This window comes from Paramisgurnus dabryanus, chromosome 22 (genome assembly GCF_030506205.2).
Source record: "Paramisgurnus dabryanus chromosome 22, PD_genome_1.1, whole genome shotgun sequence".
In the NCBI taxonomy this organism is placed as follows: domain Eukaryota; kingdom Metazoa; phylum Chordata; class Actinopteri; order Cypriniformes; family Cobitidae; genus Paramisgurnus; species Paramisgurnus dabryanus.
Window position 1 is genome coordinate 9,140,709 of NC_133358.1, and position 144,179 is coordinate 9,284,887.

The window sequence follows — 144,179 nt, forward strand, 5'->3', positions numbered from 1 at the left end:
TTCCATGTCAGTGAACAAGGAAACTTTGCACAGTAACAACAAGTCTTTTGCAGGAATTCTAAGACACGGATTATGTCAATGAACGACAAAAGGGTCATTCTACGGAAATGTCAATTTTTCTGTCCCTAGCCTTTAAAGATTACACTTGAAAAACACTTTAGGGTTACAATTTTTTTTATATTTTAAAATGAAACAATATGTTATTTGAACAATTACACCTTCAATGTAGCAATATTTCATTTTTATTAATTAATTAGAATTTCCGTCCACACAGTCATGTACAGAGGGAAAATGCTTTATTTTGAGATCAAAAACAGTGTTTTCGTCCGTTTAAAATACAATAAAGTGTCCATAACAATCAAATATATGATGTAAATTACATTAAAAAACAAAATGCTAAATAAATAAATCATAAAATATATAATGAAAGTTGTGGTCCCCTGGAGTTGTGTCACTGGTGTTACCGTTTAACAAAAAAGCTCTTGTTTTTAAATCAAAATCACACTGTTGACATCACTTGACTTCTGTCTTTCACTTTTCTGGAGATCTATGAAGAGACACCCATATAAGTCCACTGTCTCTTTTCAGTTATCAGAAATCTTCTCATTTATCTCATGATTTCATATGAAGCTTTTAGTTTAAGTCACTGGTATGACCTCCTTTATTGTTTGGAAATTGAAAAAAAAATAGAATACAAATGGATTAAACTACTTAATATAGTGAATATGCAATGATTGACAACATGTGGTTTGATACTTTGCAGAAGAAATTTTGTAAAATGCAGTTTTCATGAAAATTGTCACTGGTGGAAGGTAACACCAGTGAAGATCTGTAACAGCAGTGACTGGTGATTTGTTGTGTCACTGGTGTTACTGTGTTTTTTTCACATGTGACATGATGATAATTTTAAATTCATTGAATTCTGTTACACTTAAGAATTAAGCTTTAAAGCTGAAAAAAATAAAAAAAAATATTTCATAAACACCTTTAATATTGCTAAAGAAGTAAGGTAACACCAGTGACAAAAAACATTGTGTATGCAGTCTTTAAGTACATGCACACAAAAAATAAAAAATCATTAAGCTGTCATTTATGTGTACTCATAAAGTCAAAGAGTAATCTAATAATGTGGTCTAAGTTTAAATGTTATAAAAAGAAATCAATATTTGCCATACCAAAAGTGAACGTTTCTGTAGAATGACCCCCAAAACAAAAGTCTTCATATAGAGACCTAATTCCAGTCTTAATCTTTCTAATCCAAACTTTAGAATAATAAAACCGCTGAGAGAATCTATAGGCTTTAGTGATACACGAGAAGGCGTGTTACTCTGGCTGATGGCCACTTGCCACCATTTTCTAAAGACTCATTCAATGGTGATTTGAAAATTAACTTTCGAACAGATGCACTAATTCCATTTGTACTCTGGAATGCCCGGGCACTATGTAACCCAAGCCAGGCCGGAGCTGGGCTAGATCCAGGGTAAAAGGTTACGCTCCAACTGCCGGAGACTAGGGCGCGCTCTATCTTCCTGTTAATCAATACGGCTTTGGGAATAATGGACGTAATCAGTGAAAGTGATTCTACTTTTCATCTGCCCGCATTTGCCACAAGCCACAGAGGGCACACCTGTTCCTAAATCCATGCAAAAGAAAGGAATAAAATAATTATTGAGATATACAAAAAAAAAACAGGTTTTAGCTTCACGATGTCCCCTTTAACGTCATTGCTGCTTTGTAATGGAAATCATTACAGTTGTAGAATAGGAAACGGCTTTGTGCATGTTACATTTAGGTAATGTAATTACTCTTGATGGACGTATGGGCCTTTTGAAGCATTGAGTTCAAAGAGATCACACAAAAAAATCTGTTAAAAATACTTTTTTGTAGCTATTGAGTGTGAATGTTTTTGTGAAGGAGCTCTTTAATCAATCGGTTTGCGCTCTTTAATTTTACTATTAAATTGCATTTCCTTTAAGACAGCTCTTGATAATGAGTTGGGGGAAGGGGTTGCTTGTCCATCGCCACTGTTTAACAAACTGCTTTGCTTGTTCTTGAGTTTGCAGTAATTACATCCTCTGCAGGAGCTCTGTGCATCCACACCTCCATTAAAACATCAACTCCCGCTCTACCAGCAGGACAACCCCCTGCCAGGCCCTGTCATTCACAAATTAACCCCAATACATTAGGGGGTCTAAATGGACTGTTGCTGCATTTTATTTTTTTAATACATGTGACACTTTTTTATAAACTTGATGAGCATAAAATAATAAGCTGTAATAATGATAATATTTCAGAAGTATATATATATTTTTTCAGTCAGTAGAGCATAATGCAAAATGTCATGGGTTTGATCCCTGAAAACACACTTAATCCAATATTTGACAAAATCTCATTTTTATTTAATTTATAATTATTTTCAATGCAGTTTTAATGTATTTTAAAAACCTTTTTAATACTTTTTTATAATATTTCACTGTCTAACCTCTTAAAAGCATTCACACAGATTGCACACTTAGACATATGACAATATATATAACCCATAAGGCTCGTTTCCAAACAGAAGCTTTAAATAACAAAAAAGTCATTGTAAAAAAATATATTTTATGTACAGTGTTATTTCTAATTATTTAATTTTTGGTTTGATCGCCTCCCTCCGGCATAAATTAGTCTTTTTTAATGAAATGTATGTCCAAGCACAAGAAATAATTGTTGCTGCAAGTGTACACCTTGAGGAAACTTGATTGACACATCTCAGCGGTCCTCCCCCGTCGCGCTATGATTGGTCGGTGGCGCGCCGGGAGGCGTGGCTGTCCCGCTGTCTTTTATACTCGCGCGTTGTAATCCACAGCACTGATTTGTATGAGAAAGGCTCTCGTCAACACGGCGAATGTAGAAATCGCATTTAAACCAGGAGTTTCCCTTCAACGGAGAAGTTTGCGATATTTTGAAGCGTAAACCTGCTGAGAAGAGACTCGCCGGATCGCGCATAAGGAGAGCAAACTGGAGATTAAATATACACCCTCAGCCATTTTGCCTCCGAGGGCTATTTATTCTCCGACCGCACGGTATGCAAACCCACCACAACTCCGTGCCAAACAAGTGAAGCGGAGATGGGTCGGCCCTTCAAGATCTGAACCGAGCTCTTTCCAACCCCGCGCTGTTTTATCGACAGGACAAAAAGAGAGGACCTAAAGGATGGAGTGCTACCTGTTGGGGATTTACCTGTTCCTTGCACTTGCCCTGCTGCCCAGGTCCAGCGGCACCACGGCCAAGGAAATCACCTGTCAGGAGATCGCCGTGCCCCTGTGCAAGGGCATCGGCTACAACTACACCTACATGCCCAACCAGTTTAACCACGACACGCAGGATGAAGCGGGCTTGGAGGTGCATCAGTTCTGGCCTCTCGTGGAGATCCAGTGCTCCCCGGATTTGAAGTTTTTCTTATGCAGCATGTACACCCCCATATGCCTGGAGGACTATAAGAAACCCCTGCCGCCGTGCCGGAGTGTTTGCGAGCGAGCCAAGGCGGGCTGCGCTCCGCTTATGCGCCAGTACGGCTTTCCGTGGCCCGACCGGATGAGGTGCGATTTGCTCCCCGTGCAAGGCGCAACGGACATCCTGTGCATGGACGACAACCGAACGGACGCCACGACGTTATCACCGGTGCTGTCCAAACCCACGAACCACCCCAGCAAACCCCTTAACCCGCATAAAAAGAAAAACGGGCGAACGGGTGTCGGACCTAAAGTGAATAAACCGTGCGAACCTGGCTGCCAGTGCCGCGCGCCGATGGTGGCCGTGAACAGCGACAGACACCCGCTGTATAACCGCGTAAAGACGGGTCAGATCCCGAACTGCGCCATGCCGTGTCATAACCCGTATTTCACACAGGACGAGCGGACCTTCACGGCCTTCTGGATCGGACTTTGGTCGGTGTTGTGTTTCATATCCACATTCGCCACCGTTGCGACGTTTTTAATCGACATGGAGCGATTTAAATACCCCGAACGCCCGATTATTTTTCTATCGGCGTGTTACATGTTTGTGTCCGTCGGTTATATCGTACGGTTAATAGCCGGGCACGAGAAAGTGGCGTGCAATCGGGAGTACGACGTGGAGCACATTCACTATGAGACCACCGGTCCCGCACTTTGCACCGTCGTGTTTTTGTTGATTTATTTTTTCGGGATGGCCAGCTCGATATGGTGGGTCATTCTCTCTCTGACCTGGTTCCTGGCGGCGGGCATGAAATGGGGCAACGAGGCCATCGCCGGGTATTCCCAATACTTCCACCTGGCAGCCTGGCTTATCCCGTCCATGAAGTCCATCGCCGTGCTGGCGCTGAGCTCGGTGGACGGTGATCCGGTCGCCGGGATCTGCTACGTGGGTAACCAGAATTTGGACAACTTGCGCGGTTTCGTGTTGGCACCGTTGGTGATCTATTTATTCATTGGCACCATGTTTCTCCTGGCTGGATTTGTGTCTCTGTTTAGGATCAGGAGCGTCATTAAACAGGGTGGCACCAAGACTGATAAGCTGGAAAAGTTGATGATCCGAATCGGGATCTTCACGGTGCTCTACACGGTTCCCGCCACCATCATCGTGGCGTGTTACTTTTACGAGCAGCATAATAGACAAAGTTGGGAAGTCACCCATAACTGCTCGTGTTTATTAGAGCAAGAGATCAAGAGGCCGGACTATGCCGTCTTTATGCTCAAATACTTTATGTGCCTTCTGGTGGGCATCACGTCCGGTGTGTGGACGTGGTCCGGGAAGACCCTCGAGTCTTGGAGAAGTTTTTGTACACGCTGCTGCTGGGGCAGTAAAGGCTCCGGTGGGTCCATGTATAGTGACGTGAGCACGGGATTAACGTGGAGGTCCGGTACCGCCAGCTCAGTCTCATGCCCCAAGCAGATGCCTTTGTCACAGGTTTGAATCAAGAAATCCCTGATAATTGTCTCGGATCTCTTGGTCTTTCATCCATTTGCATACAAATGAACTTGTTGATGGTTTCTATTAGCTGGAGAACTCGTTGAAACAATGCAGCAATGCAGAAACAATTACGTTTTGCTAATTCCATTCTATTGATATGGACATGACATGCAATCGGTCATTCTTAAGGAGAATTTGGGCATTACATTGTTCCTAGTGGAGTAACGCAAATGTCCCCAACTTGCAGCATTTTATGTCATTTACTTTTGCAACGTTGTTGTGAGACAAGTTTTGAATTGTCTAAACAATCAAAGATGGTAAGCCTTAACGTCTTAGTGCCCAATTACTATTATTAATATTATTATATACGGGTTGTTGTTTTTTAATTGCAAAATGTATTTATACAATGGATATGTACAAACTTGTAAATTGTGTATAAAAGAAGATTTATAAAATTATTGTAAATTTGTACATAGTGTAGATGCCACATGAAAAGCAAATATGACTTTTATTTTGACAATAAAAACATTTTGAAGAATCTGAATTTCTCCAACTGCTTTGAATGGTAAGGGAGAGAGTTTTGGTAATGAGTGCCGGGCTCTTTGTGGTCATTCCCATTGAAGATGCTTTTGCAAAAGATGCTTTTGTGGGTTCTGTTGAGAGGAACTCTTTTTAGCTATCTGAGGCCTAATTAGAGACAAGGGCCTTGTGATGGAGAATCTCCGTAATTGTTGAACTCTTCACGTGCTTGCTCCTTAATTTACTAAAAGAGGGCTGGGGAATGGGGTTTAAATGCAGGAAACCGACCCTTTTCATCTGGGAAAACTTTGATCTTTCTTTTAAGGTCTGGAATAAAGGTGCCATGTAGATAGAACCTTTAGACTGATGCGCCAAGTTTTTTTAATGTCTAATTTGAAGCCGTTGTGCTTTGATCGACGTTATAGAAATGTTTTCAAGCTGAGGGCCCCAGACATGTTTTGTTAGAGAAAACCTGTGACAGTTAGATTTTTTTTTTAACGCTATCGGTCATGAATTTCAGCTGTGGTAGTAATAGTGTAGTTACAACCACTGAGACATTGAATGGAAACCTACAGGTGGTCCCTTATGTAATCCACAGATCTTTATTTGTGAAACACTGAAGGAGTTTCTTAGACAAAGAATGACAATGCTACAATCAAATAGGTAACAGTTTTGTTTCTGTCAGGTTTTTTGTGTGGAAAAGTTTTGTGGAAAAGTGTTTGTTCTGTTTTAAGCCCATTTGGTGCATAATTAGTCTTTGCACAGCTAAACCCGAGGCCATAATCTGCCTTACACAGTAGCAAGAAATTGAACAAATATCAACTTGGACAGATTATGATATAATTACTTTTTGAAAAGTATCACTGTATTTATATTTTGAAGTGGTTATAGTTTTTTGCATAAGCATATTGCATTTTAAATAAGTTTTGATGTTTTAATACAATTCCATGGTTTTACAATTCAAATATAGCCTTTACATATTACATCTTTATTCACTTGCGCACACACACACACACAACTTAAAATTCATTATACTTTTATACATTATAATTTGCCCCTCAAAAATAACACTTGACGTTGGTATTTAAGTCCAATACATTTATTTAACATTTCAGGTCACAATTTCTCTGAAAACGTCTTATTTTATTCATTATGATGTATCCCCATCTAGTGGTCAGTCTGAAGCAAACATTTAAAAACATGCATTTACTGTTAAACTTACTGTACTAACTTATTAACCACATATAATGTCTCACCTAAACTTTTTTAGTGTACAATATATGTAGATTTCTTCACATCTTAGAGCAACAAGGAGAATTTAGACTTTACCAATAGGCCTACATCTGTAGCCTAGGCTATATGGAGTTTGACTGTTCGGTTTTTAGCCTATTTTTTTGATTTACAGATTGAATTGGGTGTATGCAATGCGTGTTTTACAAATTATACATAGCTTATTCTTTTATTAAAAATGTCATGTCATTAATTATTTATTGGGTTTTAGGTATAAATATCTGTTTTCATAGACGTAGGCTACTTTCACAAATCCAACAATGATGTTTAGGCATATAGGTATTAAGGGACGTGCACGTGCATAACTAAAATGCATTAAATGTTAAACAATTCGGTACCACTTTACAATAAGGTTCATTAGTTAACTTTAGTTAATGTATTAACTAACATGAACAAACCACGAACAATACAATTTTTACAATATTTATTCATTTTTTGTTAATTTTAGTTAATAGAAATAAAGCTTTTAATTGTTTGTTTATTTTAGTTCACAGTGCATTAACAAAGGTTAACAAGATTTTATATCAAATTAGTAATTGTTGAAATTAACATTAACAAAGATTAATCAATGCTGTATAAATGCAGTTCATTATTAATTCATGTTAACTAATGTAGTAAACTAATCTTAACTAATGAACCTAAAGTGTTCAACAAATCGTTGTGCAGACAGACTTTAATGTTTCTAACTCATCAACTGTGATTTTAAATCGTGTTTGACACGAGGGTGCGCAAAAAGCCAAATTGCTGAGTCGCATTTAAATTATTTATTTATTTGTTGCTAATTGTGGCAATTCATTAACAAAACAGTGTAATCTTTTACATTTAATAAATGCAAACACCATATGTTATTAATTATGCACACATTCATTACTGTGTTTTTTTATTTGTTGAAATCCCAAATCCAGTTATCATAAACCATTGTGATTGGTCCAAGACTATCAGCGCTGAAAAAAGTAACAGGTGTTACGTGACACAGTTTCTTACAGTTTCTCCAGCTTTGGACAACAATTAACATCTGAATACTGACTATACGGATCACTAAAAGCGGGGAATTCGGTAGAATAAGCAAATTATTTGTTTGAAACAACTTACAGGGTTATGGCAATGCCTGCGCGTAGACCTCTTTTTATTTTACTAACATTCAGATGTATGCAGTTAAAGCTTTCGCCGCCAGGTGTCATTAAATCTCACTGAGAGCATTCACGCCGGTTATATTGAAAGTAGTAAGTTCATAAACTTAAAGTCTCTGTCCTCGACATATAATTTATCATAAAAAACCTACAGGTCTAAAGAGAAGAATCTAAACTGGTTTTCATCAGGGCAGGGGTATTTCAGGATAAACTGAAAGTATTGTTTAGCAAACCATTTAAATATTTATGCAGTGAACATGTAAATAATTGATGTAACACGAAGGCAAAAATAAACTCCTAACCATAACAAATTAAACACTTCTAAATATTGCTTACACGTGATGTGCAATATACACAATAAAAAAATATTGCACAAAACCAATACAATAAAACACATGATGTGCAATATATACCTAAAACACATAAAAAAATATTAGACAATAAAATAGTACAATAAAATGGCAAAAAGTATAATTTGATAAAGTATACTATAACAGGTTATTTGTGTTAATTTCTAACAAAGATGACAAAAGGAAATAATGTAAATGTGACAAAACACTGCTGTGCAAACATCTACAACATTCAAGTAAACTGTAAAAAAAGTTAAAACAACTTGGTTTTACAAGTCAATTCAACCCACTATTTTAAGTTTTGACCTGTTGATATAACTTAACAAATTAAGATGAACAATTTCAACTTGTTTTTTATAAATTAAAGTAACATGTTGATTTGACAAAGATGCTGTGCTTTTTTACAGTGTATTCTGGAGCACTTGAATTGAATGCATTTCAATCCACTAGAGGGCAGTGTGATTTATCAATGACATGGATCAGTTTTACATGGATGTGACTGAACACAGCTTTCTGTTTTATGTTAGTATATATTTTTTCAGTATATATCTATTTTAAGAACGGCCAAATATGATCATTTATCGTCTTAACAGTTCTATATTCATTTTAATAAAACAAGAGAAGGGTACAATTCAGCAAATAAATCTCTTGTGTGACTCCTAAACATTTCCTGGCAAAATTGTCTCTGTTGCCGGCCCGTCCAAGAGAATCCACTACAATAACAGTCACAGCATGACTGACAGAAGCTAGACACTGCTAATAATTTAAAAGACAATGTGTCTAACCTTCCCCCCACCACTTTCAGAAGGAGTGCCATTCATTCAAAACAACTTTAGGAATTACTAAGATCAAATTATTTACATCAATTTAAGTACACATCTCATGGCAAAAGAGAAGACCAAAATTAATTCATCTATATGGTAGTGACATAAAAAGACAATCCCAGAAGTCTCTGGTTGTGTGTGTCTAATATGACACATGACTGACATTGTGAAGACAGGAGGACTGCAGTCCAGGTGACTGTCCAAAGCTAACACGTCCGAACGTTTACATACCGCGGCTAGCTTTTGTAAGTCTAAAAGGCGAGTGTGGCCTCGCTCTCGTGTTACACCAGATTACGGGGCTCTATTTTAAGTGTTTGCTGTAAACCTCCGAACCAAAGCCCAGTGGGTCCTTGAAATAGTGTTACAAGCCGTCACCATAAATACAAAACAGGCCGAGCAGTAATTGCTTTATAATGCGCTGTGCGATTGTCTGAAACTTAACCAGCTCCACAGCTAGAGGATTTGGAGGCCCTTTAAGGCAATAATTATCATGTACCCTCAGGGAATGGGCCTGTTTAACCAGATTCCCATTTCGGTTTGGTGCCTGCCCAAGATTAAGCCAAATGTATGTCAGTCTTATCTATTCAACATCAAGGACCTTGGGTGGTTACAACAGGCCTGTTTTTAGATTGGCTCTCCACCTTTCCTGCTTGTTGAAGGCAAGGTTTGTCAAGGACTGTCTGCTCGGTGAAAGAATGCGCATGAGGTTACACAAACATGAGCGACAGGTGGATGTTGAAGGCCGTATGTTGTCTAAGCGTTTACCTCTCCAACTTACATGCACTTTAAAGCTTATGATGTACATTATTTCATATTCGCAATCTTTAACAGTCACACCCACTCTGACCGTTTCTCTTGGCCGTCTCCAACGCAAGTTGGTATTTCATTACCGGTGGACATCTCTACAAGTGTATATTGCCCCAGTCTCCTAGCACATACTGCCCCCGAGACATCAATCGCTCCCTGAGAGGCTGGTTTGTCCCTTCGTGGCGGTGGAGGAGGTTTGAGACGACCACGTTTGCTAACTCGAATGGATCTTGGAGTCCCCGAAGGCTCATTGGGACACAACGGCACTTTACTTTCCCCTCGAATCATCCCTTCTTCCTGGTTGGGTTGGTAAATGCTGCTATCGTCATTGTTGGTGATGCCGGGCATTTCCTTAATCGTCGGTATTCCTCCAAAAGGTGATGCTGGTGGAGGATCATCATCTAGAAGGATGGAAGCAGCTTCATCTTCACTCGAGTCTCTGGTTCCTCTCTTTCGAAACTTTCCCGTGCCCACCGTGTCTTTTGCTGGTGAGATATTAGTGTCCACAGGTTGACTCCCACTTCCTGACAGGTAATACTGTTCCTCCGCGTACATCTTCTCCACGAGCATTTTCTTTCTTTTGCTTTTTTGCCTCACGGAGCGCTTGGAGGCACAGATCAGGTCGCACACGTTTAGCATTAGAGACAGAGCGGCCGCTCCCAACATGAAGTTCAGCATGATGGTCTTCTCGGTTGGTCTGGAGATGTAACAGTCCACCATGGTTGTGCAGGGCGTCTGCTGGCACATGAAGCGTTTGGGGACGTGAAAGCCAAACAGGTAGTAGTGGGCAGTTCCGAATCCAGCTTCTACAAACATCCGAATCAAGAGCTGCAGGATGTAAGCTCCTGTGAAATGCTCAACGTGACCATTTTCAGCCTTTACGACGGTCTTGCAAAGCGATGCTTTCCTGAACGATTCTTGGTGGATCTTGTAGAGCGAATCTGCTTTTATGGATTCGGAGGTCCCGCTATCAACAGCCAGCCCGGAATTGACTTTGTGGATTACGTAGACGACAAACATCACATAGGGAAGGCACAGGGTGGTTAGCTCTACCAGCCAAAAGCGGAAAAGGGAAATGGGGGCGAACATGTCATAGCACACATTGGCACAACCGGGCTGAATGGTGTTACAGACAAATCTCTCCTGCTCATCCTGGTAAAGGGGATATCCAGCAAACAACAAGATCAAGATCCTCAGGAATACCACCAGGATCAGCCAGGCTTTCCCTAATGGGTGGAGAAAAATAATATGTTAAGTGGATTGGTTTATCATTATACTACTCATATTATACTTTAAAAGCGTTGGGTTGTTGGGCAGTGTTTGACTTAAGTCAAAGGTTATGGAGGTCTTCCCCAAGCCTCCCACTATCATTATAGGGTCGATGAGTTTCACAAAGGGTAAGATGTGATCCTGGATTAACGTTTTAATCAAAGTAACCCCGGATTACTCTTAACTAACACCCTCCTAACCATTTTACCCCTCAAATTAGTGTGAAATAACAGTTTTTGGAGCATTAAAAAAACCTGACCCACTCCTAGATCTAACAATCTATCAATTCCTCCAGAAAACAGTGCGAGGCGCAGTTAAGAGTTTACATTTATTTCAGTTATAAGTTTATTGCAAAATTGTGAAAATAATGAACATTATCGCTTTGTGGCAGCGCAGAATGAGATTTTTAAATTCATGTAATTTTTTAATTATCCTTCAATGCTTATAGGATGTCCGGGACCACCCCAGCCCACCCAATACGAACATTGTTGTTGGGTATAATATCGACAAACGCAATTGTTAAGTTTAAATTAACTTATGGGGGATTGTTTCTGTCAATTGTTGGGTCAAATATTGACATTTTATTGGTTATTTTAAACCAGTGGTTGGAATTATGTGATGAAACAACCTGTAAAAATGCAGCATGAAGTTAAAACAACTTGGTTTCAAGTCAGTTCAACCTACTATTTTAAGTTTTGACTTAAAAAGTTGACATAACTTTAAATAAATAAATATAAGTTGAAATCGTTTAACTTAAGTTGTTAAGTTAAAGTAACATAAAAACATATGTTGATTTGACAAAAATGCAGCAAAGTGCTGGATTTTTTGGAGTGTATATTTCAATAGTTTAATTTACGTACTATTTCATATAGTTATTTATATGGCATACATACATAGATCATTTTGTATTTAACAGTGTTACTTTATGGGTCAATGACATGACGTTAATTATTTTGTGTCCGTATGGATAAATAAAATTTAAAGGGTTAAAATTTCAAAATAAATTTGCAGGTTACTTACATACATTCTCTTTTTTTGAGGACCAAGTCTAAAATTTCTGGTTTTATTTCATTTTGAAAGAATATTTGGGGATAATTGCAAAAATGTCAATGTGGTGTAACCAGTCTGTGTCAGTTGGTGTAACTATTTGTTTAAATTAAAATATAAATATATTCATAAAAAAATGTGGAATAAAACTAGTTTAGTATAATATGATTTTTTTTACATACATTTTTACATTTGTCAAAGATTATTTATAAAACAGAGCTGTTTTCGGGATATGTCAGGACAAATATTACAAAAACGCATAAAAATTTACATTAAGAAATAACGAATAAAATGATATTATATATATATATATTTTTTTTTTTTTTTTATGATTACGCTTACATGCCATCAAGGTGGATAAAATATTTAATATTTCTCATTCTTTGGCACAATTGGTGGTTACACCATTTCACATTTTCAGTTTCATTCAGTCTTAACTTTCATAAAAATGGTGCAAATGTAATTTTTTATTGCATAAAATTAACATAAATACACTATGGGCATTGAAATAAACCTGGTGCATGCTTTTAAAACAAGTTTAAAAAAAATATTTCTCATCTTGCCAAATCGTTTTTGTCACTAACTCTTATAAGGATTTTTTTTGTAAATTTATGCTATATAAGTCCTTGTTACACTTATTTTTTTTAAAGTTTGATCAATTTGAAATTACAATTAATTTCAACTTTGTTGACTAGTGAAGTGTTACTATAAAATATAAAATAATAAGTTGAAAAACTTAAGATAATCCAACTTTATTTTTATAATTCATAGCAACTCCTATAAGAAAGTTCAAATAAATTGTGCATTCAAGTTGATTAAACATAAAAATGTAAGTGCAACACAGAATTGTTTTACAGTAAATCACACTGCATTGTAAGGTTGCATAAAACCAGAATCAATTCCAGAATCACCTTTGTTTATACAGTATATATACAGTGTCCCCAAAATTATTTGGACAGTAAAACCACACTTAAAAATGGCTCAGTGTAAAATATGATATTGAATAGTATTTACATACATATAATTATAGTTTCTTTCTCGGATGCTCCACTATGTGACAGCCAGAAATTGCCCACGTGTTGATCATTTTAAGTAATCTACATTTTTTCATACACTATAAAAAGTGAAATGTTGGATCAGCTTAAAAAAATACTTCAATTGGTAACACCTAAAAAATGTAAGTTAATTCAACTTAAAGTTTCACTTTAGGGGAAAAATGTAAGTTTATTTTTTTAGGTGTTACCAACTGAAGTAACTTTTTAAGTTGGACCAACTTTTCACTTTTTACAGTACATTGTAACATTCATACATATAAAATAAAATTCACAAAGTGTGCACGTACCTATGAGGGTGATGTTGTTGTTCAATGTCATGAAGATCATTTGTGATGCAGTCTGGTTCCCCATGCCAGCAGATTGAGGCCTCCAAACCCATACAAAACCACACTGGATATCACACTGGTCAACACACAGTCCACTTAATTCCACATAACAAAAACAGTTTACAGTCTGTATTAAACTTATTCCTACTGAGCATTAAAACTTATCCCCTTATCCACCTAGATAGGTGGTCTTCTTGGGCAGACCTGGGATGATCCAAATTAGCTTGTAGTTACCATCCCTGTCTCCGGTCTTACCTCCGCTAGTGTCCTGACAACAACTGTTCTCAGACAACAGAAGACGAGAGATGTGAGGCTTCATTGTGAGTCTATTCTTACCCACCAAAGGCATGTCGGCACGCAAACATTGCTGTGATATTTGGGTTGTTTGTCCTTACAGGAGAATAACCGACCTCTGGACCGAGCATCATATAACCAGTGATAAATCTTCTTTTTTTGATGGAAAGCATTTCAATGGTAGGTCGTAAAGGTCATGGAGTCAAAATATTAAGTACTTTATTTGAAAATTCAAGGCTCTTTTTCAAATTTAGATTTGGACAATTAAGATTTTGTTGAAGAACATTTGATCTGGTCTTCATAAGTCTCCTTTACATTAGTTACTGGTAATGATGGGCAAGGTTATTCTAATACGGTGTCATTATTTAAAAGAATCCCCTTTTTAGCTCTGTCCTTGAATGGTTTGACGTGAATAAATGCCATGGGATCAGAACAGATTACAATGGAATCTCTGGAAGCCTTTAACCCTTTTTAAATATCCTCTGAATAAGCAGAGGGTTTGAAGGACTTGTCCTCTAATGAATGACAATTTGGGATTAGGATTCTAATGAATCCTGTTTTAAAAATGTCAGTGAACTTTGATTCTCTACATTAAAGAGACAATAGACATATTTGAGCTTTTGCAAGTCCAGCCCAACGTGCCATCTTTACAAACTACAAACATCTTTAATTGATGTTATGTCAGACTCCATTTTTATAGCCTCAAAATATTTTACGTACACTTATATTTCTGTAATTCAATTAGCAGTTTAGTTAGGCAGCATGTATTGTTGCTAGATACAGGCACATTTCTAGACAGTACGTTACTAACAGAGTTAACTAGGGACACATTTAGAAGTGTAAAGACTTGCGCTCGGCCAAATGCTGCCGACTTCTGTTTTACCACAGGGCTGTTTAATGCTTCATTCTCATTGGTTGAGAAACGGGTGTGCAGTATTTTTCAGTCAATGCACACCTATGAAGTAGTTTCCGGTTTGTTGGCTGCATTACAGTTAATACGTCAAGTTTAACTTATTTAATTTCAACAAATAAAGGATAAATATATATGTGGTAGATAAATAAAAAAATGGAAAATAATAAATAATAAAATACTGTAAACACTTCAGTTTTGCTTGTGTTTCTTTCCTGATAAAACTAGAAAAAAATATAAAGATAAAATAATTCAGAAATATTGGTAACACTTTACAATAAGGTTGTATTAGTAAACATTAGTAAATGCATGAAGTAACAATGAACAATATAGGTTTTCATTATCTATTCTTGTTCATGTTAAAGTCAATACAGTTATTTATGATAGTTCATGGTGTGGTAACGGTTTAAACCATTTTAATAATATATAAGTAAATGCTAAAATTACCATGAACTAACATTATAAAAGCTCTAGAAGTATTGTTTGTTGACAACTTGACATGTTAGCTAATGCATTAACTAATTATTAACAAATACAGCATTGGGCTATTGTAAAGTGGTACCAAAATATTGCCAACTTCTTGTGAAATATTGTTCACATTTTCCCCAGTACTGCAAATACAAGTACAAACACTTTACATTAAAAGCAACATGCATGGGTCTCTCTTTCTCTATCTTCCTCCATTTCTCTTCCTTCCACTCTCTCTCTCTCTCTCTCTCTCTCTCTCTCTCTCTCTCTCTCTCTCTGTCTTTTGCATTTTTCTATTAAATTTAATTTTACACAGCACATTATTACAAATAAAAACATTTTATCTTCATTTAAAGGGGACATACTATGAAAATATGACTGTTTTCATGTTTAAGTTTCATGTATAATTGGGTCCCAAGTGCTTCTATCAACCTAGCAAATGTGAAAAAGATCAACCCAGTAAATTAGTTTTGGTAAACCATTCTCTGCAAGCATGTGAAAAAAAGGTCATTGAATTGAAATTTGGCTCCCCCTGTGATGTCAGAAGGGGATAACACCACCCTTTAATCTGCATTATCCAACCACGGCACGGCCATTTAGTGCAGAGATCAGCTCATTTGCATGTTAAATGACACACCCAAAACAGCACATTTTTGCTCACACCTACAAAGTGTCAATTTTTCAGATGTTATAATAAATTATCTATGGGATATCTTGAGTTAAACAGGTATTCTGGGGACACTCAAAGATTTATTTGATATCTTAAATAAAAAGTCTCGTGAAACATCCCCTTTAAACAGGCAAAAAGCTGAATAGGTATATATTTATGCCTGTGGTTTATTATGAGATTAAAACTAAAAATTTTTGGGTTATTTTCAATCCAGCGTTGGGTCAAAGGGAAGAAAACCAATGGTTGGGTTAAATTAATCCAGAAAATGTTTGACCCAAAAGCAAAGTATGAAGCAATGCAGAATAGGTAAATGGAATGGATTCAACTTTTTGACCCAACACTGGGCTGAATTTGGCTTTTTTTGAGTATACAAGCATCAAAGTTTAATTTCAGTCATTGTTTCACATTGATTTTAATCTTTGATATGATCTAACTTGAATATATCATTGTTATATTTTCACAAAGTGTTCTTTACATTATGTAGGACTTTTTGTAGCGGTTTTTCTTATTTGTCTGCAATCCACAAATGTGTGATCAGACCAATTCAAAATACACAGAGTTTTATTGCAACTTTAAAAGTTTATTCATGTGATGTTTTCTAAACATTGCTTCTGAACCGGGAGCATCAGATAAAATCATAGATTGAGAACAGAAGACTGCATGCGACCATCGTAGCCTCCAGCTCCCGGCCTTCATGACCAAGGGGAAGCTGGGTTCACTTAGTTCAACAGAAAGAAGAATGAACGAATATATAAGTAGGAGATAGGATTCAGCCTTTGGCACACTGAAAACAGATACTGAGGAAAGGTTTGAACTCGAAAACAAAACAAATGACAACAACAATGTAATTATTCATAATACAGGCATACAACCAGTGACTGAACGTAAAATGATAAAAGTCACGACTACAGCAGTTCGCTTTCTTTTCACAGGAAACCACTTATAGTACAATTGTTCTGAAAGACTTGAATTTCCTAGAAATTGCAATGAAAATGAGAAAGATTAGAGAGATAGAAAGATCAAGAGACAGAAAGAGGTATTCAATAGAAACAAAAACTCTATGCAGAGGTAGAGTTCAGTCCAGACGGGCGAAAACACACCACACGTCTGTCTACTGCCTTCCATCACTAGGACTTTACAACACTTTCTTAAGACCCCACAATGGGCTTGACCCTCACATGCTCACATTAAATAAATAGAATGATACAATCTTCATGTGTGTTTTTTCAAAATGATTTCTCGTTCTGTTTTTATGCCTTCATTGCTTATTTTAAACAGTCTTGCAATGTGCAAATGGAGTTTAATAGGCCATTTCCAATAACCAGACACTGAGAGTAACTTTGGTAAAAATTCCTCCATATCTAAAATAAAGCAACACTGTTTATATATTTACGCATTGTCCAGTATCATGTTTGTTGCGCTATACGGTAAGCTGTGAGATTTGCTCAGGGGGAAATTCTCGAAGAATCTGTCAAAAACATGCCTCGGTCATATTTCATCCCAAAATAAAAAAGTTGACAAATATGACAAAGCCAATTGTTTAGAAAGATTGCACTGATATTTTACGCATTTATCGATCATTAAAGGTGCAATGTGGGACTTTTAGTGGCATCTAGAGGTGAGGTTGTGAATTGCAAACAATGTCCTCAGCTCATCGCTCTTTTAAAAAACGAATATTGAAGCTACGGTAGCTGCCACAGGACAAACATGGCATTGACTTAGACAACGTAGTGACAAAATTAGATCTATCGAACAGTTTGTACATTTAGTGATATTGTAGAAACATGGTGGCGACTTTCATGTAAGGAGACCTGCAATTTATGTAGATAAAAACAGCTTATTCTAAGGTAATAAAAACAATATTATTCAATATGTAAGGTCTTTAACCACTGATAATATAGTTGTGTATATTGTATTGCATTTCTGTCAAGAGATCCTTCTAAAAGTTACACATTGCACCTTTAAAGTTTTGTGGTGATTTTATAACAACTAAATTAATAAATACAAAAATTACTGTATTATGGTGATGACAATTATTATAATAAAAAATAAAATAATAAAAAACCTAATGTTACATTACAGACAAGAGAATATGGTAACACTTTACAATAAGGTTAATGCATTAGCTAACATAAACTAACAATGAAGAACAACATTAATTAATCTTAATTCATGTTAATTTCGCTTTTTACTAATACATTTATAAAATCAAGCATTGTAACTGTAACATTAAATCATGCACCATGAACTAACATGAATAAACACATTGACATGAACTAACAATAACAAAAATTGCTAAATGACATGCTGAAAAACTATCATGTTCATTGTTTGTTATTGTAAAGTGTTACAGAGATTATTGTATGCTTGATTGTTATAAAACCAATTAAAATGTTAATAGTCCCAAAATATATTGGGGTGGTTTCATAAGGATTATCCTAAGCCAGGACTAGGCCTTAGAGCCGATTCACCCCGGATGCGTGGCGTGAGCGTCTCAGCTGCGTGGCGGGTCCGTTTTTATTTAGGCTCCCATGTTAGCAGGTTTGACCGTGCACACCGCCTACATGACACGCACACCTGCTCGAGCCGCGCTGAAAACGCGTGCATGCTAGGAATAGGACCGACGCGCTGCGTCAAAAAAGCTTCTGGTAAGCAAGGGCATAGAAAACGCCACGCAGCTGCCAATGCCAAAGACACGCAACAGACACGCCACGCAGCCGGTGTGAATCGGCCCTTAGTTCAATTAGGAAATATAACTAGCACTATAACTAACAAACATGCCTTACTAAAAACATTACTTAAGATATATCACTGCAAGAAATTTTCAGTTTTGGGCAGCTCTTACATTTATTTTAGTCTAGGACTAGTCTAATCCCTGTCCGGGAACCCGTCCCATTTTATGTTAAAATGGATTTTGGGAGGAATGTATGACCTTTGCATGTCCAAGCTGACATCACTTTATATCATTTAGGCTATACTGGATATTGTACAAAAATAATAAAATACAGAAACAAATTGAAAATGCACAAACATACTGCCTGACAATAATGGATGTTTTGATATCAATTGCTCTCCATTGCTTCTAAAACTTCAAAAGAAAAAGAAAGAAAATCTATTGCAGTTACATTCATGTCAGCACAACCTTAACAAATTTTGCTTGTTGAAAAAAAAAACAAGGTTTCACCCAAACATAAATGTAACTAAATACAGACTATAAAATAAAATAAAAAACAGCTCACAATGACAGTGCTTAAAGACAAATGCCAATAATCCTAAAACTTTAACTTATTTCTAATAAAACAAAATTGAACATCACCTAAAATTCGTCTTTACCAACACGTATTTTCAGATTTGAATCTATCACTGTCCAAAATGTAGAAATTAACAGAAGTAAACACTGGTCACTTATAAATATCTCAAGATCATAATTAAATTTCTTTAGGCGTGTTTGTATGTACAATATACAAAAAAATATTTTTGGAAGTTCTAATTCTATATTCTCAACGTACTTAATGGAAATCTCAGTCTCACAAAGCAGAATAATCACGTGATACAACAAATTTTCAAGACAAAATTATTAGCCCCCATGGTAAATATGAGCAAAGAAAGCTGAGAAAATAAATCTGTGTTACTCATTTTGAGCTTTTATTTAAAAAAATTCACACAAATCCAATGTTTCATTGATGAAAAATATTTGAAAATGTGGGAGGGGGGGTCACATCATAAAAATGTTTTTCTCAAATAGCCGTTCATTTAATCAGGCCTTCATTTGCAAGGATAACATCTCAGAGTCTTGTATTATAATATCTGATAAGGTTGAAGAATTCATGTCAAGTGATCTTAGTTATTTCTCCAGAATTTCTGCAGACACTTCATATGTTGCTGCTCTCTCCTCTTCAGTCATTTTCTGTATGGTTCAGGTCAGGGAACTGGGATGGCTAAGAAATATATTTTTGCTCTGTCACCCATTTTATTGTTGATTTTGAACCAATGTCTTGATGAAAGATTTAACCATAGCACTTAAACATGGAAAAAGTCAGATTTTCGTGATATGCCCCCCTCCCCATTATAAGATTTCTAGCAGAGCAAGTCAGGTTTTGACTTTTCTATCTGTTGGTATTTGATATAATCCACGAAGCCATGTATCTGAATAAGGACCTCTGGGATTCAAGTAGGTTCACAACAATAAAGATTTAGATGTATTTTTAACTGTAAACCTGAGGCACTTTTACATCCCCATGTTTCCCTCAAAGCCATCTTGTGTTCTTGCTGCCAAAAAAAACTCTTGTGTTTCATATGGCAGCCAAACCCAGTCATGTTTAAAGTTGAATATGCTGAATATGAGTTTGTTTTTGCATGAGAGCAGATGATTTGTTTCTTAAACTGTGTCCCAAACAACTTTTGGTGATGGAGGTGCTGTTTTACTTTATTTTATTTCACCCCAAGATTAAACTGATTTTTGAAGTTCTCCATCTTTGACCCTTGGAGAGTTCAGTATTTGTCCATTCACATTATTCTCCTTGTTAAGCATTAAGATGATATAGACACACGTCCTCTTTCAGGAAGATTTGCAACATCTCCAGTCGATTTAAACATCTTCATTATTGGCCTTTAACTATTTCCATTAAAAAAACATTATTTTTATTTTGTGTAGTTCAGCAATCTTTTGCTGCACATCAAGACTATACAGTAGGCTTTGGGTTTACCCATTGTGATAAATAAATAAGGGAATCTGGGCTTTGTGTCACTTAATATTTATCTTGCTGTGAAACTGAAGTTATGACTGGACAACATCATGTTTCTTGTCACCTTGTTGTTAATATCAGTTGGAATAGATATTTTACTCATAAAAATGTATTGGGGCCAATAATTGTGTCCAGTTTGTATTAAAGAAAAGCATTTATTTCATAGTGTAATTCCCACCCACAATTTCAATTGTTTTTCTTCAATGAAACATTAAAATTCTGTTTTTTAACTTAAAGTTCAAAATGAGAAACATTGTAGATTTATTTTCACAGCTTTCTTTGCTCATATTTACCAAGGAGGCTAATATTTATGCCCACAACTGTACATCAGGCGCCATAATGCAATACTTGCTGAAATGGGAAGAACTGATTTTAATATTTTTCAACTAAAAACAAACTTTTTTGATAAATTAAGTTTTTAGCTTTAAATTGAGTTTAAGGCCCTATTCCCGCGAGACACAGGCACTGCGGGTGAAGCGCATGGCAGTGGATATAGCAGGACACCCTAACAAATTTAATAGTTTGACACATAATCGACAAATAAAATGCTGCAGTCTGTCCAACTTATATTACTAATTTTACTAATGACACATTTATCACCAATTGTAATCAATTCAAAATGTTAACTTATTGTGTCATTTAAAATAAAATATATATTCTAGAGACCTTTCGAGTGTCAATCTTTTTTAACAGGTGAATAGTGAACAAAGCAGAGGTGGACAGTAGTGAAGTATTTTTTCTTGCTACTAAACTACATTTTTCAAGTATCTGTACTTTATGTTCATACTTTTTACTCCACTACATTTCATAAATACATGTTGTTGTTTTACATTTAATCTAGTAGTTAACTTTGACTTAGATAGTAAACTTTCGAATTGCTTTTACTTGAGTAGATTTTAATGCAATTAGATATTAAATGAAATTTAATGAAATGTAGTCGAAGAAAAAGCTTTAGAATGTATTGAACTAAAAGTTTTCCACTAAGAAAACCACTTTGATTAAGTATAGATACTTGTAGTTGAGTAGAGTAAAATACTTAAGTAACTGTCTACCTCTGGAACAGATCACAGTGCATATATTGCTTTGAGAATTTGGGATGAGAGTGAGACAGCATGCGTATATCTGTCATTTAATGAAGCAAGGGGTATCAATATATCAGTAACAACAATGAAAGGGTTAAACAACTTTATGGTCATCGAGAATGGAATGTCATTGTTGGCTTGGTTGGAAAACGATTCAGTATTATGAGCATATAATTTTTCATGGAAAAACTTTTCATATAATTTCTGCATTTTAATTTCTTTTTATTTTAATGGCATTAATAAGAATTTTTGGGAAAAAAATCGCTTTAAGAATTTCACATTGAGACCCCCCAGAGCACCTTTCACATTTCCTTCGTTAATACTCATCTACTCACCTTCCAACTTCCATTACTTTTATTTATGACATTAAACGTTTCAAACCATCATGATAAGGTACTAAAAAATAAAAAGGTAAAAAATGCATAAAATATAAATATAATCAGACTTGTGATGTACAGTATAAAGGAATGTCTGAATGAGGTTCAAATTGTACATGTTCCCATAAAATAGCATTGTTATAAGTCTAATTATAAAGGAATAACCTGTAATTTAGGATGTTTTTACTTTAGATTAAATTTTAATGACCTGTCAAAAAACAAAAAGTGTAACTAAAGTGGTAATGTTGAAGTTTTTATCTCACAAAATACTTTAAGGAATTATATCGAGTGAACATCTTGAAAAGCTGATTTTGGCCATTTCGTTTCATGGCTGTTAAGCTCCAGATGAAAACATTTCAAGCTTTTGGGGAGATGATGAAATACGTTGTGAAAACGCATATGACGCAGAGCTGTTGAAATGTTGTTCCTGACGGTGGGGTCGTTTTCATATTTATGTCCTCTGGATCTTCAACAGAAGCTTCATCCTCTCCCCTTGTCCTCTAAGCCACAGGTTTGAAAGTGATCTTTGTGTGGGTGTTTTTGTATATACAGCAGCCATACACCCAGCAAGGACACTCTTCAGAAGAAAAGCCTCTGGCTTAAGTGTCTTGCTGAGGTACTAAGCACATATGTGTCCTCTTAGAGAACGCTTCTTTCGACAGTCTCTTTCTCTCTGTCTATACTGAGAGTTCCAAAAGTCTACCATTATTAGGATATAATAGCTGGGGACCATCTGACCACTGTCAGGTTATCAGCACTCACCGAGCGCTTCTTTGCTGCTTTTCTCAAGTCTTTATATTTGTCATCACAATACCTGTAAATCGCCTGAAACATGAAAAGAAAACAGTTATTTAAAAAGAATACAGTCAACCCCAAGTTCCTGTCAATAGTTCATCCAAAAAGGTTCCCTAGGTTAATCTTTGAAAGTAATGTGGAAAAAACTGGCAAAAGTTTTTTTTCTATTCACCTCTAGTAAGGTGTAGGGCTGTCACTTTTTATTCGATATTCGAATATGCATTCGAACATGACGTGAAATATCCGTATTCGAACTATAAATAAACCATCCGGTTTTTTAAATGCCATGTGTAGCGCATTTTTTACAGTAACACCTCGTAATAGGAAGGAGGCTGAGAGTGAGACCGACGACTGCAACTGTGCGCAAGAGAGGAAATCAAATGGGACTAAAATGAACCTCATGTGCATGTCAAGATAGAATTATAGTTTGTATATAAAATTACATATTGTTTATAGTGTTAAATATTATAGCAGAATATAAAGCTTGTGTTAATACGTTCGCATTATGAAATTAGCATGTATGAAGACAATTTCATCATTTTTACAACGCAATGTAAAGCTTTATATTAAACAACAGCATTTGTCTTGTAAACGGATTTTAAATGATCATGTGCTGACTGTCGCGCGTCACATAGACGACAGAGTCAAGTGAGATCTGATTAACTCATCTATAAGTTTAATTTCATCTCAAGTATCAAAGGGTTTGTGCTCTCTATCATTGAAAACGGGCAAGCAAACAGCACGCGCAGGGTTAATGTACTTGTGATTGACTGCTCACAAACGCGGGGGATAGGCTTTGTATAAGTGTGCTTGTTGTCAATGACAGTTCTGGTCACAAACACGCTCAAGCGCGGGATATGTGTGATTGTCAATGATGGGCATTAAATCCGCGAAATTCTGCGGAGTTTTCTGCCGAAATCTGCGGGCGCGAATTCCGTTTGCGTCTGTCTATATACTCCTGCTGATATTTAAGTTGTCACGTTATTGTTTGTAACTGTTCTGAATCATTTTTTTTTATATATATAAGTTTGTTATTCATAAGTTGATAACCTGCTGTTTCAAACATTAAGTAAAAAGTAATCCAGACAACCCTGTGTATGACTGTCACTGTTAATAATTTTGTGATTGAATCTCCATTACGGTGGGTTTTTGATGCGCGTGGGGGGCGGTGCCTAGATATTCGAATATATTCGGATACATTGCATGATATTCGAAATCCGTTCGAATTAGATTTTTCTCAAAAGTGACAGCCCTAGTAAGGTGTCCCTCAGGGCTCTGTTTTAGGTCCGCTTTTAATCTATCATAATCTATTACTTAATCTATTAATATCATAAACTATGATATCTGTCAGGTGTTACTGACTACACGTAGAACTAGCTAGATCCATCTTGTACAGCTGAAAGTATTGTAAGGCAAGCCTTAACTTTTTGATGCAAGAATAATGACTAAACCACCTGGTATAAACCAGGCAGTGTCTGTGACTCTAATAATAAGTGTAAGAAAGCATCAATGTTGAGTCAAGAGACAACTTGTGTTTGTTATTTTGAGATGACAGCTGATTGTGAGTGGAAGTTCATAAAGAGGTACAGTGCTAGATGAACCATTGACCCTAAACAGGCTAGTGGGGCTATAAATTCCTTATAGATCTGGTTTTGTCAGGACTATAACTGGACGGAATCAATGCTAAATGTTGGCAAAAGACGCAGATGGGGATTTGTCAGAAATAATTACTTAGCGACCACTGAACTGACAGGCTTACAAAGCAGGCTACACAGTGAACTTACTGACATTTCTTGTAAACCCTAAAACCACAGGCCACTGGGACACAAACAAGATCTTAAATGACAGTTGTAGATAAATATTTTAAGCTATAAAACCCAAGTGAATCATTTGGAGAGGTATTAATGCCTCACCTCCAGTTTCTGGGCCTTGTCTCTGCTAAGAGGCTCCAAAGGAAAGTTAAGATTGTTAGCCTCAGAGAGCGAACGTAGGTCAAAGTAGTACTTGGCGTAGACACTGGATGGAACATTAATATTAAACTGCAGCAGCTCCAGAAACTGACGCTCCAGCTCGTTCCTGGTGGGAGAAAGCAAAGATAATTAGCTTTCCACATGTTTGTCAGTGGGTGGAAATATGAAAAAAATCTTGACAGTTTGCTATTCATGGAAATTCTGATTTAGCTTCTTTTAATGAGCTGAAGACTGAAAAATACAATTTATATAATAAACAGCAAAGTGTTTTGATTTCAAACTATGACCCTTATCAGAAAATGTCCTGTTTATCAAAGATGTTTTTCACACACCACCAGAATTCTCACCACTTAATGAATTTAGTTTTAAATAAATACATTGTCATCCTTTCTTACTAGTCACAAGGTTATTATAATTGTGTAGAAATTAAACATCTAAATAGAGACAGCAGTGCAGCCAATAAAACAAACAAACAAACAAACAAACACACACACTCTTCCACACTACTCAATCTGACTGTCTATCACTGGATCATACTGTCAAAATGCAGCCTTTAAAAAAAACTGTGTGTTCAGCTGGGGTTGAAAGGGCAGATGTGACAACATGCTGAAAAAGTGTCAGGTATCACCCTTTAAATATCTTCTGCCAGTTTTACAAGTCTGTGTACTTGCTTTTGGGGATATGGTATATGTCCTGCGTTTGTGTGATAAGTGTGAGTTTTTGCTTTTATACAACAGTTCAATGGGCAACAGATAGAGCACAGTTTAGAAAAACAAATAAGCTTTGCTAGTTCAAAAGATAGCCAAGCTTGTTTTAAATTAAGAAAATTCTTGTTTTTTTGTATCATTTAGGATCATTAACTTTTTTGAATTGACACATTTGTGACTCAAGGTAACAAAACCATTTTTTTTTAAATTGAGATTTATCCATCATATAAAAGGTGAATAATTAAGCTTTATATTGATGTATGGTTTGTTATTATAGATATTAGAAAATCTAAATATTGGGGAAAATCACCTTTAACGTTGTCCAAATGAACTGCATATATATATATATATATATATATATATATATATATATATATATATATATATATATTTTTTTATTGTAAAGTGTCATTGCTGAACTATCCTTATAATTTATATTTCATCTAATAAAATAATTTATTCATTTAATAATTTATATGTCGTGGTTGGATAGTGCATATTAAGGGGCGATATTATCCCCTTCTTACATCACAAGGGGAGCAAAATTTCAATGACCTAGTTTTTCACATGATTGCAGAGAATGGTTTATCAAAACTAAGTTGTTGGGTTGATCTTTTTCACATTTTCTAAGTTGATAAAAGCACTAGAGACGCAATTACAGCATTAAAACATGACATCTTCCCTTTATTGGAAAATGTGCTTTGGTTTTAGGGATAAATGTGACCCCACAGTGGATGTTTTTGTGAGATTCCCTCTGACTCCCTCTGTTGAGTCTTTGTTTCGGAACCTGGTGCATTTTTCTCCCTTGGTTCGGTTCGTTTAGGCAAATGTGAACATGGCAACAACGCTCGAATCCGCACAAAAACAATCGCTCCGAGACCGCCTGAAAGAGGTTGTCTCGGCCCGATTGCAAACTAACTCTGGAGTGGTTTGATATTAGTGTGAAAACAATCCGACCAAACAGACCAACGAACAGACTATCTTGCTTTATTAAGCATGAACATACATTATGGCTCAACAATTTCTTGTGAACATGTCAATGCCATTTATAACCAAATCGCACCTGTTCCTGTGTCTTCTTTGCAAAAGGTACGTGGTAAGAATATTGTCCCGCCGATTTTTATTCCTACTCACAATAATAAAGTAACATAACCGCAGTTACCAAAAAGCCACACAGTAATCTCAGAAAGCTGCTGGATGTCCGGATGCACTCTGACCAATTAAAGGAGAGTTTACTCGCACGCGACTTGTATTAACAAAGTCTGGTCCATTTGAAAATATTGCCTTGTGAATACGAACCGCATTAACCCCAGTTTTCAGAACAAAGCAATCGATCTACAGGTCTGAAAACACCCTTTGTGTCTACATGTTCTTGATTTTTCTAACACTGAAGGTCTTTGAAAACAAAACACAAATACTGAACACACAGACAGAGATACTCACATGTCTTCCACTGTGATGTCTTTGAGAATCTGGCAGTAGTCAACATTCCATACAGCCTGATCGTCCCACACTTTAGATGCCAACAAGATGGCACCCAAAACAATCCTCTTCCAGTTAGCAGGACAGATGTCAATCTCGGCGTATGTTAATAATCTCTCCAGATACACCTGGGTGAGAGAGAAGATTTTACAATGATTTAAAAAAGATTTAACACTACCATAGTTTCCACGCACAATCATTTGACAAGAAATGAAAGAAAAAGTAGACTTTGATAGAAGATCTGTCATTATATAGTCATCTGGAGCTGAGTTTCCATTAACTTTCAAATTGCGCTAATTGAAATAGCGAATTGAAAATGCACCGAATAGAAACACAGCAATTTCACTTAAACTTCCATTCAGTATATCGCAAAAAAGTTTTTACACTCAGGCGAAGTGTTTTTTTAGGCAATTCGAAAACTATATATCGTAAAATTGCAATTACAAGTCACCTGTAAGCGTAAAAGTCACATGGTCGTTTATTAAATATGGCACGGTATGTTTGGTTGGAGGACAAACAGAAGAGGTGCGGTCGACTTTAAAAGAACCATCAAGTGCATGACTTCAAAATACCATGACAGCGATTTGTAGGGATGGGCACGAGTAATTGATTGCTCGAGTACTCGAATGTGGCATCGACAATCGATCACGAAAACGATGACCGTGTGGTTTTTTTGTGGTTATGGCGGCATTTGGATATCTGTTTAGTGTTACAGGCGCATGTAGTATTAAAGACTATATAAGTGTTTGACGTCGTGTTGACGTAAGCTGAGTAGACCGGCGTATGACATCAGTACCATGCATGATTCAAAAGCTTCCAATACGCACTCATGCTGCAGCAACCCCGCTGATCCGCGCAACGCTGTGAAGCCTAATGCTGCGTTTACACCAGCCCCGGTAGAGGCGGCAAAAACGCACTATGCACGCGTAGTTGGACGCTTGAACATTTGAGTTCATTCGCACCTGAAAGTCGCGTGTGAAATTCTAGTCATTCGAGAAATTCACGTGGAAATTTGCGTCATGGGAGGGGCTTCTGCGACGAAAGGCGGGCGCTTTCCGCGCGAGTTGAGCAATGCCGCGGGAAACGTGCGAGTTGAAAAATCTGAAGTTCGACGGATTTCCGCGCCGCATTAACCAATCAGGACCTTGCTGTAGTAGTGACGTAATTACAGGAAGCGAGCGGAGTCTCAGCGGAGTTCCATTCACGCCGCGCTTACCACGTGTACCGCGCCGCAGGATAATAATCCATGTGTAATCGCATCTTTGAATTGACTTAACATGTAAATCACCCGCGCTTGCCGCCTCTACTGTGGCTGGTGAAACTGAGGCACTATGCGGATGTCATCTGCATGTCGGTCTGCCCAGCTTCGTATAAAGTCGAACTTGACGCCATTGGTTTTTGGAACGACTTATAGCAAGACAACAAAATGACATTTTAGTCACATAACATCGGTTAATGGAAACACCATCATTACACAATACTGTAGTTTTTTGTCGACATTTAGAAAAGAGCGCTAAAGTTTTGCGCAAATCTTTAATAGAAACGCAGCTTGAGACTCTGGGGTCTGTCTAAACTAACCAGCCATTCAGACATCCCACCAACTAATATGAAAATGTGTACTTTTGCATATCCATGATAAAAGGACCATGGAATTTTCCAGCTGATAGCATGTGTCCAATGTGTTTCTTTAAAGAAGTAAATATAAGGTGTACACTCTTATTTACGACACACAGGGGTCTGTAATAAAAATGATTAAGCCGCTTCAGCGAACCTAAAAAAATCTGCATTTTTGCTCAGAGATATTTCACAGTACCGTAGGGAAAAGGTTAAAACATCGACTTCATGATGGAAATATCACCCGGCTCCACTGACTCCTAAATCCATCAGATTATTTCCCTGAACTTTCAGGTGTGTCAAATTTATAATGTGAAGACAGGGAAAATATATTCTGATGAAAGTCATTCCTGAGGTGCTCATATTTTCTCAGTGTTTGTCTAAAGTTTCTCAGCGCTGAGATTGCATAAGCTTAAGTTTGACTCTATAAACTGTGAAGGCAAAAAATGAACCTGCTCATTATTTTTGTACTGGGCAAAATGTTATCAGTGAGTGGTGAAAAATCACTAGCAATAACAAGACAAATGATTTGCAATATTGTAGCTGTTTATGAGTTTAAGTTTATGAGTTTAATACCTCAGGTCAGGGATTGACACCAACCCCAAACACTAAACATGAGCGATATTAATAGTGTTGCTTCACCCAGCAAACACCATTAATAATGTAACCGTATGGTTGTAAAGAAACATTGCTTATTCTGTGGCTGAATTGCAAGCCTGTGATCTGTGGCGTCTTTAGCATTCGTAAATGCTGCTGATGGATGTAGGCGAACTAACACATCCTTATGAAATGAATGGATGTATGCCATGATAAAGAGCATGCAGTACAAAAACACATATTCAGGGAATGAGAATGCCAAATGATATCAGTTTCACACTACGAAAGAAATCCAATAAGAGGCCAGAGCCGCTTTATTTGTTTACACTAGTGGCGTGTATCACACAAATTACAAATTTAATTGGTTTCACTGCACAGGGGTCTCGGATTCGCCCGTGGGCAGTTGTACAATAAACATGTGGGTATGGTTGTGCATTTCTTAACAGGCTCATAATATTATGGTGCTGAAAAAGATAATAATAGTAACATGATGGTATATCATCATACTTTGATTACTGTACTATAGACGGTTTCAACCAATACGATTCAATCTTTTCATGACAACAGTGCTAATTAATTTAAAGTACAAGCAGTACAGCATTGATGAGTGGTATGGACCAAAAAGCTGCTTCAATTTTTGGGGTCAAAAAACAAAAACAAATTATTAATCACTCGCCCAAAATATTGGGGTGAATAGATTTGTTGTTACCACAAATCTTGCATTGACTTAAAAAGATGAAGTTTAACAATTTCTTAAGGATAAACTACTAATTGGTCAATTTTGGAGGCAGAAAGCTTGCTATAGATTCCCAAAGGAAATCATGAAGATCAAAGCCGGGCAGATTGAACCAACATCTCTCCACCTGTTGCCCCTTATAGGTCAAGAAACAAAATCAATCTGTCTGATGACTTAAACTAAATTTAGCAACAGCACACACATTATCTCTCCCTTCTTCAAACCACAGAACAAAAGACAAATATAATTGTGACCCTGTCTGTGAAATCCTGGCATATTATGATATATTAGAGGGCTTATTAAAGGGTTAGTTAATTTTCTTAAAAAGAAAAATCCAGATAATTTACTCACCACCATGTCATCCAAAATGTCGATGTCTTGTTTTGTTCAGTCGAGAAGAAATTATGTTTTTTGAGGAAAACATTCCAGTTTTTTTCTAATTTTAATGGACTTTAATGGACCCCAACACTTAACTCTTTCCCTGCCAGCATTTTTAAAAAAAGTTGCCACCCAGCGCCAGCATTTTTCATGATTTTCACAAAAGTTGAATGCTTTCCAGAAAATGTTCTTCTTTAAATATATATACAAACAATATTTCAGATGAAAGAACAGACCCTCTGCTTTCAAACAAAAAAAAAACGTTTCATCCTACCGTTATTAGTTCTCTTGTAATCACCTCTCAAACATGGGTAGGTTTCTTCAAAAACACCCAATTTTGAGCAAAAAGCAGAGTTAATTAAATTTTTGCGAAGGACTTTTGATAGAGATCAGATGCAGAGCGATCTTTAAAAAATACACAGAGTTCTTTCTCTTTCATGAGAGGCGCTACTTCCGGGTTGTATAAGTTGCGGATGTGCGATAATAGCGGTATTGCGGAAAGACGGAAAATCTCGTCATTGGCGGGGAAGCATTTTCTCTTAATTGATGAGATATCTCGTCAATGGCGGTGAAAGAGTTAACAGTTTTAATGCAGTTTAAAATTGCAGTTTCAAAGAACTCTAAACAATCCCAAACGAGGCATAAGGGTCTTATCTAGCGAAACGGTTGTCATTTTTGGTATTTCAAATACGTCATCCATGACCTCTTACGTGAGGGCACGCTGACACGTCACACGACTGGAGACAGACGAGAAGTTGTGGTTTAAAAGTACATATTTTTTATTTTTCTTGCCAAACATGACAATCGTTTTGCTAGATAAGACCCTTATGCATCGTTTGGGAACATTTAGAGTCCTTTGAAACAGCAATTTTAAAGTGCGTTTAAACTGTTAAGTGTTGGGGTCCATTCAAGTCCATTAAAATGAGAAAAACCTGGAATGTTTTCCTCAAAAAACATAATTTTTTCTCGACTGAACAAATTAAGACATCAACATTTTGGATGACATGGTGGTGAGGAAATTATCTTGACTTTTTTTTAAGAAAATGGACTAATCCTTTAAACATCCATACAGGCTGAGACTCTACTTGAATTGGACTATCAGCACACAACAGGGGTCTTCAACTACTCTTCTTCAAGCGACAGATAAAAATTTAAATATGTTGTGGGCCAAACTTTCACCCCTATTTTTACCTTTTATATACATTTTACTTTTACCCACTATATATTATTATTATTATTATTATTATATATGTTATATAACCTATGTTGTTTTTGTTACTTTTTGTCATAGGTCATTTATTAAAAACATATAAATATAAAAACATAAAAATATGCACACATCTTGTATCCAGTATTTGCCTTTTAATTACTGAAAACATTATATTTTCTTTTTTAATATTTTAAAAACAAGTGTGCGTTCAAGTGACAGGTGGCATGCGTACGTGTGCCAGAGTCATGCATGGGGGCCGGTACCCAGTTTGACTTAATAAGTGGAATAATATTAAAGTGTCACTTGTGGTGTGGATGCAGGTCAGGATGGGTATTAATACGCACGGGGGATTGCAGATCTTAAACCTGACCATGTCAACTCGATTCCAATCACGCTGATAGACAGCTGTTTTTAAACAGTCCAGTGCTTGTTTTTGTTCAGGGTCTTTCTGAAGACTGATAAAGGTTTCTAATAAAGCGGGATTTGCGGGTTCGAGTCAAACGGGTCGGGTAGGTTATGCAATTATATTAACCTGCTTTCGTATAACAGGGTGTTCTGTTAATTATGGATTTGTCCCGTGCAAGACTCTGAATTGTGTGTCCATGAGATTAACTATGGGGTGCAGGGTTGCAAGCCTATAGAGCGAGGTACGTGCTAGGAGGAGTTGCATGTGCGTTAGTAAAATAAAGCCAAAATGTTCACAAAGTTGTCTACACCATATCATGACAGAATATTAGATCATATATTAGATTATTTCTTTTTATGAGATATATAAAAAAAGAGAAATTATGCAGGATCGCAACAATTGTAAATTGGATTAACTTAAAAAATTACTTCAAACAACAAAAAAAAATATATATTTTTTTTGATAAAAAAAGTTGATAAAAGCTTAATTTTTTAGGTGTTACCAACTAAACTAGTTTTTTTAAAAGTTTATTTATTTTCTTTCAAAGTTTATTACAGTGTATACTGTCTCCCTATCTTCCCTTAACAAGGAGTTTTCTCAAAGAAATTAAGAAAAGTCTATGTGTGGCCAATAATTTATGTTTGCAAACATTTTGCTGTCTTTATAATATCACAATCTTATATTTTTCTAACCCAGTTTAAATGTCTTCTTTATAAAAATATGTACATATTGCCGTAAAAACCCCTGCATTAAACCTAAATCTCAATGAGCATACTTATACAGTATGCATACAGCTCCCATTATGACACCTCATAAAAGCATCTAGTCGGGAAAATAAGTTGGGATGGTCCTCTTAAGAATGATCAAAGATTGTACCACAAACACAGCTGCTCGGATTAGTGCCAGCTGTGCACGATCTAATTGGACCACAACCAGGTCACATGACGCGTAACTTACCAGAGTAACTATGGCACACTCAGCTGTGAGCTGGGCGGCACTGAAGAGCGTACGGACAAATCTGTAGATATGTTTCTGTTCTGGGTCGTGTTTGTCATAGTCGGACGGCACCTCTGATTTCTGCAGAAAGAGACGAGTGGGGAAGAATCAGTAAGGAGGTTTGAGAACGTATATGAAATATGTTTGTATCACAAATTAACTGCATAAATGCTTACTGAAAGTGGATGAAGCTTTTCATCAAAAATGTCTAACAGCATTCGTCCGTCCACATTTCTGTAGAGAGGGGAGTGAATGTTAGATTAGGCAAGACTGATGTAGGTGGTGTTCATATATGCAATACTAAAAAGTAACAGATATTTAGGCAGTAGATCAATGGTACTCAACAGATGGACCATACATTTAAATATCAGTTTGTATGTTCACTTGTGACAAGATTATTCATTAATGTATGCCTGTATTTAGCTTCAAAGCTCTGTTTTTGCATTTAATATTATTTTGACTGACCACAGAAGTTAGATATTCATTGCGATACATCATCAGTACTTCAATAGAAACAGAGAAATCTCACTCCTTATACAAAGCAATTAACATTGTGGCAAACAATTGTTTGTTTGTAATCCATTATGTAAACCCCAGTACTGTTTTCTACATAAATCATCCAACATAATCGAAATTGTGTTGTGCAATATACTGAAATCAGCAGCGGTGGGGATTGTGGGAAGAGGATTGTGAATTTTGTATATGTGGCAATAAATATGATTTATTTTGTTTTGGCAATTATTAATGAGATTTAATTTAAGTACTTCAAAAAGTAACGTATGGTAATTATTAGGTTAATGCGGATAGTATAGTATCTGACATGTGGATATTAGTTGGGATATCCATGCGTGTGCAATTGCACATGATAGTAGTAATATTTATTTTATTTGACTCCTTTTGTTTGTTTGTTTGTTTACATTGTTAAAATGTTTGAATTGTTTTATGCAACATGGCCGTTTACTTTCATAAGTTGTTGTAAGTGCTTTCTTTTCCCTGAAATATGAAATATATGTTGATAATATTATTTTTGAATAAAGCAATAAACCCCGAGAAGCAGTGGGTTACCAGTGCATTTTATAACAGCTAAGGGGCGTTGTTAGGCACGACGCGAAGCGGAGTGCCTAAACCCCCTTAGCTGTTATAAAATGCACTGGTAACCCAACGCTTCGAGGGGTTTATTGCGTTTATAAAACGGTTACTTCATATGCATAACGTTAGCGGGATTTTATAAAATAAAGTTGTTATTATATTAGTACAAATATTACTCTTCCGCCAAACAAAGTAGTTCCTCAGAATCAAGTGTGACTGAAACAGAGCGCAGTTCCCAACCAACACAGACACAGCAAAGACACAATGAAAATATGATTTAAGACTGTGGTGTTTATTTTATAAATCACCATTCATCTAATTTATACATTAACATTTATATCGTGCAACTGTTGAAGTGATGATCAAATATGCTTGGAAGCATGCTGAACTCTTTCCCCTTCAGCGTTTTTTTTTTTTTTAAGTTGTCACCCAGTTTTAGTTTAATGCCTTCCAGAAAATTATCTTCTTTATATAAACATAAAATATCAAATGAAAGAACAGACCATCTGCTTTGAAACAAAAACAAACAAAAAAACGTTTCATCCTACCTTCATTTGATCTCTTATCACCTCTCAAATTTTTTTATTAAAAGCGGAGATAATTCAATTTTTGTGAAGAACTTTAGTAAGAGATCAGATTCAGACGGAGCCATGAACAGTACTACACGGTGTTTTCAGTGAATGTGTCAGTGTTTAAGTTGGGTAAGATCGCCACCCAGTGGATAATAGCGGACGTATGAACTTGAGTTATAAACTCCTTAGACAACGTTTTCTCTTTATCGACGAGATGACTCAACAATATTTATTGACATTCATCTGGATATCGCCATTAATTGTGCAATTTTAGACAAATTAAAAATATGATTAAAGACTGTGGTGTTTATTTTCTTAAATCAGTACGCAGTAACAGTGGCGCAGTGATACTTATGTAATGTGGTCTGAACCGTGAGGTTACCGGTGTATTTTATCACGGCTTAGAACGCGTTTCAACCAATCAGAATGAAGAACCAGAACTGCCCGTTTTATAAAATATATTTTAATACAATTTTTTTTTTAAACTTGCATGTCGAATATATCAGTATTTGGCATGCTAACGTGTATCACATTTTTCTTCAATATCTGTTTTATTATGTTTTATTTCAAGACTCAACAATGGCACAAAAGAAGAAGTGTGTTTTTGGATGCAAGGAAAAGTTAGCCAGCATTATGGAAACAGTGGATATCGTTTGTTAATCTGGGGTAGCAGCGGATTTTGCGTGTGTGTTTGTTTAACGCTGGATTTCATTGAAAAGTCCCAACCGGGTCATAAGTGGCATGCGGTAAGTAAGATTTCTGTGTTATGTTGGAAATAGATGTGTAAGTGCAAATTATACAAACGACACAAACATGTAGTGAATCATAAGTTATCCAGTCAGTGTTGTATAAAGCAGGGGTTCCCAAACTTTTTTTCCTGCGCACCCCCTTCTATGTCCCAAACGGGTTGGCGCACCCCCAATCCCCATTTAAAAAAAATCCAAAAAAGCTTTATTTTCTCACCATAAATACTCATGTTTAATCATGCGCAAATAACCAAGGGCCGGTTGCACTAGCCGGACGTTAAGAAGTTGGGTGTTATAGTCCTACGTCGGGCTTAGCTACGTCCAACATTGTGAAAAATATTTACGCCTATTGCACCATCTGAAACTACGCTCAGCGTAGATGATGCGCGCCCCCGTGTATGCGTTTAACCACTGTGATATTTAGACGCCATTCGAGTTTACTATGGTAAAAAATGTACACTTATTGCCGTCAGCTAATAGATGACATATGAGAGGTTTCCTAATGTTTACCAGTGCGTCACGTGCAGACCCATCAAACACATTAACGAAAGCCTTTACTGTTCGCACAAAAGGTGTATAATAGTTTGCAGATTCATTATAACAGCTCAAGTTTCAAACAAAATTAAATGAAAGCTTTTAATAAGTTCTCTACAGTAAGTATTTATGTATTTTATTATATAATTCATTGGCGGTCTCTTTACCATGCATGAAAACACATTGCTCGCGTATCCTGTGCCCATGTCTCGTCACATTTCATTAGTTCTATTTTTGCCATAAAAAAGTCTCTCTCTCTTGGTCCCTCTCCTTCTTCGTGACTAACAACTTTATCATAAGACGTCCCACATGACAGTTTCCCTGATTTCAGTCAGTTAAGCATATTTATAATATATATGGAATGAATGAAACGAGTTGGCACGCATATAGCGGCATAACAGAAGAGCAGTGCGTAGAAAAAGACAGCAGCTGTCTTCTACGTTTCTATCAAAAACTAATAAATTATAGTTTTTTATTTAAAATAAAAGCGATTACAAAGGAAATGTTTACTGTTCATTTTTTTATTTATTTATTGTATGGAAAAATCCCACTTAAAGAAACAGACCGCCATTACATTTTTCCTCTCGCGCACCCCCTGGTGGCAGCTCGCGTACCCCTGGGGGTGCGCGTACCACACTTTGGGAATCCCTGGTATAAAGTGTTGGCTCGTGACTCGCTCCTCCCGCAGCTAGTAACTCCTCCTTTCGAATTGTTATCAGAAAGAATCGATAAAGCTAATCTGTCTTTAATAAATCTGATAAAACCAGATTAGATTTTGTATCCTAGATTGGCAGTGTGTTCTCAGATGAAATTCCATCTGTATGGGTGTACTCTAGGGGTGTGCAAAAAAATCGATTCACATTTGAATCGCGATTCAAGCATTGCCGATTCAGAATCGATTAATAGAATTCCAAAAATCGATTCATATATATATATTTTTTAACGCCGTGTTACTATTGTCCTGAAATTAGTTTATCTCAGTATTCCCATAGATGGCGCGTCGAAGTCACACTGACACCTGCACACTCTTGTCACAGTGTTTCCCGCGCTGCCCAGTCATATTAACAAGTGCCCAAGTATATCTGGCATCAAATTTTGTCTTTTTTGTTTTTCCGTGATGATGAGACTCTTTAATAATGACATTTTGTGTGCGACATGATGAGTTCGGTGTGCGTTCACGTGCTCTGTTTCTCAATGAATTGGGATGCGACGCGAACAAGCTCGTGTCACATTGTATCCTTCATGTTTCTGAACTTGAGCAAAGTTTTACCATTAGAGTAAATGGTCCCATATGGTTCCGGGTTTGTATTTGAAATGGTCAGTCGGGTCCGGGTCAGTCATAGTTAATTACTCCGGTCAAATGGAGAGTGGCCGTGAACGCTACCGCGCTAAAGCTCGCGTGAAGTTTCAGCGTGCCGACAGTTTCTATGGCGATAACTGGCTCTTTTCTATTATTATTAATAAACCATATCTTTTCTAAAACCTATTGCAATGAACGAGCAAAGCTCAAGCTGACTCAAGATTTACAAAACGCAAAGCTGTAATGTAAAGTCCCCTGTCACTGGGACAGCAAGTAGACTTTTGAATCTGAAATAATGAGTGGATTTAGCGTTTTTTTTAAATGGCAAGAGAGAGATAGAAAGAGAGGGACTTTTTCTGCTTCTGCTCTATCTAATAGAAATAATAACCATTATAACACCAGTCACATTTATAATCTATAGACCTGCACTGTCTATCATTAATATATTATTGTATTTAATAGAGTTTGATAAAAGGGGTCATCTAATTACTTCATAACAGTTTTTATTTTTGCATAAAGACATAAAGTAATATCAAACTACATTTAATTTGTTTTGTTTATTTTCTTTAAAATTGTATATCTACTACAATCAGTCACATAGGAAAAAGTAAACTACATTTACATACTGTGAATCGTTTTTGAATCGAAAATCGATTCTGAATCGAATCTTGAGCCTAAAAATTGGAATCGAATCGAATCATGACATTTTCTGAATCGTGCACCCCTAGTGTACTCATACTATCCAAACCAAACCACGCTTGGGCGCGTTTGACCCCCAAAGCCTGGTTCACTTGACTAGTGTGATCGCTCTGTACCGCACAGAGTTGGGCTGGAGTGCGGTTAAGTCTATAGTGTGCGCGCAATCACGCCAGAGTGCGTTTCAAAAGAAGAGACGTCAATTGCGCGACCACTCATCTTCTTCTGCGTTCATTTAAACCTTCTGATGCGCACAGCAAGGTTACGTGAACGTCGACACTGCACATGCGACAGATCAACTAAGCAATATGATAGGCATGTGAGAGGGCTGTGTGTCATCGTGCACCAGACTTAACATTACGATGGGTTCCAATGTTAAGAGAGCGCTTTACTTCCTGCTTTTTTCAAAACAATCGCTTCTTAATGAAGAAAGCGCACCCGGGCTCGGATCGATCTAAGTACATTATGAGTGTGTGCTTCTGGGGGAGTAGGGGACAATCGTGCTGGGGAATGGTTTGGATAATATGAGTGCGCCCTATAACTACACTGTTTAAATATTGCTTTCTTGGCGTTTTGGGTCAAGTACTTCTTTGATACAGCACATCTCAGACTCACTCGCACATGTCACATCTTTCAACCTGTGGACAGCAGGAGGATCTATCTTCCCTCTCACCCACAGTGCACTGCAACACATGCGGTCCAGTCCAAAAGACAGTGCTATTGCAACCCTCATGTCCAGATCCATTTCAGAAACTACGGGCTGTCTTTATAAAATATGAGCCACACTGCTGGACTTCACAACTCCATTTAGCAGGACAAAATGAAAAGCAGAGTTTTCACACTGTGACATTCACGTTTAGAGAGACTTCACAGCAATAACATTTGTTGAGAGAAACAGCAATCATACCTGTTCTTTATGTGGTAATATATTGCGAGGGAAACACTGTAAACAAGAAAAAAAAAAGATTATATGTAATACACAATGATCAAAGCAGAATCATTATCCAGTAATAATCTTCCTTTCATCTGCTTTAAACCTTATTCAGTTGAAACATGATGCATAAAGATGTAAAGCCCCAGATTTGACATTAATGACGAGGAACAGTTTTAATCTCCTTATGACATTTAGTCATTGGCAACTTTATAAGTGTCATTTGAGTTTAATTAAAGCTCTTTCAGTGTTTTGTGAATGGTACCATTTGATGGTGTATTTGAGGTTGGGTTGGCTGACAGTGCTGTCGTCCAGAAAGATGGTCGAACAGGAGCTGTACTTGCGTCTCATTGGACCAGACGGATGTTGCTAAAAGGCACAATGCAAACTAACACATCACTTCTTAAGCACACACACACACACACGCATGCAAACTTTCAGCAAACAACCTGAAAATGAGGCCACCTGGAGCCCAAAAGAAGCCATTATGTTCTCATTTCATCCTGAATGATTATCGCTAAATGTGTTTATGTGTGAGTGTGTGTTTGTTTAGGCATCCCAAGTTATACAAAAAACACACAACTCGATTTAATTACAAATGTTAGTTGCTGCCAAGATTTTTACTGCAAGGTATTAAGCAAGCAACACTAATGCAAATAAATCATGACAATGTCAAAACAGACACAATATCACTGTTTTAAGAAAATAAAGAGCAAAGAGGCTTAGTATACTTTACCTTCGACTCCGCAATGTGTGTTAACTTGCAAAATAATAAAACACGTTAAAATAGGAACAAAGCGTAAGCTATTCATTCAAGTTTTCATAGAAATAGCATGCAATTATGTAAGAAAAAATTTAAGCAATGCATATTAATTCATGGTTTGAAATAGAGGTGGGCGATAAACCGGTAGATATGATTAACTGGTAGAAATTTGTCAACCGATAGAGATTTTGGACTATCGTCTCTATCCAGGTTACGCGCCCACGTCACGTTGCTGTGCGTGTTGTCACGAAAGCTTAACATTTGTACACATATTTAAGCAGCTCAGTTTTAAACAAGTGATTTAAGCAATTGAAACACAAACTATAGTGCTAAATGCGCGCGCTGTTTTGTGTGAGAGGAGCGCACAAGTCGCGTATCAACTAAGCTTGTTATTTGCGTTCACAGCAGACATGGTAGAGGTGGCAAAAACACGCTAATCGCATGTAATTGGACGCTTGAGCATTTTGAGTTTACTTGCTTCATTCGGGTGTGAAAGCCGCGGGTGAAATTCTAGTCATTCGAGACATTCACATGGAAATTCGGGTTATGGGAGGGGCTTCTGTGACTCTGCTCGCTCCCTGTAATCACGTTACTACTAGAGCAAGCTCCTGATTGGTTAACGCGGTGCGAATATCTGCCTAAGCTAAATTTTATAACTCATGTGTTTCCTGCTGCAACGCTCAATTTGCGCAAAACAATCTGCGCTGCGCGTTTCACGCCATATGCGCAAGTCACGCCGCAGGACACCTAATCGCGTCTTTGCATTGACCGAACATGTAAATCGCTCGCGCTTGCTGCCTCTTCCGTGTCTGGTGTGAACGCCACATTAAATATATATATGCGTCAAAATTCCCATCTTTGCAAATATTCTTAAAAACACGACAATTTAGGGCTTAAGAGAAACTAAACAGCTGAAGAAGAAAGTGCATGTGTAACGGTAGATTGGATCCGGACATTGGATTTAAAGGGGAAGTTACCGGATTTTGGTCCTGTCTGTCACTCATGTTTTTGTTGAAATCTCTCACTGCTCTTGACTAAATCACTTTCTACCCTTAATAAGATATATAAATGTACATAACTCTTTCATCACTGACTGTTTATGTTGCAGTAAGCTTAAATTTTGTATGTTTTAATCTTCTTTTTATGCATGTATAAGTTTTTTGTGGGAATTATAAAAATTCTATGGCAATACATATTTTAATAACATAAAAACCGTATTAATCCTATCAAGAAATAAAATGTTGGTCATATCGCCCACCCCTAGTTCGAAGACTTTAAAATAAGTATAAGGCATGTTAGATGCAACACACAAGCTATGCAAGTCATGCAATAAGAGTTTCTGCATTCATGTTTTTTCGTATTTTATTGGTTTTGTGGGACACTCGAGGGAGATGCTTTAACTGCAGGCACAAGGGGTACACAATGAGCTTTCTATCAGATGAAACAGAACCAATGTCATCACTGATGGTACTTACATGGTTGACGTACAGACTTTTCCTTTTTTCCCGAACTGAAAAGAAACAAAATGGTGATTAGCACTGAAAAAAAAAAGTTTAAACAGTTAATAAGAGTACTAATAAAAAAAAAAAAACTTAAATTATGGGTGTATCAAGAATATAATAAGCGTTGCAGTTAGATTAGGCAGCAGATAGGGGGCAGCCTTTCTCATGTAACTTAAACAAATTGGCAGATCCGACAGCTAACCCAAACTGAACGAAGAAATTAATTTCACAACTGTTTGCGGAAGCGGTTTTGTATACTATATTGTGAAGTCTTTGCACACTGTAGTCTGTAATTTTCATATGCATTATAGTACATTGTTATACTTTTTGCTGCGAGACGATGTGGATCAACTTGTCAGGCCCTATTCTTGATTTTGGAGTTCGCTTGTATGGTGGTTCTGATGTCAAAACACACATCACAAAATGCTTGCTACGGATGTGAAAAATGCAGAAAATCGAACCTAATTTGCATATTTTAATGATGATGGAAGTTTCGGAGGCAGTGTGTAAACGTGATCGACACAACATTAGGTCGTATTTATTTTTTAACATGTGGAAATTATTTCAGTATTTCATCGACAATGTGCAAAGAACATTAAATGTTAAATGCTTCATAATTTACAAGTTGCTTTAAATAAAAGCGTCTTCTAAAAGAATAAATGTAAATCAACATAAAAACAAGCTAAGCTAGCTTCGTCACAGCATAAGGCATGGCAGTACAAGTAAACAGCTTATCAAACTTTTTCCTGTAAACATGCTGTGTGTGGAAACAATGATAACTCTTTTAGTATATTTGGGAGTATTGTTGGTACTCGCCAAGTTAAGTATAGCTCAGTATGGAGGCGTATTACAATTTATTAAACAGTTTGTTTGAAGTCTTTGAACTAGTGCTGTACATAGACTAAGCTACAAAGCTCCATAAAACTCTTTATTTCTGTGTCATCCCAGATCTTTATGGAGCCCTGTATGTCTTATTCCAGTGCAAAGTGCCATATATCATTGAAAACAGGATTTTTATTTGCTCTTAAAACAGGATTTGATGTACTATGTAGACAGACTATAAAAAATCCAACCCAATGGCTCTGTTAATAAAAAAATAAAAACTACGGTAAACATCACATCCTACGGCCATTACCATACGGTCACCCACATTTATACATCAACACCTATCTGTCTGCATTGCAACAATCTGGCTCACCTGTATGAACGAAAGTAACCTTAGTATGATACACAAAAGTTAACCAATCATAACAGAGGTCATTGACATAAAGAATTATTAAAGGCACAATAACAGCAGCACATTGAAATGGATAGTTCACCCAAAAATGAAAATTCTGTCATCTTTTTCTCATCCTTATGTTGTTCTAAACCTGTTTTTTTTTTTTTATAAATGATAGCAAGCACACAGTTGATGCTACTTATTGACTCCCATAGTATTTGTTTATCCTACTATGGAAGACAATGGGTACCGTCAACTGTGTATCTTATTTTGTGTTCAACAGAATAAAGAAACTCAAACTAGTGTAAAACAACAATGTTGAGTAAATGATGATAAAAATATAATTTTTGGGTGAACTATGCCTTTAACTTCATTGACATGTGATGTCTTGTCAGACTGATCCATTATTTTTTATATGGATGATAGTGGTGAAAATAAAAAGGCAGTTGACATTTCTTGGTATAGCATACAAATCTCACATTAAATATCAGCTCTGTTGATCCAAGCAATGGTACTAAAGACCTACACAGACATCAGAACGTACACAAAAAGCAACACAACAGCTGCGTAGCCAGACAAATAGAGGTGTTGAGTAAAGCATTGCCAACATGCACTGGACAACTTATGTTCAGATTGAACTGGTACTTGCAGATTCATTTCAGCTATTAAACGAGATAAGTCCGAAAAAAGGTACAAAAACTGGGACGGTACCTTTTAAAAAGGTCCTATGTGCAATTTAGGTACAGATGTGTGATACTAATATGCATATTTGAGCTATTACTGAGGTATGCAACTTTTATGTATAAAGGTGTACTTTTTTAAGGGGGAAAAAGTTTTTTTTGTACCTTTTATCCTGAGAATGTGTGTTTAGTTTTACTTATGTGCTTGTGCTGTATTTAACATGAACTTGAAACTGCTGCTTATCATTAATTTCTGAAGTGTTTAATTCTCGTTTTTCTGCCATAAATGGGTCAATGATGTGACGTTAATTATTTTGTGTCCGTATGGTTCAATTAAATGTAAAAGGGTTACAATTTAAAAATAAATTTGCAGATTACTTGCATACATTCTCTTCTTTGAGGACCAAGTCTAAAATTTCAGGTTTTATTTCATTTTGAAAGAATATTTGGGGGGATAATTGCAAAAATGTCAATGTGGTGTAACCGGTCTGTAGGGCTGTCACAATTTTAAAAAATGGCTGACGGTTAATTGTTTAATAAATTGTGCCGATTATGCGGATTAATTGCCTGTTTTAGGACTTTGCCGATTATGTCGATTAATTGCCTGTTTTAGGACTTTGCCGATTATGACGATTAATTGCCTGTTTTAGGACTTTGCCGATTATGTCGATTAATTGCCTGTTTTAGGACTTTGCCGATTATGACGATTAATTGCCTGTTTTAGGACTTTGCCGATTATGACGATTAATTGCATGTTTTAGGACTTTGCCGATTATGACGATTAATTGCCTGTTTTAGGACTTTGGCGATTATGACGATTAATTGCCTGTTTTAGGACTTTGCCGATTATGCCAATTAATTGCCTGTTTTAGGACTTTGCCGATTATGCCGATTAATTGCCTGTTTTAGGACTTTGCAGATTATGACGATTAATTGCATGTTTTAGGACTTTGCCGATTATGACGATTAATTGCCTGTTTTAGGACTTTGCCGATTATGACGATTAATTGCCTGTTTTAGGACTTTGCCGATTATGACGATTAATTGCCTGTTTTAGGACTTTGCAGATTATCACGATTAATTGCCTGTTTAGGACTTCGCCGATTAATTGCCTGGTTTAGGACTTTGCCAATTATGACGATTAATTGTCTGTTTTATTGCTTTGACATTTAATTCTCATAAATTTTTTTGCTTGTTTTTCACACAAATATATCTTTCAAAAACAAAATGAACATGAAAATTCTACATAAGAAATAAACACAAAGTGTCTAAATAATACTTGAAAATAAAAATGCAATTAAAATAAACTGACTATACCAGAACAGGCCTTTAATAGTAGCCAATCATACTAAGGTCATATAAGTACAACTAGTACACAAATATTGAATGGCTTTGCAATGCATCCCGTTGTAATGTCAGTTAAGGAACGCCATCTGATACTGTCTTGTTTCTACAGACGCTGCAGCTCCCCCTTGTGTTTTTTAGAAAGATGTGCAATCATTGTGGTGATCTGAAATCATCGCGATGTGGTCAAACAATCGCAATGAGACAGTCCTACCGATCTGTGTCAATTGGTGTAACTATATATATTTTTAAATGAAAATATAAATATATTCATAAAAAAGTGGAATAAAATATAATAATCTAGTTTATTGTTGTTTTTAACATACATTTTTACACAATTTGTCAAAGATTATTTAGAAAACAGAGCTGTTTTTCAGCATATGTCAGGAAAAATATTACAAAAACGCATTAAAATTTACTATATATATATATATGATTTTATTAATTATTTCTTAATTTATATATATAATTTTTTTTTTATTTGATGATGACTACACTTACATGCCATTAAGGTGGATAAAATATTTAATATTTCTCATTTTTTTACACAATTGGCGGTTACACCATTTGACATTTTCAGGTCCATTCAGTCTTTCATAAAAATGGTGCAAAGGTAATGTTTTATTGCATAAAATCAACATAAATGTGCATTGAAATAACCCTGATGCATGCTTTTAAAACAAGTTTTTTTTTAAGATTTTTTAATTTCTCATCTTGCCAAACCGTTTTTGTCACTGACCCAATTGCTGTTTTGATATTTAAACTATTCTGTCCCTACAATCTCAGATAAGGAAGGTACAGAAGCTATCATTGAGGCGGTACCTAAAAAGTGATTATTACAAGCTTGGGGTCCTGTCCCAGAGACAGCTTTTGTACATTTTTATTGCATATGAGAGTGAATAAACAGCTTCTATAAAAAAAAAATTAAACTGGAGTAGCAAACTACATTTGGAAATGTATAACTTTAACTAACTTTAAGCGCGCTAGTTTGAAATAATCTTTCTTTACACTGGTGTACAATACAAACACATAACAGTTAAAGGCGTTATAATAAAACTAAAGACATTCCCCATCTATAAAGCTTCAACAAAGCACATAGCAGCAGACTAACAGACAAGCTTCGACCAAACGTACCTTTCTTGTTGGGTAAAAGAACTGCAAAACAAGAGGGCATTGGTTTCTAAATTAAACTGGTAAAAAAATTGATAACAAAGTTGCTATTTAGTTCATTGACTTTTATATATGCCAGTTCCCATGAATAATCCCTTTATAATATCAGTGAAACCACCGGCCGTCTGATAGTCACATAACATCACACTAATAACTCCCTGAGAAACAAGGCAAATATTACATTAGCCTGCTTAGAAATGCAGCCCGCTGGGCAGCAAAGGCATTTTAAACAAAGCACTGTCGCTCGGAGGCATCAAATTAAGTTAAACAAAAATCTTCTCTAAGGAGGAAATGTTTGGTGTGACTAAGTCTTGCCCATCTGTGCCGTTGCCCCTTTCGTTTGGATCAAATTAAAGCCGTGTTTTTATTTGAATTAACACAGTGCTAAAGGGAGTTTAGATCAGTGAAGCCTCTCTCACCGTCTGTTTGGGACTTGCTGAGAAAGATGGTGCTGGCACGCGGGTGGTCCGAAGGGTTGTACTCCATGTTGAGTTCTGAGGAAAGAAAGAAAGAAAGAAGACTTAATTCATTAAGACCTGTGGTTGTAATACTGTACTAGAATAATAAAACATTGTTTCTAAAGAGATGGCAAACATTCAGTCAGGTGAGCCAAAACACTTGAAGTGTAGCTGTAGTGTACACACAGCCTTAAAGTAACGTAAAGTATCACACACATTTTGGCTATGTGTTAATATGGACTCTAGATCAGTGGTCTCCAACATGGTGCCCGTGGGCACCAGGTTGCCAGCACAGAGTCTGCGAGGTGCCCGCCAAAGCACATTCTATTAATAGTCCCAATTGTAATATTTATTTATTACATATTTTTATATTAGCTTGGCTTCTTTTATGTATGTACCATTTTAAACAATGATAAAACATATCAACAGGTAAAATAAAATAAACTAGTAAAACAAATACGTTTTGAGTAGACTATCAAAAAAGTTTGTTTTAACCATTGTGGTAGCTCTTGCTCACAAAAAGGTTGAAGACCCCTGCTCTTGATAAGTGTTTTTTTTTTTTTATAGCATGTGACACAGTAGGCAACAATAAACATTTGAAAAGTTGCTGTGTCAACGTCTCTCTCTGTGGGTACAGTCCACTAATCATTGTGGCATTTGATACAATTTCTGTGAAAATCATAGACTAAAAACTTGTTTCCGGCATGGTACAATTTTCAGTAAATAATCCTGACATTATAATGTCACTTACATAAAAGCTAACATGATATCAGAATATCTGTTATATTTCACATGAGTAGTTTGGACCATGCATGTGCATTTAAAAGCCAAGAACATGCATTTTAGTTTAATTTGTTGAAAAAGAATAACTTTATCAAAACCATGTTTACATATTTTCCACTTTGCTTTTAAGAAAACCACTTTTATATAGCAAAGTATTTAACAGTTTGTGTTTTCAAAAAAAATGAAATAAAATCAGCATATTCTGCTCAATATGTATATTTCAAAAATATTACCTTATTACAATTATATCTACTTATATATCTACTATATCTACTATACAATTATATCTACTATCAGGCTTTAACATGGCTATGCAATTTTGTTAACACTAGGGGGCAGTGCAGTGACTCAACCATGGACTGCTACACTGAAAAAAATGATTAATTGAATTTAATAATTTTTTTAAGGTAAGTGGTTGCAATCAATTTATTTAAGCTACATTTAAACAAAAGTTTTATATTTTATTTTACGTTCATTGTAGAGTATGTTTTTCATTTGATTTATTAAATTATATTAAAACATATTCAAATATTCATTATACATGAATATATAAAAACGTTAAGTTAGAAGAAAGTTAAAATAAACAAAGTGTAGGAAATATAGACTTAAACCTGCACCCCACATTAGCACCACAGTACCAACAACTATTCACGTGCATCCATCATTGCTTAAATTTACAAGATGATAATATTTTACATTGATTCCCATACTGTACAATTCACAGGACCAGGGACAACATTTTTTTTGTCACCACCTTATAATAGCACTGCTTATAACTGGAGACACCAGTAAAGGAAATTAAAGAATAATTTAAACACAGACATTAACAAAAGGCCACTGCCCATCTAAAGCCCACTGTCAAATCAAATCTGCACCAATACAGTGTGTAACTGAGACTTATTTCTCTTCATAGATCCCCACCCGTCTCACACACACACACTCACTGACCTCATGCTGGTCAGCAGCTACTAACACACACACACACACACACACACACACACACACACACACAGATGATGTCATCAGATCGGCACGCCCCAGAAAGAGGAAATCCAAGAGTTCAGAGCTTTTAAACATGAACCAGTCGATGCTAAACGCATTGTTTTCTGACTGTATTCATAGTGGTTATGTGACAGTTATGGCACACGTGCTGAGATCTACAGAATTAAAAAAACATCAAAAAGAAATAAACCACCGATTGGCGCACGGCTCAATCGCATTGTGTTGAAAGTCTTTTGAAGCGGCATCTTTTGTGTGGGAGAGCCACTCGAATCTGAAAGGAGTGTCTGACGTGAAATGTACTGTATGGAGCACCAATGTGAAGAAAAACCTGATAAATAAAAGATGCAGTTTAGTGCTCTGCAGTAGAGAAAGGTGGAAGATGGAGAAAAAGGGGGATAGAGGAAAACATGAAATCTGTGGCTGGTCTTACAAAGGTCTATGGCTAATAGTTAAAGCTAAGGACTGGGCAGTAAAGCTTTATTCTGTAACATTTCTTATCATAATGCAGTAGATGTGTTGGATGATTAACGCGAGCGGGTCACATAATGTGATGTAGACTTTTTTAATATGCCAGACTTTTATTATGTATATATTTTGCTAATTTTTAGCGAAACAATTCTATAAATTGTTTATGTGAGATATAAAATTACCACTATGTTTCACTTACGCAGAATAAATGAAATATTCTGTTAATTAAAAAATAAAAAGTGTACACAGATTGCCTGGAAAGAGAACAGTTTTCTATGACGCAAGTTATTTCCTTTTTGCCTGTGACCCCACCCTCTGTATATTGTGAAGGAGGACTATAGGAATTGAGTCAATACACCCCTTACACATCACTTCCTCACACTCAGGAACAATCTGCTCCCAACCTGCATCCATGCTAACACAGTTCACAGCACATCTCATTCAGATTCAGCCTTTATTAACTTAAAATATGAAATATGAAAAATATGAATCCATAACTTTACAGACTAACACAGCGAACCCCGCTACTACTTTTTGTGAAACAATCAAGTCTCGCCTTGCATTATTTCCACCAGGGCTAGGTGGATAGATTTAATATATTAATAATGCATAACATGCTCTTTTGTTGGCTATATAACATTTCCAACATTGTGAAAATTGCCATAACATGCTTTTCATTTTACCATTACATTTTTCAAAGACTGTGCCAGTAGGGCTACTCCTAAAAAGACATTTTATGTTTTTATTTATTTATTAACGCTGTTCCAACATCCACATTGTTAGAAAAAGGTACAAAAAAGGGCGTTGGAGTGGTCCCATCAAATGTTTATTTTTCTACCATTATGGGTATACAACACATTATAATGTTGTACCTTTGGAGTACAATATTATATCCTAAGGACCTATTTTGTACCTTAAGGAACAATTCTGTACCAATTAAATTGAATGGGTACAAAACGTGCACAATGGATCCTTAAGGTACAGTAATGTACCCCAAAAGGTACAACATTGTATTATGTTTAGTAAAACTGTAAGGGGGCGTGCACACCAAAGCTTTTATGCCAGCGGCCGGCGTATGTTTTCAATTGTTTCCAATGGAAGTGCACCGAAAAAAGCCAGCAGCTGGCAGTTTTTTCCCGCGCTGAAAACACTGCGCTGCCTTTTTTCCGCGCTGAGTGCCAAGAGTTAAGGGTCCCGTTGTTTTGTGTCTTTGCAGCTTAGATTGTGTTTACAGTGCGCAATATAACACGTGTTCATGTTTCACGTGTAAAAAACGCTGTATTTTTCCCACAATTTACTTATCTGATAACGCTGTTTTCACTGTCCTCAAAACGGGCCGATGTCTTCCTTGTTCTTTGAAGTCCCGGTAACACTTTAGTATAGGGACCAATTCTCACTTTTAACTAGTGTCTTATTAGCTTACATATTAGCGGTTTATTAGTGCTTATAAAGGACATATTAATGCCTTGTTCTGCATGACCATATTTTACATCCCTTAACCCAATCCAATACCTAAACCTAACGTCTACAACAACTACCTTATTAGCTATTAATTAGCAGTAAATTGGGAGTTTACTAAGGCAAAAGTCATAATTAATCATCAATAAGTGTTCCCCATACTAAAGTGTTACCGAAGTCCCTCCTTCAGAAATATGTAACGAGTTCTGATTTTGTTGTTTGTTTAGTGTGTTGTGATTCGATAGCAGCTTAGCTTGCCGTTAGCTTAGCTGGCGACTGACATATTCCTGTGGGCGGAGTTTAGTCCAAAAACAGTTCTAGTGACATCATTAAAGCAGGAAGTAGAGGACTGTAGTCCAAACCAGCCGTTCGCTGTAGGCTTTAAAAAGTGAATTCTGTTAAAGAAAATATATCGCCTGACAGTGAACTTTGAGCTTTATCATTTTACAGCTATTATTTATGCTATTATAGCAACAACATTACACACTAACTAGGGTTTAAAATGGGATCAGAAAGAACGTGACCTTTAAAAATTATTCAATTTGAATGAAAAGCTCAGCTCGTGAATTTCTTCTATCGCACTGCCATCCAATCACAGTGGGGGAGGGGCGGGACAAATATTACAACAACCAACCGGCACTTCGTACAACGACTGATAAACAAACCACAGCAACTAAAGCGCTCAGCTGAAGAAAGCTGGCAGTCGGAAAGCTTTGGTGTGCACGCCCCCTAAAGGTTTAAAACCTTAGGGTACCATCCCAGCGACAGAAAAGCATATGGCTAAATTTATGGTTAATGTATTTGGACCTAGAGTAAACCCACGCTGACACAAGGAAAACATGCAGGCGATCTTTGACCCGAGCAAAATGGGGTCTTTCTTAGTGTGAAGCAACAGCACTACCCACTGGTCCACTGGGTTGCCAAAAAATACATTTTAATAAAAAACACTCATTTTATTTAAAACTTAAAAGTGCATACTTATCAATTGGGTCAATAAATGTGTCTGACCTGAAAACCCACACCATCTGTGGCCTGACATGAAAACACCTCATTGCCCAGTCAAACAGTTTCTGCCTGCGGGTATGATCTGTTCTGCCTGGCACCAATGCCCACAGCTGTCAACATATCTCCTGTAGTGAGTGATAAATGTGTGCATACACACAGCAGAGAAGAACACAGCCACATACAGATTTGACCAGATAGATGGCCAATAGCCATTTACTTATGCATTGCATTATTGTCATTACAAGACCATTATTTAAAACATTTCCCATATGCTTTTCATCTACCACACACTTACTTTTGTCCAAAATAATAAAATCTAGCATCAATCAGATCCTTTTGGTTTTCTTTGGAGAACCTGCAACTCCAGACAGCAGAAGAACTGAAGTTCGTATTTTGGCTCCTGGTTAACTGTGATCAATTGCATTGAAATTTGCCAATCAAAAGTACAAAATGTTTTTGGAACTCTGTATATGTTGGAAACACTAGCTCTACATTGGCCTGCACTAAACCCTGTGGATAAGGGAAATGTGGATGAAACCAAGTTATTTTTATTCTCTTTGTAATAACCTTTCAAGTGTTCTTCTGCTCTGTCAGCTCTCAATCTTACAGTTATTGCAGCTTCGACTGGATCATTTCTCTCAACCAGAAAGATCGAAAGCAGAAAGACTGGTTTCTTTAAATCCCAGGATGGAAGGAACTGGGGTTTCATGACTGGGGCAAAGCTCAAGAGATGAAACATTTCCAAAAATCATTCAGCTGCTCTGCAGAAGCCAAATTTGTTCTGCTCAGTGGGTGCAGTAAAGCTGCAGCGTGTATTGCATTTCCAGCCTTGTATTACAAATGAAATCATAAAAACAATTTGTTATTCTGAAATGGGTCATATCATAAAAAAACTGCATTTGCCTTCTTTTAATTTTTTTAAATAAGATTTTGATAGTTCCTAGCAGACATGGGGACTTGTGACTTGGACTCGAGTCGCTATTTTTGTGACTTGTGACTTGACTTGACAAAAAATAAAATACTTGAGACTCGACTCGGATTTGGAAGTTAAAGACTCGGGACTTGACTTGACTTGAGACAAGATGACTTGAATGACTTGAGTGTTAATCACATCATGTTTTCAGTTTAAATATAAAATATATAAATTATTTTAAAAAATAAAGTCGACCCAGCTGGAGCGCAGGCTGAGAATGGTGTTGTCATGACTGAATCACGACACTATCATCAGTTATGCCTTCTCGTACCTTACGCACACCACGCCCACTTAGATCAGATATCAACATGTCAGCCGGAGGGGTACGGAGGGTCATCGCTTTTCAACAAGATGGCAAAAGACGAACAGTGCTTTGCAAGACATGCAACATTAAAATCACAAGCAGCCAGACGGCAACCTCCAATTTTGGTCGTCATTTAAAGAGCCATTATGCCCAGTAAGTGCTTGTCAATGTGTTAATATCTGGTTAGTTGGTAGTTAGCTAATGTAATAATAGCAGTGTTTCCGCTATATACATTCAACCGTGGCGGCCCGCCACTCATAAAACATCCCCGCCACGCCTGCGGTTGTGGATAGAAGGGATACAGCAAACGAAATATCGTTGGATGAGCACTGTTTTATCCTAATCCTTTAACCAAACCCAACTCTAAACACAAAATTTCACACGATTGTAGGATGTATTTGTATCTAATTTAGCCAGAACCGCTGTTTTCATCCTAATAATCCTACCTCCAAATCTAATCCGTAACTTTTCGGCATTTGCTGTATCCCTTCTAGACAAAACCCACAGCGGGAGCTCGCAAAAAAGCTACTGCGAGACTGGCTGTCTTGAAATAAATTCCTTTCTGGATTTGCGTTGTTCACTCATTTATAAATAAATCTCCTAAAATATCATAATTTCCTCCATGGGTTTAGTTTCATGCACAAATAGATTTAAATCAACAGGGCTCCGGAACGGATCTGCAACGGATCTGCTCCGAAGCCGACAGCTCCGGTCTGGATCCGTTGCGGATCCGTCCCGGAGCTTATTGCTATCAGGCTACGTTTCTGTTTTGAGAAATAATAATAAAATAAATAAGCCTATACGAAATATGTTGCACTTAAATAATTATTAAATTGACAAAACGAATAAAAAAGTATTTGAGTTTCTGTTCTTTTTTTGTGACGCGCTCTAAAACCAAACCAGCAGAAAGCACGTCATGTTTTTAATGATTATAAATAAGCACAAGGTTTTCTCCTTATTGTGAGTTTACAAAAATAAAAATACATCATTTGAAGTTGCGAATGTTGTTTTACTTTTATCTTTATGACTATAAATTTAGGGTGATTTAAGCTGCAAGGTCATCACGCATATGATGTTCACCGGCGCATATCTACACCAACACAGCGCAGGGCTGCGAGAAAAGACATAATTAAACTTTTGATTTAACATATTACGAGTTTTTGGACATTCATTTGGAATCACTGTACTCATATTATCAACTTATCTGGCCATTAGTTATTCAGTATAGGCTATAAGCGCAGCGCACTGCTGATCGCTCAGCTGTCAGTCAATCGTCTGTGCTTTAGATCGACACTCACAAAGTTTCACATTAAATGATAAGATATTTGTCCAAAAACAAAAGGCTAAATACTGAATACTACTTATATGCGACTGCAAGACATTAATAGTCGAATCTGTTTGTAAGGAAACTTACATTATTCCCGTGGAAGAGAAGAACGTTGGTAATAGAAACTTGAGGCAGACGGTGAGACTGTTTTATCTGTTTTCAGACGAAACAGCAGGGTCGGGGTACCCGCGGGTGAACCGCATAATATTTGATCTAACGGGTGTAATAGGCTATTCGCGTGTCATTTGTGTTGTAGATGCAGGTCGGGACTCAATAGACAAGATTAAATGCGGGTCTAACATCCAAGACCAAAATTCGACTCGTTTTTAAATGACCCGTGCTTATTTGTGTTTAAGATCTGTCTGAAGACCGGTAAAGGTTTATATTTAACTGCGCGATTTGCGGTGTGACCGGCTCGGGGTCACAGTCTTTATGTCAAATGGTACGTGTGTGAAATAAAACTGCTGCTGATGTCGGATAACTGGTCGGTTGTTCTGTCAATCGCAGCGGTGCGGATTATCAAACAGGACTGCATGACTTTGTAACAGCTCTGTACGCTAAACACGAGGACGAACTTGCAATGCACACTACATTAAAACTACAATGAAATATCCAAACTACTTACGCAGCTGTGTAACGTTTTTTTAAGAAAATACAGTTTAGATCAAACATAGAAAAGCAATATGCTATAAATATAAGGAAAAGTAAATGACAGCGTGAAAATTATAAAAAAATACATGTTAGTTTACTGTAGCCTATATTCTACATTAATTTTTTTTTTTACATTTATAATCATCATGGGCGCCCCCTGCCGCCACAGCTGAAAAAAATCCTAGAGGAAACACTGTAATAGCTAATGTAGCCCTCATCATACTGTGTTGGGGACAAATGTGGGCAAAATAATTTTGATTTATTTTTTTTATACTTATTTTTATTTTTGAATACTTCTTTTTCAAGTTTGCCACCTGAACACACACACAGAGAAAAATTACTTGATTCTACAATGTTAGGGGCGGTTCACATGTCGCGTCTTTTGCGCGCTCAAGTTCGTTATTTCAAATTTAGGCGCGCGAACGGAAGAGATTTTGCATATTTTGAATAAAATTCTGTCTTTGTGTGGGAGAACAACGTATGTCTGTGGGAAATGCAGACCGGGGGAAGCAAATCTGGGCGACACATCCCCTCCCATCATTTCAGACCCCCTCCAAAACACTGAAACGATGGCGAAGCGGCTCTCCACGACTCTACGCTAAGCCCTCAGTTGCGAGCAGTTCTCACGTGACTTTTATGTGACCGGAGAACTGTTATTTTGTAAGTTTTGTCAACATTCCATTGACTGGGAGAGCACAGATACATGCACTCTCTCATCCACGTCTCTCTCGCTGCACATCTCTCACGTGCACGCGCTTTCACATCTGTCTGAAGTCCGAACACAAATTCTCATGTATTTGTTCAGTTTTATGCGTTTCAAGCGAGATGAGGAGCACTATTCCTTGCGTTTAAAATATAATCATCTGTATCACGACCGCTCTCTGTCTCTCTTTCACTCGCACGTGCAGAGAGCTGCGCGTTCATGCTGTCTGAAGTCAGATCAGTAAGTAATAATCCTGTGTTTGTTTGTAAAGTTATATGCATTTCAAGCGACTGTGTTTAAAATATGGATCTCGTTGCGCTGGACCAATGTGTTTAAGGCACTTCTGAAGGCACCACTGCTTTGACATGCGTAGCCTTGTGCAACAACACTAAACAATGCATTGAATTGAGTAAAATGTTTATGTGTGTGTGCGTTTCAATAAGGGAATGTGAAAAAAATGTTACCTCAATAAATTTAAGGTCATTCCTATTGTATTTGTGTTCAATTTAATCATTAACATTAAAGGCACACTCTTTTTATGACTAAAATAACAGGAAATGGTAAAAAAAAAAGCCAAATATTAAAACGGACAAAACGGAATTTGCAAAAAATTAAAACGGACAAAACGGAATTTGGGAAAAAATAAAACGGATTTTATAGGGCCTTACTTGGTGCTGTTCTTTGTTACATATGCACATATATGAATCACTGCAAAAGAGTTAATCCAGATTTAGAGTGCAGTGCATTATAGGACAAAACAAAAGATCAACTCAACAAATCCTTTCTGTCTTTTGTCCTTGTGGAGTGCAGGGATAAAAAAATATTTAGTCCCTGTCCTTTCTGCTGATAAATTGGGAAAGTTCTTCATGAAGGTCATTTAGGAGTGTGCTACTTTCTCATAGTTAAACTCGGGGCATGCAAATGCTTTCACATATCCCAGTTTAATGTGCAGAGTCAACTATAAAGCTGACTTGACTTACTGCAGACTGGCACTGATGTTGAGGCCTGACCTGTCAGTTTCTGTCTCAACAAATAGGTTGAGGCTTGTCTATTTAATCAGCAGTTACTGACTGAGTGCAAGATGGAAGGGTGGCTAGGAAACTTTTAGGGAGTATTTTTTGCTATAGCTTTAGGTAATGCAAAGTTTTAAACAGACTGAAAGTAAGACAAACTGATTCGTAATGCAATTACAATGCATTTTGACAATGTAGACGTCCACAATCTATAAAACGACAAAAGCCAAATGCCCTTCTAAAACATCAACACAGTGATGCAATAAATCATCCGTCGTGTCTGTGTGATGACAGCTGGTGTCAGAGGCGAGATAATAGGACAGTTTCTGGGCATCATGCTCTCAGCATACACACAAATATAAACACAAATGTGCCAAGCGCCACCTGGCCATCATTCATAATTATCAAACATTGATGCAAAGCCACGTGATAAGATAAAAAGAAGTCTGTGTGTCATATGACTTACTCAAGGAAATGTTTAAATATTTCCTTCCTTCGTATAATCTTTGACATCCCTTTTTCTATTATGCATTTGGGGCGGTCTCCCCGACAGGGCTTATCCTAGTCCAAGACTAAAATGCATGTTTGAGCTGCCTTAATATAAAAACAACTTGCACTGACACATCTTGACATAAATCAATGCTATTGTTTTGTCTCAAGATGCACACCTGTAGTGTTTTTTGTAAGGTATGTTTGTAAAAACTACTTAAATGTCAAAATATAACTAAGGCCTAGTCCTGCATTTATTTAAAGCCTGGATCAGGCCAGTTTTAAAAGCACAAGGTCACAATGTTTACATCTACTGAATGTGCATATTAAACTAAGGCAGCAAAATAGATGCATTGCAACATGTATGTTCAGAAATGTCATAGTGAAATGAATACTGTAGGTCACAATGGATAAAAAGCATTTGCCAAATGCATAAGTGTTATGTGTAATAGCCTGCTGACCAATTTATCTTGCAATACACCCTAACTTCCCTGTATACAAAACAGGCCCTTACAAAGACATACGACAGGAAGAAATGCATGATACAGATTGACTGTTGTTTGCTCTGTAATCTTTACAGATTCCAATCAATAAAACTAACAAGACATTAACAAGAAAACAAAAGTGATTTTGAAAAACGTATGTTTTAAATAATGTTACAATCCTAAATTGATCCCTTTGCCCCCAAAATTTAACAGACTGACATTTGGACAGTAATGCTATTTCAATGAGAGTCATTAGCGGGTGCAAATGAGCCATCTGTGACCTGACACATGACTCTGTACCCCAATCACACTTCCCGAGAGCTCGGTTCCTGTCAGGAGACGACATCATATCCTCTCTCTAGACACAATGTTATGTCAGTCACATTTTATGAGGTGTGTGGTTAATTCATATGCATTTGTACAATCTCCTTTTTATGTTTTTGTGTGATTTGCTCAACCACAGTGACGTTGGGTTTAGGGGTGGGGCTTTTAGTATTATACACGTTGTATGATTTCATATGAATTAGCTACCTCGGAAAATACATAAAAATTCATGTGAGACTAGGCTGGTGATTTTTTGGGCACCATGTAGTCATCAGTCAAATCAAGTCATCAGTCACTAAAAAAACCTTATTTTTATGGTCGTTTCATAGATTAATAAGCTGCATTAAAACTTTTACAAAAAAAGTGACCGTAACATGTTTGTTCTGGTTCTGTTAATGAAATTGATCAGGAGCATAACACACACACACACATAAAAGTGGATGGTCATTTGTTCTCAGTTCCCTCTTGAATGGCCAACACCCTTCTCATGTCCTGTAGTGCTTTCCGAAACAAGGGTTAAATAAATCAAAGCATTGCATTGTGACTGCGCTGACGCGCTGCAGCCATTAGCCGGGAAGAAAGTCAATTGTGTTTCCAACACTACAAAGCCTGACAGAAAGACAGAGAGGAAAACAAATAAAAGATTTGCATGCATAAACTTCAGTCTCTTTAAAACAGGATTCACCAACTAATAGTCTTCAGAAACATCTCATGAAGCCAATATAGCCATCTCTCTTTTGACAGTATATTGAGATAAAATGTGCAATAATGTGTAGCACATCCTGGGTGCATGTAGATAGGGGTGATGAAACACCAGAAAGAGAGAGAGAGAGAGAGAGAGAGAGAGAGAGAGAGAGAGAGAGAGAGAGAGAGAGAGAGAGAGGAGGTGGGGTTGAAATAAGCAGTAATTAGCCTGTGTTAATACTTTGTTCTGTCTTGTCATCGCGTCCTCGACTGTCACCCAGGCAGCAGCACCATGGTAACACCAGATAAAGGACAGCACCGTTTCTCTCACTTAATGGTTCAGCCAGGATCAGACGATCCATGAAGACAGATAACATGTTAACTAACATGATTTACCCTTAATATGAGCTTGGTATAATCTCCATACACTTATATACGCAGCATATAAAGTCAGTACTAAAACAGCACCGTGTGTAGCTGTTATCTTATCTGAGGCTATGAGAAAGACCGCTTACAAAAATACACACAATCCTTTCACTCTTTCCCTGCCATTGACGAGTTATCTCGTCAGTCCGCAATACCGCTATTATCCACCAGGCAAGTTACAAAACCCGGAAGTATCGCCCTAGGGCAAACAGCTTTATTTCAGTCTAAGTTTTGATCATTCGTTCTGCATCTGATCTCTACCAAAAGCTTTTGGTTCTCTAGCTTTTTTGCTCAAAATTTTGTGTTTTTGAAGAAACCTAGCCATATTTAAGACGTGATATAAAATAACTAATGAAGGTAGGATGAAAGTTTTTTTTTTTGAAAGCAGATGGTCTGTTCTTTCATTTGATATATTGTAAGTTTATATACACTGAAAAAAATATTCATTCAATTTACTCATTTTTTTTAAGGTAAGTGGTTGCAATCAATTTATTTAAGCTATTTTAACAAAAAAATTGAAAAATGAAATAAAATAAAAAACTTTTGTTTAAATGTAGCTTAAATAAATTGATTGCAACCACTTACCTTAAACAAATTGAGTAAATTGAATGAATAATTTTTTCAGTGTATTTTAAAAAGAGCAGTAGGCATAAAATCTGTTTCCGCCCACGCATAACTTTTACAATGTGTCTCATGCAATATTCAATCCTTGTTGCATGGTTGTAGTATGTTTACACTAAATACGACAATAAATACGTCACGTCCGACCACTGGAAGAGTTTGATATTTTGAGCTTTCAACCCGGAGGTGTTTTTAGTTCACAGCAACTGTTTGATAATTTGTGTCACTTTCAACCGGTCGGTGTGCTTCCACTAAACTCTGGACACTAATGAAAGGTAGGTGGACCACAATATATATCTTTTATCTTGGTACTGAAACATGGTAATCTACAGTGAACTTCAGGCATCGTTCTAAAAAACATGGTTACCATGCCCATTCCAACTAAAGTCTAAAGCCCATTCCGATTAAAACAGTTAATGTTTATGATTTAATTTGAAAAAACTAATAGAATTCTAACTTTTGTTAAAATTTCATGCAAATATCTGATAAAATGAGAAAGATATAAGCAAAAACGTGAATAAGCACCATTTCCGGTCACACAGCTTCCATAAACTTTTCTTCTGATTTCTAATATTAAAAATATCATAACTTTCTCAATCCTCAATGGATTTTTACAATGCAGGTATCTTTGAAAATGTGAATGTCTGCTCTGTCTCGTCATATGATACATTTTGAGCTTTGGGGTTTTTGAAAATTTTGTCATCATACCTATACATCTGAAAAGGTGGGATTCTTCTTAACCACCAACAATGTGCACCAATTTTATATGCTTAAAAGTTAAATGCACTAAGATTTTTTTAAGTATTATGTGCAAAACATTATATTAAAACACAAAATATTAAGTGATGTTTACTTGATTCAATATCTGGGTTAACAGTGTGTGCTACATTTACCAAATCTAGTACAGTCCTGTTTCAACAATGTGCTATGACTTTATTACACACTAAACAGGCAAAACAATGGTTAAAACAGAGAATTCAGCTTTGGATAAAAGTCCTAAACTATTTATTGAAAAACGTACCAGATTTCGTTATTGTACATGCAGATTTTTTAACTTGAAGTTTAACTTGGGAACAAGGTAGCTCAGCAATCAAACAACAGAAATCAGTACAATCTTACAGCTCCAATAAGCTGCACACATAAATCTGGCCAGCTCATATTAGAGCCTTTCCCCTTAGTGTGTGAGGGCCGGGCGATGGAAAGAGAGTTGTCCAAATAGTGCCCGTGTCTGTCATTGTAGTGTGGCAGCTGTGAGTTGTGGTAATGTGTGGGCAGTAAACAGGCCAGCAGCACCTGCTGAGGTCATCAGAGCTCACATCCGAATCTGTGCAGTGCTGAGGTGTTAACAGGTGCCGCTGATCACAACACAAACTCAAAGAGCGTCACACATACAGTATGCAAGTGTTTGTGTGTGTATAAGGTACATATGCTATGACACATATTTTGCTAAGTTTAATTGGAGGCCTTTTAGTCTTAAAAATAGTGGAAAGTTTAACATTGTACTGCAACTTTTGTTTCGGTAATTGCTTTAACAAAAAAGCAAAAAGTCAGAGACTTTCCTGAGTAAACAACACCTTCAAAGTCTTTTAAAATGAAAAGTATACTTTTTAGCACTTGCTATGGTAAAGTGTGACCAAAAATCTCCAATGCTGTAGTTTACTGCAAGAGTTTAAAAATTATTAATTTATCTGCACAACTACTAAAGAATGACTGAAGTATGCATAGGCACTGATCCGATGGGTGCTTTTAAAAGACAGGAGCGGGGGGCACAGAGGCTCAGTGGGTAGCACTGTTGCCTCACAGCAAGAAGGTCCACGGTTCGAGCCCCGGTCAGGTGGCCTTTCTGTGTGGGGTTTGCATGTTCTTCCTGCGTCAAAGTGGGTTTACTTGGGGTTAGAGGTCGACCGATATGGCTTTTTCTCTGGCCGATGCCGATTTTTAGAAATCAGGGCAGCCGATGGCCGATATGTTTGGCCGATTTTCTATATGTACATAATAATCAAAATGTTCTCATCATTAGCAGATATTTGAAATGTCACTATTTAAGTCAAAGTATTTAAAAAAAATGATGACTGGTCTTTCTGAAGAGTTTTACAACCTCCTCTGCAGCATGCATTTATCAGACACAGATATTACCTGACACTCTGCTGTCATCATCTTTTATCAGTTTTTTACCATGGCTTTTATTGCTTTGTAGGATAAAATCCTTATTTGGTAGACCTGATAAATTATTTATTCATCATAAAGTTAACATAGTAAATGTCTGTTTTTTAGTTGAGACTGTTATTTAGTAGCCTGGTTAGCCAGACCTACATCAAGATGTAAGGTCTGGCAACTCTTTACACAAACGGCTCAATGCAAGGGGCGGGATATAAGGTTGTCCCTCAAAATGCCTCTGCACGCAATAGGATAGCGCTATGACGAATCAGAGCAACGAAGAAGGTGACGTAGTTACCGTAACCAGTCGGCAAAACTCCAAACACATCTTTCTTGCTTAAAAAGGACTTCAGTAGGGTTATTTGCTCTTCTCTCAAAGAAAAACATAAGTCTAAGTCCTCCAGAGTCGCGGCCAAAGCCGCTTCAAAAGATAGCTGTTCGCCAGCAGCAGCAATTCTCTGTTTTCAAGTAGGAACCGTTGCAGCTCTGTCGTCATCATGTTAAGCCCGCCCCACAGACGCTACACACGATGTGATTGGCCTGACCAAATTTTGGTTTTTGGACCGGTTAAGTGTATTGTGAGTGCCTAGACTAAACCCTGGCAGCAAATATATTTTGCGGCCGCTAGGGTGCGTCTAGATTTCTAGGCTAGTTATTTAGGGCAAATCTTTCTAAACACATTTACATTCTGCTTTCTGAGGCACTATAAGTGACTGTGCTGACAGTGACGTCTTGTGAGTTTAGTGTTGGGACAGATCTGTTGTTTCAACCATTCATTCAAACGAATCCGTTCAAAGGAGTCAGTTCGCGAATCGGACTCACTGTGTTCTAAAATCCAGGCTGAGCAGCGCAAAACTGTAAACAAAGTGTTACTGTAACAACACGAAAAACATTTCCTCGGGTGATATGATTTGGTCATCCGACCTTTCACCATCGAGTCAGTTTTGTTTTGAGTAATAAAAGCAGGGAGACAGTTTAAAGACAGAAAGTGTGCGCGCGGCTCTGCTCTCTCTGTCACACAAACAAAACTCATCATCACTCATTAATCACATGAAATGAGCCTAATCTTTGCACGGACAGTTGTACTGTTGTACTGGCTGTTTAATTCGCGCGATCCCGCCATCGTGTACTAAAGCTGTTTGTGAACAAGGCACAGCTGCACACACACTGGAGCGATCTGCTTGCAGCAAGAGGCAGCGTCACCAGTTCTACAACAACGCTTAGGTGCCCGCAGAAGCGCCTGCCTATTAATCGGCCTAATTTTGCAGCAATATCGGCCAAAGCCGATTTTTTTAAATATGCCAAAAATCGGCCAATTAATCGGTCGACCTCCACTTGGGGTACTCCAGTTTCCTCCCACAGGCCAAAAACTTGCAAGTTAGGCAAATTGGAGATGCCAAATTGTCCCTCCCCTAACCTGTGTCTGGATTAACTTGTATGAATAAACTTGTGTATGGATTAACTAGTTCTTGACATGAATATAGCAATAGATGCTGGAATGGCGTAAAAAATTAAGAAAGAAAGAAAGAAAGAACGAAAGAAAAATACAGGAGCCTTTCTGATTGGTGGTAGGGCTGTCGCGCTAACCGCATTACCGCATGACCGCGCTACTGACAAGCCCAACCGCATGGAAAAAAAGCAACCGCAACAACCGCGCCTTCACGTTAAATTCATGATATGCCGCCTTGTTTTTCACGTCATACAGTACACGTATAATAAAGGCCAAATAGATTTTCAAGAGTTAAGAGAGTAGGCCAGTTTTTTCTTAAATTTCAATTAAAAATGTAATACTTCATATTTGTTTAATTCATACAGTGAATGTGTGGAAAAAGTAAAACTGAGATGACAGAATAACTGTGGCGTCGTCTGCCTCTAGATGCAGTTTTAAAGATTAAGGCTATGTTTACATTAATGCGTTTATCCTTTAAAACGCGTTACTTTTGCTACGTTTACGCCTTTCATCTACACTACATCACCGTTTTCGACCCTCATAAACGGATTCGTTAGCAAACGCTGAAGACCCCGTTTTAGTTTGAGAACTCAGACGTTGCTCTGAGTGTAAATGAACGTAGATGGAGTCTTATGTAAACGAACAGCTGATGTTAACGTGACAGCGCATCATTTTCAAAGTAAAAATTATTTTATTCATGTAAATGTTGGTTTGTTACGGAGGTTTGCCAAAAATAGTAAACATCTACCAACCAGCTATTATAAACGCTATATCGGATTGTTTTAACATGTATCCTTATAGATAATGTCTGTTTTATATTAATGTTTGAGTATTGTTGGGTTTAATGTGTTTATGTTTTGTTTAAATGTAGTTAGCTTATGAAAGATAGACTGTAATTTTAAATGCCATATAGGCGTTGCAAAGGCCAATATGAAGGGAGAATTGTAATGGGTCAGACATTATTTTCCAGTTTAATGTAAGTTTTGTTTGCTACTTTAAAATGAATTTCGTTTCAGATAATTTGTCTCTTAATTTTAATCGATGTTTTGTTGATAAGTTTTGTGAATATAAATTAATAAAAACAATAAACTCAACGTCATTAATATAATGCTCGTTTAGGCGCTTGGCTTTTAGCTATTTGTGTGTTGCCAGCGGAGGACGTGCACGGACCTCGCACACTTTTAAAAATTAATGCAATAAGCATTTCTGGTAAAGGCTAAAGCAATACTTCACCTCTTACTATGTTTGATTGAAGTTTGAATTTGCTGATTTATTTTTGCTTCAAGTTCGCTACTGTTCAGTATTGTTCACTTGAATGCTTTCTTTTTAAATCATAAAGACCTTTCTGTTTAGTTATAAAATCAAAATTAACCTATTAATCATATTAATATGTTGTAGGGGGAGCTAGAACAGTATAAGTGTTTATGTTTTGTTTAAATTTAGTTAGCTTACGAAAGATAGACTGTAATTTTAAATGCCATATAGGTGTTGTAAAGGCTAATATGAAGGGAGAATTGTAATGGGTCAGAAATTATTTTCCAGTTTAATGTAAGTTTTGTTTGCTACTTTAAAATGAATTTCGTTTCAGATAATTTGTCTCTTAATTTTAATCGATGTTTTGTTGATAAGTTTTGTGAATATAAATTAATAAAAACAATAAACTCATCGTCATTAATATATAATGCTCTTTTAGGCCGGCAAAGGATCTAGCTATGAATTTTTGTCAATATCGCACACCCCTAGGCTGCGTAAACGTGCAGGTAAGCTATTATTAGAGTAATAAGTTATTTTACACTTTTATGCGCATGCCCAGTTACATGATTGGTCATGTTTCATGCGTTTATGGTGGTGTATAGTGTGGATGAAGATTCTTTTTAAAATGCCAGTATAAACGAGGATCGTTTTCATTTTAAAATGCCGTTTTAAAACGCAAATGCTCTAATGTAAACATGGCCTAAAAGTACTTTAATATAACTGATCAACCCAAACGCCAAAATATAACTGGCTGCTTACCAGCATTAAAACCTCATAAAAAAGACCTTTATAGGTTTTTTCTTTGTGCATCTGCAGCGTCCGCTCCGTGGATGCAGCCAATATAACGCCGCGGTTGCTTTTGTGAATTGACTGCACACTTGACTTTCATCTAGACATTTAGATAAACAAGTTTTTCATCAACAGTATCTGCGTGAAACATTATAAACATTGATGATCATCTGCCGACCCGACTGTTTCATCACATCCTCTATACACGGAGAGTCTGCTTTATTAACGGCTTTTCCTTCGCTCCGCGTGAGCTAAACGTTTCCGCTTTTTATTTTTTTACTCGCATATATTTCTACATATTTTCGACAAAGGAAGACACAGGATATAATGTAAGTTATTATAGATAGCATTTAAGTTTGTTCTGAAATGATGACAAATCTGTGAGACTAAAAATTACCTCTTCAGCTTAATTTAGCCAAAATAATGATATATTCGTTTTCATACTTTATATATAAACGTTAATTTATCTACTAATATATTATTAAAATCCCCTAAATTATTATGCATTGCCTTCTGTATGGCATTCGTTTTGTACATATACAGGTGCACAAATACTGGCTAATTTTAATTTCTTTAAGACACTGCTGTGTTCTGTTTTGACCGATGCTCTGTTAATTTGCGCTTAACAAGCCTACACTGTAAAAAAAAATCCGTAGAAATTGCAGCTGGGTTGCCGGTAATTTACCGTAGATTTAAATTTATGTTATTTACTGGCAAAATTTTGTTCAAAGTTGAATGAACATTTAACATTTACAAGTCTTTGTCTTTACAGAGTAAAACTAAAAAAACAGCATCAAGCAAAACATTCTGGGAAACAAAATCTGAAGCAAAAAACAGAAAAAGGTTGATGATGATTTCTGGTTCCCAGAATGCTTTGCATGATGCTGTTATTGTATAGTTTTATTGTGTAAAGATTAAGACTTGTTAATATTTAAAATGTATTTAACTTTGAACAAACTCTTGCCAGTAAATAACATAAATTTAAATCTACGGTAAATTACCGGCAACCCAGCTGCAATAACATTGTAATTTCTACGGATTTTTTTTACAGTGTAAATGATGTTCTTCAATTTATTTTTATTTTCTCAAAAATATATTTAGCTGTAGTATAAATATTTTTTTCATAAGGGGAAATACATGTAGCCTACCCTTCTTCTACATTAGTTGACCTCATTCTGGATTTAAAAAATAATTTTATTTTAGTAAATGAAGGCAGTAAAACCGCATACCGCGCTGGTGAGCCACGCAAAATCACCGCAAGGGAAATTCCTTCACCGCAACAGCCCTAATTGGTGGATCTTGCAAGCTGTAATAGTTATGCTTTGATGAATAAGCTGAATAAAGAACACTTCACATTTTGTGCTTAAAACTGTGACCACAGTGTTTTTTTCTTCTTTCCAAAGAACTTGGTCGCCGAAGTCATTGCCTCATAGGCAGCGAGGCAACAAGTCAGCTATATCTCAAAAGCAATATCTCAAAAGCACCACAGAAGGCAATAGGGCTGAAGGATACATCAAATTTATCATCGTCATCGCGATATGAACTCACGCGATGAACACATCGCAACAGACAGCCTTGACGCGATGAATGAAGGGAAAACGGTAAGCACATGTAAAAACGTTGACCAATCACGTTTAGTCCTGAAGACATGCCCTGCGTCCCAAACCGCATACTTCCATACTATATAGTAGGTGAAAAGCACTACTTCTCGTACTCTTTGCATACTATATAGTATGGAAGTAGGCAGTTTGGGACGCACGGATGGTTTGCGCGTTCATGCTATTAGGCCAACCAGCGGAACCCCCAAGTCAGCTACGCTCAGATTGATTTGTGAGGTGTCAGTTGCGACGCTGTGCCTGTTAGCAAAAACGATGCCAGAGAAAGAAGAGAAGAGTGAGGAAAATGTGTTGTCAGATGAAGACCTTGTGGTGAAAAGGAACAGCACCTCAGCTATATCATGGAATTATTTTAGATTTAGGACAGATGATGCCGCAAACACAAGTACTGTGGAAGCGGTGATTCACATATTGCGTCTATTGCGCGCTCAAGTTCATTATTTCAAATGTAGGTGCGCAGTATGTGCGCTCTGGAAGCGCCGCGGTCGCGACTCACACGCGGTGTGACGCACTCGTTTTTCCAGGCTTTTCAAAAACATTTTAACTTTTCAGAATGACACAAGCGCAGCGTGAAGATCATGTGACAATAACCTACGTGTCTAGCGTTTTCCACGCGTTTTAGGTGCGACATGTGAATGGCCCCTAAAACATCAAAAAATATAAAATATTTATCGCAACTTACATCGTCATCGCAACATTAAACAATGTCATCGCACATCGAAACTTTTCCTCACATCGTGCAGCCCTAGAAGGCAACAGTCTTCACACTTTCTGGCAAAATGCTTTACTAACTTTTTCCTGTAAAATTAATAGTTATAAAAAAAAAATGTGCCACAGCCCAGCAGTTTTTCTACCAAGTAGACCAAATTCTGGACAATAACAAGTGCAACAACTTTGTTGTCAAATCAAACATTGTCCTGGCCAAGTTCCAAACTGCTTTTAGTGAAGTGTTTGCGAACAGTGACCATATCGAGTGATTCTTTTAGACAGTTAGTCAAGTAACTTAAGGATTGGTTTTCTACTGAGCTGTGTATACAGTATGTGTTTCATGCTGTGAAGGAAGCAGGTCTGACTGTGATGCCATCTGTGTCAGCACCACACTGCCTTCCTGACATTTAAACTAATATATATAGTGATACAACCTTATGCAGAACACCACAGACCAATATGAACTACAACAACAAATGTCTGTGTGATTAGATAGTTACAAATGACTGATCAAAGTCTTGTAATTTGTTTCTTTATGATTTATTACTAGGGGTGTACCAGATCACAAATCGCACATTACAGTTTTTGAGGCATTTGGATAATTTTTGGGGGTGGGGAAAAATCTAATAAGAACAAATAAAGAAATTACAAACATTTATAAAAAAGAACAAAGTTGCACATTAAAGGCGGAATGCACATTGTTTGAAAAACGCTTTGGGAAAGGGAGTCGGGCCGACTTCCAAAACACACTTGTAGCCAATCAGCAGTAAGGGGCGGTGAAAGAGTTAATTTCAATATTTCTATTTACTTTTACTTTTTTTTTTAAATGCTGAAATCCACTATTTGATATCATTAGGTTGTTCTTTTCAGTCCACTTGTGAAACACATATGGCCTCATTCATTTCTGAGAATTTTCGATTCAGGTTATCAGAGGTGCAGTAAACAAGTTGAAAGCCACACCCTCTTAATGCATATTCATAAGTCCCCTTCATCATGTCACATCAAAGATCCTGACAGCTTAAATCCACAAATATTTTTATATGTGTCACAAATCCAAATAAAAGTAATTTGTAACTACAAAAGAACCTTCACACGGTAGCTTATTCTGTACCTTTCTGTACTTGATATTTGAATGACAGCTAACCTTTGTGAGCGCACGTCTCTTAAGCGTGTCCTTTAACACATTCCAAAAACAAGAGCAAATATTGACGCAAAACTATTTTGAGGAAGAAAAACCTGGATGCGCTTCATGCAGCGATTAGCATAAGCCTAAAGTTGCATGCATAATTACAAGAACGCAAGCTCCGCCCCCTGAGATGCTAAAATGGTTGGGATGTGTTTTCACAGATTTTCTGAAAGAGGCACATTACTGTAGCGATGCGCGCGCGCGCGCGAGAGAGAGAGAGAGAGAGAGAGAGAGAGAGAGAGAGAGAGAGAGAGAGAGAGAGAGAGAGAGAGAGAGAGAGAGAGAGAGAGAGAGAGAGAGAGAGAGAGAGAGAGAGAGAGAGAGAGAGAGAGAGAGAGATAATACTCAAGGGAAGAGAATCTAGACAGGCAGAAAAGAGCTCGGTTCAGAAATGGGGGAGATTTCACCAGCTGGCTGTTGTCTGTGTGGTTAAATGAAAGGGCTGTGTGATATTTATGCATGTCTCTGAGGCTGGGCTGTGACTCCTACACCCGTCGAACAATGGCCCCCAAACACTTGCCCCGCCGAGCATTTGATGCAGCCGCCCGGCTTTCAATCCTCCAAACAAAACCCAGACTCTCACAATCACACATAAACTCTGTTAGGAGAAAATTTCTGTCATCATCTACACACCATAATGTCACTCAACACCTGTGTGACTTTCTTTCATGAGACACAAAAGAGGTTACGAGGACAGCTTTTTCAATAAAATAAAAGTACACCGTAACAAGGGGCCGTCAGGGGCCGAAATAAATTAAAACGCATCATAACATTTTGTGGTGTCCATGGCTTTTGTTTAATATTCCAAGACTTTCAAAGCCACGCAATAGATTTCAGTGAAGAATGAAATTCATGTCATTATAAATTCTGTCTTAAATGTCATTTGCTAACACGTATTTAAACTTGCCACAAGAGGACACGAAGTCTTGTGAAGTGGACTCAAACTGAATAATGATTATGCATACTTGATTCTGATTCATTTAGCCATTTGCCTTGAATCACTGAATCAGTCTCTCTAGAGAGAAAGATAATGTCAAACAGTAAAGCTGATATTTATGACCAATCAGTGAATTTCATAGAGGGTGTAAAGCAAGCTATATTAATTTTACAAAGCTCAACTAGTAAAGGATGGTGTTGGCACCATCCTGTTTGTGGATTTGATTCCCATCTGACACACGTAATGATAAAAACTTTATATGCATCGCAGCAATGTCTGCGAGATCAGGTTAAAATGTAAGTGTAAAACATACACCTACCACACTATATGACAATTTACTTGAATTCTGGTGTATTCTTTCAATATGCCTGTAGTTTCTATTTTAAAGCGACACCATGTAGTTTTTCAACCTTCATAATACATTTTCAAGACCCTTGTGATAGTACATCGACTTTAAATAGGTTGAATGACATGTCTACCATGACGGGGTTTGTATCACTTTTACTCGTACTTTAAAACGTAGGGTTTCGGGTAGTAACCAGAGCACAAAAAAAAATTACAAAATTCGATTGCTTTACGGCATACGTCACTTCCTCCACACAATTTTTTTTTACGTGAATTTTGCTGAAGGCTACTTCAGGAGTGTAGAGAGCAACTTCTATTATGTGATTCTGTGGCACCGTGTTAGTGTCATGGACCTATGACACGGGCGACCTGGGTTCGAATCCCCTTTAAGGCAATTTTTTATATAAACTCACGATCTTGATTCATACATAAATGCAATACATTTTCAACTAACCCGCCCGCAACTTGGAAAGCAAAAAATTTGTACCTGGCCCGTATTTTTATTAAAGTAGTAATTGTTTAAAATAGTAAATTGGCATCTTTTTTCAAACGACCCAACCAACCGTGACCCCAATATCATTAATAATATTTTTGGATGACTCGTAACCATGGGTGACCTCATGCACCCGTTCATTCTGGATCAACCTGTGCATCACTGATGTGCATGCCCCCTAAGAGAAAATGTTTTACTACCCTTAAAGGTGCATTGCATAACTTTTAGAAGGATCTCTTGAATTACCATATCTAGCAACAGAGCCGGCGCCAGACCATAACTAACAGGGGGGCACTTGGCTTCCAACGGGGGGGGGGGGGGCACGCAATAGCAACAATAACTTGCAAAAACAAAACATTAAAACAACAAATACAGCAAGCACACACTTATACAACTGGTACAGACTAGAGCTGCAACTAACGACTATTTCTTCTGTCGACTAATCTAGCGATTATTTTTCCGATTAGTCGACAACTCTAACGACTATTTTTTATTATTAATACAATGTTGTTTTTTCGATTAGCTATTTAATCTGTTGGATAATCTGTTTTTCTACTCTGTCTGATCTGAAAGTCATTGTTTGTTTTATTGTATTTTAACACAACTGAATGCTATTTTCACATATTATCTGTTCTGTTGTCAGACATATAGGGGCGGTTTCCCAGACAGGGATTAGACTAGTCCTAGACTAAAATAAATAAAAGAGCTGTCCAAACTGAAAACATCTTGCACTGACATATCTTAAAATACATCAGTGCCCTTAGTTTGGCCTCAAAATGCACACAAGTAATGTTTTTAGTAAGGCATGTTTGTTAAAACTAATTATATTTCTTAATTAAACTAAGGTCTAGTCCTGGCATAAACTAATCTCTGTCCAGGAAACCACCCCAAAGACTATTAAAATAGTGACTAAACATGACCCAATAACCTTGTGTTTAATCCAACCAGCTGTTATTTTAACTACTAAGTTACTAAAATCTTGATTTATAAACGAGACATCGCAGACAATTCGGCGCAAATAAAAAAATTGCCATTACACAGAGTTACTACAGAAGGCATGCACGGGCATAGGAGAGAGAGAGCTCGCGCACAAGCACATAGAGAACCAGTGTGTGTGCTAACCTTTCATGATAAACTCGAATCAGTCGTCTTCTCTGCCAGTAACATCTGACGTTTACGTGAAAATGCAGGTACACAGAGGAATCCGCATGGAAAACACAGGCAACTTTTAATTCTTTCACTCAGTGTCATGTATGAGAGGCGCTGTCTAGGGGCTTCACGCAGAGAAAGAGAGAGAGTGCGCGTGCACGAGAGGCACCACCGAGCGCTCACAACAATAAATGAAGCCGTTTTAAATGAAAATAAAAATGTAAATGTTGCGTCGTTGCAGCACTAGTACAGACTGTCAGCTCATTTCCTGTATAAAGTACAAAAGACCACAAACTATGCGCAAAACTATTGAACTTCGACCGCGGCGTGAGCGCAAGCTGAGCTCGCACTTTGCTCGACGCAACAACAAACTGCCCTCGCGCGGCGCAAGCCATTGAAATGAATGGGTTTCATAGCGCAGCGCACACCGCGTCCTAACTTTAAAAAAGCCGCTTTACCATAATCACGTCGTATGCTGTTAACGGTCTATAGCCACACTTCACATTCAAGCTTACGTAATTTAAAACAACGCTAACTTACCTTTAAAATAGCTGGAGACGGCGTGTACGAACATTAAACTTCCTTAAAACAGTGTCCTGTAGATTTGTAAATTCCACCTCTACCTCTAATCTCTGAGTTTGAGCCAGTCTGTGTTTGCATGAAGTCAGATGGAGCAGGCGGTGCTGGTTCGTTCTAAATGTTCTAATATCCATATTTTACACCAGTGTTTCTCATCGTTGTTGCTGGAGGCCCACTGCTCTGCACATTTTGTATGTCTCCCTTATTTAACACACCTGATTCAAATCATCAGCTCTTTAGCAGAGAACTCCATGAACTGAATTGAGGCCGGCAGATAAGAGAGACATACAAAATGTGCAGAGCAGTGGGCCTCTAGGAACGGAGTTGAGAAACACTGTTTTACACAATCCATAAAATGCCACGAAAAAACATGTTGCTAGTATCAAGTAACAAATATGCTAAAGACGTAAGACGGGTGAGACAAGGCAATACATCCAATCAGAGAAACTCAGTGTTTCCCATACATAGGCTCTACTTGGGCGCTGCGCCCAGGTAAATTGCGACCCGCCCAGGTAAAAAAAAATCACTTTACGAATTTCCGTATTTTCTGAACTCGACTGGATGACCCGTGTTTTGGAGAGAGAGAGAGAGAGCGCGCGGAAGAGAGAGCGCGAGAGAGAGGTGGGGGTCGGGTGACCGTGAAGATGATGCACGCGTCATAAACTCATCATCCAGCGCGGCAAACTGGATCAACTGCAGCAGCACATACGGAGCAGCCAGGGAACACACTGCGACCAAAATGGTCGCATATGCTTATGTGCATATGTGTTTATAGCATCTAAGTTGGCTTCATTTTGCGTGCAAGCACGTTGTGTCTCTCCGGTTGAGTGTCCCTTCACGTGCTCTCTGTTTCTCAATGAATTGGGCGCGACGCGAAGCAACCTCAGTGTCACATTGTATCCTTTCATGTTTCTGAACTTGAGCAGAGTTTTACCATTAGAGGTCTTTCTTCACTGAGGACGCGGGACCCGTACGGTTCCGGGTTTATATTTTAAATGGTCAGATGGGTCCGGGTCGGTCCTAGTTCATTACTTCGGGTCCCAAGTCTGATTAATATTGTGTGTAAAACCCGAGTCGATCGGAGAACGGCCGTGAGCGCTACCGCGCTAAAGCTCGAGTGCTGTTTTAGCGTGCCTCCGGTTTCTATGGCGATAGCAACTGGCTCTTGTCACAACCACGCACCGCTTCATTTTCTTTATCCCATTTTTTAATAATCTTACTATTAATAGACAATATCTTTACTAAAATCTAAACAGTTTGCACAGAGATTGTAGCAAAAAGCAGTGCTAATACTGAATGAGCAAAGCTCTAGCTGACTCAGGATATAAAAAATTAAGCTTTTTTTAATCGGCAAAAGAGAAATAGAAAGCAGAAGCAGTAAAAGTTCCTATTTAATAGAAATTATTACCATTATAACATCAGTCACATTTATAATCTATAGACCTGCACTGTCTATATAGGCTATAGTATACATAGTATTGTATATAATTGAGTTTGATAAAAGGGGTCATCAAATTGCTTCATATATCAGTGCAAAAACATAAAGTGTTTTCGTGGTGCTTTGACAAACAGTGTCAGCTTTGTTTATGGCAAAAAAAGTTTGGGGTGGTTAGATTAATGAACTATAATGTGAAATTAATATGAATGTTTTATAAATCAAAGTATTGTGTTGTGTCACACATTATTAGTTCTTTGTTACATGTATAGTAGACCATTTTTTGTCGGTGGATAATAATGATTGCCCTTTTCACCGGCTACCACCACAAGTAAATTTCAGATCTGTGGGAAACACTGAAACTGGTCTATTTTAATTAAAGAAAACATATATCAACTATATTTTCCTCATTTGATTACATAACAAGTCATGAAACATTCAATGTTTAATTTATTTTAATTATTCTTGATATATATTAAATTAATAAAAAAACTTTGTAGGGGGAGCACACAACCTGTTTGGGGGGCACTGCCTGCGAATGCCCCCCCTTGACGCCAACCCTGTCTTGCAATATTATATGCACAACTATATTATCAGTGATATATAAAGACCTTACATAATGAACTGTATTGTTTTTATTACCTTAGAATGAGCTGTTTTTATCACCACGGGCCCCCTTACATGCAAGATCGCCTTTTAGCGCCAACATGTTTCTACAGTTGCCCTAAATGGACCTATCTAAAGAGTGTGTTTTGTCACTATGTTATCTCAGATTAGGGCTGGGCGATATGACCCAAAAAATTATCGAGAAAATGTTTTCCATATCAGTCGATATCGATAATTATCATGATAAATAACAAATCTTTACTCCTTTTAAATTTAAAGGCAGATTTTTGCTCCTGAATGAAAACGGTAAAAAACAGACACTTAATAATGGTTTTAAACTACTTTTTATTCAGAACATGACACATACAAATACTAAAATCTTGTTTTAATGCATCTGTATTAAATGTAAATCTATTTGTTATGAAATCAACACATTTCTGACATAGAAAGCAGCAGACTACTGTCACTTTAAGACCCAAGACAGACTGCTTTAAGTTTCAATATACTGAGTAACAGCTGTTTATGTTCACTTAAACAAGAAAGAAAACTTAGTTCAGTGATCACGCGTGTGTTATACATATACGAGCTATACACGCTGATAAATGGATGTCAAGAGTGTCACGTTGCTGTGGGAGCGCACATAGGCAAACACTATATTCACTGCAGTGTTGGATCTGCTGCTTTTCCTCAGTTTCCTGATTTTGTGAATGTCCTGTAAATATACTTTAAAAGCTGTGCGGACGTGTGCGTGCGCAAGGCGGATGCTGAATTAAAGTACAGTATACTGCACCTATTGTGTCTGCTGTGTTTGACGAACCCTGTTTGCGCGTCCAACATTACACACAAGAAAATGTTTCCGCGCATTTGGATTCCGTGATTCTGTCCGCGTTAACCGCATCGCGAAAATCATAGGTCTCTACTAATAAATGAATAACTTGCCTCATCTTCCACTCCTTCAAGTCTAACTGACACTGTGATTGTAAACCAAGAGTGCGTGCCGCATCCGGAAGTGCTCGCGCAACATTACGCACAGTGTGTAAACATTATCGATCACTTATCGAACTGTCCTTATTGTTTTATCGAAAAAGATTATATCGGTAAAATTATCGTTATCGAATTATCGCCCAGCACTATCTCAGATAATGACGTGTTTGTCTTGTGGCAGCTACCGTAGCTTCTCTATGCGTTTTGAAAAGGAGGGGCGAGCTGCGGACTGAGCCTCATTGCTACGCTGCTAAAAATCTACATCGTTTCTTAAAAACATAATTTTTTTAGCCCATCTGATATGATCTAGGTTCCTCATTTGTCTTCACCGTTTCACAAAGGATCAAACACTTTGGATTAGGGCTGTGCGATTTAGGGAAAAAATCTAATTGCGCTTTTTCTGCCAGGAATTGCGATTGCGATTCGATTTGCGATTAAATTTTGTAGCAGATGCAATGTGCAGATGCAATGTGCATCTGCCTCTTTAGATGGTTAGATCTTACTGATACTGCTTATGGGTCTGGTGATTTAACTGTATTCTTATGTTTTTTTTGTTTTTTTGTGAAAATAAGGAAACAAAAACAAAGAAATTACGAATATAATTAACACTTCTTATTGTATGAAATGTAAAATGATCTTTAGCTTGGACTAACACTGTAACAGTATTTAAAGAGCACCAATTATGCTAATAAATTGGCACGTTAGCACGTTATTGCAATATCCCATAGTACATACATGTTATTAAAACTTGAACTAATGCACTGTGAGTCTTATAAATTGCTTACATACCTCACCGATTTCCCACTGTCTGGAAAACGCTCGGTTTAGTTCCTGTCTCCGCCTCCCAAAATGTCTAGTGTAATCGGATTGGTCAGATGACTACTCAACTGTTATTGGTCAGCTGGGTTCGGCTTGTGTTTGAAAGGTTACGCCCCTGACTACGCATGGGTTGACACAGATTCTGACTGAGAGTCACAGCCTCAGAGGCATCGTAAACAAGCGTTATATTTCTCTATAAACGATGGTGTCTGTACTGCCTTACCACTTCGAGCTCGATCCAGAGAGTTCAGAAGGCCGTTACGATATAAACGATCTCCGTCAATGAATGCGATTGGATTTAACTTTTTTAGGTGTCCTTAGCTCTGCCAGAATGCTAAACGAAGACGAAAATGTGTTGCAAAGACATCCAAAAGGTAATTATAACGTACTACATAACTATATGGAAACACCAAATGTAGCACATAGAAAGTATTTGTTGAAATGATTATAAAACGATTTCACTTGGTAATTTCTACATTATTTTACTCTAGTAAAATTTATTATAAGACTGCTTACATACTGTATTACTGTGCAAACTATATGGAAACACCAAATGTAGCACATATAAAGTATTTGTTGAAATGATTATAAAACGATTTCACTTGGTAATTTCTACATTATTTTACTATAGTAAACTTAATTATAAAATACTGCTTACATACTATTTTACTGTGCAAACTATATGGAAACACCAAATGTAGCACAAAAAAAGTATTAATTGAAATGAATGTTAGTTCTACATTATTTTACTATGGTAAACTTTATTATGAAAGACTGTGCTATGTTTTTACTTACTAGGTTTTAAGGAGAATGCAACATGTTCCAGGGCCTCTTACCTGCGTGATTCATCATCCAGGTTTTGCACAAATTGTCTAAATCCCTACACACAGAACATTTATTGTACCGAATATAAGCCTTTGAGGTGCAGGACTAGAGTAAGTTTTATTACATTTTTAAACCAATAACACTAAAGTATCATTATAGTAACAAAGTACCCAAAAGAACAAAAGATGTAACTTTAAAGAAAATATAAAAGTCAAAAGTTTATTTATTACAAATATATATTTAAATGTTAAACAATATACAAATAAACATACTTTAGTAACCATATTGTGCTCTTCTTTCAAAATTGTTCAATTCACTTCTTACAGCTATCTATTCAGATAAATGGCATATCAAAGCTTTGTCAGCTGATGCTATCTAAGATGACACTTTAGGGTTATCATCCTGTCGTGTGTTGTTCTCCAGATACGCTTGGAGCTTCCTGATCGGAATGTTGGCTTCCGACGACCCCTGCACTGAAGATGGCATGCAATCACGTCCTCCTTTGAAGGTCTCTCAAACTGTGATGCCAGGTCCATTGGAATTGGGGTTTCCTTCAGCTTATCTTCAAATACCTCAGCAAACACAAGCCTGATCACATCATCCACATAACTGTAGAAATATTGCGGTCAATAAATCTTTTGTTTTGATCATTTATTTCCCTGCTTCATACATTAAGTTTTTAATTATGAATGTATTTGAAATAAAACATTACTGCTTACGGTATGTCATTTGTGTGTTTTGGGAACATAGCCTTGTACTTTCCCTCTCCTGCTTTTGTTACGGCTTGGTGACATTGTAATGGATGGCTGCAAGGTACAACCTGTAAAAATATAAGCAAGCATAAATTTATTGTAAAAGTAAATACTACTTTATTTAACACAGTTACTAAAATACTTAAATACCTGCATAGCATTCCAATAAATGAGAAAATCAATTTTTTTTGCTGCAAATCTGAAATCTCAGGCTACGGACGGCAAAGGCATCCACTGATGATGGTGATGGAAACATTGTGAAACGATGCTACTGCCTGGGTTCCTATTATTATGCAGAGAAAAAAAACTTTGTCATCATCAGTTCTACATCTAAGACTGGTAGTGGTTTCACTAGCTAAATACATCATTTGTGTTACACACCTTTGCTCCTCATATGCCAGTCTGACTCCTTGTACTGTGTGTTATGATGTTGCATGTTTGCATACAGTGTAGAAGGATGTGTCCAGCTGCGAATCAGTGTTAATTTTAGCAGCAAATTCTGATTTAGTCTTAGTCTTAGTCTTTTGAATAACACACCATTTAGTTTTAGTCTTATTTTAGTCATCTGAAATCTTTTAGTTTTAGTCTAGTTTTAGTCGACGAAATATCATAAGAGTTTTAGTCTAGTCTTAAGTTTTTTAGTCTGTTATGGAATGGTATTAAGGTTTGAATATGCAATACAGACACAGATTTAATGGTTGTTATAGAAAACACGTATTTTATTTTATTCTTAATGTCAAAAAAACTGACCGTGGCTTTTTCACCAAAAAAATATCACATAAAAAAGCATAAGGCCCGCTCTACCTAAAAATATACATGGTCCCTGAAAAAGATATGCATTGTCCCTAAATGACATGCACACACAGACGCACGCAGACACACAGACAGAGACACACACACGCACTTACGCACGCACTTACGCACGCACTTTGTCCAGTCATGTAAAACCACAACATCTACTATAATAGTAACGTTACACATTTCATTCAATTTGAGGACACTGAATATTTATACTCAGTATTAATTCAGACAACCCAATACAATCAATACAGTTCAGATGTGTATTCCTTTCGTTTCTATGTTATACCAAGTTTAGCGAAAACACTGTGGTTTATCTGATAAAATAACCTTAGCGTGTATGCTTACCTTCGCATGTATTTCTGGATGAGTCGTCTTTACAGGCTGTCGTCTTGTCATATTTGTAGTGTGATCAGATTAGACGCTAGCTCTGACATTTTTGTTGTTAATGAGACATGCCTTCGGACCGGGTGCACCGCAAAACGTTAGCGTGTTGCTAACGAGCGAAGTCACCTGAAATCAGCCAAAGCTGGGAACTAAGACTGTACAACTAAATATAATGTAAACAACCTGTTGTGAAAACAAACTTTGCCGCGGGTTTTCAAAATGACTCTGCGGACTGCTGCCTGTGTAGATCAACCTACCCTCAAAGATTCGCTCTGATTGGATTTCTTCCCAACTGTCCCACAAAATGAGTAGCTCTGATTGGATCTCTTCTCCATTCGTCCCTCCCTAACATTTTCGTCTTATTTTTATTCGTTGACTACAGTGTCAGTTATATTTCGTTACAGTCTTCGTCATCATATATGATTTTATTTAGTTTTTATTTAGTTTTCGTCCGTAAAAAAGGCTCGTTGACGAATATTTTTCGTCATCGTCTTCGTCAACGAAATTAACACTGCTGCGAATCTAAGATATAGACAAATAAAACAAACATGTATTCAGTCAAAAAGACATATTATAACAATAGAGTACAACGACTATAACTCGTTAGACTATTCATTAAAACGTAAATGTATTACATGTTACATGGCCCAACATTAGCAACACACATTAGGCTACGTGTTTACTTCGTTTCAAAATCTAAGAAAGCTTCAAGTAAAAACAACAGTAAAATACATATAACTTTAAACAAATCATCTGTACTTATAGTTTCTTGAGTTTGATCATGAGAACAAATTTTACCGGTAACAGTTTAGCTGGTAACTTAGCAAGTTTGTAAACATGTCTTAACCAACATCGATAAAAAAACGATAGTCTGCATAATTCAACATACACGTGTGTAAATATGGTACGTTGTTTATGAAATACAGTATTACAACACAAGACAATTAGCTTGCAAGCTTAGCTCTACACGCACATTATGTTAATCTCCGGTTACCGGTTACGTAATGTACAGTAAAAGGCAAATAATAAACGTGAATACTTACAGCCTGTGATCCAGAAGTGCACAGTAATCCAACTTTCAGAAGGAGACGTCCAGCTTCGGTTCATGAGAAGCAGTTATTGTGAAAACTCCGTGAACAACTTCTGACTGGATTTTTCCGGAACCGTATTAAACATGATGTCCTCTGTGTAAGTCCATAAAGTGCTATTTTTCCCTCGCATCTAAAGAGACAGCGTCTACTCGAGAGATTTAATCGCTTAAACAATGAAACAAGAGTTTGCAAACAGAGTCAAAGCAGGGACTCCCAACCTCCGCCATTTTAGCTCTCTTCTGACTCGGCGCTCCCCACCCTCGTCTTTGAGGGCGTACCCAAGCAAAGCAGAGAGGGCTGAACTATGATAATGTTGGTCTTATCTACGTCACTAATCCCAGGAAGTAAACTGTTGCCTACAATCCGAGTGTTTTTTGTAGTCCTCGAACGTTAGAGACGATAACTCGCGTCATCGTTTTCTTTGAGGTATGTACTTTTTGAATATCGTTAGCATGTACTAATACACACTTACACACAAAATGATGTTTAAAAACGTGTATCCCATAATAGGTGCTCTTTAAATAAGTGGGTTCATTATAGCTGCAACTTTAACAACAATTTAAAATATTTAAATGGGTGACTGAGTTTACTGAAAAGATTTGAATGCATGTTTGTTTGTTTTTGTAAACAAAGAACTGTAATACTCAACTTCATAACTATCAAAATATTAAAAAGCTACATTTGGGATTTTTAAAATGAATATAAAATCCAAATGCGTTCAATGTCATTTCATTCAAGTGACATTAGCAACCCAGTTAAATGGTATTTTAGTTTGTTTTAAATAAGGAGCCATGCTTGTAAGCATTGTTGGGCGTGTGTGTGTCTAAAACGCATCATCCGTTTTGAGAGACGCGGGCGATGCGGTGCGGACTTGCGGAGACAGGCGTGAGTATTTTATAAGCATAGAGACACAGGCTGTGCGTGTGCGTCAAGTTTAAACACCTTGTCTGTTGTGGAAGACGCACGCGCAAAGTCTTGCAATAGGGAAACGGGCGCGAGTATTTAACAAGCATTGAGAGACACGGGCTGCGCGTATGCTTTAAATTGAAACCCCTCGTCAGTTTAGGAGAAGCGCTGTTTTGGTTGACGTGCCTCTCACGGAGAAAGCACAACCATACTTGCGCTCGCTCAATTGGTTAGACTGTCACAAAGCCTCTCTGCATATTTCTCAAATCGCACCATATCGCATCCTTTCGCGATTTGCTAATCGCAACGTTGCACATCGCGATTGCGGTTCGATTTCGATTAATCGCCCAGCCCTACTTTGGATCAAATTACAAATGTTTCATTAGCTGGCATACTTACAAAAAAGGCCTAGGATAGCCTGCAGGCCATATCTTGTGCTCCTTTTCACTGTGTTTGAATACTGCTGTGCATCACAGGTGTTGCACGACCCTGTTTAGGGGGCCTGCAGTCTGTCTTTCATCTTAGCCCTGCTAAAACCTGACTTTAACTCAGCTGTCAACACCCTAAAAATATATGATTGTGTTATTTTTCTTCACACTTGCTGAAAACAGTGACGGCAGTGAACTATGGGAAATTACTTCACAAAAAATGTTCTTCCTATCAGAAGAAAAGTTTACGGTTACTGATTATTTATTCATACTCCTTACAACATACTGTAACACTAATGAAACTGTGGAAATTGTGTCTAAAAAAATCCAAAATAAATCAAAACTATTATAATTAAGCATTTTAAAAAGAATGTTTACCCTTTTCATAGAATTTGCAAAAATGTACCCTGGTCATTTTATTACCCAGCTCCTTGATGTCTTACTGTTTCGGGCATTTATTAGCTGCTTTTTCTTCATTATTTATTCTAAGTTATCCATTGATTTAACAAACTTTTTTAATACAATTTTATATATATATATGACTTTCTTACTTAGTAGTTTTGTAGTAGTTTAATAACCAACAATGGCTATTAAATATTAAGACTTCTAAAACAAAGCAATGTTCCTTTTAAAAATCACAGATCACCTACAAGTGTGCATACAAGAATCATCCTCCTCAGATTCCTCCCTGCAAGCCCATTCTCCCATCAAGTTTGTTTTTTATAGATCACAACCTTTTCGTAGGAACTGGCATGCGCACGTTTTCAGACCCGTTTGGTGAGTATGCACGCTTTATAAATGAGACCCCTGGTCTCTAGACATCACTCGATTCCCAACTTCAATGCAAGTCTACAGGATTTTGTTCACCCCTATTATGGTCTGCCAAGTGAAAATCATAAATCCAATCAAATCCATCAAGGAAAAGTAACGGCACTCCTGTTCTCAACAAGCTATGTGATTTGATTCATCAGTCATGCCTGTGATGAAAACATTATAGAACAAGTCATGTTACTTCATTTATAATATACTGTTGTACTGGTATTTAAAACAATACTTTGCACTGTTTGCAGACACTTACTACAGAGCTGTAAATTGTAACCGATCCCAGTTCTATTTCTACTGTATGGATATGTACTACAATATAATGTCTGTTTATACAGTGATGAATATAAGTATTTGAACACCCTGCTACTATTTTGCAAGTTCTCGCACTTAGAAATCATGGAGGGGTCTGAAATTGTCATCGTAGGTGCATGTCCACTGTGAGAGACATAATCTAAAAAAATCCAGAAATCACAATGTATGATTTGTTTTACTATTTTTTGTATGATACAGCTGAAAAAAGTATTTGAACACCTGTCTATCAGCTAGAATTCTGACCCTCAAAGACCTGTTAGTCTTCCTTTAAAATGTCCAACTCCACTCCATTTATTATCCTACATTAGATGCACCTGTTAGCTGCATAAAGACCTGTCCACCCCATACAATCAGTAAGAATCCAACTACTAACATGGCCAAGACCAAAGAGCTGTCCAAAGACACTAGAGACAAATTGTACACCTCCACAAGGCTGGAAAGGGCTACGGAGAAATTGCCAAGCAGCTTGGTGAAAAAAGGTCCACTGTTGGAGCAATGATTAGAAAATAGAAGAAACTAAACATGACTGTCAATCTCCCTCGGACTGGGGCTCCATGCAAGATCTCACCTTGTGGGGTCTCAATGATCCTAAGAAAGGGGAGAAATCTCCCCAAAAACTACATGGGAGGAGCTGGTCAATGACCTAAAAAGAGCTGGGACCACCGTTTCCAAGGTAACTGTTGGTAATACACTAAGACGTCATGGTTTGAAATCATGGCACAGAAGGTTCCCCTGCTTAAACCAGCACATGTCCAGGCCCGTCTTTAGTTTGCAAATGACCATTTGGATGATCCAGAGGAGTCATGGGAGAAAGTCATAATTCAATTAAACGTGCTTGGAGGAAGAACACTGATGAGTACCATCCCAAGAACACCATCCCTACTGTGAAGCTTGGGGGTGGTAGCATCATGCTTTGGGGGTGTTTTTCTGCACATGGGACAGGGCGACTGCACTGTATTAAGGATGACCAGGGCCATGTATTGCGAGATTTTGAGGAACAACCTCCTTCCCTCAGTTAGAGCATTGAAGATGGGTCGAGGCTGGGTCTTTCAACATGACAATGACATCGAAGCACACAGCCAGGATAACCAAGGAGTTGCTCTGTAAGAAGCATATCAAGGTTCTGGTGTGGCCTAGCCAGTCTCCAGACATAAACCCAATAGAGAATCTTTGGAGGGAGCCCAAACTCTGTGTTTTTCAGCGACAGGCCAGAAACCTGACTGATCTGGTGGAGGAGTGGGCCAAAATCCCTTTTGCAGTGTGTGCAAACCTGGTGTAAAACTACAGGAAACATTTGACCTCTGTAATTGCAAACAAAGGCTACTGTACCAAATATGAACATTGACTTTCTCAGGTGTTCAAATACTTATTTGCAGCTGTATCATACAAATAAATAGTTAAAAATCATAAACTGTGATATCTGGATTTTTTTTTAGATTATGTCTCTCACAGTGGACATGCACCTACGATGACAATTTCAGACCCCTCCATGATTTCTAAGTGGGAGAACTTGCAAAATACTTATTCTCTTCACTGTACGTATATGCTAATGATTATGTAACATATGTACTGTAAATGCTGTCTGTACATCAATGATGTTTAAATAAATGTTTTGGTCATTCATTTATACGACAACGACATAATAAGGGGCCTTAAAAGGCAGAGAAATAGAGATTTAAAGTGCACATTTTTGAAAACAACACCTTGGTGTTAAAAAAGTCCCTTTTGACAACATTGTTCTCTTATGCAGAAGCACATAATAAGAAACATTTTGTTTTTAGTACATCGTTGTTGTGTAAATGTACCCTTACACTGAAAAGAGTAAGGGCATGTGACCTGCTTACATTCACTTATCATGTAAAACATCAGGATGAAAGAAAGTGTGGTCTTTATACACCAGTCATAGACTAATGATATGCAGTCAAATTATTCTGTGAAAGCATTGGTCAACCGCTATTCACATTTCAGTTCCAAAATCTTTTTTCTAAATGAATTTCCAAGCCCAACATTTATTATATTGTTTTCTTGTCTAATACCTGAACTGTACATGCAAACCTGTAATCTACAAAAAAATTTGCATTTCGGCTAAATGCTATACATTGCTAAGAGTTAAAACATGTCCAGTACAAGGCTTAAACAAAATGAAAGCAGTTTAACAGTTTCCAAATAACATGCATGAAGTGTCTGAGGACACGGAGAGAATTAACATCTATGAACGTCAATGATATAATAATTCCACTGAGTTCCTCTTGGTATTAAACTGTTTATGCATTTTCCACTCGTTTTAAGAACATTAGACAAATCGGCATCAGCGGGGAAGGATTATTCTGACAGGCTAATATATATTCCCCACTTCATTAAAGCTTCGAGAGCACCTTGCTGGAATTATGAGAGGTTCCCAGGGCTACAATACTTAAGCCCTAAATATATTCATACAACAACAATCTACTGAGGCCTCCTTCAAGACACCTTCATTGAGAAAATGGTCAAGCTCATCTTTGATGTTTTATAAGTGGTACTAAATCAGTTTTGGATGCTTTTCTGCAGTGGATGTAGTCATGGCAAACCTACCGAAATGATGGCGCGTTTTAAAAGGACTACAAATCAAGCATAGCCAGACATCAAAGGTGACACAAAAATTCAAACCTTGGGCTGGGTGAAAACTGAATGTTAACAATCAATAACTATTAAGTTAAACATTAAAGAATGATCACAATATACAGTATGTAATCTTTCTTTGTTGGTCATATAAAATTAAACACTTGTTGATTTAACACATAATTGGGTAACAACTAGGGCTGTCACAATGATTAAATAATCATATCATTGCAATTGTTTGACCTCATCGCTATGATATCAGATCACCGCAATGATTGCACATCTCTCTAAAAAACATAAGGGGGAGCTGCTGCCGCGCCTGTATTAATGAAAGGGTATCAGATGGCGCTCCTTAACTGACAGTGTAACGCAATACATTGCAAAGCTATTCAATAAAGTGGAAAAAAATGCATTTAAATAAATGCTGCAAATCTTTGATAAGCAGCATAAACTGCCAGGGAAAAAATACATTTCCAAAACAGCAATTCCAAATTTAGGGAAGTGAAGGATGCTATTCTATAGGATCTTTAAGGAATTGGTTTTTTTGCAGCCACTACAGACATGTTTGGCTACTATTTAAGGTTTGTTCTGGTACAGTCAGTTTATTTTAATTGCATTTTTTAATTTTAATTTTTTTAGACACTTAATTGTGTTTATTTCTTTTGAAGAATTTTCTTTTTTTGAAAGATATATTCATTAAATAATTACTTTTAAATATGTGTTATGTGTATTAATATTTACTGCCAGGTAAACCTCGCAAAATATTTAATTTAAATAATCACAACAATGTGTGAAATTTATGAACAAACAAATAATACAATTATGAGAATTAAATGTCAAAGCAATAAATAACAGACAATTAATTGTCACAATCGTCAAAGCCCTAAACAGGCAACTAATCATAATAATAGTCACATTTTATTAGACAATTAACCGTCAGCCAAATTTCATAATCGTGACAGCCCTAGTAACAACAAACCAGCATAGGTTCATTTATAACCCAACAACTGGTTCTGTATAATATTTACCAGGAGTAAATCAGACAGTTCGTTGCGATATTAATCATAGCCGTCAGGGATATGATATTTGCCGATACATCCTTATTTTTATTCTCGATGCAATTACGATTCGATTTATTTATCGATACTTTAATACTACATGCCTAGATAAGCAGTAAAAAAATGTATAGCTCACGAATGCAACCAAAATATATAATATGAACATTTAATTACACTTTTTATAAAAGAATAGGGATGCTCATATCAGTTAATTTTCCCGACCGACAACCGTAGCTTCTAAACCGAACATTAACCGTTAACTTATACGATTTTAATATGAAATTGTCATTGAGTAAAAATACAGTTGACGGATGTCTGTGAACTAGTAAAAACAAAACATTTCATTTGAACGTGCAAACAGCAGCGACAGATCAACAACAGAACCAGGATTCATACATTATCAGATATTCACGCAACCTTATTAAAAAGCACGCGATCGGTCCAGAGGATTAATATCCAAAAAGGGCAGATTGTCTCGGTTTCATCTACCACAGTGGTCATTTCTAAAGCAGGACGCTTTTCAGAAAGTTTTGCTTTTGCGTCGTCTTTCTCCGTTTGTGCAAAAAGAGAGATGTTTATGGTTAGGGTCAGAGGCCATCAGCGAACGTCTGTCCGGATGTGCACGAGACGGACCGCGTCATCTTGCGCGGACACGCGCAGCTTCCAAACACGCATACAAATGATTTCTCATACAAATGATTACTTTATCAAACCGTCAGGGCAGCAATCATTTGTGTCATTTACATAACATTCACAAATTAAAGATAGAAAAGTGGCGAAATGTCTGTCGGCTCATGACGACACGCACCATGTATTAACAAATATTTTTTTATTTTAACTGATAATGTTAATCGGTCATAAATTCTTACCTTCGGTTAATGGTTAAACGGTCAATGTGAACATCCCTATAAAAGAAGACACAATCTCTGTCCCAATTGGGAAATTTACAACAACAAAGAAAAAAATACACTTTTTTTAAAAATGAAAAATAAATTAGGAAAAATTTTAACATAACATCAAGCTTATGATGGCATCAGTCAAAGTCTTGCGTGTTTCAGCTGGTGCTGGCAAAGGTTTTCTGCCAATCAATTTGTCCAATCCATTTTCCAAATACGAAATATTTGCAAACCCACAATTTGTGTCCGATAGCAGTCATAACTTCTTTTGCCTCTTTCGCTGCAACACAGCTTTGCAACAACATTGCATTTACTTGCCGACACCAGCACACAAAAATAACAGCCTAGATGACCGTTACCACAAGGAATAAGGATGTGGAGTGTCAAAAAAAAGTGTAGCATCAATCCCTATTGATGTATTGTTACACCAATTTACCAGGTGTGGGTAAAAACCAACCTAATATTTTTAGGGTGCCATTTTGGTAAACAAAACAAATATTTGTAAAATATTTCTTAATAAAGATTTAATTGAACCATGCCGTTTACAATGAAGATCATGCAACTTATTTTGCTCATTTTAAACGGTCCGTTTGGCAAAAATGATTTGTTGTTTTGTCTGACTAAAGAATAAAGCCATTTCAAAGCAAACATAAAAAAAATTTTTTGCTTTACTGCACAGATCCAGGAGATTAGCTTTTAAACCCAAACAAACCTATGCATTTCTGAAGCTACTACCGTCTTCATGAAACAATCTGAACACACGGATGCAAAGGAGGAAGGGAAACCAATGCACTTCCTGTATGTCATTTCCTTCACGGCACTAGAATCACAATGAGAATATTACAGACAGAATCTCAGCCAAATGTCAAGCCCTAGCACCAGTTCATTCATGACCAAGACTGACAGTGATTTGATGTTTAAACAGCATGTAAAGCTGACTCATAAAATGATGCTCTTTAATATCCACTGAGATCTGTTGCCAACTAAATAAGTCAGAAGTGTTTATCAGTATGTGTCCAGTATGAGATGTCCATAATATTACACCTTGCCAAACATTTATAAAACTCTGCAACAGACTTTGACACTTGGTTAACATTAGAGATATTGACTCTTTATTTTTACGATATAAAGTATGATGCTTTTTATTTGCTTATTAGGCTTCTTAAAGATGGTGTCTCCTTGTGCCACAGCTTATGAGTATGAGAGTGGTAAGTTTAAAGATCTCCTATGGTCCAATTCATGATTTTACATTTGCTTTGGTGTGTAAGTGTACATTAGTAGTTGTTAACGATATGCAAAGTGTACAAACCCCAAAGTAAACAATGGCGCGAGTTATCTTTCCAAGGTAAATCTCTTTTCTTGGACTACAACAAACACACAGATCATAGACAACAGTTTACTGTACTTCCTGGGCCTGTTGACTTGTTAAAACTAATTATATATTATAATTAAACTGAGATCTAGTCCTGGCTTAAGCTAATCCCTGTCTGGGAAACCACCCCATAATCATAATTCCTCCTGCTTTGACACACAGCCTGTAAGTAACTCCTGTTAGCATTGCATTGCGAGCGAATCTTTTAAACATGGTAAGGAGCGTCACATTTCCGTCTGACGTCAAAGGTATTCAGGCCAATCACAACGTACAGATTAGCTGGCCGATCAAGGACACAGCGCTTTTCAGATCGATCAGCTTTGTACAACATCAGAGCGTTTGAGCAAGGCATGATATCTGGAGCTACAAAAATGTACGGTATGTGGAAATTAATGTGTTTATTTAACCATAAACCACGCAAACACCTTGTATTATAAAAGTTTGAGAAGTCTGAATCATTTTATTGAAACTGTCTGTTAATATTGTCAAAACACTGAGTCAGACTGATTTGTCAGAGCTCAGAAATGTGTGCTTTTGTCACACATTAACAAAAAAAAAATGTCCTTGTGTTCATTAGGGCTGTCAAAATGGCTGAACAAGTACATTAGAAATTCGTCCTTGAAAAATAATAAAATTCGAATTATATTCGAATTATAAAGACCTACTTTATCTTGGAGAAAATACTCCTAAAAGCCCACAAGAGGGTGCAGCACAAAGCCCCAATAATAAGCAAATCATGCACAGCATATTTTTGTTAAAACGAATGTTATAAACACTAATAAATTAAACATAATTTCATAAATTCATATGCAAAGGAACAAAAGTGCACATAGATATCTGGAAGTGCAAAATGCCTCAACAGCCAGCGTGTGTAGGCTATTAACACAAACATAGTCAAGAAACTATCAATGTATACATTTACAAATTATTTTATGTACCATACATTAATTAAATTTACAAAAAAATGTTCAGAGCCTCAGTCAATACAGAACACAACGGTGTCTTAATGAAATCAAAATTAACCAGTATATTTGTGCATCTGTAAATGTACAAAACGAATGCCATGCATAGACAACGCATATTAATATAGGGCATTTTATATAATATATAAGTAGATACATTTACGCGTTTCTAATAGTATGAAAAAAGTATGAAAGTTTTAAAGTATGAAGTATTAAAGTATGAAAACGAATGAATCTTTATTTAAGCCAAAATAAGTGGGAAAGATCATTAGTCATTTACATTTTGTCAAGCTTAAACGCTATTCACAACAAATTATATTTTGTGTGTTCCTTGGTTGAAAATATGTAGAAATATAAGCGAGTAATAAAGTACAGAACAGAAATGTTTAACTTACGCGCAGAGCGAAGCCGTTAATAAAGCAGACTCTCCGTAATTAATAGAGGACGTGCTGAAACAGTCGAGTTGGCAGATGATCATCATGTTTATATTTCACGCAGATAATGTTGATGAAAAACTTGCATATCAAATGTCCAGGTGAAAGTCAAGTTTCCAGTCAGTTATAAAAATAAAGCCACCGCGGCGTTACATTGCAATTCTCTCATATGCGGTGTGGACTCTGTAGATGCACATATGGTTTTAATGTTGCTAAACAAGCAGCTGTATTATGGCACTTTCGTGTTGATCAGTTATTTTAAACTTTAAAACTGCATTTAGAAGCAGACGACACTGTCATCTCAGCTAGTTTCACTTTGCGGATGAATTCCAGTTGATGCTCCAAAAACCAAAGAAGCATCACACAGCCCTTTTAATATGTATTCTGTCCGACTCGTAATCCCCACTGTCTAGTCTTGCTATTTTTCAAATGAATAATGCTGGCTTGCTCCGCATAGTTGGCTGAGCCGCTAACGCTCTGTATAACAATTCGCGTCAGTTTCGTCATCATCACGTTGCGTGAGCTTCCTGACACAGGTAAAATTCGAATGCAAAGTTTTACGTTCGAATATGTATATTTTTTTTACATTCGACGAATATTCGAAATTCGAATTAAAATTTGACAGCCCTAGTGTTCATTCAGTAAAACGATGCTTTTAAATAATCCCCATTCACTGTTAAAAATATATTTTAACCTTTATTACCCACCACAGTGCACACAAGTTATTCTGCTTTGAAATCTTGTGTCGCGCCAATCAGATTCTCCACTACAGACAGAGGTCGCCCGCCTCATGAGTCCTGAGTGTAGAGTGACGTTGCTTTCAGACAATAAAACACAAAAATACTGACATTTTTTGGTGTTAATTGGTTGCAGGAAGGGCTGTAGACTATCCTAACCAAAGCCATTGAAAAACATAGCCCACCTCAGATTGCTTTTAAAGCTCACAATAACACACACTGTTTTTGGCAATCTATTGTTAATCTTGGTTACCTATAGAGTAGTATTTCATCCTTCATAAGAGTCTTTTATGTTGTCAGATTATGAAAAGACAGAACGGACGTTCCGTTTTTGCCGGAAAACGATGAACACTTGAAGGTGTATGGTGGGCGGGGTGAAGAGTTAAGAGTTTGCGCAGCCTTTGGATACTCATCTAAAAGCCGTGACATCTATGGAAAACAAAACTAAATAAAAACTTTTTTTTAAATAACTGTGGCTTACAGTCAGATACAGCCTTACATATATGATCCAGAATCACAAATTGATCAACAGGAACAACAGCAGCAACGATAACAGCGGGACGTCTCTATCCATCAATTAATCCTTGTTTGTTTACCCACGATTTTTAAAAAAGTGACGTAAATTTTGATGGGTTTTTTCTGCATTTGCCCATTTTAAATGTGTAAATGTCGTAAGTGCAGGACAATGCCAGCTGAGGTGGAAAATGTTTTTTGTTGTTCGTTTTTTACATGTATGCGCCGATTGCAAAAAAAAACACGTGAGATTTTGATTTACTTGCGCCTGTGATTGCGACCGCTCCATCAGTTGTAAACAAGTGGCAAATCCGGCGTCGAACTGAGCCTTGTTTGTAAAGCAATCCTCTCCTAAATGCAACCAGGGAACAAACATAAACCCATTCGCAATTACGTTGCTCTCCGGGAACGAACTGCATCCACTGTTGTCTTAAGACATGGAAAGCTAAATAAGGAGCTAAATAAGGTTTTCTTCTACTTACATCCAAAAACACACTTCTTTTGTCGAAACCGTCCTGATAAAACCAAGTTGTTGCATGCTTTGCAGAGATACTGGTGATTTCTACTTGACAGAACAATGCTAAAACGCGTTCGCGATCTCACTAGACGTGCACGGCAGCCGTGTATTTCTATGGGTAAAGGCATATAAAAGAAATATGGGGTCATTCAGTCATAACGGATACCCCAATTCGAAAAAAAAAAACTTTCCAAAACTTGTAGGGAAAAGGAGGCGTGAGTTTGGCCCAGAAATAGAGGGTTTTCACCGACGTCACGTTCTGGGCGGTAACCCGGATGCGCGGCCATTGTGGAGGCACTCGGTGTAAGGAACTGAACGGAGTACAATGGAGTAATGTGCGCTTTGGATACTTTTAAGTGAATGTAGACATGTCTAAACAACAGAAAACGTGTCCAAGATGCAAAGGCATATAGGGAAGGACTTGGACCATAAGAAAAGGCACGATATGTCGAGAAATTACAATTTATAGGCGAGTTATCCCTACAAGTTAGCTCCCTCTTCTTGGATTCGTGACGACCCGCCGATTATTCCTTCAGTTGCATATCCCGATATAGTCAAATACCTGGTTTTCATGCCGAGCCCATATGTCAATGTCTGCTTTATTTATATAGCAAATTTAAAAGTGTACTGCTTTACAGTAAAATAAGCACACAGTAAAACAATGAAAGCAATAATTGTTTTTACCATTTACTATTAAAAAATATTATTAGGCTATTACAATAGAAAATTTGTTATGAGCAATTAAGCACACTGGCATTGCAGCGCAAATTTTAGTTGTGTTAAAGTACATTTTGTGCATACACTAAAAGTATACTTTTAAAAAGTACATATTAAATAGTATTTAAATAAAGCACAACAAGTAGAAGCATACTTGTTTTATACTTTATGTACTTTAATCATATTTCTACTATTTTTCCTGAGCTTTGCCAACCACAAGCGCCTCCTCTGATAATTTCTTGCATTCCTTTCCCTGGTTTTTAATAACTTTTGGAAGTCGATAATATTCCAAATGTTTTTCTATATCTGTCCTGTTGGTACAACCTAAAACACGGGAATAATTAACTATTTTCCTGATATATACATCAGTGCCTGTGCTCTGTTGTGATGCGGAGTGCCTCCAATATGGCGACTTCCGCTCTGATGATGCGTCGTGAAAACCCTCTATACTCTGTCAGAAGCTCAACTGCTTTTTTGACACTTTGCTTATGTTTAGCATGAAGGTTAAAACTCTTAAACTGTGTTAATAAGTCAGAATGCATGAAATAGCATTACCCCCCCCAACCAATGTATAAATTGTGGTAAAATAAAATATGATTTATTTTGACTAAATTCTGATTGGGCGTGCAAGGCCCCTGCCTATGCCTGGAACCGCCCCTGATGGTGTGCATCAGAAAAATCCTGCAAATTTCAACAAAAAAAAGTGTGGTTCATGCTACTAAAGCAGTTTACGGTCTTATTTACAGTATGTACGGTAAATCCCAGGCCGTGTCAATCCAGGATGATTTAAAAATTAGTGGTGCAACGGATCGCAGTTGATCCGTGATCCGTACGGATCACGACCCACGGTTCGGCTCGCATGTGATTCGCGGATTAATACGCAAATTTAAATAGGGAAAGTTTATCATTTGTAAGTATTATAAAGGTTTGCAAATGTTAACATTCAAGTGATTTTAAACAGTTTAACTGCAAAACGGCGCTAAAGTGATCAGTTTACTTTACGCACAAACGCACGCGTGCGGTTGAATGCGTCCGGTCCAGCTCGAGTCAGACATCATCCTTCAAAGATCAGAACTCTTGATGTTTAAATTTCAGAGAGTTGCGCTACTCTCTCTCATACTGTAGTGTATTAAAATACATTTGGCTAATAGAGCAATGAAAAACAACGTAACGTTTTTATGTGGGACGACTGTAATGCTGCGCCGTCTGTAATTCGCCCTCTGTCTGTGTCTGTGCGCTCGTTTAAGGGGACTCGGTAGTGCACAAACGGAGAGATGCAGTCTGTGCATATTTGGTCTTAAAGAGACAGTAAGCTCAATTGACCTACTTAAGTCTGTGTCATTAATGTTAATCAAAGAACCCAAGACAAAGAGAAAATCACTGCTGAAGCTTTAAAAAAATAATAATTACATTTAATTAATACAATAAATGCAGTGTTATTATTCATTTGATTTCTGTAACTAATGATTTTAGACCTTACTTAATGTGCAACCTTGTTCTTTTTATAAATGTTTGTAATTTCTTGATTTGTTATTAGAATTTTCCCATACTTTTTTTTTGCTGATCCGAAAAATGATCCGATCCGTGCCTCAAAATCCGTAATGTGATCCGAACCGTGAGTTTTGTGATCCGTTGCACCCCTATTAAAAATACTTCTAATCGACCTGAACTCTGGTGCAAAGGCAGGAGTTAACCCAAATCTCTCTGATGATTTTTGTCAGAGCAAACATTCATGTAGGCCTGAATGTTGTGTGTAAAACTAGCCTTGTTTTGAGCTCACGCGTGTGACTCAAACAAATCTGAAACTAGGTAATGTTTGGTAATAGACTACTGCTGATAGGAGTTTATTTCACTATTCGCTTTTCTTTTTAAAAAGCAAATATCGGCATGTGCTAATGTTGATGTTTAAACATGCCAAGTGTGGATATGATGAGGGCAAGATAACTGCAGAAGTATGAAGATACTAACATAGGACAATTGTAGGATTATGGAAACACTGAGAGCAATAAGCAGTAAGGAGATGCTGAGTGATAGGAGAACTTCAAAAATATGGAAAGAGTTAATCCATGCATGAAGCCGATGAGATCAAGAAAAGTGACAGGAGTCAAAACTGAAAGTGAAATTTGAAGAAAGAGGGTTCAGGGTTTACAGTCAGCAGATCTAAAGTCTGACTTCACACAATGGCTTACTTTACACAAGTCACACATTTGTATGAGGGAGTCACAGTTATAAACACAACCCTGAGGCGATGCACATGCACACCCGCACACACCCTTACTAACAAACAGCCTACTGTAGTGCACTCTGTATCATGCTACAGTCACACTGCACTGCTAGTGTCTACACAGAGAAGAAGTGGTTGAGAATCAGAAAAAGAAAACATGTGAGCCAATGTGGAACAGTTAAAACCAAAGCTAATCTCACAGATAACTGCATTCACCTCAGCCAAATGTGTGTACAGTGGGATCTTGAAAGGTGTAGACGATTACATCACAACTGAAACTACACTCAAAAAATGCTAGGTTAAATGTTAATGTTGGGTCTTAAAGAGACAGTCCCAATCTGTTGAGTTGTTATTTAACCTACACTGGGTTGTTTCAGCTCAAAATGCTGGGTTGTGTTAATTCATTCCTGGGTTAAAAAAAATAAACATGTTGGGGGTCCTTTTAACCTAACGGCTGGGTTTAAAAAATAATCCAGCATTTATGCATAATGCAAAATTCAGCGTTCCTATTACTCAGATTATAGAGAATGGAGCTGGCAACTCATCTCTAACAAAGGTTAAAACTTTGTAAAGCACTTTTAGTATTATTTCCTCCAAAAGATGAATCGCTTTACTGTTTTCCTCATTTCTGTAAGTCGCTTTGTAAATATGAATTTGTTTAAGGCTTGTAAATGAAAATGTAACCCTAAGGGAACGCATGTGATTATAAAATGTATAGCTGTAAAGGCACTGTAAAACTCTTTGGATTAGGACGTCTGCCAAAAGCATGCATGTAAATTGTGGAGATTGTAATGGGTCATTTCAGCAAACGCTTTAGTTTTTTGTGGGGAGTGTGCGTCAGGCAATGGATGACGGGTCCATGCTGCAAAGCTACAAGAGACTAGGCCCTTAACCAGCTCACCTTACCAAGTACAAACCCTCAATAAAAGTTAGTATGTGAAGTGGCTAGTAGGATTATGCCAGTAGAGAACACTATCATCTATCGACGATAGTCAGACATATGGCCGATAGCGGGCCTTTGTGACGATAGTTAGATTATAGTTTTTAAAGTATTATTATTATCATCATAGTTTCACATTAACATGTGCATTGCGCTTGCAGCAAGAACTCCTTGTAAAACCTGAACTTGTAATACGCATCACTCTGACTCTTCCTCGCACCTGAGCTTGTAATACGCACGGCTCTTACATTTCCTTGCACTGAGATTGTTAAGCACACAGGGGTTTAAAACCAACAAGTGCGTTGTTCCCGCTCCATGGCACACAGGAAATTTCAGAGCGCCTGGGCTTTAATGACGCGCTCGGAATTACGGCATCAGTTTTAAGAAGGTTGCGGTCATGACAGTGTTGCCCTTAGAGTAAATCAGCTTATTTTTGTCCACCAATCAAGTGACTTGTCATAAATGAGTAAAAAATGAACAAATAAATAAATTTGTTAATTATCCCCCCCAATACTATAGTGTATAAAGCAATACGCTCCATACAAAGATACATTATAATTAAAGGTAAAACCACTACAATAACCACAAAGCAGCTTCTTAACAATGAGAAAATGAAAAACTTGTATAAAGCCAATTCACACAGCAGCTGTCTGAATCACAATGGGCTGTGTTAATCACAGTACAGTTCCTTTGCCATCTCTAGAGACTGGCACAGAGCTTCCCAACATTCGGGAAAGCATCTTTATCCAACTTAACTATGAAGGCCGGGCTAGCGAAGATGAAACTCTAGACTTCCTGCAGTGTGCAAAGCATCATGGGAGTTTGCAAAAAAATGCTGAAGCTTGCCGTTTCATTAAGTACACTTAAAAGGTATCGGCTCTAAACAGAGATATTCTTAAATTTAGGTCAATTTAGAACAAGCGCTTGGCATGCTTGACTTCAAAGTACCATTTATACAATTTTTATACATTTTGTGCTGCTTCTAAGGCTTTAAAGATACCTAATATGTTCTAGTCCTGCGCATAGTATGTCTGCCTGCAGTCCCATGACACTTTCATCTCTCCTTTCAGATGTTAAATTACATTAGAACATATCTGGATCCACTTTGCACTTCAACTGATGTCCAGCACGTAAGCGCACCATTGATCAGACTTTCTTAATTCTCAGGATAGAGATGAACAAATATTGGAAACCTCAGCAGTAGTGATGTGGATCATGCAGGTACTATGGTATATATAATGGCAGTACTATAATATGATGATATGCTGGTGCTCTATTGCATTTTAAGTGCTGTACGTGTACTGTGGTAAAGTGACATCATCAGATGGTATAACCATAGTACTTTGATGTGTACCGCAGCAGTTAATGTACCATAGTATTTTTGTGGTACTATCATGGCATGTGTTCAGAAACACATGGTGGTACCATGCCACATGCCCAAAATATCAAGATAGTACAGTGAAACTTTTGTTTATTTCTATTTTAGGTACAATAGCATGCTTATGACGTGACTTTATAGTCACCAGGTTCAATAATACCAAAATACCAACGTGGTTGTATCATGACACAAACAACCATGATACTTTGATTACATTATGATACAAACTTGCAACAGTGCCAAATTATTGCAACATGCACGTGTATGGTATTTAAATTGTCATGCAATGTAGGCGAACACGAAAAATTCAATATGGGTTTAACAAAAACTGTTTTGATGGATATATTACAATTTGTATTAGCATAGTTTTACCACAAATATCATGGTAAAACTATGATTACTGTACGGTGACAATTGTACATTTCTGCTTGCCATGCTTTCACTACAAATAACGTGGTTACCGTGATAAAACTATGGTTTACTTCAAAATGATAACATCATCATACTTGGCACTTTTTGGGCTCAAACACTGACCCGATAATGAACTCTATAGAATCTATAGCCCTCAGCCTTTATTTCCAGCATCACACCCACCGTCTATGTTCTCTCTGTCGCTGATGTGCTGGAGGTTGCAGCCCGTGTCCTCTCGGCTCAGGTCTGCTTCGGGCCGGTACGATTCCAGCCTCGAGTGCGCGTTCCTCCGGAGCTTCGGGCTGGACGACACGCAACACGACGTGGTGTTCCCCATGGTTCCTGATGTCTGGAGATATTAGCGCTGATAATTATCCGCCCACCGATCGACGGAGCCCACCCGACAGAAGATGGGGCGTAACGGGCGCGGATGATGAGATCAAACACAGGCTTCGCGATCCGCTATAAGATCATTCCAGTGTGCCGAGCGGATTTAAACGCTCGCGGAGAGCCATTTAGATTTAATGCGTTAAAATCACCGATAAGAGTTATTTGTATCAGGATTGCACGGCCATTCGTCAAAACAACAAAACTCTGCAATAACTGCGCTGTATGATGTTTGTGGGTGTGCGCGTGCATCAATAGGTTATTTCATTTCCGCGCGTCGCCGTTACATTGTGTCATTCAGCTGTCAGTGTATCGCCGAGCCCAACACACACACACACACACCACTGCGATTACCACGGAACAGCTTCCGGTTCAGCGCCTGACGTCGCTGCCCAGACCAATAAGCGTATGACATCAAAATAGCGCGAGAAAGATTCTACAGCACTGCTTTCATTAAGTATGATATGGATACGTTAACTATTTACTATTATGTTGTTGATAATATTTAGCATTTACAAAAAAACTCATAGATTCATTAGAATAGAATAGAATAGAATAGAATAGAATAGAATAGAATAGAATAGAATAGAATATGTAGCTAAATGTAAATAGAAAATAGTAAAGGTTCTTATAACTCATTAAGGTCATGGGTTTGATTCAGGAAACAACACAAATCCTGATAACAAAAGTATACAGCAAATGCACTGTACGTCACTTTAAATAAAAGTGTCTGCTGCCAAATGCAAAAATGTAAATATAATATATTTAAATGTCATGTCTATTGTCAAATTTTGTGGGTGTATTTGCATATGAAAGTGTTATTTTTAGGTTACATAGTGTCCATATGTGGCTCAAATACTGTGTGTGTGCATGCATGCATGCATGTTTTATATACTATTATATATTAACATAACCTATATAATTTCACATACACACATCTGTGCAAACAAGATGCTGTTGAACCATGTAAAATATAATTAAAATCTCCGGTTTTATGGCATTTATAGCTGCAACTAAGAGGCGTATAAGCATTGTACAAAATATGGCCCTATGTTTGCATTGGAGTGCATTATGTTTATGTTATCAGAGCCTTCCTTGGTTGAATGCCATTGACGTCATGTACTGTATGTGTCATTATATAAGAAGTTTCAATAACTATACACTCTCAGAAAGAAAGGTTTTCACTGGCACAGTACCTTTTAAAAAGGCCCTAATTTCTACCATTTTGGTACAGATATGTAACTTTGAGGAACCAGTATGAACCTCTCAGGTACCAATCTGTATCTTATAGGTACAAATGTCTACGTTTTGAAAAGGTAGCGCCCCAATGACAACTTTTGTACCTTCTGTACCTCGAGAGTGAAGTTTAAAAGTCCAACACAAAATAGATTTTAATAGATAAAAGGAGATGTTTAATAGATGTAAAAAGATTTAACAAAAAATATTTTGTCGCAATTTTTACATTTTAATCGCCTTATCTTTACTTATTAATTTTAAGCAGATTTCTGTATAATAACGATATATAAAATAAAATAAAATTATAAAAAAGTTTATTTAACTAAGTTTGGGATGAGCATGGTCATGTAATCCAACCAATCAGTGTGAAGAGGTCTCTATATACGGGCGTCCCTCACCTCTGTCCCATGAAGCATCTCTCTTCCACCCCATCGCCTCACTCTCTGCTGGTACATCAATCCCAGATAAAGAGGGGTGAACTTTTATTTATAAAAAGTTCATAATGGAATTAGTACATACACACACACACACACACACACACACACACACACACACACACACACACACACACACACACACACACACACACACACACACACACACACACACACACACACACACACACACACACACACACATTTCACACTCACAATGGAGATTGGAACGTACTTTACATAGAAAAGATAAATAGCTATACAAACATAACAAATGAAAGAAATGAAAAATTATGGTGTGAGATATCTCCATGTTAACAAAATTGCAATGTTTATTGTTAATTTAAAAATAATACATGACTTAAATTAAGTTATTTAATTGATGTCAAAATCAACACGTCAATTACAGATTTTTAAATGCTAAGGCTGCATTTTAGCAAATTTTGTAGTCATTTTCATTTTTTTCTGCAATACCCACAGCAACAGTAAAGCTGAGATACTCTTTATTAACACCAAAAGTGTTGGTTTTCCCAACTCCAGTCCTCAGGGCCCCCCTCTAAGAAAGTTTTAGATGTCTATAAAACATCTGATTTAGCCCATCAACCTTCTTCCAGAATGTTTAATGTCTCCTTAATGAAACAAGCTAATGAGTTGTATCAGGTTTTATTAAGGGAGACATCTAAAACATTCGGGGGGGACTGGAGTTGAGAAATACTGACGTATGCTATGTGCAGAGCAACTATGCATGATCGCCCTCTAGTGGTAGAATGCTGATTATGCACTTGCTCAATCTAACGTAAAATCACCTGTTTGTATAGCTGGAGTTTTTTATGATTAAACATTTGCACATTTATAACTATTTACAAGCCTCATTGATAATATTTAATAATAATAGTGAAGGGAGCTAATGTGATTTTCCTGGACAAAATCCTGGACAATTATTTCTATTAGATAAAATTTAATGATGGCATGTTATGGTGAACTTTTCCTTTAAGCCTTTTCAAAATCTTTCTCCCATCTATTTATCTAATTATTTATAAACTGACAGTGATGATTAATAACACACCTTAATTGTGAAGAGTATTGATAGTGACTACAGTTAGAGTACCATCCTAAATTTATTTAGGTGTTTATATCATGTTTAAGAGAAATACGCAAGATTGATGTTTGAGATTCACGTTTCGAAATTTACAACCATACAAGTTATAATTTTACAAAAAGATTACAGTTATTGTAGCTGTGTGTAAAACTAAATTTCAAAATTATTAAATTTTACTTATCAAAGCTAAAAAAAAGCGTATACTCCAAAAGTCAATTCATAGGCGTCAGACAGTTGTTAAATGTCTTTTGAGGTAAAGCAAGGGTTTTAACGTTGGGTGAGAGGACTTCCACCTGACCTCAGCTCTCTCGTGAACACACGTACAGCCAGACTGTATCCGAAATATCCCCATATACAGTACCCTTATTCCCTATTCCCTACATTAGTTCACTGACATAGCCTATATTCACTTGAATGATTAAATAAAAAAGGGGGAAACGCAGGAAGCGCAGCGAGCGCCATCTTGTGTCGAGACGCGGGAGTTCATTTGCCACGCGCCTCACAGTAAAGAGATTGCAGCCAGCATTGCCAGATTAGGGCAACAAAACCAACCTTGATCATAGCCCAAATACCAACACTTAATTTTTTTATAAATAAAATGAGCTTACCTTAATACTAACAGCCGATAAACAAAATCCTTCAACATTTAACCCACGGGAAAAGCAATCTTCATCAGCAGTTCTAAAGTGATCACCACAGACTTGGCAACACTGTAGAAATTGAGTTATTGTACACTCATTATTTCTGTGCATTATGGGATTGAATAAGTGCAATCGATAATGTCCCCTATAATTTCGGACACCACTACAAATGGACACCACTACATAGCCTACGGCAAAAAAAATTAAAATAAATAAATAATATACATGTATAAATACATTTTGTAGGAAGTAAAGCTTAATTAAATTGAATTAGAACATTTATTTAGTTTTAGCCTATATGTTAATAGCTTTAAGTTTGGCCTATATATTAACATATATTTTAAAATGTATTTCAGGGGCAACTATACATTTCTAATTTTACAACCCATACGGCAAAAATATATATTTTTTTGTCTAGCCAAAATATAAAAGTTTGTTAAAATTTATAAAATATATGTATAAAATATAAAATGATAACTATATTTTTGCAGTTGTAAATCTTTTAAAACTTGCTATGTTTACAGGTTTGTAACATGAAAGTTTATCTTTCAATGCATAGTAAATGCTTTAAATTATATTTGTATATATATATATATATATATATATATATATATATATATATATATATATATATATATATATATATATATATATATATATATATATATATATATATATATAATATATATATATATATATATATATATATATATATATATATATATATATATTTCAAAAATATACAACAAATGTCCCAAAAATATATTGGTGAAAAATACATTTTTGTCAACATATTTTAAAATATATTTCAAAACATATATTGTTTTGTTTTGAAATAAATTTTGTATTCATATTTGAAAATATATTTTTGCTATATGGACTTAGGGTATAGTGAGCTATATTGGGCACATCATAGTTTATAAAGTTTAAAATAAGGGTCATGCCGTCCAGATGAATATTTTCAGACAATATCCATAATCATATTATGAGACTTTAATTTTTTTTTTTTAAATAAATCTTTAGTGTCCCCAGAGTACGTATGTGAAGTTTTAGCTCAAAATACTGCATAGATCATTTATTATAGTTTTTAAATGCTAATGAGCTGATAAAATGTATACACTGATCGTCATGATGGTGCGGTTGGATAGTGCAAATTAAGGGGCGGTATTATTATAATACGATCTTATTCTGACATCACAAGGGGAGCCAAATTTCAATGACAATGACTTTACCAAAACTAAGTTACTGGGTTGATCTTTTTCACATTTTGTAGGTTGATAGAAGCACTGGGGACCCAATTATAGCACTTAAACATGGAAAAGGTCATGATATGTCCCCTTTAAAGACAATGCTTTTGTACTCTAAGTTTAACATGTTGATTTTATTATATTTTCTCTGCTGCATAGCAAAAGCAAAAGCACAGTTTAAAATATACACTGTAAAAAAATTCCGTAGAAATTGCAGCTGGGTTGCCGGTAATTTACCGTAGATTTACATTTATGTTTTTTACTGGCAACATTTTGTTCAAAGTTAAATGAAAATTAAACATTTACAAGTCTTTATCTTTACAGAATAAAACTAAAAAACAGCATCAAGCAAAACATTCTGGAAAACAAAATCTGGACCAAAAAACAGAAAAAGGTTGATGATGATTTCTGGTTCCAAGAATGCTTTGCATGAGGCGGTTATTGTATAGTTTTATTCTGTAAAGATAAAGACTTGTTAATATTTGAAATTTATTTAACTTTGAACAAACTCTTGCCAGTAAATAAAATAAATGTAAATCTACGGTAAATTACCGGCAACCCAGCTGCAATAACATTGAAATTTCTACGGAATTTTTTTACAGTGTATCTTAAGAAGTCTTGGCAGGGAAATGCTTACCACAGTGTGTGGCAGATTTAAAGCCAGTTTTCACAAATTACAATGCAGACAATAAATAGTCCGTGAACAATGTTTACTGACAGCAGAAATGTCAGCATGATACAATATTGCACTGAGGTTATTGCTGTGTGTGCATATCAACAATGAGACAGTACTCAACTCATTGCTGAGAGGGGCAACGGGTAGCAGACATAAAAAATAAACATGCGAACAAAAGCTGAGGCTTAGAAAAGAAATACTGTAGCTCAGCAAATAGATAAATATAAATATACTCCTTATCAATTTACCTCAACTTTAAAACATGTACGCTTTTCTGTTGCTTTTTTGTCTTCCTTGTGTAGTTTGACAAACGTGGGTTAAAACTCCTTTTGTATGTTTGTTTTTTTTCTATTGTGAATTATTCGTTTATACTGAGATTGGTGTCTTAGTGTGTGTAGCATACTGCCACCTTTTTTCTTCTTCTTTTTTTTAAGGAGACTGGTGGCATAAAAACTGAGATTGTTTAGCCTTTATCACAATGGTACTGGTCAAAATATGCCACAGGAGGTGTTTCTCTATACTTCTTAATGCATTGTGTATATGTGCATGACACTGGAAAGACTGGTAATATGCTTTTCTGTATACACTGTCTGCTGAAGGACTTTTTTAATAGCAGTAGAAAGCACACACCACAGATCTGTCGAAATGATGAGGATGGCAGTGCTAATGTTCATCAGGAAGTGAAATCGTTTAAGGAAGTTGGTTGTTTTTAACTAAAGAAGGAAGTGAAATAAAGCTAAAGAGGAAAACTGATCAGCAGTACTGATTGCAACCAAAGCATACAGTTACAAGCTGCCTATAGGACAATAAAACTTAATAAAGAATTATTTGCCATATTTTATGTCCTCTATAGCCATATAAAACAGGAATATAAGATGTAATTTGTAAATAATAAGAAACTTTGTATTGCACCTTTCAACTATCAACTAGTCAGAATAAACAATACACAGTTAAATAAGCAACAACATTACTTCAATCAAACAAAATACATTAAACATAAAAAAATGAAATACAGCACATTCAATATAAAACAAACCATAAATATAAAGTAACTAACTAAACACCATATATACTATCTTCCCAAATGTCTAATGGTAATGTTTCCATATTTTTGGAGCAAAATTTATGAAGGCTGTATCACCAATTCTTGATGTATAATTAATAAGACACGGGCAATGTAATTACCTGCCCATTGTGGACTTTATACGTAAATCACTGAAAATATTCTCATATGGAGATTAAAAGTCCAAGTCTCCATTCACTTTCATTATATGTCAAGGGCACACTGTAAAGAAATTCTGTAGAAATGAAAGTATTACTGGAAGCTGGTTGCCAGTAACTTACTATAGATTTTACATTTATGTTATTTACTGGCAACAGTTTGTTCAAAGTTAAACGAACATGAAACATTTTCAATCTTTATCTTCTACAGTTAGTTACTGGCAACTAGCTGCATAATTACAGCTATTTTTTTTAAAGTGCAGCCTGAAAAATATACACTGTAAAAATGTCGCTTTTTACCTAAAAAAGACATAACTTATAAAAACAAAATTTGAAATCGTTTAACTTATTTTGTTGAGCTAAAGGGACACTCCACACAATGATATTATGCAGCACCTGAAAGTAGTCCCCTTGGTAAATTTCAATAGCAGGGGACTGTTTTCGTGCACTGTGTAATATCATTGCACCTCCCACTCTAAAAAAACAAACGGTGCTATATAGCACCAAAACTGTTGCTTTGGATCGTAATCATAGAAGAACCGTTTTTAGTGCCATATAGCACCGGTGAAGCACCAGTGAAGCACCTGTGTAGAACCATAAAAGTGCTTTGTAGAACCATATGTGGTGCTATAGTGGTGCTATATGGCCCCTATATGGTTCTACACAGGTGCTTCACTGGTGCTTCACCTGTGCTATATGGAACTAAAAACGGTTCTTCTATGATTACGATCCAAAGCAACAGTTTTGGTGCTATATAGCACCGTTTGTTTTTTTAGACAGCCACGTTACAGCAGCAAAATCCATGATTATTATGCCAGAATGAGAGTATAGTTCCTAGCTATCAGCCTAGAAAATCACAACTTTTCATTTTCCGTCGGTCTTAGTACACGATGTAACTAAGAGTCAAGTTTTAAACAGGAAAAACAATGAAATTCTTTGGGGTTTTTTTAGCGAGATGCTAATGGTCTAATCCGATTCAATGGTTTGTGTTAAGCTACGCTAAAAGTGCTCAGACCCAGACATCGGCTGAATGGATTCCAAAAAACTGTAAAAAAAAAAACAAATGTTTAACTCTAGGGGAGCTGGAAAATGAGCATATTTTCAAAAAATGCTGCATTTTTTTACATTGTAGGAGAAATGTCATGCCAATGTCAACCTTACCATGATGTTTTTAACCATACTGATATCTAAAATGTTGTTCTTAGCTGTTCAGCCCGTTTCCTGTTTTCAATGTTTAGCTCTCTTTGGAGTATGGATCAACATGTCTGAATAACACTTGTGTATGGATTAACTGGTTCTCGCCATGAATATAGCCGTAGATGCTGGAATGGAGTAAAGAAATAAGAAGCTCTCTCTGGACTCCATTTCCCATAATCCTCCACGCTCCCCTCACCTATCATCCTCACCTGCCAGTCATTACCATCATTATCTCCACTCCATAAATAATTCACTCAGTTGTTGTCTGGTCTCAGTCAGATTTAGTGTGTCTCTGTCTGCTTATGTGCTTTTGTTATTAAAAAGTTTATCATTTGTCAGTTTTTTCAAGTGTCCAGACATCAATATTTGGTGGCTTATATACCAGTGGGAGGTCTTTGTTTAGGTTTTCAAAAAATTTTCGTAGTTTGGTTTTAGAATTGTCACATTCATATCAATTTCAGCTTTATTCTTGTTAAATAACGGCTTTATTTTCGTTAAATAACGACTTTATTCATGTTAAATAACGGCTTTATTCTCGTTAAATAACGACTTTATTCTTGTTAAATAACGACTTTATTCTCAAATTATATTTATTTAGACTTTTTTTCTCGGTAAATAACGACTTAATTCTTGCATTTTAATGACTTTAATCTCGAAATGTTTTTATTTTTTTATTTTAGCTTGGCCTAATCCTCCTTGGTATTACCCAGATGAATATTGGTAATAAATATATTCTCTGAGACATTACATTTGAATGTATGACTGAAAACGTCACATCCATAATGCTGGAATTAGTCATAGGCCTACTTGTTCAAAGTCACATGAGAATGAGTAAACTAATGTGAATATTTAATGTATTTACTAGTTTTTTTTTTTTTTTTTTATGGGGATGGGGACTAGACAAGAATGTCACAATGTGCAATTGTTACCCAAAAAGTATTTAAGAGTGTAAAAACATTATTTCATAACACACTGCAAATGTTAAAAACAGAAGGCCATGTAACAAACTCATGTAGGAACAATTTTTCATAGCAATCACAAAATGTCAGGACAGAGGCATATGTCACATTGTGATTTGTGTCCCTATCCTGTCTCCAGCAACACTGAATCCTCCACCTTGAGTCGACGTGGAAAGGACATACGGCGTCTTTTCTCATTTAAATCTTGAATGACATTCATTGAAATCAAATCAGCAGGTTCGCATTTCCATATCTAAGTGAACTGCACTGAATAGCACGAAAATGTCACGTGCTGTTATAGGTCATGGTTACTGTTCAGCCTTGGCATTTGAAATGGAGAGTCTGATTGAGTTCACTGGCTCTTCTGTCTTGTTGGCTCATTGCTTCATTGTTCACAGCTTTTGGTTGATATTTTATATTTTTGTTCTTCATATTGTGCTTCAGGACAGAGGTCGTGAACTCTTCAGCTGATTGCTTTCTGCTTCTTCCAGTTCTGACACTGATAGTGTGCACCCTAAAGCCTCTTGTTGTCTATACTTTAAAGTGTTTGTTACTACACAGATGTAGTTCTCATTTTTAGCCACAATGGGTCAGTATGAGGCTGTGGGTTCAGGCTCACAACCCCGTCAGACTTTGGAGCTACACTACTTTAAAATTTGAATTCCGTTTCTGTGCATTTTGCCATTTAACGTTGTTGAATACATAATATTTTTTTTAATTTTTCTATACACATAAAATGCAATATTTTGTTTTATTGGTGCAAATGCCGTTCAAGAAAATAAACTGATTGCTCAGATTCTCCTTTATATAAAATATTTTCTTAGATGAGAAGAGAGTATTCCTGTAGGTTAGTTAATAGGTCATTGTGTTAGCAGTGTATACGGTTGTGGGTTCGGTTCACATATCACATACTAAATGTATAAAAAGAATTGTCAAATGGTCTGCTGTCACTGGTAAAGTACTCTTTTAAACAGTACTGTATATATTTGCACCTAAAGAGTGCATATTAGTACCAAATGTATACATAACTGTAAATACATTTAAAAGGGTACTAAATGTCCCAGTGACAGCTTGGGACCATTTTTATTTAAAGGGATAGTTTTAGTATTATTTACGCACTCTCATGTTGTTACAAACCTGTATAAATGTATTTGTTCTGATGAACACAAATATGTTGTAATCAAGCAGGAAACAGAAGCACCATTGACTTCCATAGTAGGAAAAAATCTTACTATGGAAGTCAATGGTGCTCAAAAACAGTTTGGTTACAAATATTCCCCATAATATCTTCTTTTGTGTTCAGCAGATCAAAGAAATGTATAGAGGCTTGTAACAACATAAGAGTGAGTAAATGATGACAGAATTTTCATTTTTGGGTGAACTGTTTCTAACAACATGAGAGTGCGCAAATATTTTTTATTTTTGGGTAAACTATCCCTTTAAATGAAAATGGTCCCATGCTGTCACTTGGGCATGCAGTACCCTTTAAAAAGGTCCTAATATATTACATTAGGTACAGTTATGTATACATTTGGCACTTTACGTCCAGAGAATGTTTCACATACCGTACATGCCAAATAAGACATTGTTGACATGCAATAATAGCATAGTTCAGTATTATAGCTCAGACAATTGTAGAGTTCTGGTCTTTCGAATCATTGTTGAGGTTACAGAAGGTTAACTAGTGTTGTAGTTCTCGAGACCGGTCTTGGTCTCAGACAAAGAGGACTCGGAATTTTATTTCAAGACTGGTCAAGACCACAACTGATGGCACACTGCAAAAAAATGATTTTTAAGAAAAAAAATTCTTAGTTATTTTTGTCTTGTTTTGAGTAAAAATATCTACAAATTCTTAAATTAAGATGCTTTTTCTTTATGAACAAAACGCCCCAAGAAAATAAGTCTAGTTTTTAGAGCAAAAATATCAAATTGTGCATAAACCAAGCAAAAAATCTGCAAAATGGGGTAAGCTAATTTTTCTTGCATTTTTCTTGAATTTAGTGTTTTAGAAAAAGGTTCAAGATTTTTTTTTCTTACCCCATTGGCAGATTTTTTATTCACAAAATCACTTAAATGTAATATTTTTGCTCTAAAAAGTAAACTTATTTTCTTGGGTAGTTTTGCTCATCAAGAAAAAGCATCTTAATTTAAGAATTTTTTGATATTTTACTGAAAACAAGACAAAAATACTGAGAACATTTTTTCTTAAAAAGAATTTTTTTGCAGTGCACATCACAACTTTATTTTTTATCATTAATTTTATGCAGTTTATTTAGGTTTGGCATATGATGTTGGCATTGTTTAAGCATTGTTTAGGTTTCTCTCAATGACAATTTTTCTAATTTTATTACTAAAAACACCTGCATTGTGTTAAGTGGATGGCAAGCCATGGAAAGACGGTTCAGATTAAATGGTCAAGTTTATTTCAGCTCTTTAGTGTTTGTTCACTTTTATTTGCTTATAGACAAAGATAAAATCCCACATGTCTGCAATGCCTTTGATTATTTTATCAACTTCTCTGATGGCACACACACACACACACACACACACACACACACAGACAAGAAGTGCCTAATATTCCAAATTTTATCATAAGTGTTTTAATTCAGTGACTTGCACTGGTCTTGGTCTTGACTTGGTCTCGGCATGTCTTGGTCTTGGTCTTGACTTGGTCTCGGTTTAGGTGGTCTTGACTACAACACTAAGGTTAACTCACATGTGTTTCCCTAAATAGAACAAGCGGATGTCATTGTATTATACACGAATCATTAAACACACAGCTTCCAATAAAAAATTCTGACCAGCAAGAATTTGTACCACAAATTCAACGTACACTAAAAAAAAATATTCTGACCCTAATTCATTGAAATCTCAGTTAATCAGAAATCTCAGTACTAATTTTAATGAGTAAACTCGTTGCCTCGATTAAATTAATTAATGGGTCTCCCAAAGACTTATATATTTAAGTTCACTTAACTTAATAGCCACATAGACTGAACTTAAAATTGACCAAACTTGGAGTTTGTACAGTGCACTTAAACAACTAAGTTCACTTGGTGTTCATAAAGACTGAACTTAAATTGTCATTTAACTTTATATAACAATGTGTAATGAAAGTTATTCTGGACTGACTCTATGTCAATCAATCAACTCAATTCTCCACAGAACCACACAACAAACTGCACTGTTCACATGCATCTTCATTATAGTGGAGAAAAATACAATGGGTTAAATGTGGTGCATGCATACTAAAGGAAACACTGATCACCTGAAGAGTGACTACACAAAAAACCTACAATTTACAAAAAACATCAATAATGTGTATAAAACTCCAAGAAATGTTATTATCAACTGGTTTATATGTCCTATCAGTTGTTATTCTCAGACCAAAGATAAATCATTAAAAATGTTCAGGCAGACACAAGGGCTTATGGGTATTCCTCATAGCATTTTGAACTGATAATCCTAAATTAATTGCACTTGATTTTTTAAAGTTTATAGTTTATGTAAGTTAATTAGCTGAGTATACAAAGATAGTTAAGTTATGGATCCAAAATGTGAAATTTAAGTAATGATTGCTCGACTTTTTGAGTACAAACAGCATTAGTTTCCGTGTTCAATTTAAAGGAGACATATCATGAAAATCTGACTTTTTTATGTTTAAGTGCTAAAATTGGGTGGCCAGTGCTTCTATCAACCTAGAAAATGTGAAAAAGATCAACCTAGTAACTTAGTTTTGGTAAACCATTCTCTGCAAGCATGTGAAAAAATAGGTCATTCAAATTTGTCTCCACTGTGATGTCAGAAGGGGATATGCACTATCCAACCACGGCACTGCTATTTAGTGCAAATATGAACTCATTTGCATTTTAAATGACACACCCAAAACCGGCACATTGACCTACAAAGTGTCAATTTTAACATGTTATAATAAATTATCTATATCGTAGTTTAATGTAAAACTTCATGTATGTACTCCATGGGGACACAAAAGATTTATTTGACATCTTAAAGAAGTCTTGTAAAAATGTCCCCTTTATCATTTTCTCATTTAATTCATTACAATACCTTTTTTTTTGGTTTCTAGGCATTTTACATGCATTTCAAATCAACCTATGTAAAATTGACTCATTTAAGTTGGGACTACATGAATAATTTGTGTTGTATTAAAGCAATGTTGCTAAAACTGGGCAGAGATTTCCAATTCCCAGCATGCTTTGCATAAGAATAATGAGAGTAAATATAAAAATATTATTTTCAATTACGAACTTATTAATGTTTAGAATCTTGTTATTTTAGTATTTGAAAGAGTTTCTGTTTTGCATACAAGTGGAGCATTTGCTTAGGATGAGAACAGTCTCATTTATCAGTTGTTTAGGGTTGATTTGGTCAAAAGCATTACATTGTAAGTGTACATGCCTTTAAGCATTCATATTTGACATGTTTATGCCATAATCAGCTTCACTTTCATTGATGTGTTATATGATTCGCTTCCAAATGTGTAATTTAAGTAGAACTAACAGTAACATGAATAGAAAACAGTAACATTGGTTAATTTAACTAATTTGTACTAAACAATAAAAATAATTGAGTAAATTCAACTAAATACATTTAAATAATCGAATAGCGTGCAACCACTCACCTTAAATAAATTGAGAAAATTCAATTAGCTATTTTTTCAGTGTATATTATGTATATAGTCTGGATTGTAATACGATTCTGATTGTGGTGGTCTGAATCCTTGCGATGTTTCTCTAGCTTGGTACTTCATTTACTGATGTGCTGCTTTCCAAACGAGAGCTGACATTTCCTGTTTAAATCTACAACTATTAAAATGTGATGAGGGCTGAAAGTAAACGTCCTCAACTAATGTCCCATCATTATTCTTACATTTATTAAATTAGGATGATTAATGGCCTGGATGGTTTGGATCGCTGTGGTATATTACTGCTTCGCTGAACTGACTGTTTCATTAACTTTTGACCTCCAAAGCACCCATTTTATTGTCTTCACCGCAATCCGGTATAAGATGGACCTTCGGGTTCAGAGAAGTTGTTATTCTTTTTTTAATCAGCCACGCAGTCTGAAATGTGTGGTCTTTAAGGCTAAAATCACTGCTTTTGCTTTTTCTTCAAATAGATCTCTTCGCATTTCGCATTTATACCCGAAGGGAAATTTTACACTAGCAACCCAGATGACAAAATATTACTGGTGTTACATTCAACAGTATTTTACCATTATTCCTCGTAATTCCAAAGCCAGTAATTTAATAAGCGCACAATCAAATTTCTTCTTATTAAAAAAAGTTCGGATGACATTTTATGATTTAGTATAATGCCTGGTTTTACAATGACCCACATGAAAGGGTTGACTTTCCTCCTACTAGTTAAATGTAGGTCATTTATGTACATCGATTCACTGATAAATAGCTTGAGATGTGAGATTTCCAGTTCTTGGAAAAGAGCAGCATCGAAGAGAACTGGGACCCAACATTCCCGCCTGCATAAATGAATATGAATGCACCTCACCTCTATATAATCAGCACAGAAAGAAGCACTGATTGTCCTCATCCAGGCACCCCGGTGAATTTTAAACAGCAGTTTAAGCCCGGTAATTCACCTGGGAGAAAAAATCTCAACACATTACCTGGAAAAAGCCATCGTGCTATCGCTCAAGACCTACCACTGGGAAATTCGACTAAGCCCTCTTTCCCTGCCCCGTTCCCGAGAGCTTAAGAGCCAGTCAGATGGACAGATGTGCTATGTAAAACTAGACCCCTGATCTGTTTCTCTGGGGTTAAACTATATGAGTCAAACCTTTGCTGTAGGTCACCAGTCAATAAAATGACATTATCTTCGAGGGAGACATTGCCTGCGTTTATTGCATGTCGTCTGTAAATGCACCAGATGGTGATCTCATGAATATCATACTGTAGAGTACTGTAAGTATTTGCAGCTTTATGATTTTCAAACCCCATTTCTCTTCTTCCTCTGGCCTCGATGACCTCACCTCACCGGGAAATCTGACGGAGCTGTATATTCCTATTTCAGAGATGATCCTAACATCGCTCATTGTATTGGCAGCTGTCAATGTCAATATGGCACAATAGGGCGAGCCAGAGTTTCACACAATAATCCAATCTAATTATAATGCTTTGCTTTCTGCGTCTATCTCATGTCACATACACTGTAGCAGAGAAGGGGACACTTTGAAAATAATAAGAGTGCATGTCCTTTCTTACCAAAAAGTGTTTAGAGATAAAGTGGGTGGACAGGTTTTCCCAAAAATGAAAATTATTTACTCATCCCCATGCCATTTCATGTCTTTTCGATTGCTGGCTATACAAACAGTGTGAGGAATATTTATGCTGACCTAGTTCATTCAATGAAAGTTCGGCCTGAAAACTTTCATAAATTTTGAAAATTGGTCAGGTCACTTTCCAATGCTATCCCATGGCAATTCGTATGTTTTTTATGAGGTGGCTAATTCGTAATTGCAAAATAGTCAATTATATGACGTTAATTATTTTGTGTCCGTATGGTTCAATTAAATGTAAAAGGGTTAAAATTTCAAAATAAATTTGGAGATTACTTGCATACTTTCTATTTTTTGAGGACCAAGTCTAAAATTTCTGATTGTATTTAGTTTTGAAAGAATATTTGGGGGATAATTGCAAAGATGTCAATGTGGTGTAACCGGTCTGTGTCAATTGGTGTAACTAGTTTTTTCTGTAAATGAAAATATAAATACATTCATAAAAATGTGGAATAAAATATAATCATCTAGTTTAGTGTAATATGTTTTTTTTACATACATTTTTACATCATTTGTCAAAGATTATTTAGAAAGCAGAGCTGTTTTCAGCATATTTCAGGACAAATATTACAAAAACGCATTAAAATTTACATTTATAATTAACGTATACTTATTTTTTTATGATTACGCTTACATGCCACCAAGGTGGATAAATAAATATTTAATATTTCTCATTCTTTGGCGCAATTGGCGGTTACACCATTTGACAATTTCAGGTCCATTCAGTCTTAATTTTCATAAAAATGGTGCAAATGTAATTTTTACTGCATAAAATTAATTTAAATACACTATGGGCATTGAAATAAACCTTAAAACAAGTTTTTTAAAAAGATTTTTGAATTTCTCATCTTGCCAAACTGACCAATGATTAAAAACAATAACGAAACTCCATCTCTAAGCCCAACGTCACAGGGGTCAAGGCAAATCGTACAAAAATGTAATATGAATTTGCCACCAAGTCAAATACATATGAATTAGAACGAGATAGCATTGAAAAGTGACCGCCAGGTTCTGATTTGTGATATTTTTGGCAAAAAAAAAAGGTTACTTAGTGTAAGCGCTAAATTAGGTAAATTTTTGACCTGCCATAATAATTCATTTTTTATGACATTTGGAAATTGTCAATATTACTATTCAGCCTACAGTTTGCTGTGTAAATAATTTTGCGTATATTTGTATCTATGCAGTTAATGTTCATATTTTTTTATTTTAAATCATAATTTAATTTTTTTCTATATATTTTTATCAATATTTTATTTTTTATCTTTAGGGGTTCACGCACAAAGTGCTGAAACCCTATTGTATTTGTTAGAATTTTTATTATTATTATTATTATTATTTTGCCGTAAAACTAATCGTGCAGACCAAACCTTAAAGGGATAGTTCACCCAAAAATGAAAATTCTGTCATCATTTACTCACTTTCATGTTGTTACAAACCCACATAAATTTCTTTGTTCTGATGAACAAAAAGAAAGATATTTTGAGAAATGTTTTTATCCAAACTGCTTGTGGACCCTATTTAATTCCATAGTAGGAAGTAAATTACAAACATTTCTCAGAATATCTTCCTTTGTGTTCATCAGAACAAAGAAATTTATGCAGGTTTGTAACAACATGAGAGTGAGTAAATGATGACAGAATTTTCATTTTTGGGTGAACTATCCCTTTAAGGCCTAGAAAACATGACATTTTGCCAAATGGTAGGTCTCAATCGTGCGCGAAGTTGAGAGAGTATCAACCCAATTGGAATATAGGTGGCGCTATAGCGATGTCAAACGCGTTGATGCTCATAACTCAAGTGCCTTTTATTACTGGAATCACTGGATCAAGACAAACAAATTGTATATCTTAGATTTTATTTAAATCATTAAAATTCTTTCGCTATTTTTCGCCCAATCGGAACCAATCGAGTGCTGAAATATTCCTTGGAGTTCAAATATGAAAAGTTATTAAAAAAAGTTGAACTTTCGACTCACCGTCGACACACCATGACCAAACGCCTGAAGTGCGCGGAGCCGCTTGAACTTGATTGGTTATGTCTGGGGACATGAATGAGGTATTGACACCAAATTTGGTACATATATAAATTAACTTATTCTGGGGTCACGTGCAAAAAAATGCTCTGACCGATCACTAGTTGGCGCTACAGCAATGGCAAACGCGTTGATGCTCATAACTCCCACAATTCGAGTCCAAATGTCAAGTGTTTTAAATCACTGGAATCCTTGGCTCAAGACAAACAAAATGTTTATTTCTAATTTCATTTCCGTCATGAAAAAACTTTTGGTGAACTATCCCTTTAAGGGTAAGTCGCTTTGGATAGAACGTCTGCCAAATGCATTAATATATCCTGGTCCTTTAATGATGTTTAAAGAATGTATACAATAAAAATATTTATCTCAGCTTTTTGCTCAAAATGTTGTGTTTTTGAAGAAACCTACCCATATTTGAGAGGTGAAAAAAAACTGATGAAGGTGGGATGAAACATTTTATTTTTTGTTTGAAAGCAGAGGGTCTGTTCTTTTATTTAATACATTGTGTGTTTATATATTTAAAGAAGAGCATTTTCTGGGAGGCATTAAACTTCTGTGAAAATCATGAAAAATGCTGGCGGGGAAAGAGTTAAATGACTGATTCACAGGTCATAGCGTTTTTTTACCAAGAAAAAAACAGTAAGCTATGCCTTAGCTCGGCATCCATTGAAACGTGACACAAAGCCTTACAATCTGAGCTTAACATCATGAAGTCTCTCTCTTATTCACTGAATCCAGAAGTGAATTTTATAGTGACAGTGCACCTCCTTTACATCAGACCTTTTCTTAAAAACAAAAAAAAATTCAACAATACAGATTTATAGCAGGAGTGTTATATTTATCAACAGGGGCAACACATCTGTCCCATGCAAATTGCCTCATTGGTACTGAATTGCTTCCCAATTCCCATATGCTATATCATTGGCCATAGACAATGAGCTGACAATCCAGAGGCAGTAAGCCAAGTTACTCTATCACTACATAAATCTGAAGCACACATATGCCGCTGTCTACCAGCCATTGTTCTCGCTACACGTATTCGCCTGCTGCGTGACTGCCGTCTATTTAAGGAACCGTTTACGCTGCTGTATTTCAAATTCCCTTCTGTTTAAAGCATAACTATGATTTTAATTTGGCCTCGGCTGGGAATTTGAAACCAAGATTAATCACTGCGCTTTGACAGACACGCACAGTTTACGATTAACACTTTATTAAGAGGTTTAGCATTCAGATGGACGTAGATATAACAAGGCCACGTTACATGGGCCACTCACACAGAGGTGAAATATTACAGAATGAAGCGTGATCATTTTAGCTCAGATGAAACCCATCACACGGGGGACGTTTCGATCTTCAGGAAGCAATCTGAATCATGCTTCTTAGTGTAGTCACTGTATCCACTTACTGTTGCTTTGTAAAGTACTTTAAAACTGCAAGTTCTAGATCTTTACCGTACACCCAGCAGTTATGCCAACTCGTGGCATTTGAATTAGAAATGTCCTGCTTATTTATCATCGAGAAAGACCAGGAAAGAGTTGGGTTTGCTGACTACCTCAAATCTGAACTTTACCTATTAATATTTTTTTCCATTAAATCCATTCAGTAGACAGTGCACATCTTTTTTGGCCACACATGCATGACATGCATCACTGACATAACAAATAATAAATATATTTTATAAAAAAATAAATACTGGCCTGCTAAGCACTAAAAACTTCATCACTGTACATTGTAAAAAATATTTTAACGCAACTTAACTTTTTGAGTTGTTGTTTTTTTGCTTTGACTCAGTTAAGTTATATTCACTTAAAGGTATAGCGGAAGATTTTCTTTTTCCAGGTGGATCATCTAGACTATTGGTCATCTCAGTTGTCAATCATTCTGATGATATGTTGACTTAAGGCCGTCGTACGTGCTCGTCCCTAGGTTCGCTATCGGCACATGCACACTTTCAGTTGTATATGTGTGGTGGTCTATGGTTTCAGGTATTCATTGAAGCTTGCGTTCTGATCGTGTTTTTTCAAAATATCTACATTTCACATGCTGGTGTGATCTAAAAGCACAGGTTTGGCTTCCCACGTGAAGTTTCTTACTTGACAGGTAAAGTTTGTCATGCTATTTGGAGAAATCCATTTAAAATCACTGCTAGTAAAAGTTGATGTAAGCTATGATTAGCGATGCTAGCCCTGGCACAAGTCACAAACCGCACAGACACAGTAAACATGCCAACAGCAACTTGTAAACAGAGCGAAGAGAAGAGGCTCGTGCATGCTCTTTTTCGTGCACACATTTAATAGACGTTCCCTCTCGGGAGCAGGTAGAGTGTTGTGCATTTTGTTTTTAATGGAGGGGCGGTTCTTTTCAAAAATTCGGAAAAAATCTTCCGCTATACCTTGAAAACATGTCAAGTCGAAGCTACTTAAAATTTTGTTGTGATAATAAATAATTGACCCAAATGTTTATTTCAAGTAATCTAGACTTACAAAGTTTAGTTGATTTATTGTAAATCTAAATTGAGATTTGTTCTGGGGGGCTCTTTGTGTGTGGGAGGGGTCTCAGTTGCGAGGGGTAACATTTTTATTACTGATGACAGCAAAGCAAAAAGTGTGTTTCAAAGTGACATCCTGGACCTCTGATAGGGTTAGATAAGTTTCTGCTTTGAAGCTGTGCCAGAGGTTGACCCAAAATAGCACCTGAATCGCATTAAATGCTGCAAATCTTGAGTCTGACACACTATGCTTTTGTTGCACATGTCATTATGCACGATTGATCAAAATTTCAGAAAAGAAAGTTAAAAGAATCATACAACCTCCTTGACTAATTATAGGTATAAAAATTAACAGTTTTCAAACAAAAAGACTGCCAACTGTTGCCCTTAAACTTTAAAAATGTAAAGAACATTTAAAAACAAGTATATTTCACTATATATATATATTCATTAGGAATGTGCATTGATGCATTGCATTCCCATTAAAAAGACCTGTCTAAAATCGATTCTGAATCATAAGGCTCCGATTCAGTGTTTCATGCTTGTGCATGTACTACGACTCCGTGATCAGTAGGAAGTCCTTATCAATCTAAAATCACTTTAAGTTTGACTCGTTTATAACGTGCATTTAAAAAAGCAACACTCGTCAAACACAATCATTTAAAATATTATTTTTTATCATGAAAATACCTAAAACAATCTGAAGAACAGCGATATAAATATGCCTCTAGATATTTCCTGGAATAGTAGCCGTTTCTCAATGTCAAGGATAGTTCCTTGGCAGGACTATAGTCCTTACAAGTCACTTCCTTCAGAGGCTAGGCAAGGCTCCTCTTAAGCATTCGGAGAAGACGTTAAATGGAACAGGCTAGCAAGTGCACGTCTTTGCGTCAATGCGTGATTGAAAGATGTGCTTTCGGTGCTGCGCGCATAGGATTGTGGGTGATTTCAGCGCGTGAAGGATACGCATATGCATCCTTTCCTGTATATGGGATATTTCTCGAACAAAGGACTCAGTCCTTGGCTGAAATTTCGAGGATCCTCGACATTGGAACAGTGCTTCGACGGACGTCGATGACGTAGCATCCTCCAAATTCTGGCTTCCGAGGATCCTTCCTTGACATTGAGAAACGCCTAACGTTAGTAATGCTACTTCTTCTATGGCACAAATGGTGTTTCTAAGCGAGAGCGCCCCCTGGCTTTTGGATGTGGCTGCATTTCACCGTAATTCATTCAAATTCATTCATTGAGAAAACGCGCATTTGCCCGATTAATTGTCACAACCCTAATATACATACACTCACCTAAAGGATTATTAGGAACACCATACTAATACTGTGTTTGACCCCCTTTCACCTTCAGAACTGCCTTAATTCTACGTGGCATTGATTTAACAAGGTGCTGAAAGCATTCATTAGAAATGTTGGCCCATATTGATAGGATAGCATCTTGCAGTTGATGGAGATTTGTGGGATGCACATCCACCACATCCCAAAGATGCTCAATTGGGTTGAGATCTGGTGTGGGGGCCATTTTAGTAGAGTGAACTCATTGTCATGTTCAAGAAACCAATTTGAAATGATTCCAGCTTTGTGACATGGTGCATTATCCTGCTGGAAGTAACCATCAAAGGATGGGTACATGGTGGTCATAAAGGGTTGGACATGGTCAGATACAATGCTCAGGTAGGCCGTGGCATTTAAACGATGCCCAATTGGCACTTAAAGTGTGCCCAAAAACATCCCCCACACCATTACACCACTACCACCAGCCTGCACAGTGGTAAGAAAGCATGATGGATCCATGTTTTCATTTTGTTTACGCCAAATTCTGACTCTACCATCTGAATGTCTCAACAGAAATCGAGCCTCATCAGACCAGGCAACATTTTTCCAGTCTTCAACTGTCCAATTTTGGTGAGCTTGTGCAAATTGTAGCCTCTTTTTCCTATTTGTAGTGGAGATGAGTGGTACCCGGTGGGATCTTCTGCTGTTGTAGCCCATCCGCCTCAAGGTTGTGCGTGTTGTGGCTTCACAAATGCTTTGCTGCATACCTCGGTTGTAACGAGTGGTTATTTCAGTCAAAGTTGCTCTTCTATCAGCTTGAATCAGTCGGCCCATTCTCCTCTGACCTCTAGCATTTTCGGCATATATATATATATATATATATATTTCACTATACACTATATTTGTTTTTAGTTAAAATATCTAAACATTTTAAACAATAAATTAACTTCAGAAACAAAATTTCCATAACTCTTTAAATTACACCATAAGCCTGATTCGAAAAGAAGCCGAAATATCTCAAAATGATAACAAATTTTTGGTTCTTGCCAACTATCGCTATTAGTATTTCATACTCGGTGTGAGACACATAAGAACACATTTATTAATCCACTGATGTGATTTGAATGATAAATTGATTCAATTTTAATTAATTAATTAAAAATATATATTAATTTGTGTATAGCTAAAGAAAGAAAGTCTGCACATCTGACATAAGGTGGATTTCACACCAAAGCTTTTACACTCATGACTGGCTTATGTTTTCAATTGTTGCCAATGTAAGCTCAGCGTTTAAAAACAAAACAGCGGCTAGCGTTTATTTTCCGCTCTGAACGTGAGAGTTGAAAAAAATTCAACTTTGGGTGAAAGGCTCAACTCGTCAATGTCAGTTCTCACACGGCTGTCCAATCACAGCGGAGTGGGGTGAGACAAATATCACAACAACCAACCAGCGCATCCTACAATGACTGATAAACAAAGCAGAAGTATCACAGCAACCAAAGCGATCAGCTGAAGAAAGCTGGCAGTCGGAGGAAAAAAACAGCTCCAGGCGTTTTCAACCGCGTTTAAAAGCTTTGGTGTGCACGCTACCTAAGTGTCAGTAAATGAACAGCATTTTCATTTTTGGCTAAACTATTCCTTTAACCTTTACTTGTGTAACTCATCCTGTATAGTTTGTGATATGGATACAACACAGCTTGTTGAGGGAGAAGTGCTATTACTTCTTTGTGACATGATTTTGCCATGTATAACATGATTTGGTGGACAATAAAATCCCATAAAGTTGCATCAATGAAGTTATAGCTAGAAACACGAGGTTGCAATATTTGATTTGGCCTCTCATACACCCTGCCCACCACAAACCAACTTTTTTACAACCACTCACACACATTAGCAGCTGCATTTCAATTCACAGCAGTCTTGTTCCACTTTATTTTCTCCCTTCTCTGGCAGCTATTTTCCCAGTGTATATGTACACTCAGATATTAAATATGAGATAAAAGCACAAGTGAACAGTGAAACAGGAAATATGATTGAATCTAATAATCTCCAGAAAGCCTTATTGCATGACCTTTGACACACATTTGAAAGTGGCATGTTAGCTTACTGTAATTCACTCCTAGGCTATTTCTGTCACATCCCTAAGGCTATTGGCAGAACACGGTATATAGAAAACAGTATTCAGACCATCAGCCAAACCTTATTTATAGGTGAGAAATTACATCCAATATCTACAGTATTGCCCACTGCTATCAGATATAAACCAGTGGCTTTGTTCCAGAACCTACTGAGATGCAAACATAGGCTGTATTTGATCGCACTTTCAAAAGGTCTACTAATAGGTAGACGGTGAACAAGACGGGTCACTGGAAGTCGTGTACGTGCCTGCGTGGTCACCAGAGGCGAAACTCTGAAAAGGTGCTTATTCATGCAGTATTGATTATGTTAATGCAGGCCTCCTTAAGGTAAATGTGTGCATTCATGCTAGCCTACTCAACGAAAAATTTCAACATCACATTATCTATCTAGATCATCATTCCCATGATGTGTAATAAAGTCTAGACAAATACGAATATCAGTAAACACTAATGATGCAATATGCACACGCCTACTAGATATGTAAATCTTATAAGCAGTCAGAGTTTGTTTGTCCCCTCTTCCAGATTTCAAATTAAGTGAGTTCTCACACATCTAATTGAAAACGAAAATTAATCAGGTGGAAATATGAAAATGAAGTGAAAGTAAGGGAGGCTATCCCTGAGGAAAACCTCTTAAGAGTTGCTAAGTATGGTTACATAACCTCTCCAACCAGAGCTTAAATTGAACAAACACAATAAATTACAGCGGCCGGCCACCTTCTGCTTGACTTTTCCATCAAGGCAAGATTTTCACTGTTGTTTTCAAGGAATCTTGAATCACTTGAGTCACAAAAGTGTTTCTCTCCATCGCAGTGTTTGAAAGTGGTTTGGCTGGGAGTACAAAGGTTATTTACAGGGACAGGATGGTCAGTGCATATCCGCTGGGTGTGACCGGTTAATGAGAAGGGTGTGGGACACTCCCGGTGAGTCACTGACCTTACACCGTAAACCACATCTCTCACATGGGCAAACCCTCCATCAATCGCCCATCCTTCACTGTCTTTTCTGTTTCTGGAAGTGAAGCATTGTTTCCAGTCTTGGTCCTGGAGTTTTCCCAACACTACATTTGGGATGTGTCCCAATTTAACACACATGATTTAAAGAGCAAATATAATCTGATTCACATTTTTACATTTCCTTTGTTGTGTAAGTGTGTATTAGTAAATGGTAAAGATATGCAAAAGGTACAAACCCCAAGGTAAACGATGACCCGAGTTATCGTCTCCATCGTAAATCTCTTTTCTTAGACTACAACAAACACACGGATTGTAGGGAACAGTTTACTTCCTGGGATTGGAAATGTAGTAAAGACCGACATTATCAGAATTCCTCCCCTTTTGACTCACAGCCTGTAAGTTAACTCCTGTTAGCATTGCATTGTGATTGCATTTTTTTTATCTTTCAAACATGGTAAGGAGCGTCACATTTCCTGCTGACGTCATAGGTATTCAGGCCAATCACAACGTACAGATTAGCTGGCCAATCAGGGCTTTTCAAATCAATGAGTTTTGTACAAAATCAATGCATTTGAGGAAAGGAGTATATCTGGAGCTACAAAAATTTACAGTATGTGGAAAATAATGTTTTTTTTTAACCATAACCATGCAAACAGATTGTATTATACCAAATACACAAAATAACATAGTTTTTAACAATAATTATAATGGTGATGAGCTCTTCACTGATATATAGTTTGTAAGTATTATTTTTGCTTGAGAATGGATATAAGTGTTTTATTTAAAAACAAATTGGGCCCACTTGTGGGCACGTGGCATTTTAGAAATTACTCTATGTTAAACTTTTCATACAAGGGTGATGCAATTTAAAAAACTAGACACTTGAGCTTTCCAACGATGTATAGTTTGTCAAGATTATTTTAGGGTCTTTTTACACCCGATCACTTCATGTGTTTTCTCTAATCGGATAGCTATCTGATTTGTTAAAACTGTTCCATTTACATTTGGCCACATGAATGCGTCTTGGCAAAATGGATATGAATCCAATCTTCTACTCCAGTGCAAAATGCAAATACACTTTTCATTACTCCGCCTTAAAAAAACACTGTATGACGATGTTTATGCAACAAAAGGCAGCACTTACTTTATGTTGTACTTTATGTTGGGCAGGGGATGCGCGTCGTGTTGCTCGGCATGAGCTGGAGCGTGCAGTTCAGAGCAGCAGGAGAGTGACGGCGCGGTTATTTATTGTGCAGGTCCATGCTGGGGGAAAGTGTTAACAAAACTCTCTCTCAAAGTTGTATTTCTTTGTTTAATGTCATTCGAGTTTGTCATTCAATTTTTTTATTGGTTTTAGAAAGCTTTTTAACCTGCTGTCGTCGCTCCATAAAGCAACAAGCTTGTCGTCTTTGTTTGTTTGCCTCTTTGCGGCTAACTTCTGGGTGACAGGTTTATATTGGGGAGGAGTTATGAGGAGTTATCATCGGATTTAAATACGTCTCGAAAACTTTTTGAAGGGCATTAACACATGGTCTTTTTATGATCAGATAGCTATCCGATCAGAGAAAACGCATGAAGTGACCAGGTGTAAAAAGCCCCTTAGTTTTGGACTAAGATATTAACTGTTGAAGTGCGGCTATTTTCATTGGTATAATACAGTGGGCCCTATCTTGCAGCCAGCGCAATTGACTTTGTCAGTGACGCATGTATCATTCGTATTTTGCACCGGCGCACAGCGGGTTTTTCCCTCCACAGATGCACGTCGGCAAACTAGGGAATGAACTTGCGCTCCCTGGGCGGTTCAGCGCAAAAAAGGAGGCGTGTTCCGGCGCAAACCATCCCTGATGCTATTTTGCAGTTTCAAAAAACAATTGTGCCACTGACCAGAAAAAAAAAGTTTAAAGTCAGTGGCGCGTTGCGCGTGGTTCAATATGCTATTTTAAGGGCGCATGCTTGACCATAATGTATAGCGTGCACAACGCGCATACACTTTGCTTATCTAATCTACACAGATGCAACAGTTATTTTTGCAAATCATAAATTGTTACACTAAAAAATATTAATACACGAAATAAGGGAAATCATAGTGGTGAGCATTGTGGTGATAGTTTTTATTTATTGTGTGGCTGCGTTAAAAAATTCTCATGCAAATAACGATTAAAATATTTTCATAAGTTTTTGTTAGGCTGTATTACGTTTATTTTATGTAAATAATAATTAAAATGTTTTCATAAGAAACCTTAATGTATATTAACTTGATTTGTAAGAGTACTTTGGGGTTGGACCTTGGTTGCGTTTCTTGTGTCCGATTTCAAAGCCCCCAAACCCTTTCAGCAGTGAGGGTGGACGCAGCGATGTCCTCTGCTGGCGTCTGTGTAGAGGCAGATCCACCTCCCGTTACACGGCGTGCCCGATTTATGCTGGCAAGCTTGGAATTTACAAGAACGTCAGTCTCCTCGGCTGTGAACCGCTCCTGGCGTGCGCCTGGTAAATCCGTCATAATAATAGCAACCCGCCGTGGAACTTGCGCCCTTGCGTTTAAAGGGAATGTTGGATAGCGTTCTGATTGGTTTATTTGACGTTACGCCCAAACCACACCTATGAATAATGAACCTACTTCAGACCAACCCCTTATTGATTTGCGCCCGGCGCAAGAGTTATTTCTCCCGCCGGGAAAATAGCAACAGCGCCCAAGATCCGCCCACAAACTCACTTGCACGTTGCGCTTCGCACTTGCGTTTCAGATCGTTAAAATAGGGCCCAGTGTGTTTTCATGGTTTATGATTCAAAAAACACAATATTTTCCACATACCATATTTTTTCGTAGCTCCAAATGTACTGCCTTTCTCAAACGCTCTTATTTTGTGTTAAACCCTTCAATCTGAAAAGCGCTGTGTCCTTGATTGGTCAGCTAATCTGTACGTTGTGATTGGTCTGAATACCTCTGACATCAGCCGGAAATGTGACGCTCCTTACCATGTTTAAAAGATTTGCTCACAATGCAATGCTAACAGGAGTTAACTTACAGGCTGTGAGTCAAAGGAGCAGGAATTATGATAATGTCGGTCTTGCCTACGTCAACAGGCCCAGGAAGTAAACTGTTGCCTACAATCCGTGTGTTTGTTGTAGTCCAAGAAAAGAGATTTACATTGGAAACGATAACTCGCGTCATCGTTTTTCTTTGTTCAATCGAGAAATAATTATGTTTTTTGAGGAAAACATTCCAGGATTTTTCTCATTATAATGGACTTTAATGGACCCCAACACTTAACGATTTTAATGCAGTTTAAAATTGCAGTAAGGGTCTTATCTAGCGAAACTAGGTCGCGTTGGCGCATCATAGGACCGGAGGAAGACAAGAAGTTGTGGTTTAAAAGTGCATATTTTAATTTTTATTGCCAAAAATGGCAATCGTTTCACTAGATAAGACCCTTATGCCTCATGTGGGATCGTTTAGAGTCCTTTAAAACTGCAATTTTAAACTGCATTAAAACCGTTAAGTGTGGGGTCCATTAAAGTCCATTAAAATGAGAAAAATCCTGGAATGTTTTCCTCAAAAAACATAATTTCTTCTCGACTGAACAAAGAAAGACATCAACATTTTGGATGACATGGTGGTGAGTAAATTATCTGGATTTTTTTTAAGAAAATAGACTAATCCTTTAAAACATTTGGACCCACCTGTGACACCAGTGACACTTAACTCATTAGTAGAGATGTTATCACTTGAATTAAGTGACAGAAAAGAAACGTCTGTCCGAACCAGGGGTAATCAAGATTTATAATGTACCAAAAAGTTGAATAAACTTCACAACCTGACAATGAACTAAAATATGTGCAGTCATGATTTATTTTTGAGTTTATGTGATACACACATTTTAGTTTGTTCCTCACACAAAGCTATTTCATTGAAGGAACAGTTCACACAAAAAATAGAAATGATCTCGTAATCTTTACCTTTCTTGAACTGAACACAGAGTTATATGAAGGCATGATATTATTTACTATATCTTTAATAGTGTTTAACTAAAGAAAGGAAGTTATATAGGTACCCGGGATGGCATAAGGGTCCCTTAAGGGGTGAACTACCTTTAATATTGTCTTAGTGTACAAGTCAAATGTAATATTTTTATAGGACTTCCAGACATTTTCACTTAAAAAAGTATGATAACAATTACTTTTAAGGGATACTAAACAATCAGGTTAGACATATTCCACTGTCACCCAAATCTTATGGGTTTGCTACACCACATGAGGTCATGTATAGGATAATGGCTCACTTTATTACATTTCACTTTTGCAAAACTTTAAAAATCATCATGATTTTTCTTCAGATTGTCTTTTTTATTGGTCAGGACCTTTTAAATACTCTCTTACCCAAGTCTTTATGGAATAAATTTCCAGCAGCTCTTCCGGTGAGTCACTCTCCTTGTATCTGGTGACACATTCAGGATCAGAGAGCCTTTGCCAGCTCTCTCTGATTCAGCTTATGGTTAAACGGGCACGCTCGATCGCACACACACGCGCTTTCCCTCTCATCACCTGACTACCAGGAAGACTACAGCAGTCTGACTGAATGGAAATTATGTCATTAACCCTTGGCCCAACAGGGACATTGAGAAAGTGAAAGTCAGTGGGTGGCTCAGCAATTCCTGCTGGTCATTATCTCAAGCATATGCATCGGATTTAGCAGAAGACGGGATAAATTTAACCACAGACCATTAATAATGCAGCCACCACCGGAAGCCATTAGAGTCTGCAGTTTGTGGATTTGATAAGGGGCCTTTTTTTAAAAACGCAGTGCGTGACGAGGGGCGGTCCATATATTACACATTCAAATTAGATGTAATGCCTTGGAGTAAACAGTACACCCGAGTTTTATTAAAATTATATTTTATCTGGATGCTAGAAATGATATGGAGATTGACATGAGGTGGTGTGGTATCTTGTACTTCCAGCTGGTTCTTCACAGCATGTGTCAGGTCACAAGCAAGTAAAAAATAGATGTGCATGTAAACTGTGAATTATCATAGAAAGGACCCGCTCGGCGATAACAGGTTTGCCTCGGGGTCAGGCTGGAATGCATCCGAGTCTAATACATATCCCCATATCAACGTTTATACTATGAAGTGAATGATATCCACAATGACCACCAAATGTCAAGTATTTCCCACATCCACAAGGATAATCCATGTCTGTCAGAAACTAGGGAGTCTATGTAAACACAGATGCTGAATACAGAAATGGATCAACATGACTCATCTCCCTACACCCCCAGATTTCCCAAAATGACCGGCCAGCTGTCCTAACGTGGGTTACCCCCTTTATCTGTATCCTGAAACTGTTGTTGGATCCTGACCAGGGCATTCGGGATAATGGGGAATCTCCCTTCATGCTCCGCTACCCCTCAGTGAAGGGTGAACGATGAATGTCTAGACGTCCCTTGGCAGCTAAGGTCTCTGTGCAGATGAACAGGCAGCGCTGTCTCTGTCTGTCTCTCAGTTTTATGCATCTAGGCTAATTTCTGTCTGTTTATGCAAACAGGTTTTGAAGATTTCAGCACATTGAATTTATGCATTTGGCAGATGCCTTTATGCACACAATGGAATCATTTATTTGCTTGTGTGTTGCCTGGGAATCAAACCCATGACCTTTGTGCTGCTAATGCATTGCTCTGTCAGTTGAGCATCAGGAAACGTTTACAAAATGTAAATTCTTTCAACAATAAAACATCAATCAGTTATTTGACCTAAAATAGCATTCTTGTTGATGCAGAACTTTTCTCTGCTAAAACAGCGTAACCTTGGGTGGTTTACTTGTCTTTACTAGTTAAATTAGGTTTAACCCAGCTAGCTACGTCAAACTAGGCTCGGACTGATTTTGCCAAGTGAGAGATGTCCTCAGGGCAACATATTGTGTTGACCCAAGGACAACATTTTTCTAAATAAAACCTAAACCCACCTCAAACCCCAACCCTAACCATAACTAAACCCCAAAATCAGGAGGACATGATAAGTGAAAACAATGGTCTAGAAACAGCTAATCCTGGTTGTAAGCTTAAACTTAAAACAAACTGTAAACTTATTTCTGAAATCTGATTGGTTGATTGAAATGTTGTCCCAGGGTCAACATAATGTTGCCCTGAGGACATCAACCACTTGGCAAAATCAGGAGCCGTCAAGCGAGTTAAGCACATTGTAAAAAAGGCAGAATGAAGTTAAAACAACTTGGTTTTGCAAGTTAATTCAATCTACCATTTTACGTACTATTCAACTCAAGTTGAAATTGTTTAACTTAATTTTAAGTTAAAGTAACTTAAAAGAATGTTGATTTGACAAAAATGCTGTATTTTAAGTGCAGGTAAGCTTGTCAGCTAAACTAAAACCATGAAACCAGAACAACCTATCCAGCTTGTTAGTCAGCTAAGTTTTTGAAAATGGTTTGAATTAGACTAAACTAATTCATTCATGCTAAATTAAAGTGCAGAGAGTCATTTTACACATTATTTCTTCACAATATAGAACTTCATATCCTTCATTTCTTGTTCGTACAGGAGTTTTTCTTTAAACCTGGAATATAACATCACACGAAGACACTTAATTATTCCCTTATTATGAGGAAAGATAAGCAAGCCTGCCAAAATGAATAGAAACCACAGAAATGTTCATTTCTGGTTTTTACGTCCTCTATTACCTCACTGTACTTAATACTCAATGTACTTCAAATTTTCAGGGGCAAGCGTTTTTACAGGACATCTTTTTTATCATGTAAAAATTGGTTTGCATATTTCGACCTTGCTAATTTCAACTTTATAAGACACTTCATTCAAACAGCACCTGATCCCAGAAAAATTCCATAAAATTGGCAGCTAGGCTTCTGTGTGAACGCTAGTCTCACGTAGCCAGGTGTTTTTCGCTGCTTTTTCTGGACAAAGCCCACCCACAAGCTGTTTGACCGAGATGTCAAATAACCAATCAGTTTGTTTCATCTAGCGTCACATTTCGGACTCCCCACAATAACGAGCCGGCTAGCAACAAGTCCGTTATTGCAATAGCCAGCCAACCGAATAGCATCTAAATAAACATCATCACTCACCGTAGAACAACGTTGTGCACTTCATCAACAGCCACACCAATGAGACGCTCCCGTTAAACACATCTGTTTGAAGCATATCTCTCCACTTTTTAACACATACAAGCAATTCAGGAGAACCAAACTTTTTGACTCCACTAACTGCCTCAAGTAAAACTCTTGGACGTCTTTTAGAGAGTCTATGCCGTGAACGTTGCATATTTTTGAGAATCCAATGTTTAGCTGATGATGATACCTGCTCATTATTATACACGTGAAGACGACTGATTCTCTTCCTCAATGGAACATCTGAGCTTTGTTTTCCAGGGACCGAAACTAATCACAACACTCGCATCCCCTGGAAATCCGGTTTATTTCAACCAATCAACGACGACTTTGACATTCCCACAGGGTTTCCAGAAAAGTATAAGAAAAACATCAGACGTTTAGCCAACAGTCTGTGGGCGTGACGTCTGTGGCTGAGACTATGTGAATGCAAACATGTCCCGTAAATGTTCTGCGATCGCTCCCATAAAGAGTACCTAGTAACATTAACGTAACATTCACGGAAAGCATTCTGCGTGAACAAAACGCAAAAACAATGCCCTAAGGGGCGTGCCATAGTATAGTGAGGACGCACGTGTCATCGCAACTAGAAATTATGATTCAGCTCTCTGACACAGGGATTTAAATGCAGATCAACATTTATTATGAGAAATGTTGGCAAACTGGGCTATGGTATGCGCTGCAAATGCAGATGATGTAAAAACATAATGGCCACGCTCTGCTCATGCGTGCGGTGTGAAACTAGCGTTATATATTTTTTCATAAACAAAAATGTACGCTCATAGTTTCTCGAGAGAGAAATCACTGATAATTAGCAAACTTTATAAGTTGTAGAAAAAAACGACCAAGTGCAGAACTTTATGCTGCGTTCCAGGCAGGTTTTTAAACCCGTGAGTTACGACTTCAAAACCACGACTCACGACCTTATGCGTTCCAGGCAGCCTGTAACTCGTGTTTTTACAACCTTCTACCGGTGAAAGTGCACTGGAACGGCAGTCAAACCCGTGACTTCCCACCCGTAAACTCGTACTAGATCGATGTACTCCCAGTTCAGAGTCGTGAGTCGTGGTTTTGAAGTCGTGAGTTACGGGTTACAGGTTGCCTGGAACGCAGCATTAAATACTGGATCTTTTTACGGTATGTGTGGGAATGCATGCACAGATTCCGGAAAATCATTGGCTGTGTGTATTAGGGATGTTAACAATTAATAGATCTTCGATTAATTGTCAATAAGAATTAAATCGATAAAACTTAACAATTGTCAATAAAGCAAGCACGTGTGCGTGGCGCCTGTGCAAAGCACATACAGCCAGTGAAAACAAGCTGTAGAAGTTAAAATAGCCATGATCACAATAACGCTCGATGCTAAACACACACCTGGGCTTTTTAACCTCATTCGAGACGAGGCTGGCAGCTAACGCAACGAAATGGCATCCGCAGTGGATCTGATTAAAGTCAACAGAAAGTGCAAACACAGTTAGGATACTGAAAGCAAAGACTCTCTTCGGGGAAGCGTACAAGATTAGCATAGCAACGATGCTAACGCTGTTATACACAGGAAAGGAGACCAGAAACCTTTTTTAACAAACAGATTAAAATGAAAAACTAAAATTCTGGCAAGAAACTAAAATGTAAACTGTACCTGACTGTTGTTACACTCTGAACGCCCGCAAAATATATCATTGATCATATTGACTGACTGAGGCGCTACACGCTAAACACTGTTGCAGGTTTTTTAATGGAAGGTACAAATCTTCATAATATAAGCATCTTTGCTGAAAGTACGCCACAGGTCTAAGCTGAGGTGACAATGGGACAGGTGCCGTTCGTGTGCTTCTTGGATAGCCTATAATTAGAACAAGCGGTGTATGAACGACTCGGAAAGCGAGGTGAATAATTAGAAAAATAACACTTGATGATAATGAAACTTTTATTTTGTCATAGACACATAGACTTTCATCTGACTGTGCAGAGTGCCCATAGGCTATGAGGCGGAGTTAAACTGTGTCTATTAGTCATTATATTTCATTACGAGATTAAATTGATGATTTTTATCAAAACACTAACTACATTGACTCATTTTACAATCCCACTAGCATGTTATTTAGACAAAAATAAAATCTTTTAATTTGGGAGAAGGAAGGTAGCGTTTTAACTCACACTTTTATGTCATTGGCTATATGCCACTGCTGTAAAGACTTAACAATTATTCAAAATTGCATATATTGAAATCCCTAGTGTGTATGAACCAAAAATCAACAAATCAATGAAAATTCCATGATTTTTCTTTAATCTCTGTGTGAAAATGCCTTAAATGTCCTCAAAGGACTTGCACATCGGAAGGTAACAGGATAAGGCTGGGACCTTGCACACAGGGTGCCACTTGGGTACCTGAGTTTGTCAGGTAAGACGATCCCTAAATGAACATCTTTTGTTGTCTCTGGAACAATTGCTTTGTCAAAAAAGCTGCGTTCATAACCTTTTGCCAACCTTAATTTCACCAATCCCGATAACAATGCCTAACCTTATAGGGATAGTTCACCCAATAATGAAATTATGTCATCATTTATTCACCATCATTTTGGTCTGAACCTATGATGTCGAACACAAATAAAGATATTTGATAATAAGTACACAGTTGACAGTACACTGTCAGAAATAAAAGTACAAAAGCTGTCACTGGGACTGTACCCTTTCAAAAAGGTACACCTTTGTAATCAAAAAGTGCATATTAGTACTTCAAAGGTACATATTGGCAATTCAAAGATAGATATTTGTACCTACATATTATGACCTTTTTTAAAGGGTACTGCCCCAATGACAGCTTTGTACCTTAATTTTTGACAGTGGACCCATCGACTTCCATAGTAGGAAAAACAAATACTATGAAAGTCAGTGCAGTAGCATGAATACAACTCTTGCTAAATTCGTTCCCAATAAGACTCAATAATACTCTCAATGTCCCCCAGGAAATAATTTGGGGTAGTAAGCCTACCTCAATTTAAAGGCATTCCCTGTCATTTTGGCTACTGTATGAATTTTTTTCTTAAATTTTTTCCAGAAGAACCAGCTCACCACCTTTACAATTGGCTGATAAAATGCCGTCCGATTTCTTGAAAACACTATGAACATTGCTAGTAACCACCCAGCTATCTTTCATGCCTAAAGTGCCATATTATATTTCAAACAGGCCATTTCTCACTGTCAGTAATGCACATCAAATCCTACTAGCCGAGGTTTATAAGATTTGATCTTCTTTAATGCCTTTAGCCACAACCAGCGCTTCGCTACAGGAAATCTCATTTAGCGTTGCGCCTCATGTCCTGGACTTCGCTCGCAGTGGCTCGGAAATCTTGCGGTTTGCCGGCTGCAAACAGAAAGCAGATATCAAAATCCATCTTGATCTCATTTGCACTCCGGTGGTTAATGTTTTCCTTGTCCATGTGCTGAACAGGAGAGAAAACAACTATTTTAAATCTGGAACATTTGATGTCTTGATTGGGCAATAAATGTGCTTCATACAGTACAATGTTTTTTTCCATTTCAGAAGAGAAAACGCAGGATTAACAAGAGGAGAAAGTTTCCAGTCTTACCTCGCGTCACTGTATCCTCATGTGACCTTTCAGTTATACAGACGCAGCTAAAAACAGCAACCTTCCGTTTCCGAAAATTAAAATCAATCAGTCGAAGAAAACAGAGGAAATAAAAGCCAAGCGGATCAGATGGACAGATTGACATGGAGATTATATTCACAGTGCCCTTTAGAAAAAAAAAACATAAAGGGTTTGTTTTCACCTCAGCGTATAAACCCGTATATGTTTTAACATAAATATAAATGCAATGCCATGCTTTCTTATACAATATCGAAGTGTGAAATGTGTTCTGTTATGTGTGTACTGTTCTGTTTCACATGTTGAGCCGAAATTCGAGTCACAAGACGTCTGCCACACATTTATCACTCTAAATGAGAAAAAGATGCACTGTTGTGCAGAGTTATGCAATCGTGCCCAGCTTCCCTAAAATCAGGTTTCATTTATCTTAAAACAGTAACATGGTTTTGAATTTCTCCTTTTAGGCAATTGAAACAACACGTCCTTGCTCTATTGTTGTTGTTTGGAGAAGAAGTTAAGTAGACTACGACATAATAGTGGCCAATTAGAAGGGGTTTTCCCCTAGCAAAAGAACAGACTCGCGGCAATGAGAGGAGAGCGAGCCATAACGTGACATGCACGTGGTTTCGAGCGTCTCCATTCAGCGTATCCTCAGATGACCTTCCTGTTGTTTTTGAAAAATGAAAATCCACATCTCCTGGGTTTCATTTACGCTTGCTTTTTATTGGTTAGTCTTTACTGGTCCTTTAAGAGTCGGCAGACTGAATTTTATAAAAGACATCAGCTATTTTTCCCCAACAAAACGATAATGGTTTCATGGGGAAACATTTGTTGACCACACAGGATAGTGTTAGTCTGCTACTACAGTATTGTAAATACGTTCGCACAAACAATTTTATATTTCCCTACTGCAAGGAAATATTCATGTATGCAAATTATTAAAATAGTGCTTAAGAATGCTTTTATATTGTTTATGTATTTAATACCAGAGTTGAATGGGTATACGTACACTTTTACCAACATACAATTTGTATCTTAAGTAACTAAGCAAATTATGATTTTTTACCACATATTTATATTCCTAACATTAAGTACACTCCCTTGTAAACATTTCTCAAGTAAGTGAATACAACATAATAATTGCGGCCTTGTTTGCGGTTTCTGTTTTGTCCTTGAATGGCACCAACAAAATGGCCTTGCCTGTCAAAGACTTTGCAGGAGATGCATTGGCATGCGTGTCACCCGTTGACAGCTCCAGACTTACGACACCTTTACTTTCAGACACACTAGAGGGCAGTGTTTGTACAACATGAAGATGTAGAAAATGAAGACACTACCATCTGTGGATTTATGACATGATCAGGTTTGTTATAAATTGCATTAGCCTTTAAATGACATTACATAACCACAAAAAATTATGATCTATTTGTCTCCGCTTTGATTTGGGTTAAATTGCCTCAACTGTCTTATAATGGAGGGCAATGAGCGGAGAGATAGGATGGCAGGTAAAACAATCAAAATGAAACGAGATGATAATATCAACAGAGGCTCTGATCGTTTCATTTCTGAGTTTTATTTCATTACGACGTGTGCCGTGCGTTTCATTCGATCCAAGGGCCGGCTAATTAAAACTACGCCCGGTTAATCAAACACGGGCAACCCGCGGGTCAAAGCGGGGATTATATTTAATACAGCCGAGCTGGAAGTCTACCTCTCTTTCCAATCATTCGTTTAGAGCGCCTGTCTCTTCTGGCACTAGGCTGACGAGACGGCATCACAGAGACATTGTATCTGTCGCATTATGCAGCTTTTCCTTGACCAGGTTTTGATTGAGCGTAGTGATCCAGGACTGATGCATCCCGGATACCGACCGACTCCGGAGGGGGAAGAAACAGGAAGATCTTGTCATTCCGAGATGCACATCAGCGCGCGTGAGGCTAGGTTGGGAGAGATGACAATGTTGGCTACGCTCTGAGGAGTCTGACAGTAGCTCATCTCGTTCTGCCTCTATTTAAGTGATGTCTCTCTCACTTAGACCTTTCAGAGGCTAGGGACATTCAATTAGAGCTGTATGGCGAGCTAGTGCATGAAAGAGATGCTGACTTGTGATGGCCAGATTCTGTTTGGTAGTTACGGACACCAAAATCTGATTGGATGAGCCACTTTAATAATTGAGCAAGTGCACGCAGACATATGGTATTAGTTATAATTCATTTATATATAATTTGCATTTATGCATTTGGCAGAAATTTTTTCCAACTTACAGGGCTATATATTTTTTAATTGGTATGCCGTGGCGGCCAGCACACAATGCAAAGCTTGTCAAAACATTTAGCCCATCATGTGTGTGGCTCGTCATGTGAACCTATGTCATGTCAAAATACGTGCCTGCTGCAGACGCGTCAAAGGGGTTTATGATAAAAGTGACATTTAGTGTTTTTAAAGTATTTTGTGAACATGAGCGTCTCTTTAATCATTAACCCCTTCCAAGCGTCTGCACATATTTTGATATGACGCATGGTTCACATGATGCACCAAACACTTTTATTGACATGACAAGCCATACTCACAAACACATATTTTGAATTTGCGCACCTCAGATGAAAAGTCACCGGCTGCCACTGTCGGTATGTGTGAACAAACCAATGACCTTTGAATTGCTTATGCTTTAACAGTTGAGCTACAGGAACACTATTAAAGGGGATATGTCTCATTTATTTTTAAAGGGGACATTTCACCAGACTTTTTTAAGATGTTAAATAAGAGTACATATGTAAAGTTTTAGCTCAAAATACCATATAGATAATTTATTATAGCATGTTAAAATTGCCACTTTATCGGTGTGAGCAAAAATGTGCCATTTTTGGGTGTCCTTTTAAAGGCAAATGATCTGATATCTGCACTTAATGGCAGTGGTGTGGTTGGATAGTGCAGATTTAGGGGTGGTTTTATGACATCACAAGGGGAGCCAAATTTCAATGACCTATTTTTTTGCATGCTTACAGAGAATGGTTTACCAAAACGAAGTTACTGGGTTGATCTTTATCACATTTTGTAGGTTGATAGAAGCACTGAGGTCCCAATTATAGCACTTAAACATGAAAAGGTCAGATTTTTGTGAAATGTCCCCTTTAAGAGGATTTCTTCTTTCATAGGCATTCATAGGTTGATTACTTTGAATAGTAGTAATGTATTCATGAATATCAGCTGACGTCACTTGCATCTCAAACTTGTCTTCGCCATTTGAGTACCTGAAGTGGTCGCAAAAGAACTAGAAGCTATGCCTTCAATATGTTGTGAGCATCAAAATCACTATTTTTACAACACTAAGAAGGCTCGATCGACACAACATGAAACTTTGCTCGAAGTATCACCTGGGTCTCCACACGTGAACGCGAGCATTGTTTGTGTACAAAGAGTTTAAAATTAAGACTTTGATTGTTTTGGCATCCGCTCGCCGCCATCTTTCCAGTTAAGAGGTATTAATCTCCGAATGCGACGTAAGGAGGGATGAGAGTAAAGATGGATAGCTCCTAAAGCATAGTTCCGTATAAATGCACGGATAATTCCTTGTTTTGTCGCAAGTGAAAAACAATATTGACCTTCTAGTTGAAAAAGGAGCCTCATATGAGATTCATTCATTCGCATGTCTGGCAAAGCTTGCGAGCGGACACCATAACAGCCAAAGTCAGTTGTTCAAAACCTTTCTTTTTAGTAAACTCTGTGTACACAAACAATTTTCTCAATGCTCGCGTTCATGTGTAGAGATCCAGGTGATACTTCGAGCAAAGTTTCATGTTGTGTCGCGCCTTCTTATGTTGTAAAATAGTGGTAGTTCGGTAGCCACGGACAGCGGCTGGAAGAACGCATCAGGGATCGAGTAGGCATCACACCCTTACCAAGATATATTTTTTTAAAGTAGCGTTTCTTTTCATGACAGTCGAGGTGCGAAATGTGGTCTTTCGTAGCCATTTCCCGTATCCGTAAAAAATCATAGACATTAAAAGATAAGAAATCCGTAAATTGTAGCAAGCTAGCCAATGCTTGTTAGTAGCCTACTGCAACCCAGTCTCACGAAATTTCGTTATATAGTCACGTACATTTTTTTATTATTTTTTCGTGATATTTTCACGAAATTTTTTTGTGATCGTATAACGAATTTCTGTTTTTGTGTGATTATCACGTATTGGTTACTCAACTGTTTTGTCCTATTTTCTTACCATTATCTCTTCAGTTTAGGGTTAGATATACATAAAATTACATCCTTACTCAAACCAATCTCTAATCCTAACGCCAGACGACATAAAAAAATAAAACACAAAGTGACATTCTAATGCAAACACCAAATCTAACCCTAAACCGAAGCGACAATGGTTTGAAAGTAGGAAAAATCATTTGATTAACCAACACCTGATAATCACACAAAAGCAGAAAACGCGGAAACTCGTGATAATATCACAAAAAAAGAATAAATAATTTACGAACCTTTTTTTTGTGTAGACTATTGGTACTCGGTAGGTACTCAAGATGGCGGCAGGCAACTGGAATGACATAAAAGGTCACATGACGGTCAAAATATTTTATGGGCACAGTGGGTTCTCAAACTGGGGGGCCTGAGATGGTGCCAGGGGGGCCACGGTTTAATGACATTTTATAAAATAAATTATTATAAATTCTGAAATAAGGCTACTCACTAACAGCACTGCATTGTATCATTTAATATGTTTTGTTTAATTCAAATATTAAGTTTTATTTTGAGGGGGCACGTAGGGATGCAAGGGGGGCCGCACGCCGAAAAAGTTTAAGAACCACTGGTATAGGAAACAGAAATGACACACTTCACCTTAATGTGTCGTGAATGAGCTTTGACTGTTTTGTCACTTGGTAACCGGCAAAATCCTACATTGAGGCTAATAGCCTCTTATAAAGTCATAAAGCATCAGGATGTGGATTTATTGGTCGTTTTTTTTATTATTGTAACAGTCACATAGATTTAGGAGTCTATGTCTACATTATGAGCTTTAGGTTTAAGAACATCTGTCAAATAGATTTTATGAGGTAAATGTAAATTTGTTTTTAGTATGTTTACACTTTAAAAATTGGTGTCAGTAACCCCGCATTAAAGTTAACCACAATAAAACATAAAGATGCATTATATTAGCTTAATTCTTGAAATAACTGGAAATCTTTTTTAATTACTACTGTATAAACACATCCACAGTCAGGGAAAAGTTTTGTAAGCGGGTTCAGCTCACCCACAGATCTGGAATGTGAATGTCGCCCTGCCCTGACCCTCAGTAGAGTTACATCAGTTACTACTTAAATCCTTATATAGTCTTGTGGAATTTCAACCTCATAACTTTCTCATTTGACAAGCTGCTCGTACGAGAGTAGTACAGCGCTCTAACATCACACGATACATCACAACAACAACAGGGTTTAAATGCCTGCTCGCACACATGTGTGCACTTTGAACCAGGGTTCCTGTCCTCGTGCATTTTCCGTTTACACGTAATAGAAATCTTTAAGAAACACCCGTACGCCAGGATGCGAGCGCATGTCATTTCCAGGTGTCAAAAGTGCACGCTTTCCTGGTTCCTTCCTGCCTCTGAAGCACACGTTGATTTGAGAGATATTGAAGGAAACGTAGTGAGTGACTGATTGTTGAATTCTATTTTGGATGCTTCCTTTAATTTAACACAGCGCCTTTTGTCTTGAATATAAAAAGGATCGGCGTGAATGCCAGTGGAGTTTGAGAAATTAGGTTTAGTTTAAATTAAAGTGGTGTTCACGAAGCTTAATTTGGATTGATATAGTCCAGGTTGTTATGTTTGAGGCAGATGCTGTTTAAGGAGGATCTTTATACTGTGAGGGTCCTGTGCGTGTGGAGATCATTACTGGTCAAGCCAAAACCACTTCCCACACATGCATGCCATTCCTCTCTCTTACGTTTACTCATACATAGCTCACTCTCACTTTTGTCTTACATATTAACTCTTTCTTACCCAATGTCTTCACCGGCACACACGCATATGCATACTGTACATATTGAGGATCAAACAAGCAAAAATAATACAAAAAAAGTCCAAAATAAGTTATAAGTGTAATGTACTTTTGTATATGCAATATGTGAGGGATAATGTATAGGCAGCAGGTTCTTATCGCAGAAACCGTGCTTCTCATCAGGTCCTGATCACACTGTCGGGGCATATTTCGCGATAACAACCAGCTGCCTGTACATATCCTGCTTATAACATGACTATTTACCTCATAAATAAGGTAAGGAAAATTAAAGGGCCACAATTTTTCAATATTTTACTATGTCCTTGAAATTGGACGTATTAATACATACTAATCTTTTATCAATGTGTGCACTTGATCTTTGTACAGCGCTTCGTGAATGTGTTAGCATTTAGCCTAGCCCCATTCATTCCTTAGGATCCAAACAGGGATGAATTTAGAAGCCACCAAACACTTCCATGTTTTCCCCATTTAAAGACTGTTACATGAGTAGTTACACGGGTAAGTATGGTGGCACAAAATAAAACTTTTGTGAGCAGATAAAAAAATGAAAACTATGTATGGCTGAAAAGCACTTAGTTTGCAGCAGTCTTTACAGGATTAGTCCATTTTCTTAAAAGAAATCCAGATAATTTACTCACCACCATGTCATCCAAAATGTTGATGTCTTTCTTTGTTTAGTTGAGAAGATATTATAAACATTCCAGGATTTTTCTCATTTTAATGGACTTAAATGTACCCCAACACTTTTAATGCAGTTTAAAATTGCAGTTTTAAAGAACTCAGTCTCAAAAGCAAAGCGATTGTCATTTTTGGCAAGAAAAAAAAGCCCTTTTAAACCACGACTTCTCGTCTATCTCCAGTTATGTGACGCTCCAGCGCGACGTCACGTAATACGTCATCACGTCAAGAGGTCACGGATGACGTATCGAAACTATGCCCCAGTGTTTACAAGTGTGGAGAAAGAGGAGCGTTCCAACATTGTTGTATGTCGAATGATACTAATTAATGTCTTTGTGTCAGTTGATTGTTTAAAATGGTCTGCAAATGTGCGTTTCATATATGTAACACGTGACCTTTCGAAGGCATTACGCAATTACGTGAGGTCACAATGGCTTGTCACACAACCGGAGATAGATGAGGAATTGTGGTTTAAAAGTGCATATTTTTATGCCAAAAATGACAATCGTTTTGCTAGATAAGACCCTTATGCCTCATTTGGGATCATTTAGAGTCCTTTGGAAATCCGTTGAACTGCAATTTTACACTGCATTAAAACTGTTACGTGTTGGGGTCCATAAAAGTCCATTAAAATGTGAAAAATCCTGGAATGTTTCTTTAAAAGAAAAAAACACAAAAAACATCATTTCTTCTCAACTGAACCAAGAAAGACATCAACATTTTGGATGACATGGTGGTGAGTAAATTATCTAGATTTTTTTTATGAAATTGACTAATCCTTTAAATAGGGAAAACATGTAGTGTTTGGTGGCTTCTAAATTCATACCTTTTTGGATCCTAAGGAATGAATGGGGCTAGGCTAAATGCTAACACATTCACAACGTGCTGTACAAAGATTAAGTGCACACATTGAAAAAAGATATTAATTTGTCTTAGTTAAGGTAGTGAAATGTTGAAAATGGTGGTGTTTTCCTTTAAATATTAATTTGACATTTATTTTTTGCTCATTTTTAATGAATACAGATCTTCCGTGAGGAAAACCCATTTACTTTTGGTTCTATGATAAGACAAGACTCTCAAGTGTCACGAACATACTATTTGGTTAAATTATTTGTAAATATAATGTCATATATGTTAATAAAAGACATATTTATATTTACTTTTTGTGTAATATTAAACTGTACCTGTCAAAATTATTTGCGAATGTCCCGAATGGCCAATCATTTTAGAGTATCGTGTGATAAAAAATACAGTATATGCACAATATAATTCAAATGTATTAAAATTAAATTTTATTTATACACTTTTCATCATTTTGCACGTGTATCGAATGATTTCATAAACTGTTAAAACCGTTGTCATAGTGCTTTTAGTTTCTTATTGAAAGTGCTAAGAAGTTTCTTACTTTAAACAGGGATGCTACAAAGTTCACTCTATTTCTGTAACACGCTGTTTCTCAGTTTATTACTTTTCTGCTATAATAGAGCAAGGAGGTCTATAGTATTGGAAGAAAGCTATTCGTTAGCATTCCCATTCATCTTAGTGGCAGTTGCTTGGCTGACACAGGGACCTTGGAAGTACACGATTTGTAATCTGACAACTTTCCCTATGGGACCACAGAACTTTTTGAGCCAGTCACCTGGACTGTAAATGTCATGTGACCAACGGCTCCAGGGCCGCAGGATGATGACATAATGTCAGTGCTGATTTGGACAACAGGGGCGCACACTATCCCACCCTTCGATATCGGCTATATGGAACACTTACTGTAGAAAAAAAATAGGATTATTAGGAACACCATACTAATACTGTGCTTGACCCCCTTTCGCCTTCAAACCTGCCTTAATTCTACATGTCATTGATTCAACAAGGTGCTGAAAGCATGCTTTAGAAATGTTGGCCCATATTGATAGGATAGCATCTTGCAGTTGATGGAGATTTGTGGGATGCACATCCAGGGCGTGAAGCTCCCATTCCACTACATCCCAAAGATGCTCTATTGGGTTGAGATCTGGTGGCCATTTTAGTACAGTGAACTCAAGAAACCAATTTAAAATGATTCAAGCTTTGTGACATGGTGCATTATCCTGCTGGAAGTAGCCATCAGAGGATGGGTACATGGTGGTCATAAAGGGATGGACATGGTCAGAAACAATGCTCTGGTAGGCCGTGGCATTTAAACGATGTCCAACTGGCACTAAGGGGCCTAAAGTGTGCCAAAAAACATCCCCCACACCATTACACCACCACCACCAGCCTGCCATGCATAGTGGTAACAAGGCATGATGGATCCATGTTCTCATTTCTTTAGGTGATTGTGGATTGTCACATGCGTGTATATTTGTAGAAAAAAGCAAAAATGTATTGCATGGGTCAAAATTATCGATTTTTATTTTATGTCAAAAATCAATAGTATTATGGGGTTTTGGGTTTCCCATTTAAGTGTGCTTTTTATGTATTCAGTTAACATCATCATTACAGCAGTAAACCAGTAAACTGCTTAACTGTTTTGTAAACTGTTTTCATTAGTTAATCCATTGCTAAGGACTTTATTTGAACTTTGAAACTTAAATGCGATAATCTGAATATAATTTTTTCCAGCTTTTCCTATCGTTGTATCTCGGCCAAATATTGCCCTATCCAACAATACATCAATTGAAAGCCTATTTAGCCTTCGGATTATGTATACATTTCAATTTAAAAAATGTGACTCTTACGACTGGTTTTGTGGTCTAGGGTCACATAAATGTTTCTTGCAAGTTTTACTTTTTTATTTTTTATTTTAAGCAAAAATCGAGATAATTGCATTCGAGATAAAGAAACTTTTGTTGGAGATCAGATTCAGAGCGATGATCAAAACATAAACAGATTTTTTATTGTTTTTGGATCAATGAATGCATCAGTGTTTTATTAGTTGGATAAGAGCACCACCTAGTGGATAATAGTAGAATTATAGATAATTGTGAAATTCGTCATTGGGAGGGAAACCTTTATTTCTTAATTGATATGATAACCCGTCAATGGTGGGGAAAGATGAAATATTGATAAGATGCATCACTGGTGTTGATATGGATTGGGGAGATTGCAACAGTCAGAATGGAGCAACTTCCTAAAAAGGACATTGGGGTCGTCTGTCTCTTTCACTGTGGTCATTAGGAGGCATTCACAATTGTGGTTGTCATGGTAACAATTATAAACAAATAAGTACCCATCCACTCAGTTACTGACAAAAGACAGATGACGTGAAGTCCACTGTTGCAATCCTGTTTTTCGTCGCTCCAGAAAATTGCTCATCATAAAGTTGAACTTTCTCATCTTTTTCTCAACACGCTGACTTCCTGTTGCCAACGCTTACTGTCGCTCATCTTGCTGGAAGTTGCCAAGCTTCCATTGACATGAATGAGATCGCATTTCTGTATGCCCACAGCTTAAGATGTCTTCTCTTTAAGATCCATTTTTGTTCACATCCAGCACAGACAGTACAACCACTGCAGGATGCAATACATGCAAAACCACATGAAATAAGACCATTCAGCTTCAAACATTCACAGTTTGCAGTCTAATAACTAATCCATTACACTCGGAGTTAAAGACTTAATGGAAAAGGAAGCACTTAAAAGAATTCACTCAGGACTGAAAGCAGCCACCGCACCGCCACCCATTCACTTTCACAAGACCTCCACTACAAGCCGGCAGAGTAAAACTATATTGCAGCAGAACATCTTTATCCTCATGCAACCCTCCGTCCAGATGGATGTGTGGTGGTTACAGTCTAATCTTCACTTTGGTAGATGTACGCCCTAGCTAATATGTTTGAAAATTGTGTAATTTTCCTCGCACCAGTCATAATTCTTCTCAGCTGTGAACAGTTTTTATGCATTTTCGGTTTGTTAAATCCAGAAACGCAGAATGAATCACACAGAAACAAGTCATTGTTTTGAAATTTTGTAAACCTGCATGTTCCAAAGTCTGTAGTAGTCTGTTATATAATCCTTCCTCAGACTGCAGTTCACACATGCCCGAAAATGAAAAGCACATTTGGCGCATGCCACACCGATCCTGATGACTAACTCTGCTGCTATGTTATTGATGTACTCGCATTGTTTACTGTAACTATAACCGGCTCTTGGAGAAACATCGTCTTCAGTCATGGTGAATTAACTTTGTGTTTGTCACATACATACGCTTAGTAACACCGGTGTTTCCTTGGAAAAACACAGATCGAAATGAGATGAATTTGGAAAATAAAGAACTGTACACATTTCTGGACCTCATCCACATGCAGTCAATTAAATGTCACTGTTTCTTTCAGATTAAAAATTTTAAATAAATAAATGTACATTGCAGATATGCATGAAGAATATGTACATTCATGCATATTTATGCATACGTACTTTTATCCAAAGCGAATGCATCATCACTTTCAACGATCTTCAAACTCAAACTTCTGTCATAAAAGGTGATCTGTGCTTTTAAACAGGTTAACAACAGGCGCATTTCAAAGTCACAGTGCACATTAAAAATTGAATATGCATATCATTATACTTTATCACTGAAAGTCAATTGCACTCTGTCTATGATAGTGAAGCTGAATGTATAAAAGATAGCTGAGACTCAGCGTGATACGTGCCTCCGGTATGCATTTTTTAACAATCACTGTGAGGTCTCCATGCTGAGCGCACTGTTCAAGCAGAAAAAGAAGCAGAGCAGAAGGTGGACAAGATACTTCAGACGTTTCATAGCCACCGCTGAATGAAGAAGGAAGACGGCAGGTTGGCACGCACACTGGCATAGCTTGGGAAAGGACTCAAAAGGCGTACCTTCAGAGAAGAGCTGGCACACAGCTGCGTTTAGCACACAAAAGGCTCGATCAAAGGCCGCCACGGTACCCCTGGCCCACTTTTATCTGCTTCGCCACACCTGACAGGAGGCAACCACAGGGGGCAGTTCATTCTCAGTTGTGCCTCTCCATTGCATTTCCAGCAGTTCTACTTTACTATAACTTTTTCCCATTCTGAATGACACAGACATACCTTTACTAATCAGAAATAAACCTCTGTTGGATAGCTCATGAAGCTTTACTGCAAATCAACAACCTGGTGTTACAAGCGACGGGTGTTTGCAACAGAATAAGATGTAGCTCAGTACTCTACTTCATTTGTAGTCGCCCTGAAACTTTAATCCTGAAAATCTGATGCAATTTTCTCAGAAGTCATTTAATCATTTTTCTCATCTCTCCTATTATTGCACAGGGACATCACGTAAAGTTACTCTCGGGGAACGGTGCTCATATTTGTTTATCACATTTTTATCATTTGTCAATGATGAGGTTACTGCTAAACATTTTGTGAGACATTTTCCTACCTTAGACCCCAAATAACAGAATTAAAAATTGTAAACAAACATTGAGGGGGACAATAATAAAAAAACAAATAATAAACTTTGATATTTTTAATATACATATTTATAGCCTTGGATGTTTTGCCATTTTGCCTTGCCAGTTAAAATGTTTACGGGTTAAATGTTACAAAATTAAGAATCAATGCAAAAATGTAAATTAGATTTAGATAGCATTACATAGACAACATTTAATTTGATTAAAAGTGCAATGGAGACAGATTTTATAATTGTACATAGACTCTTACCCCCAATTTCCACCGAAACGGAACGGCGGCGGAGTCAATCGGTTTCCAGTCAATGTGTGCATTTCCACTGACTGCGCTCCGAATCTGTCACAGCTCCGGCCATCCGCAGCCCACCGCCACAAATACGCAGAGCTTCTATTTTTGACAGATGCCGGAGCTCCGCAGGGCGGAGCCATGACTTTATCGCGTGATCATACCTGAATTTGCGAGATTTGTGTTTTTTTCCCTTTATTAAATCTTTGCAATACAAACATTACAAACACTCACAAATAAAGTCATTAATACAGAAACAACAAATAATAGACAAGAACAGAGCCAGGGGGGGTTTCAAATAAATACATTAAAGATAGAGCATAAATAAATGGTTTTAGCAGATTTCTTATTTCTTAAATTTTGGATGGATTTGATGTACTGCTCTGTCTATGCGAGATCTTGTTATGTGATCTGGGCTGGTTTGTAAAAACTTCATAATTCA

The 144,179-nt window shown here is 37.0% G+C and overlaps 3 protein-coding genes and 2 long non-coding RNA genes across 8 annotated transcripts; 2 read left to right on the forward strand and 3 right to left on the reverse strand.

The window, feature by feature from the left end:
• Window positions 1–2,596: 2,596 nt before the first annotated feature.
• Window positions 2,597–5,470, forward strand: fzd8a (frizzled class receptor 8a). The gene has a single exon (XM_065294714.2). It carries the CDS (start codon window positions 3,196–3,198, stop codon window positions 4,933–4,935), a length of 1,740 nt encoding a protein of 579 aa, XP_065150786.1. The 5' UTR covers window positions 2,597–3,195; the 3' UTR covers window positions 4,936–5,470.
• Window positions 5,471–9,876: 4,406 nt separating this feature from the next.
• On the reverse strand, window positions 9,877–13,910 carry gjd4 (gap junction protein delta 4). The gene is made up of 2 exons (XM_065295012.2): window positions 13,511–13,910; window positions 9,877–11,078 (listed from the first exon to the last, which is right to left on the reverse strand). Exons 1-2 carry the CDS (start codon window positions 13,572–13,574, stop codon window positions 9,877–9,879), a joined length of 1,266 nt encoding a protein of 421 aa, XP_065151084.2. The 5' UTR covers window positions 13,575–13,910.
• A 2,524-nt stretch (window positions 13,911–16,434) lies between these two features.
• Window positions 16,435–97,024, reverse strand: ccny (cyclin Y). Of its 4 annotated transcripts, XM_065294715.2 has the most exons (12): window positions 96,478–97,024; window positions 45,952–46,026; window positions 45,497–45,517; window positions 41,093–41,127; window positions 39,591–39,614; window positions 39,120–39,223; window positions 38,831–38,866; window positions 33,163–33,220; window positions 32,948–33,067; window positions 27,011–27,177; window positions 24,804–24,966; window positions 16,435–22,920 (listed from the first exon to the last, which is right to left on the reverse strand). In XM_065294715.2, exons 1-12 carry the CDS (start codon window positions 96,629–96,631, stop codon window positions 22,804–22,806), a joined length of 1,074 nt encoding a protein of 357 aa, XP_065150787.1. In that variant the 5' UTR covers window positions 96,632–97,024; the 3' UTR covers window positions 16,435–22,803. The 4 variants fall into 4 exon arrangements, with proteins under 4 accessions (XP_065150787.1, XP_065150788.1, XP_065150789.1 ...); XM_065294716.2 differs by lacking the exon at window positions 45,497–45,517; XM_065294717.2 differs by lacking the exon at window positions 39,591–39,614.
• LOC141281412 (uncharacterized) lies at window positions 75,079–76,589 on the forward strand. The gene is made up of 3 exons (XR_012335702.1): window positions 75,079–75,587; window positions 76,012–76,148; window positions 76,462–76,589. It is a non-coding gene; the product is annotated as an uncharacterized lncRNA (long non-coding RNA).
• LOC141281411 (uncharacterized) lies at window positions 76,512–77,546 on the reverse strand. Its single transcript, XR_012335701.1, has 4 exons — window positions 77,172–77,546; window positions 76,941–77,073; window positions 76,758–76,858; window positions 76,512–76,647 (listed from the first exon to the last, which is right to left on the reverse strand). It is a non-coding gene; the product is annotated as an uncharacterized lncRNA (long non-coding RNA).
• Window positions 97,025–144,179: the final 47,155 nt, after the last annotated feature.

Excerpts from the sequence above, each read along its gene's own strand:
- fzd8a (XM_065294714.2), top strand. The coding sequence starts at position 3,196 with ATGGAGTGCTACCTGTTGGGGATTTACCTGTTCCTTGCACTTGCCCTG.
- gjd4 (XM_065295012.2), bottom strand. The coding sequence starts at position 13,574 with ATGGGGAACCAGACTGCATCACAAATGATCTTCATGACATTGAACAAC. Across the intron at positions 11,079-13,510 it reads CAACAACATCACCCTCATAG|GGAAAGCCTGGCTGATCCTG; the intron begins GTACGTGCACAC and ends TCCACCCATTAG.
- ccny (XM_065294715.2), bottom strand. The coding sequence starts at position 96,631 with ATGGGGAACACCACGTCGTGTTGCGTGTCGTCCAGCCCGAAGCTCCGG. Across the intron at positions 46,027-96,477 it reads CGACAGAGAGAACATAGACG|AACTCAACATGGAGTACAAC; the intron begins GTGGGTGTGATG and ends TTCTTTCCTCAG. Across the intron at positions 41,128-45,496 it reads TCTTTTACCCAACAAGAAAG|TTCGGGAAAAAAGGAAAAGT; the intron begins GTACGTTTGGTC and ends GTTTCTTTTCAG.